The sequence below is a fragment of the Neolamprologus multifasciatus genome, chromosome 8, assembly GCF_963576455.1.
Source record: "Neolamprologus multifasciatus chromosome 8, fNeoMul1.2, whole genome shotgun sequence".
In the NCBI taxonomy this organism is placed as follows: domain Eukaryota; kingdom Metazoa; phylum Chordata; class Actinopteri; order Cichliformes; family Cichlidae; genus Neolamprologus; species Neolamprologus multifasciatus.
This window is the reverse complement of record NC_140446.1, coordinates 12240295-12376959: the sequence shown is the minus strand read 5'-3', so window position 1 is coordinate 12376959 and position 136665 is coordinate 12240295. Positions and strand designations below refer to the sequence as shown.

Sequence of the window (136665 nt, the reverse complement as noted above, 5' to 3'; positions counted from 1 at the left end):
TAGTGAGGGCCTTTGCAGGTTTTATGCAAACAAATGATAGATTTAACAAACAGCCAATTAAAGTCTAAAACGATCCAAATCACTTTCAAGTGTAACCAACTGTTTCAAGGAGGGAATCGGAGTAAAGGTGGGCCGGTGTTAAACGCTTTGTAAATGAGGTTAAATATTCGTCTCATTTAATTACAACTTAACTATTTAATGCCTGATATAGTGTATTTATAACTTAATAATAACCCTTCGCTACGTATGGAGCCGCAAGTTCAGATGTAACGCGTGCTGGAGGTGAATGATATCAATTCGTCACTGTAGGCACCTTAAGAGGCGGGTCAATTGAGTGAAGTGACAGATCATACAGCCAGTGCCGTGCCTCTTAGAGTGAGCTCATACATAAAGATTGACATGTGCTTTATCAAACCAGAAATCGGATCTTGTCTTTACAGCCAATATTGAAGTTGCTAGGGAGGGCACATTAGTGTAGGTAAGCTTTAATGAGACTCCATTGGATTGTAATCAGCGTCATGTCGGATTCATGTAAACTACAACATTGTAACAAAATGGCGACTGTTTAGGTGACATCAGTAATGCTGGCAACGCTGTCATTTATCTGCTCAACTCGGCGGAGCGCAAACTCTTCGGTGTGTTAACGTAGTTTTTTTTGTCTTACCGCCGCTTTCTTCCGTCGTCAAACGGCTCGGTGGCGACTGCGGACGTGCCCCGAAGCGCCTGTCAGCAGCTGTCAGGAAGTGAGCATTGATTATTACGTGTGTCATTAAAGCTCGCGCTGATCAGTTTCGTCGCCACGGACGTGGAGCTGTCAAAAAAAGTCTCGTGCGGACAACTAACGGTTAAACTTTTACGTATGATTTCCTCTTTTTGACTGTAATATGTGTGTTTTTAGCCAGTTTGTGTGTGATATTTACGTGCAGCAGAAATAAATGTTAACTCCTAAGGTTGCCTCTGTTTTTTTCCAAATGCGAAAGGGACTCTGAAACCGAAAATGTGTTTCTTTCGAGGTGACTGTGTACACTTTCCCAGAAGTCGGTAGAAGTTTCTAGCTGCCTGTCATAGTGTGAAAACTCACTACTTTTAGAAGAAGGGAAAAAAGAGTCTCTTTTGAAATGGACATCTGGTTTGGTGTGTGGATTATAGTGTCAGACTATGGATTAAGTCACTCTGATTTCTTTAGCAGCCATGACAGCGCCTGCATCTGTTTTTATCCATCTGTTTCTCATGTTTTAGCACATCTTAAAAAGTCCTGCATTCCTCTGGCTTAGCTTTCATACCCGATGTGCCATCAGATAGTTTACAGAATGTGAATAAGGAGAAATAAAAGGTGATCTGACAATTTGTTGTTTTTTCTTTTTTCTGTTTTTCTTTTAGATTTAATCTGGAATTTTAATAAACTCAGCTCCTGTTCAGCTGGTGTCTACCATTGTGGAATTTACTAGTGCCAACTTTTGTTGAAGTTCAATGTGAGATACCCGGGATTGAGAAGAAATAGTGAGCGGATGCTGTTGTGGAACATAACTTCTTGATCTTACTAAGGATGTGGATGTACCCAGTTTTCAGCAGCAGAAAGGGGGAATCTTTATGGATCTCATTTTTGTGAGGCTAATTGTTCAACCATGGTAAAACTTGCAAACCCTCTTTACACGGAGTGGATTCTTGAAGCAATACAGAAAATCAAAAGGCAAAAGCAGAGGCCCTCAGAGGAGAGAATTTGCCATGCGGTGGCAACGTCACATGGACTGGACAAGAAGACCGTCCTTGAGCAGTTGGAATTAAGTGTTCACGATGGCTCTATCCTCAAGGTTACAAATAAAGGAAGCGCCTCCTACAAGGATCCAGGACATCCCGGAAGAGTTGGATCAATCTTGCCTGCAAATGCACCTGTGCCATCAAAGGAATCTATATGGAATTCGAGCGATCTGCGCCATATTGATTGGAATAAAATGCTTAGGAGGGCCATCGAAGGCCTGGATGATACCCATGGCTCCTCGCTAAAGAACATCGAGAGGTATCTGAGGAACCAGGATGACCTCTCAGACATTGTTGATAACCCCGCTTTCCGGCAGAGGTTGCGGCTGGCTGCTAAGCGAGCAGTTAACAATGGCAGGTTGTCAAAAAATGGTCCGAGGTATAAGCTCAGCCATGGAAGCGTAGAGGGAAGGAGCTCCAGGTGTCCAAGTGCTTCCACCTTGGTCCTGTCATCTGTGACACTCCTCCCCCACGAGCGAGACCAGGTACACACACCTCGGCCTCTGCATTGTTACTCCTTCTTGATCGTACTTCAGTCATGTTGATTCATGTGTCATTTTGAGCTTTTCTTTGCCTAATGCTGCTGTTAACCCAAAAGGAGACATTCCTAAAAGTAGAAACATATTCCTGCTGTTGTTGATGTCTTATTGTTTTTGATCTTCTTGTCAAGCTCTGACATGTGCCACAGCTTTTTTTTGGTTCTTCAGCAGTGGCATTTATTTGAAACCTTCAGCAGTTGGGAAGGTTGAAAGTTCAGGCCACCACTTAAGAGTAGGACTTTTATGATTGTGGTCTTAATCTTTGGGACTTAAAGCTGGGCAGGTCTGAAACAACGCCATCTAGAGTGTGTCCTTTTGGGATTGTGTTGCTGTTGGTCTCCATAATAAGAGAGCTTGGATAATCAGAAAGTCATGCTGACTGTGTGGTAGGCAGTCTGCTGTAGGCTTCCCACAGGTTATGTAACTCTAGCCTAATGACCTTAAAGGATGTGGCTGGCGTTCTTGTGAGTTGGTGAACAAAATTATGATAGATTATTGGTAATTTGCACGTGAATGAGCATGTGTTGAGAAAGTAAGACTGAATATTCTCCCGACTGCATGCAGCTGTTATGAACTTGGTGCAAACTGAGATGCCCCAGAGAGGAAATAACACCATATAAACAAACTTTCGACATCCACAGGGTGGTTTATAGTTTGCAGAGATTGTGTCTTTGTTACTGGTGTTTAACAATAACACATGCTGCTGACAAATGTCTGCAAGATGACAGCACTTTTGTTCTTGCTTTGCAATTTTAAGACACTGTCAAAGAGTGGGAAGAGTGCTTGATGGAAAATGGTTTTCACTGCGTGACCTAAAGTGCAGTGTGTAGTCATCTAGTTAGTGTGTTGTCAAGGCTTTTTGCATATCATGTGTTGAGGCTTATCAAGATGAAATGCGGTCTAGTCTATGCACAAGTTATGCAGCTGAAGTAGCAAGCAGCATCAGGCTATAGAGATGTCACCCTGCTCTTCACCAGTTTCACAGTGAATAATCAGGAAGCGACACCTTGATACTGCAGCCACAACTGTGACTGTGTCTGTGGTGAGGCCAAAAGTGAAACTGAGAAGTGTTTAGAGACACAGTGTCCTGCAGTGGTTCTCATAGCTGAGGAAGGCCTGCTGTTTTCCATTTGGAACATTTCAACCTATTGCTCGCGGCCTGATGACATCACCTCGCCGGGTCCAGGTTTGCTGTTCACTTCAAAGGATGAGACAGCTCTGCCTGCTCAGTAGTTGAGTGTGTGTGCTGAGAATAAGAGATACTTTGAGGTAAAAAAGAGCAGTCTTGGTTTAGAGTTTATTAGATTCTGAAGAGACTCTGGCAGGAACAAAGGCAAGGAATGAGAGTTTTTTTCCTGCTGTGTTATGCAACCACTTGAGCTCTCTCTCTCTCTCTACCAGCACTGTTCTAATAGGACCCCACCCCCTCACTCAGGACAGCCTGCTCTTTTGAAGCAGCATAATTTCCTGTAATGTACTTAATTTAGAATCCCCAAGTAAATCATCAGCATCTCTTCAGCTGCGTTTCTTTCTTTCTTTCTTTATTTTGCATTTTTCTCTTGTACAGATTGCAAATTGCTATTGGTTTTTAATCACCAGACACAAGAATATTCCTAATGGAAATTAATCCAGCTTCTGGATCAGCCTTCATAGCTGAGTCAGTGGAGACTGTGTTATGGAGCCTTATTAAGACTTATTATTTTAAACAACTTCACATCACTGTGCTTGGAGCATTTCATCAGCGGCGTACACAGGTTGCACATTAGCACTGTCATTATCAGTCTTTATCACTTTAGCGGAAATCATATTTATAGTTGTCTGTTAACCTATAATGAAAGTGTCACACAGTGCACTTCATGTACCTAAGCAACAAGGCATAAGCCAAAGTATTCCTAACACCAAGGCTCTGTTCTCAAATCCTGTTGTCTGCATCTGTTAGCAGTGATAATACAGACTTCGTTGTGATCAAGGACGACTGCTAATGGTTTTCCCCTTTTGTCTGCTTGAAGCAAGTCTCAATTCAACTTTGATGAAGCCTTAGCTGGCAGATTTTGCACAGTCGAGTTAACAAAACACAGAGCTTTAAAGGCAACAACATTTTGGAAATGACAGAAAATTAAGCAAAACGTCCACAACAAGTTCAGCTTTTGCCTTTACACTGCTTTTTTTTTTGACTGATCAGAAATCTCACATCCAGAGATATTCATTATAACATTTTGTTATTATAGGTGACCTGTAATGGTAATTTCAGCTCTATATTTTAATTCTTGGACTGTAGTACAGTAGCTTTGCGTTGTTTATGCGTTGATAATAATCTTTATTTATATTATATCGACTGTAATAAGCCATTTTCTATCTATCTATCTATCTTTCGCCCCCTTCACACCAGCTTTTTTCTGATTGGTTGCCCGTCAGAAGCGGAAGGTTTGAACAGCATATAAGGTTATCCACCCTCCTGATTGTTTGTTGATCTTATTGTTATTTTGTCCCTTTTGCATACAAAAATCATTGAGATCATTATGTGCATTTGGACTGTGAAGGCAATGTTGTTTGCCCTTCTTGAACTTGCTGCCTTTTGTCTGGGTGAGATGTGTTTTATTATGAGTTATCATCACATATATCAGAAATCACCAGTTACCTCTGAGCCACAGTGTTAAATCATACAGGTGTAGCCTCATCACAAAGCTCATCACATAGATTTTTTTGTGATTTTATGTCCATAATCACAGCTGTGTGAGCAGCAGTCTGCTTCTAATGCCAGCCCGCTTTCAAATATTGACCTGGCAGGTTGGAAAATAGAGTAATCATTGATGTGGCAGTAAACTGCTTCCCCTCGCCGTAGCAAGTAATTGATACAGCCAGGAACAATGACCAGATTGCCATTGCATCCTTGCTTCACTTTCCCTCTGGGGTTCATTTGGAGTGGAGTGACGGATTGAAGGGATGCTGCTGTTTTTGTGTTTTGTTGACGAATGGAAAAGGAAAAACAACACCTCCCCCGATTCAAATGAGGGTCAGAGGGAGGTCAGTGCCAGCAGAAATTTGAAAGATGCAAATTGGGTTATGGTCAGGATGATGATCTGCGTCATAGAAACCAGGAACTAATTATGGCCATCCCTAGAGGGCCCTCCAAGACTCCAGTCAATTGGTGAGGCCTTAGTGTGTAAACTGATGATGAGGTGGGTTATTTACGGTCACACCCTGCGAGTGTTATTTTCCGTTAAGAACTTCCTCTCGAGCTGAGAAGGAAACCGCAGTTTGTTGCTTCTGTAAGAGGCTTTTTTGTATGATCTCACATTTAAAGGGAGACTTGTGAAAGCCACACTGCAGCCATCTCAGTTAAGTCTGGTCTTGATTTCAGCCTAAGATTCATTAGACTTTGACTGGCTTTGTATGAAGTAATGACACAAAGTCTTCCCAGCTCTCGCGCTCTCTCTGAAGTCGGCCTCTCTTCATTCTGAGTGATCAATGGGGAAATCCTCTTAAACCTTGAGCTCATATTTTACTTCTTCTGAACTTAACTGTAAGCCCTTAAATGAGCGTTTGTTCTGAGACTTGCAACATTTACTGTGGATCATGGCAGTAACAATGAGAGCATGTTTTATTATTGAGGTAATTTGATTACATGCTGGTTAATCCTTTCAGACTGGAGTGCAAGCTTTAAGAATTGGATTAAGCCCTTAAACTATGATTACTAAGATCACTTACCCATTCAGATGTAATGGATAAAGGAGGTGGATCTCAGATGCAGCATATCTCTGAGGATAAGATTCATTTATTATTCATTTCTAGTCTGTGAGAACTCCACTCTTTTATTTTTTTCCCCATTCTGTGAGCTGCTTCTTCCCGCTGATATTTTCATGGGAGTTTCATTGAATCCGCACTTGTCATGTTAACCAGCAATACATGAATAGTGATCTCAAAATCTGGATCAAAGATTTCAGCGCTGCACACACAGTCTGTCAGTCTGTCCCTTAAACAGTTTGTCTTTGCTTGTGTTCCCACACCAGCTCCGGGTCGACCCCATCCCAATATGCAGTTTCTGTCTCGGAACGAAAGAGTCAAATCGGGACAAGCGGCCAGAAGAGCTGCTGTCCTGTGCAGACTGTGGGAGCAGTGGTAAGTCACCTTGTGTAACGCTTCACTTTACTGCATGTTCCCACGAGCCATAACATACTGTAAACAAGACTAAACTGCTGGTATGTTAGCTCAGAAGCAACAGTGTCAGCGTATATGTGGACATAGGTCAGAAATGTGGTTAAAATCACTGCACTGGCGTATAACATCATGTCATATTTATGCTATATGTAGGAAATGTTGTGTTTGAAATGTTGTGCAAACTAAGCTAGATTTCTATCATCAGTCAAACGTTTTGCACATTTAATGGTGTTAAAATTCACAGTTTACTATGTGCCTGTGTTTTCGTGTCACGACTCAGTAGTGCTCGATGTTTTCAAAAACATGTTCTTGCATTATTTTGGCATATTATCAGTATCCCAACAAAAACTTAAACATCTTCTTTTCAGTAATGCTCCTTTGTGATACATTAACTTGTTTATTTCTCAAGTATAATAAATCCTACTTGACCTAAATTTACCATTTAAAGGCAGCGGTGTCACTTTTGGCTGCAGAATAGTGCAGAATTAACACTGTCTGTCTGTGTGTGTGAGTGACTCTCTTTCTCTTTCTTTCTTGTCAACATTGAATACACAGCCAATCCTATTTGAATAAACTTTATTACCTGGGTGTTTGCGCTCACAGTGAGCTTTTACATTGTGGCAGGTTGATTGACCCATAGCGTGCGAGCAGGTTCTGGCCGTGGAGGAAGGCCAATTAAAATGTGTAAAGCAAGTTAACACATTGTACAAGATCAATAAAAAAAAGACACACACACACTGTGTACTCAGCTTTAAAGGGCTAACCCTCCTACCATGTTGTACCTGATACACAGAACAACTGTTGAGCAGTCTAAACCTAATGGGTAGAAGTCACGCTCCAAGAGTGTGAATATATAGACATAAATAGATTATTCAGGGGTGGGGGGGGGGGGGGCATTAAGCAGACACATTGCCTGATATAAACTAATTACATCAGCAGTATTAAAGAAATGTCAACAAATTTCTGTCATCTCAGTGTTCAGTATATATTCAAGTCATCCAACTTTGGCGGTAGCAGTTTTCTGCATCAGTTAGGCAGATTTCATATTCTTTCACCATATTTTTCTCTTCCCTTTAAGGGATTTATTGGAAGAACAATCTGCAAATTGAGTGGCTGGAGGGATCCAAATTACTTGCAAGCCTCAGAAGGGCAGATGCTCCAAGTGACCATTAGAATCTGAAATCACCCAAGTCATTTTCGCTCACTTCAAATTATTTTATAGAGCCACTCCAGTTATAGCAGATCAAAGATCAACCTTTCCCCGCTGCAGATTGTTGGCATTTCCTTTAGTGTTCTTTTGTTCCAGACAAAACTGCTAACCCCCCATAAAATTACCTCTGCCTAGGAGTCATTTATGTTTGAACAATTATTTTAAATGCCGTAAGGAATTGTTCTCCTGGTGACATTTTTATAGCTCAAATTTGACTAAGTAGCGTCGAGGTGGTTTTCATTAACCACTCGTAGTGTACACAAATTGTGCTCTCACTGTAAAACAGCTGTTTTACAACCATGAGAGGGAGCCGGGTGAGAGAAGAGGCAAGCTTTTACATGACTTTCATGGATCAGCTTCCATTAGAATGAGTGCTGCTACTGTTTCTGCCTCATTAAGATCAAATTATCTGTAATTAGTGGCTCAGATGTTTGATCATACTGTTTTTAGACACAACTTGTGCCAGGAGGAAAAGTGTTGTGGACATACAGGCACAGGCCCAGCATTGTTTTTTAGTGATGTAATATGTTAATGTTTAACCTGACTGTGTTGACAAATGAAAAACCTTGTCTCTGGCTCGGTGACAGCGCCAGCGGTGGTAAAATGTCCTGTGCTAATATGCATTTTTTATTGCTCCTAAAGGACATCCATCATGTCTGAAGTTTTCCCCTGAATTAACCTCAAATGTGAAGAGATTACGGTGGCAGTGTATTGAATGCAAAACCTGCAGCTCCTGTCGAATACAGGGGAAAAACGCTGTGAGTATTACACATGCATCTTAACACACACCATTTTCAGTGTTGTTGGCTTGAAGGTAGATCCCATTTTGTGCATCCCTGAGGATTTGTTGAGATTTGTAAAGCCTCTCTTGTGCACAATTGGGCTTATTTTTCAAAAAAAGAAAGACTTTAAATGACGGGGGTGTTACATGTATGCAACTGGGACATCCTTTACACATGCCTGCTGTTCCCTTTCAGGATGAGATGCTGTTCTGCGATTCATGTGATCGGGGCTTTCACATGGAATGCTGCGATCCGCCGCTTTCAAGAATGCCAAAAGGTGAGGTGTTTATACTGTCTGGCTTCTCTGTTTTCCCCCCTCTGCTGTCAATTCAAAGCCTTTTCTTCACAGAGGGCCGTTTGGGGCTGTCACTCAGCACACAGAGAAGCAGCGGTGGCTTATTAGGAGCTTTGCATGCATATCAAATTATTCCAGCTTCCCTGGGGAGATTTGCTATCTCTGGATTACAGTACTGACCCTACATTGAGGCTTGTAATGATGGTGCACGTACTGTAGTAGGATATTTGGCAGGCAATTCATACGAGTCACATAGCTGAGCTCAACAAGCTGACACAAAGTCTATTTTTCCAAACGGAGAACTGACCCAATGTTTTTCTTATGGATTTTCGCTTTGTGCTGAGTAATTGATTGTCATTGTGAGCTGGTGGGAATCTCGCCAGCTCTTCCTATTAAAGGAAATGTTTCAAATGAATGTACTGTATGTCCTCTGAATTGATGAACCCACCCAAACGGTACTCTCTCTGTTTGGACACCCTCCAGGAACCTGGATCTGCCAAGTCTGCAGGCCGAAGGAGAACGGGAAGAAACTGCTGCACAAGAAAGCCGATCAGATCAAACGTCGATATGCAAAGCCAATCGGAAGGCCCAGAAATAAGCTCAAACAAAGAATGTAAGTGTGCTGTAATCTAACTAACAGCAGTTACGTTATACTCAAGGTTAATTGTTTGGTCTAATAACAGTGCATCTGCTGGTAAGATCTCAATACATGGGAACATTTCTGTAGAGAAGTCATATTTCCATTTTTATAGTAAACAATCCATGGTCCATTGCAAACATGCAAGCTATAAACTGCATTACAGTTTATAGCTTGACTCTGGTTTAAGTTCCTGACCTGATTAACTATAAATTTAAACATAAGCTATAATACATTTAGCCTCCACAGAGAATAAGAACACCCAAAAATGCAAAACAAATACAGGTCACTTCTATGCATTACATAGAATTAATATTGGTAAATTCACGTGTAAACAGCACTTAAGTGTTGTTATTGGATAAAGGAGATCCGTAGACTTTATATATAGCTTTTATAAAAGATGGTCGTTGCTACCAAGTCTTCTTTTTCTAATAGGCAGCGGAAGGAGACTCGTCTACTCAAAAATGACCTTTCTGCACCCTTGTTCTGTGACCTCTGGAACCACTTTCCTAATGAATTTGTGGTTTCTGTCATACTAAGTACAACATAGTTGAAGTTATTTTTGTAAATAATGCTCCTGATTAGTGTCAAAAAGGAGAACAAACCTGGGTATGCTTTAAGGTAGGGCTACCTTAGAACTGATGGCTCACTTCCCCTATGAGCGTCTGCTCACAGTGATGGCTGACATGTGTTTGGCTACTTCCATCTTTTTAAACAGTCTATAGCTGGACGGTTTGTTCGCTCTGGGCTGTAGCAAGCCCCTTAAAACTACAGAAGGTTTAGTATTAAAATGTGTAAAATCACATTTTCACTCTCTTGTGTATTCAGGCAAGATGTGCAGCTGTATTTTATATCTTGATTTGAAAATATATCTTGATATAAAAATGTTTAAAAAAGTGAATGTAAGATGATTTGTGCAGCCCCTCTATCATTACAATATTTATATTTAAATGCTATTTTCAGTCAGTAGCAGTGCTAATAATAGTTTGAATGCCCTTTATTGATGCCACGTGGGGGCATTTCTGCTGTATGTTACAGCAACAACAGTAAAAGTTAAATTATATAGATGGTTATACAGGTTATAATTATATAGACAGACATTTTTATGTGTGAAAATGAATCGATGTCCACAACTTACATCATGCTGCGAGCATTTTATTCATCCTGTGCCTGGGAATATGAGCTCCTGGTGTCAAGGTAGAGAAAACAAACATTATTGTGTCTAACTAAGAATCTCACAGATAACTCTGAACAGGAAATATGAAGCAAGACTTTAGGCTTTGTATAAATATTACTGTTAATGACATTACATTTCTGAAAATGATTTGTGCCTCAAAACTTTAATGACATAATTACACGTCTGAGTTGATGTTTTTGGTTACATTCATGTGTCAGCAGTGAGATCTACATTTACTTTGCTGTTCTTGTCCCGGCAGGTCTGTAAGCAGTGGTGACGGCTCCATGGTAGCACTGGGAGGAAGGGGGTCACCTGGTAGGGGTCAAAAGATTACCGTCTGTTCCACACCTTCATCTGGTCATGCTGCATCTGTGAAGGACGCCCGAGACAGATTTGCTGTTGCAGACCCTTGTTGTGCGGTCGACGCCACCCAATTCACCACTTCCACTCCCTCCACCACTCCCCTCCTCACGCCCACCTCCACCCCAGCTACACTCACTGTTAACAAGAAAATTAAAGGGCTTATCGATGGGCTTTCCAAATTCTTTACTCCTTCCCCCGTGGGCCGTCACACGCGAGCTGTAGCCATAGAGTCGCCCGCCAAACAGTTAAGCTCTAGAGAAAAGGGTCCGCCCAAACTGTCCAAGCCACCAGAGCCGTTTGCCTTTGCTGCTGATGCCTCTCAAAAGATAACCCCCTCATCCTGTGCACTTCCTCCTGCTTCCACATTGCCCGGACTTAGCCCCCCCTCGCAGGTGTCCAGCAGTTCCACTTCTGCTAACTCTCCCCAGAGCTCTTCCAGCCAGTCTAGTGTTCCTTCCCTGAGTAGTCTCTGCAATAGCAGCCAACTTAAGGGACTTTTTGACGGACTCTCTCACATTTTTACTACTCAGGGACAGTCACGGAAAAAGCGACTACCTTCCTATGCGCCACCTAAGCCCCTGCCCCATAAGCAGTACTCCCCCCATACGTCCAAAACAGGGCCCCAGCGCCTTGGAAAGAGCGAGTTTAATAAAAATAGGTTAGACTCCACAACTGCTGGGCCAGGCCGACCCAGAGGACACCCGTTTAAGATGGTCAGTCATTTCAAACGTAACCCTTTCTTTAAAAAGCGCAGGACACTAGGCAGGCTGAGGTATAAAGGGAGCCCTCAGAAGGGAGCCCTCTCACCAGGAAAGGGAGACTTGACTGACGGAAGAATTAAGCCTGAGAATAATCATGGTAAGCAAGGCTCGAAATTCCAACCAAGACCTGCGTCTCCACACCTCTAAGCTTCTTCTTTATTTTTTACTTTCATTTTTTAAAAGCTTGACACTCGCAGTTATTTTTTTCCAGACTAGAGCTTATCTTTTCTTTGAGAAGGCACCCTCAGCACTCTAACAGACTACTAATCTTCCTTAAATTCTTTTAGTTTATTAACACAATTTCGTTGCGTTTTGACTTGACTGCGGAGTATACGTGGCTTCCATCCTCTCGCCCGTTGGCTTTTGTCATAGTGCATGGCCCACTAACTCCCTCATGTTGCTCCTTGCTCTGTCTTCGACCGTCTGCAGTAGTGCGCCCATTGTGATCACTACCTAGTAGAGACTGTAGTCCCATCGCCCTCTTCCTCATCCCACCCTCACTCTTGAAATCACTGTCTCCTCTCAACCTCACTTCCAGCGGTCATTACGAACCAGTGATTCACCCACCCAAGCTGACTCAGAGCTGACACGATGATTATGGCCTAAGTGCAGTAACCCTTACATTTCACTGTCTTCAGGAGTGAAGTCACAGCTTAAAAAAAAAAGAAAGACATGTAGGGGAAAAAAACCAAACGGATGTATGTTTCAAGAAGTTCTAAACAATATCCCGCACAAACACTCGTTACTCCTCCAGCACATTTCCATAAATATGTTAATGATGCATCACTTCCACTTGTAATGGGTTTTTGTTTTGGTGGTTAAGTCATGGTGTTGATGTCTTTCATAAAATTACTGCCTGCTTTCCAGCATCAGTTGCTTTTCATGTCGACACTCGCTCCCTTCACTGCATCTGCTTCTTAATTCATGGGAAACTGTCTTGGTGGATGACTAAGCACATGAAAGCGGTTACGCAATTAGAGTGATTTAGTTTCACTTCATTACATTAGGGATTTTCATATAAACATGCAAAGATGATACATTATGAAATTCCTCTGAGACACAGCCTCAAACAGGCTCAGCAGCAGTGCTCACAGTATAAGCACATTTGCATAGAATGCATTTATGAGATTATTCCACGGCTGCTTCAAACGGGGCGCTGTTGATGTGCCGCCTGATGTGTTGATGTCGTGCCATTGTTCCTCTAACAGGCCACAACGGGGAGCTGCACGTGAAGCAGGAGACCCAGGCAGACTTTGCGGCCATGTCCAGAGACCACGTCACAGAGGAGGACATCGAGACCTTCACACGAATCCAGGAACTCGCTGCTCAGGTAGGAAAACGCTATAAAAGGTCAGAATTTTTTGCTCATTTTACGTGCTTGCAAGAAAACTGAAAGGAGAACCAAAGTGGGATTATATACACAAAGAAGGTCTTTCAGTGATAATATGTCATGTCAGTTTTATTCATCTCTCTTGAGTATATTGTAATATAAAAGGAGCCAACTTCTAATCCAATTGTGTTCATTGCCTAATTAGTAAACTCTTGCCAATAAAAAAGCTGAATACAAGCCAAGAATACACGAAACAATAACCCATGTAAAAGAAAGTCTTCTTTTTGACTTTTTTGTGTAATTTTGCACTTCTTGGAGGTGAATATTTGTCAGCATTTTTAGACTAACACTTCAGACATACAAGCCTAGAGACCCCCCGGAAAAGTGTATTTCCCGACTGGTTTGGGAGTTATTAATTAAGGTTGCTGGCAGTGTCCATATGAAATCGGTTGCAAAGAGGGTGCTGCACCAAAGGCTCCTTGCATGTTTTGGTTGCTAGCAGGTTGCCCATAGTTTGCATGGAAGAAAGGGACTTGTCTACCCTTCACTTTCCGAGCTGTAAGGAAACTTACTCACCCTAAAAACTGCACCTTTTGAAATGTGTTGGCTGTAACAGTAAAACACCACTGTCCGGTCTGTAGGCCCGTGCAGCAGGGCATAACTGAGCAGGCTAACAAAACATTCGTATAGGTTAAATTCTCCGCCTTCTTCAGACTGTTTATCTTTGACTGAGGGTACAATTTGGCCTCAGTCAAACTGTTTGTCTTTCCACAGAACATTTTGTTTTTCTAAGACCCTGAAGCATGACTCTGCAGTTTCACTCTTAATTTAAACAGATAGATATACTATACGTCTGGAATGCATGGGTCTTAATAAGCAAAAAAGCTTATTTCACTAATACTTACGAATTTAAAAGGTCCTAACTTTGGTTAAAAAGATCAAGGGCTCAAATATAACTTAGTTTGTTTATAGACTCAGAAAACCATATAGACATCAGAGAATATGCAGAAATGCTGAGTAAAAATAGTCAAAAAAAAAAAAAGAAACGGAAACCACTGGCTCAGTCGGTAACTGGGGTGTCAGCATGGTAAAGATTATCTTATTTGTGCAACTGATTTTGGGCAGATGTATCTTTCATTTCTCACGAGAACCATGAGCCACAATCTCGTCTCGACAGAGTTCTTGACAAGAGGAACTGTAATGCTGAATTATCTGGGTCACTATATTTATCAGTGTGTTTTTGTTAAATCTTTTTACAGAGAACCGGATCTCGTTCATCACTGACGAACACAGACTCCGTTCGATGCCCCGCTGTCATTGAATTTGGGAAGTATGAGATCCAGACCTGGTACTCATCACCTTACCCACCTGAATATTCAAGGTAAGTAGTATTTTTTTGCACCAGATAATGCCAATTTCTTTTGTTGCTGGTGCCGAGTTTATTTCAGTTTCCTGTTATAAAGCCTCCCATGCTGAAGTACAAACCTCATCTCTCGTTTTTGTCTTCACCAGATTACAAAAGCTTTATATATGCGAGTTCTGTCTGAAGTACATGAGAAGCAAAAACATCCTCCAGAGACACACAAAGAAGTGTGGCTGGTTCCACCCGCCAGCCAATGAAATCTACAGAAAGGACAACCTCTCCGTATTTGAGGTCAGCTTCCCTTTACAGCAATAAAGCAATAACTGTATGCTGCATGAGATCCCACTGAATGGGCTCTGGGAGGGTGGGGGAATGGGAACTGTTTGAACAGTGTCCTCTTGCTCTTTTTATTCCGTGTTTAGGTTGATGGAAATGTCAGCAAACTATTCTGCCAAAACCTCTGCCTGTTAGCCAAGCTTTTCCTGGATCACAAGACCTTGTATTATGATGTGGAGCCTTTCCTCTTCTACATACTTACAAAGAATGATGAGAAAGGCTGTCATCTTGTGGGCTATTTCTCCAAGGTAAGAATTACAGAGTGATTTTATGGGAAATGAAGGAATACCGCACATCATTTGTGAATGCTGATACTGAGACCTCACGGTAGTTTGTCTATTTAGTGATGTGGATTTAACTTCCTCACAGTGGTTCAAATGTGGGGAGATTTTCTGCTTTCTCAGTTTTAGATGACCGTAAATTGATCATCTTGGAATATCTAATGTTATAAAAAATCAAATGTCAGTTGCAGCCGTAATTCTCACACGGCGATACTTTTTAGTGAAACATCTCGGTTTGTGTATTTGATGTGCATGTGCATGTGCACAGCTTTAGACAAGGACAATGGCAGGTGCAGTAAATTGCCAGCTTCAGCAGAGCTCTGACATACTTGATCTGTTTCTCCTTCCCCCAGGAAAAGCTTTGCCAGCAGAAGTACAATGTCTCCTGCATAATGATCATGCCTCAGTACCAAAGGCAAGGATTTGGAAGGTTCCTTATTGATTTCAGTAAGTTCCTTAATGCCTTTTTAGACCACCACTCTTGGTTTTTATTATTGGTCTTTACAAACAGTTTCAGATTAAAGGCAGAGTTTTGTAGCTTATGGCAAGGTGCTGTTATTTTGTTAAGGCTTTTCAAGGGGGTCTAATCAAGAGCATTCATGTACAGTGCTTAGGCAATCACAGAAGATTAGGAGTGGGAAACATAACATTCTGGCTGCAGTATTAATTTGATGGCCAGTAGTTTTCACCTAAGCATTGCCTGAAGAGCCCCCCCCACACACACACACACACAGACACACACACACACCAAATTCTCTCTCCTTGACTTCTGATGAGCCGTGGATGCTGTTTTTTTGTTTTAAGTCTAGTAAATGCAACACATACAATATTTAAAGCCCACAGTCCGCTTATGAAAACAGTTGCTGCCTTGAGTGGATTTTTGTGTTTAGGCAGGCATTTTTTTGTCATTATAGGCATTTTATTATTTTTCAAGGGTTGTCTCCGTGCCGACCGTGGAAGACAAGGAAAAAAAGGAGTGAGTGCAGGGGTGGGCAGGCGGTAATGGAGCATTTGATTTCCTGTTCACTTTGGGAACCATTGAGACAGAGATGCGAGAGGATCTGTGATATTGAGAGTGTGCTGATAACAAAGACAGGGATTAAGGGAGATTGAACACAGCTGAGTTCTGAGCTCTTTGAAGGCTTTATTGGAAAATGTAGCTTTGGAGCTGGAAGTTGTTTAGATTAAGATTTTCTGTTATATTGGATTGTATTAGAGGAACACTTTGTCTCAGGTAGCTCTCACAGCAGAGCATTAGTGTGTGTAAAGCGTTCTCTTTCAAATCATAATTCACAGGTCTCAGAGTAGCGCTTTTGTTTTGCTTTATTAATGATAATATACTTGTGAAATGACACAAAATGAAAAACGACTTTTTCAATTAACTTATTGGAATATTCATCTCTAAGTGTATTTATCACAAGCTGCTGTTCTTAGCTTTAGTAATGAATATTGTCATGATTACTGGAATATTATGTGTTCCCTGTTTTGTGATTAGATTAGCTTGTTTGGTTCTCAGTAGTGGGTGCACATTAAAAGGCATTAATTAATTTCATGCCGCTCATAATGGATGACCCTTGACAGGGCTGCTATAAAACTAATTACACACAGATCCATATTAGTATTTTTTTTCCTTGTGCGTTATCTCTCCTAAGTGCAGTCTCCTGTGAGCAATGACATCCAGCTGCTTCTCTGTTTCGCTCTGTCGCTTTGTTTCCTCTTTCAACCTCCTTTGTTGCCCTTGCTGGCATGTGTCATACCTTCTGACGGAGGTTGAAGGAGTGGAAAGCTTCTCTCCCTTTTACACTATTTGATGGTGAATCCCAACTAGGGTTTGGCGTCACATCTTTACATGAATACAGAGGGAAGGGGGGAGGCGCAGGGATTGGATTACAATCCGAAATAACCCAGCCGCTGCCTGCAGCTCGACTAAAGCATTTTGTTTTTGTTTGAATCGTGTCTTTTTAGGTTACCTTCTCACCAGGCAAGAAGGACAAGCTGGATCCCCAGAGAAGCCGCTGTCAGATCTGGGTCGCTTATCCTACCTGGCATATTGGAAAAGTGTCATACTGGAGCACCTTTATAAGCACCCAGATAAACACATCAGTGTTAAAGGAATAAGCAGGGCCACTGGGATGTGTCCACATGACATCGCCGCTACTCTCCAGCAGCTTGGCATGATTGACAGACAGGATGGCAGGTCAGTTTCAGAGCCACAGTCTCCTTCAACTTGCGCTGCCGCTGCTGCTTCTGCTGTCTGACTTATCCAGGCCAGCGGGTATTTTTAACAGCATATCCATTAATGCCGCCGAATATTGACAGAAGTAAGTCAGGTTAAGCACCCCCAAGGACACGAAGCACCTGCTGCCCCAATGAGCGCTACTTTAACGCTCGTATTTAACCACACTTCACCCTCTGTTACCTTTTGTTATGGATGTAGAGTAATGTGCTTTCCTCTTTGCGAAAAAGGATCGTGCTGATCAGAAGGGAACGACTGATTCAGCGACACATGGAGAAGCTCAGGGCGAACCCACGTCAGATCGAGGTGGATCCAGACGCCCTGCGTTGGACGCCTTCCACCACTCTGAACGCTGTCCTGTCTGAGGAGGAGAGGGAAGCAGAGATGGATGTAGGTTCCTTTGTTCAAGAAACACTAGTTATTTGTTTCTGCTTGCCTGCAATGCTGTTAGTAAATGTTTGTTTGATTAGCTTGGGAGTTCAAATAGAGGCCATTAATGGGAAAGGCATTCTCACTGTCAGCAGGCATCTAATGTTGTGCAAAATTGCTCTAAATCAGTTCACTGCATAATTGATAGTACTGAATATTCCATGAAATGCAATCTTTCCACGGTCGCTTAACAGGAACGTTTCCTTCATGACGGGCAGACATCCAATCATGACGCTGCTCTTATTATCAGGAGAAACCTGCAGTGATTCATTTGTCATGATGTTAATTCCAATCTCTTGCTTTCCCATTAGCGTCGTTGCTCAGATGTTGGATCCGTGCGTGCGCCTTTCCCAGAGATAATGCATCTTGTCTGTTTAATTACCAGGCTGAGCGGCTGAAGGAGCAGGCCAGTTGCTGGGAGAAGGAGGAGAGAGAGGGCTACATGATGACTCACAGTAGTAGGCAACCTCTCACGAAGGTCCACTGTAAGGTTCCCTACAGGACCTACGAACGAAGGCCCGCACCGCCCTGGACCAGGCGCATCCAGCTGACTGAGGAAGTGAGCGATGAGGAAGCTGACGACGATGACGACGACTCAGATGGCTCACCACCCATCTTGACAAAAGCCCATGCAATGCTTGCAGCCAAGAGAAAGGTGACTGTCAGTGTTTGTGTGTGCCACTGTGGAGTTTGCTTCTAGGACAAAGTGGGATTGAGTGTATGTCTAGATGTTTTCCTTCATTAAAGAGCATGTTGTGGTTGAGATGGAAAGGTTTGATAAATATTCATGAATTCGGTGTAGGGTTCAGTGGCTTCCTCCTGTCATCTCGAGCCTCCCTGTGTGCCTGCAGCTGTGTAGATAATAGATTGTGTTTTCACTGCTGGTGTCGAGACTGTGCAGGCTAAACCTTGTACTATTGTCAGTGGTCATGGTTAATTTACTGCCCTCCTCTGTGCTCCTCACATCTGTTCCGTCTATATGGCACTGCCCCCTTGTGCTGGAGATAATATTACAACTGGCTGCATGATGTCAGGGGAGACCTTTTCAACTAAAACAGTATGGAAACCAGAAAAGAATGACAGTGGTTGATCGGGTTTATTTGGTGCATTAGTTACTGTATTCATTTCGCATTTTTCTTATGAACGATTTCGGGGGGAAGAGCGGTTACAGTCTGAGGCAGTCAGTGGGAAACAACTGGAGAATGTAAAATATAGACTGTGGTTTCTGCTTACTCTGCCTTTCTCATTTGTGGGTTTCCACACCAGCCTGCATTGCTCAAACATTTAGTCTTGCGCTGTGGTTTTAACATTTTGCATTTAGCACAGAATCCTGTATGGGTTTAAAAGCTGTACCATCATGGAGGTCATCCACATACTGCCCCACTTTCCAGCATTAACAAAAACCAATCTGCTTTGATTGAGGTTTGTTTTCATTGGTTCTTCTCATGTTTGTATTTCAGAGAACCCTGGTTCTGAAGAAGAGAGGGCGTAAAAGAAAGCGGATAAACAGCAGCGTAACGACAGAAACCATCTCAGAGACGACAGAGGTGCTGAACGAGCCATTCGACAACTCTGAGGATGAGCGTCCCATGCCCCTTCTGGAGCGCACTTTTAGAGTTGGTGAGATGGATGAAGAAGATGAGGAGGAGGCACACAAGGACAAGACACCAGCTGCACCGATAAAACGACGAAGAGGTCGCCCAAGGCTGGAGAAAAATGTGCAAAAAAACAATCTCGAACACTGGAATGAAGGTACTTGAGCTGTGATTGCTGTTTACAAAAAAACAAAAAGCAGCTAAACTTTATATTTCTTATGTTATTTCTCTACACTTCTATGCCTATGTCATGGCAAACCAGTAAAGTGTTGCATTGTTTTGATCTGTAGGAGCTGATCTTCTCTCTAAGAGACCCAGCAAACCCCGTCCAGTGAAACGGAAGAAAGGCTGGCCCAAAGGAGTGAAACGTGGACCTCCTAAATGGAAGCTAAAGAACGAAAGAAAGATGGGCTTTAAGCTGAACCTCTACACACCCCCTGAAACTCCAATGGAGGCAGAGCAGCACCACATTCATACTGAGGAAGCAAAGGATGGGCCGCACCAGGATGGCATTCATGTCGATGAGGGCAGCAAGGCAGGCAGAGGCTCGGCAAGTCCCAATATAATGCTGGACAGGTTCCCTTCTGAACCCCCAAGTCCTGCTGACCATGGCTCCCACAAGTCGAGCTCTCCAGAAGCATCACCGGTAGCTTCTCTGGTGTGCTCCCCAGCTGCCTCTCCTGGCGCAGTGTGCCCAAGGCAAGTTGATGCAGCTGATTCACCAGAACCACCTGAAGATGACCAGCAGGAGGTCCAACATGAGCAGAAATCCCCAGCCAAAGATGTAGTGCACAGCACAGAGGGTGCTGTATCGCTAGAGAATGAGAATGAGGAAGATGAGGAGGAGGGCGAGCAAAGAGCCCAAATAGAGGATCAGGATGCAGACAATGAAGATGACCGCGACAACAAGACAGCAGGGCCAGAGAATAATGCAGAAGACCTGGAAGAGAGTTCGAAAGACTTACCCAAATGCACGCCAACTTTTTTAGATGCAAAAGAAGACAATGACTCTGAGTTGAGTCAGCAGGTTTCTACAGTACTCTGTAGTGAAGCGGAACCAGCTACTGCTACAGAAAGCATCCAGGATAGTGCGCCGGCAGAACCATCAGAAGCAACACCGGCACCTGAAGCAGCAGCAGTCACTTCAAAAGCAGCTGTAGACTCTGATAATCCTGCAGACTCTGAGTCAGAGGAAGAGAGTTTGCATAGTCCTTGTCCAGAACACCACCTGCCTCTTCCGCCTGCAGAGAGGCCAATACTCAATCCCATGCTGAGGGAGGATCCCCCAGTCTGCACAGAGATTGACTCAGAGACAGCCCAAGCTGTTCAGTCCCTGACGCAGGAGACCGAGCGGGAGAATGTTTTCCAGGACTGCGTGGAGAGCCAGGAGCCCTGCAGGAACCTGCAAACGTATGCCCATGTGAGCCAGAGCCCCCAGATCACCTCGCTGGACGACTGTCCTCAGTCAGATCACAGCAGCCCCCTTTCCTCTGCGCACTCCCATCCCAGCCAATCAGTACGCTCAGTTAACAGCCCAGCTGTCTCCATCCTGGACAGTGGCTACACGCAGATCAGCCCTGACCACAGTGCCATCTCAGTGCCGTCGCTCCATAATATGGAGACAAGTCCCATGATGGATGTACCGTCGGTGTCTGATCACTCGCAGCAGGTGGTGGACAGTGGCTTCAGCGATCTGGGCAGCATTGAGAGTACGACAGAGAACTACGAGAACCCCAGCAGCTACGACTCCACCATGGGCCAGAACAGCTGCTCATACGGCAGCATCCCCCCTAGCGGCCTGCCCCAGAGCAGCTGCGCCGTGAGCCAACAAATGGCTGCCGTTAACCCCGGCAGCTGCGGGATGATCCAGCAGAACAGCCTGAGCTCACCACCGCACTGCAACGTCAAGTCACCGCAGGGCTGCGTCGTGGTTGAGAGGCCTCCGAGCAACAGCCAGCACAACCAGCATAGTCAACACAGCCAGCGCAGCCAACACAATCAACACACCTCCCACAGCAGGCACGGCCCACACAATCAGCACACCCAACACAATCAGCACGGTCCACACAATCAGCTTACCCAGCACACTCAACACAATCCCCACAACCAGCATAGCCACCATCACAATCATCACCTGCAGCACAATCAGCTCAGCCAGCACAATCCGCATGCTCAGCATAGCCTTCACAATCAGCACGGTCAGCACAGCCAGCAGCAGTCTATGACTCAGTGCGCCATACCCACCAATTTCGCCACCACCATGCAGCTGGCAGACATCCCTGAATCTGGCAACCCAAACTTTGCCCTCTATGAGAGGATCAACCACCAGGGGGAGTATGGCAGCGGGCACTATTCTCAGTCCTCTGGCCTTAGTCTCGCCAAATTGCAACAATTTACCAACACATTCATAGAGCACCCTCACTCGCTGCCTTTCAACCACTCGGCCTCACACCCCATCACATCATACGCCAACACCCCCTCATTATCATCGCAGCACTCTAGCCTGGTATCCTTGTCCCAGACGCCACATCGAGTCCCCAACCCACAGGTGCAGGCCACCGTGACCCCGTCCCCGAATCTCAGCTCACCGCCACCCATGATGCTACAGCGCAACATGGGCATCCCGCACTCGCAGCGGATCCAGCCTCAGATGGCCTCCAAAAATCACATCTCTGCACGCTCCAAGTCGGCCTCGCTGTCGCACCACCAGCAGCAGATGTACCCCCGGCCGCCACAGGCTGTCGCCATGCAGGCGCCATCCAGGACGCTGGCCGCCATGCCACGCATGAACATGAGCATGAACATCATGCCGGCACCAGCCTACAACGTCAACTCCATGAACATGCCCTCCCTCAACGCCATGAACGGCTACAGCATGAGCCAGCCCATGATGAACAGTGGCTACCATGGCAACCATGCCTATATGAACCAGTCACCCCAGTACTCTATGCAGATGGGCATGATGGGAACACAGCCATACCCCCAGCAGCCCATGCAGGCTCCACCACATGGCAACATGGTGTACACTCCAGCTGGGCACCATGGCTACATGGACACAGGCATATCCAAGCAGTCCCTGAAAGGGCCTTTCATCAGGCGGTAACTGTCCGCAGGACTGAGCTGCTTCTCCTCGTGTGCATTTTGCTGTTAAAAGATGCACTGATTTGGCCTTTTCCCTTTTTTCTTTATTTCTTTTTGTGTGTGTGTGTGTGTATGTCTTCATTTTTCCTTTTTTTTTTTTTTTTTTCTTGTTGTTGTTATTGTTAATGACTTATTAAAAAAACCAGCAGAAGCAGCAGCACTTGGAAAGAATGCAAAAAATTTCATCAGTGAGTAAACTTTGAAGTTAATGTTTGAAAAGTATTTTTTGTTCCTCCAGATGGGAAGCCTTACATCATTATGATGAAAATCTATTTAATTAGTGTTAGTGTCTCTGATGTGTCTTTAGACCAGGCGGGTTCAGAGCTCACAGGTAGAGATTTCATCAGTGGTCTTGTGTAGCAGCCTCAAATGAAGCCATTTAACGTGCCTGCTACAGGTGGAGATAGTGGCTGTTTGAACCTGTTCAGTGTACCTGTCTAACAGTGCTGACAGTTAGTTTGTACTATACTCATGCCTTTGTATATTTAAATTATTGTACTTATTTTGTAAAGTGACAACTAGCATGCTTCAGTCTCTGTTAGTGACAGTGCATTGAGTAGTACTGTACAAGTGTTGTGCTTAATAGCAAGCCATTTTAAAAATATCTGGCCTTTACTAGGTTTCCCTCTACGGGGAGAAAGATGAAAAACTATATTTTGTTAATTCTAATAATGTAAAAAAAAAAATATGTAAACTTAGTCTTGTTTTCTGTTTGGTTTGAGAGGTTTTATTGCTATGTATGTATAATTCTGAAGTCTTTTGTAACAGATCTCCTTGAGGCAGCTTTCTGTTTAATAAAGCAGACTGATTTCTGTCAAAGTAACAAAGCATATCTCAGTGTTTTTACCCTGAAAAATTCTAAAACATTTCGAAATGTCCAGAAGTGTGGCAGAATTTAAAAAAAAAAAAGAACTAAATGATTATAATGATGAATAACAATAAAGAAAATATAAATTTAGTCCAAAGTCGATATTTTACATAATGCCTTTAAAGCTACGTTTTCATTCCATCTGTAGATTTGTTTTCTATCTTTATAAAATGTTGGATTTATATTTTACCGAAGTGTAGAAGAATAGATCCTGTGAATAGACCAAACTAAGCTAATGGATTGCATGTAAAACGCAACTTGTACTTGTGTTTTTGTTTATATTGCTCTTTTGTAATCTTTCTACCTGTACAGAGTTGCTGGTAAGAACGGGGGGAAATACCTGGCTATGTGCACACAAATCGGACAGAATGACATTCTTGTATTTATGACTTTTCTCCTTTTTGTCAGTCACTTAAAATGCTGTACATTTTAGCATAAGAATAAATTATGATTGACCATGTACATCACTGTTCCGCTTTTAATTTCAAAACATGCGTGTCGCAGAACCCAGCGGTAGATTTTGAAGGGTTGTGGTAATCCAGGCAGGTGTTTTTTCCTGGAGATTTGCTAGGACGGGGCTGAGGCTTAACTTGATTTGCACTCAAAATACTTATGAGTCGGGCTTTAATAGACCTGATCCTCGAGTAGGACATTTATTCAGTGATCTGAGAGCCAACTTGGATTTCTCACTATGATTTGCAGTTTGGTTTGAGACTGTCCCTGATATATAGTCATGTGAAAAACTCAAGTACACCCAGTGATTCATTTGCTTGTACAGCCACCTTCAGCAACATTAACGTGAAGTAATCATTCTCTGTTTGACTTTATCAGTCGCTCACATCTTTGTGAGGGACTTTTGGCCCACTGTTCTTTAGTTCACTGAGGTTTGCAGCTGTCTTAAACTCCCGTCACAGCATTTCAATCAGGTTGAGGTCTGGACTTTGACTTGACCATTGCAACACCTTAATTATTTTCCTTCTTAGTCATTCTTTTGGAGACTTGCTGCTGTGTCCTGGATCATTGTCCTATTGCATGATACATATTGGGCCAAGCTTTAGCGGCTGAACTGATGGCCTCATATTTGACTTGAGAACATTTTGATATACACAGTTCATACATAGTTGAATCAATGGTTGCAAGGTGTCCCGGTCCTGTGGCTCCAGAAACAGCCCAAATCATGACCTCTCCACCGCCGTGCTTCACATTTAGCATGAGGTGTTTGTGCTGATATGCTGTTTCTGTGCATTATGACCAAACATCCCCACTTTGCTCTCGTCTGTTCCAGAAGTGTTTTTTTTTTTAGAAAGTTTTAGTCTTTTTCTAACTAAACTGTCAAGACCTTTGACATTTAACATGCTAATGGATTCCTGCAGAGTCTGAGATGTAGCTCTTGGAGGGTTTTGTTTGCAATTTCTCTGACTTCTCTGTGAATTTACCAGGACATCAGCTCCCAGGAAGATGTTGTGAATAATACTTCTTACTGTAGAATGATCGACTCTTAAGTTACATGTAAAAAGGCCTCATAACCGTTCTGAGATTGATGGGCAGCAACAGTTGCTGATGTCGTTCCTCCTTGGCATTGTGTTAACGCACAGCTGAATTCTCCAGACCAACAAACTGCCAAAACTTCTGTTTTTATAGAGGTGCTCAAATTGCTGATGATTAGCAGCACCTGGTTGCTACTTACCCCTGACTTTACTTTTATTCCTATGGAAGCAGTAAAGCTGTACTTAGTTTTAATAGGACTTTATTTTTTCCACATGGCTGTAACTCGTAGCGTGACTTGGACAAGTCTTAATGGCTGGGATTTGACTTAGTCTCCACTGACATTAGTCTCAGACTGATCAGCCACACAATCAGCTTTCCCCTGCAGATTCCCCCCTTTTCTCCAAGAGGTGCTGATCCAGCTCTCGCAGCTGCTTCAAAAAGCCCCAGTTAGGGATGATACGCCTGCGATTTTTTACGTGCTCTATGGCGTCGACCACCGTCATGTTCTCACAGATCATGAGAAAGGCGAGGAAAAGTGTGGCGGACCGACTCCTTCCCATCACGCAGTGCACCAGCAGTTTATCTGCAGATGAATCAGAGAACAGATTCACGGCATGTTTTAGGCAATTTTCAGCCAAAATATTAGTTTTTTCCTGTGCAGCTGTCTTACTCTGAGGATTGCTCAGTGTCTTCTCAATAAACTGGGCAGCGGAGAAAAAATACTGGCTGAGGTCAAAGGTTGCGACGTCTTCTGCTACTACACCATAGTATACAATGTCCATGTCACTGTAGTAGCCAGCTCCAGTGTCCACATTGTTCCACGTCCCCTCTGCTGCATTCAGGATGTGCGTAATTCCCAGCTTCTTCAGTGTGTACTTGTCCTTTGCAGTGTCCCTACAAGAAGCCAGTGTCAGTATCATTTTAATCCTGTTATTTTTATTCAGTTTAGACATTTTATGCTTTTAGAAAAACTTTTTCTTACTTACTCATCCCCAATAAAGACATTAGGCCAAACCTCGTTGACATGAGTGTAAGCCACACTCCCTCGGTTGAGGATTTTCTCCAACTCATAGCCCCCAGGTGTGTAATAATCATCCACTGGACTGGATTCCTCAGCTGCCCGAGTAACATTTATCTTTGTGCCAGTCTTCGACTCGCGAGAAGCCATTTTCTCACCGTGGCTTCCTCTCACACATGATTTATTTGCTTAAGGAGAAAAAGAAATGCCACACTTGCTTTTTTATTTTTTCTTATATTCCTCCATCCCTCAAACTACTGTCATAAAAAAGCACCGTTTTTGCTTTTTTTGTTTTTCACATGCATCTTCAGCAGCACTCACCCGGAGATTGAAGTCCTTCGTTTTTCTTCCCGGGAATTCGGTTTTCATCATTCTGGCAGCTGGTTGTGAAGCAGCCCTTGAAGGCAGAACATGGTAAGGTTTTAGTTCTGGCAGGCTCAAGTCAGGGCACAGATTGTATAACTGCTCTGTGACGGGCATCAAATGCAGAGGATATTTTTAGGGCTGTGATGTGGCGGGCCCCTGACCTTAGCTGCCACGTTCTCTGCCTGTGGGGAAAACTTCCACCCAGCCAGTCCCTGCCATCCACTTCTGAACACACAACTTTAATCTCTGCTGCTGGCAGGAAGCTGTGCTTATCCAAACTTTGCACTTGCCAAAGGATACCCATATTCACTGGAGTAAACAGGGCACTCTGAGCTTTTGCTCAACCGTACGAGCGAGTCCTTGAAATTGTGTCAGTCTCTCTTAGCCTTTCTGCATATCTTCAGACGCTGGGAGAAGCTGTGTAAGCACAGCCTCACAACACCCGTTAAGGATGTTCAGCATCTTCTGGAGCCTCTCGGGGGCCAAAAGAGAACTGAAATGTGTCAAGACTGTTAGACAGATGAGGTTTTTCGCAAGATGGCACACGTCTTTGATTCCCCATTATATGATATGCACAGTCCATTCAGTGATCTAAATGCAAGCCCCCAAAGTGAGAGTGTGATGATGGCTGTATTGCAGGATGGCTAGATGAAGCTGCTAACATGTCAGACAGAGTTTTCACACCATCAAACTCCTTTATTGTTCCCTCATATCTTCATACTCTGCCATCATTCATTCTGACAGTGAAATCATTAAACCTGTGATATCCAATTCCTTTTATTTTGACAGCATCTCTCTCCCAGCGAGCTCTGGAGAGCATCTCTTATTAAGATGGCTTCAGTGTTTCATCTCTTTTCAAAGTCTGACCTGAATCTGTATACATGCTCAGAAAGCACGCTGGCATATTTTTGTCATCTTGTATCAAGACTCTTTAGACACATCACAGTTTTAACTGTACGTCACTGGATTGTAGCAGTTAGGACGCAGTATTTTGAGAAATGTGAATAAGTAAGTGGAGCATTGTTTATTTATAAGCATGCACTGTCTGTGTGTTGTTCCAGTACAGCAGGGGTCTTGATCTTGATTGTGCTGTGCTTAAGACGTGAGCCTAAAGGCCCATGCCGCTGTTTTTTGCACATTTAGCTCCTTGCGTGCTTTGCGTTACTGGTCAAGTATGAAGAAGTGGAGAGGAAGATGTTCAGATTTAAAATCTGAATATAATACAGATTAATATAACACAAATATTTGCTTTTTTTGTCATTTACCCTAGTCTGTTGAGATCTAAAGTCTGTAGCACTTTGTGCCAGTGATCAGGAGCAGAGATAAGAGGTGGCCAAGGGTGGCCCTGGCCCCCACAGAGATTGCAGGTCACAGAAAAGTCTGGCTACCCCAAACACAACACACACTTTTTGCAAAATGATTTCTCTTCAGTTGTCATTCCTACAATAAACAACAGCTTTTTTTTGTTTTTAATTAATCAAGGGTTATCGAAATATAAAGGAATGTTATATAGTAGTGTGCAAAAGTCTTGAGCCATGCCTTCCTTTTTTAACTTGAAAATGGAAAATGGGAACTGCGTGCAGTGAAACATTTGCACACTGAAACGTGCAAACATACATGGAAATATAGTATTTTAGGCAAAAACGGAATTCTAATGAGCTTCAAAGTCAAAGTATTTGGTATTTAGTCTTTGACACAGTCCGAACAATCTAAGAAAGTCCTCTTGTCAAATCGTCTCCAGGCCTCTTGAAGGACATTCAAAGCTCTTCTTTGGATTCTGGCTGCTATTTAGTCTGTTCACTGTCAAGATGATCCCACACTGCTTCAATAATGTTGAGGTCTGGGGAGGACCGATGTCATGACTGTATTTTTCTCTACGGATATGCTTTTGCTACATTTTACTACTTTTCCCTCATCCTGACTGGTCACAGCAGATGGCTGCTCTCCACAAACTGGTTTTGTCCATGATTTCCTCTTAAAAAGGAGGGTTTTTTTCTGTGGCTCATCGGGTTAATGTGTGTCATTTTGAAGGGTGTTTATCTTGCAATATAAAACACCTTAAGTCAGCTATTGTTAATAAATAAAGAGCAGTTTATTATTAATAACAATAATAGTGAAGAACCATCACTTTTTGTGACACGTATGGCACTGTTTGAGCTGTGTAGTCTGCCATAGTGAGCAGTAATTGTGCATTCATTTTTATTAAAATTATATAATAAGCTATTTTTTAAAATTTAGTCTAATCATAAACAGCATTATATTACAATATGAGCTTTTGAAGCAATCAATTACACAGCTCATGGATAAGTGGGCTGATTGACTTTCATACTTTTCAATTATGGAAAACTGAGAAAAAAAGAAATCACCCAGAAATCTGCAGTGATGAATTCTGGTTTGTAAAATGGAGAATTGTAGTGTGAAAAACACAAAGAGATTAAAAAATAAGGCTTGAAATAGTCTTGTCTCAAATACAATGAGGTTCCGTTTGTGTCAAAAATGAACTGAACATGACAGGATTGAAGTCTTTTTAACTTTCAGCGAACTTTATTTTAGTGTTGACAAACCCTTTCTGACAGGCAGACTCTCTGTGCTGATCGCTCACCTGACAAAACATTTGTCTGTCAGTTCTACTTTGTGCTCTGCATGTTGTGCGTTTAAGTGTGCTATTATGAACGCTGATGTATCGCTTGACTAAGCTAAGCAAAATCCCATCAAGCCAAGTTGGATTACATGGCGCTTTAATTCACTTAAGATGCGAGTGCCCAAAGCCACCCAAATGGAGCCACCAGGACGATTTCATCTGCACAGATAATGTCAACTATGAAACTGTCCCCTTTTTGGCATTATGTGCTCTACTACGTGAATAGGGATAAGTCCAGCTCACGGAGCTGATTCAGAAATCCAACATTTGGGAGGATGTTTCTGTGCCGGCACACAACCTCCACAGCCTCCACCAGTGTGAGCCTTTCTTTGATCATGAGGAAGGCCAGCGTAAGAGCTGCCGAGCGGCTGATTCCCCGAGCACAGTGGACGAGCACCTTCCCTGCACGGACAAAAGGCAGACTCTAAAATAAGCTGCGAATTCTGCGGGTCGTTGGGTTAAACACAAACAACAAAGGGATTAATTACAACTGTGGGCTCAGCTCACAGTGTAACAGTCACAAAAGGTTTTTTTCACAGCAGAAATGATGACATATGATGACACAAACACAGGTGCTGTCATAGCATTAATAGTGTTTACGTGTCCCTGTAGTAATTGCTCACAACTTTAACTCTCGCTACCATTTTAAATTGATTTTATTTCAAATTATTGTTCTTCTAAATGTTTGTGCAATGGGGAAAAATAGAAGCGTTACATTTTTAAAATAAAAGTTAAAAATAATAAAACATTGTGAAATTATTTTAGATTATAGAGAGCAGCTGGAGTCTCCGCACACGACCCGGAAGCAAAGGCAATTATTTATGTTTTCATGCATTTAAATATGTGCAACAAAACATAAAATATCATTATTACACATCATTTTTCAGCTTGATGATGCATCATTTTTCTATATTAGGATGTGTTGGACTGTAACATATTATTAAAGCTCAATCCTTATGTGTTTATTTTGTCATGTGTTGCTAAAATAGACTGGTACCTTTTTGGCTCAGAGCACCATGAATAAAATCAGCCGTCTCACTGAAGAAAGGGCTCAAGTCAAAATCTTTACAGTCTGGTGCTTCTACTCCGTGATACAGTATGCTGGCGTCTGCGTAGAAACCTGGCCCGGTGTCAATGTGCTGGGGGCCATCTGCAGCATTCACCACGTGTGTTATTTCCAGTTTCGCTAACAGGGTTTTATCCCGAGCTGCAGCCCTGTAAATGACACGAGAGAGGCTATGAGAAATGTAATTTTTAGCGATTTTTCTCGCCTGTGTGCAGCTCCGGAAGCATATGTGTGCAAATGCATCACCGGTGACTCAAATGTACAGATTTTATATTTGTCCCATCAGTTGGCCAAATACACTTGTTTGCAGCGACAGTTTCACAATCAGATCACCATATTGCAGTTAGGGGCCCCCAATGTGAGAATGTCACTTACGCATCTCCGATGTAGAGGTTGGGCCAAACCTCGTTGACAGCTCCAGTGGGGCGTCTGTTCTTCAACAGAAGGCTGAGCAGATCGCAGGTGGGTGGTGTCTGATACTTTGGCTCCTCCTTTGAGGTCATATCTGTATCTCTCTCACCTCAGTGTTTTTATATAATTATCACTTTCACTCAACTCAGTACATAGATAAATAACTTTGCAAGATACTTTATGTTCCAGGATGCAAATGTTGATTATTTATTACTGCTGTCCTGCTGGTGTTTCTTGCTGCAGGCTTTTGAGACAAACCAACAGCGAATACTAACCTTACTGGTGCGGCTCGCGCTGTTTTACATCTGAGCTGGATATCAGTGTTGTTTCGAGGCTGAGCCCCACTGGAACAAGACAGCTGAACATACCAGAGACTGGGCACAAGCAGTGTGGACTATTTATTCCTCAGATGACTGTGACAGAAGCCAGGCTGCTTGTGCTGTGATAAATTCGACTACTGAGCCGTTGCAGTTTTAATGGTTGTAATAGTGCAAGTGATCCAAAACATGGTGGGGAATTAATGTCAGGTTGCCACGCTGAACGAGCTCAAACCACAGTTTGAGCTCAAACCACAGTTTGAGCTATTGCAGATGGCGTTGCTGTGTCTCTTTATTTTAAATCATCTGACGAGAATAAATGAATGACTTCCTATTTTGCCTGATGTTGTCGTCAACAAACTATTAAAGTCCTGTCTTTGATTGCATAGGTTGCTCCTGTCATTATGAAGAACACAAAGATTATATAAGCTATACTGAGAGTTGAATTTCTGGAGTGAAGGTCTGAGTCAGTGTGTTAAAGATAATTTAAACTGCTGAGAGAAGCGAACCACACTGTGCTGTTGACAAGACGATCTTTAGGAAAGCGTACATTTAGTAGCTGCTTTTAAACTCTCCATCATATTTCATGAACTTCATTAGAAAACTGAGTTTTCTGATGGTAAAGTCTGACTTTAAAAAAGTTTTAAAGAAAGTTCATGAAAATACAAAATAAATTCCTCACATTTCTGTGTGTGCATTCCATATTATATAGACTAAACAAAATAACAGATGTTTTACAGGTGCAGTAGTAAATATTGGACGGGCAGAAAAAGAAGAAGAAAAAAGCAACTTTTTACAAAACTCTGTACACACTGACTGTTTTTATAGGAATTAAGAGGTTAGGGCAGCAGCCAGGTGCTGCTAATCAAATGGATTTGATTAACTGATCATCAGCAGTGCAAGCACCTCTGTAAAAGCAGGGCTTTGGCAGGCTTGTGTTAACACAATGCCACAGTCTTCTCAGCAAATTCGGTACAATGCTCGGGGAAACCTCAGGAAACTCAAGATTTACATCTCAGGGCTCAGTTAGGAAAGTACATGTTAAACTTCATGAAGGCAAATTTTGAAGAAAGGCTGAACAAAAGTGTTTAGAAAGGTTGTCAGCAGAAAACCTCTTTTCTGTCTGGAAACCTCTGGAACAATATCTGGTGATGTTTGTCCATAATCCACTGCAGCAGAAAACTGAACACAGCATATCAGCACAAAACTTCATATCTATTGTGAAGCACAGTGCTTGTCTTGCACCCTTGAGACATGTACACCTTTCAGTCATTAAGCTGACCTTGAACTCCACCACCAAATTATTCTAAAGTCAAATATGAGACCATCTGTCTGATGGCTAAAGGTTGGCTGAAACCGGACAATGATCCCAAGCACAAGAGCAAATCTACATTCAAACGGCTGAAAAAGAAAAGAATGAAAGTGCTGCGATGGCCCAGTCAAAGGGCTGTATTTGACTGTATTCGTTAAAGGGCAAGAACTGTAGCTTTTGTATGACTACACTATTACACTCACTCACTGTCAAGTAAAAATTGTAGTGTAATCTGTGACTGTATAACTCACTGAGTGCAGTAACTTTTCTGTAGCTTCTCAAACACAAATGTAACTTAACTGTTCTAATACATAAATGTTTGAAGCTCTATAAAGGCATACATTTTTGACTGCAGACTGGAGACACAGGCACAGATGGGGAAGAATTTCAACAGTTAAACACAAATGTAATCTTCTTTGTGTTTTGTGTTAATTCTGATTTTGTAACCTTAAAACCTCACAGTCGTCCTTTTGTGTCATACTTTTGGGTATTTTGAGCTAATAATTTAAGCACGTTTTGTTCATATAACTTAATTGTTAATGTTTAAAAATCACTCTTCATCAGGTTATTAAATTTTCTTACCTTGAAGCCCTTTAAATACAGCTGAAGTGTCTGTTCATTACAAAAACATTATCACTGTAATAGCTTTTTAACACTCAGACATGGACAGGGGTCAAAAATATTATCCAAATTTATGGACTGAAGGATTTTATTTTTACGTCCGCCCGTTGAAGCTCCTGGATAATCCCTGGCAGTGGAGCTTTGTGTCCAGTGCTCGGAGCTGCTCCAAGAACCCGTTATTGGGAGAAATGTTCCTGTTGACACCCACAGCTTTGATGGCGTCCACCAGAGTCATGTTCTCGTGGATCATCAGGTAAGCCAGAACCAAGGTGGATGAGCGGCTGAGGCCCATTGCACAGTGGACGAAGACTTTACCTGCCAGTCAGAAGGCAGAAAATCAGACTTCCTGTGGATCATTTCAGAACGCAGCCAGCCTACCAGCCTACACGCAATCAGTGGATTATTGTTGTAAAGTTTGTTTTAAATATCTAATTTGTAACTCCTCTGTGGATTAAAAACCGTGCACATCACAGGGAGGAGTACTTCTTACTCCCGACTAAAAGTTTTCAACAATGTTGCAACAAATGTTTCTACACACGGTAATCCCTGGTTCCTTATCAGGCCTGAGGATTAGGGCGCAGAGGAGCGCGTAATTGAACTGTCTTGGCTTCTGTGTATTTCTGCCGGGGATTACTGTAGGCCCCGCCACACACTGGAGCCCCCGATCAGCCAGCATGTGAAGAAGGAGGCCTCATCTTATTACTGTCATGTCAGATACTGACTTCACTTTGCATAACAGGCCAGGCAAGCACAGGCCACAAACATAATTGTGTAATTTCCATGTCCAATAAAAGTGTTGCTTACAAATTGCCAGGGCAATCCATTTAAAACCAATTTTCCTGGCCGAGGTCTGAGCTTATGAGAAGATTACCATGGGGGAAAGATATTAGCTTGATATTATGTTTAGTGTTTGATTTGCATTTTAATGACTGATACAACTGGGGTCTGCTGTAAATGGGAATTGACTGACAAATGTTTCTCTGCCTTGGCTCGTCTTCCCCGAGTTAATGTGTGAAAACGATGAAGGATACCTTGAGCGCTGTGAGAGCGCCTCACCTGTGGGAGAGCTCAAAGCGCTCTTGATGAAATTGGCCGCTGGGTAAAAGAAGGGACTCAAGTCAAAGGATGGCATGTCAAAAGCTTCGACTCCATGATAAGTGATTGCGGTGTCTCGGTAGAAGCTGGGCCCTGTGTTCACATTGAACTTCCCATCAGCTGCATTAAGCACGTGGGTGATGCGATGAGCCTGGAGAGTCCTTTTGTCTTTGGCTGCGTACCTAAAGGGAAAAATTAGAATTATCTCTGCAATCAAACTAAACAAATGATGAGGATAAAGCGAAGAAAGCTAACTCGAGGAGAAGAAGGAAGATGGCAGGCAGTGGGGGAAAATGTAGATCATTAGGTTAATTAACTGAATTGTTATAATATTACATTTTATTATGAATGATACAGAGAGACTGCACAGTGCACAAGACGCAGTCCCTGTTTTTTGCCCTTTAAGGGGGTATTTTTTCCTCTGTGGTTACACATATAGTAATGCATATAATATATCTGTCAAATGCCCTACCTTATCCTTCTTAGTTTAATCAAGATCCCTTCATGCATGATATGAAAAGTAAATATTATGTTGTGATGTGAATCTTATGTTTCACTATATCCCAAAGGTGCTCTATTGGATCGAGATCTGGTGACTGTGGAGGTCATCCGAGTACAGGAAACTGCTGGAAGCAGCCATCAGAACATGGGTACACTGTGGTCATAAAGGGGTGGACACGGTCAACAACAATACTCAGGTAGCCTGTGGTGTTTAAATAATGCTCATTTGGTATTTAAGGAGACATAACATTACACTTGCACCAACAACCTGAACGTTTGATGCGAGGCAGGATGGATCTATGCTTCTAATGATTTTTATGTCCAATTCTGACCCCACCAGCCAAATGTTGCAGCAGAAATTGAGGCTCATCACACCAGGCAACATTGGTGAGTCTGTGTGAAGGGTTGCTTTCCTGTTTATAGCAGACATGAGTGTCACCCAGTGTGGTCTTCTGCTGCTGTGGTCCTTCAGGGTTCAGAGATGCTCTTCTGCATACCTTAGTTGTAATGAGCTACTGTTACCTTGTTATCAGCTCAAAGCGCTCTTGCCATTATATTCTATATTCTAACTCTTTGGATCAACAAGACGTTTTCTCCCTACGAACTGCCGCTCACAGGATATTTTCTCTTTTTTTGGATCATTATCTGTCAAAACTAGAGACGGTACTGTAATCACAAGACCAGCCCATCTGGCATGTCCTATGCTATGTTCAAAGTCACTTAAATCACTTTTCATCACCATTATCATGGTCAGCTTGAACTTTAGCAGGTCTTGTTGACTATGTCTGTATGCCTAAATGCACTAAGTTGCTATCACTTGATTGGCTGATTAGATAATTGCTAACAATTAGCAGGTGTACCTAAATATTCTATGATGAAGGCAGAAAACTGTCCATGTATCTAAAAATAAAAATAGACAGTATGCTACAAAACAGTATTCATAAAACAGCTACTTTCATTATTGTAAAGTTGGATGTTAGCATGTTAGCATAAGGCTACTACACACTATTCACATGGGCATTAGCACTTGGATGACTATATACAGTTGTGATGAAAGCTTGTTAATGTTTTGCACATTAGTGTGATAACCAGGTGCTTTTAAAAAAAGGATACATTTCAATAATGTAAAAATCATAATGGTGAATTTAATTACACATGCACTCACAATCTGAGCCCAATTAAGAGAATACTTAATTACTTTATTACAAAATTATAAAATTTTATTTAAACACATTAGCCATAGTGAAATATTTCAGTAACATGTCAGTCTCACATGTCTCCGATGTAGATCCCGGGATGAACCTCATCCAGATGGTTACTGGTCCCTTTTTTTGTCCACATCAGTCTCTGAAGCTCTGAAGCTGGGGGGGTTTCATACCGGCCTTCTGCCCCCTCAGGGCTCGCCAGGCAGCTGCGGCCTCTGGGCATGTCTGAATTCTCCACTTCTGCTTTTACAACCTTTCATTAAGAAAAGAAGTGGTCGTTGCCCTGAAATTTGAACCGCGATAAAAACTGAGAACTCAATAAAAGCGTATGTTTTACTGCACTTTGCCCTTTACTACACTTCAAACTTTAAGAAAGATGCTCAAAGAGTTTCAGGGTTCATCTGCATTGCCCATGAATACCAACGAACTCCACTGAAATGCCTAATTGAAATGTACTCATCATCTTAGGAAACACCGAGAAACGACTGCTAAGTGCAGCGTGGGATTATAGCGAGGATCGTTAATTAGCAGGTTTCATATGCAGGTCTGTAGCCTTTAAATACAGACCGCAATTATGACAATTAACGCATTCCACAGTAGCAAAGGATCATATGATTGTAAGCTGACCTTATGATGCTCTCATTATTGTATCTATATAGCAGCGCTGGATAGATTTATTTATTTCCAGAGATGCAGAAAATTGGCATTCAATGTCTATAAACCACTTTTCATTTGCTGCTGGCAAGTCTAACCTGTGCATTTACAATTTACACACTGAGCTCTAGAGAGACTCGTACTATGCAAACTGTATGCATTAGCATCCATTTAGGCAGGTGTGTGACTGTGCTTGAGGCTGTGGACGTACAAGCGATGTGTAGGCATTGTTATTGAAAAGAAACTAACAGCAGCCGAGCTTCTTATTTGCATTCTTGCTGCGTGTGGAGACATAATGTTGCTCTCAGGGTTTTGAGACTTTTTGTCGTGTCCACAGGGATGAGTCATTGAGACCAAATCTGTTTTAGTGACCTTTTGTTTCGCTGCTGTGACATATGGAGGTTTACTCAAACATCATGTTGCCTCTATCCATCCCTGCATGTGCATTCTTGTGTGTCACACAGAACACGTGTGCATGAAGGAAATGCTGCATCTAACGCAATGTAAGCTTCATGCATACGATTGTGTGAGCTAAATGGTGTCTTTGCACAGGTACAACATGCGCCTCGCGTACCTGGAGGCTCTTCTTTCTCCTCATTGATCTATAAGCACAACCCTTTCCTGCCTCCCACACTCAGGGGCAGAGAACTGATTTCCCTGGTGCACATGTTGAGCTGCAGCACTGCTTTCATACCCTCTCCCCTTAGGCTAACCTGTCCTTCCTGCTCCACTTCTGTGTAATTAAAGATGCTATGTATGGGAAAGTGCCCGCGGTTAACATGGAGGGCAAATAAAAATGGCTTTTTACCTCCTCTGGGCCTCTTCTTGGTGGTTTTATGAATTACACTTCCCTCTTTAGCCTTTCAGATGTGGTTCATCTGGATTTGTGGGCCAATTAATGAAAGAAGAAAGTATCATAATCCGTCAGGCAATGCAGTATCACAGTGAATACTACTTCACAAGTACTCTGTCAACATGTTTATCTTGCAAATAAAGCTATACAGTGCAATAAATCCACACACTTATGAATATACATCGCCTACATTTATCTGTAATCAATTTGTAAGCACACATTGTTGGTTGACACTTGCCTTGGTTGGAAACGTTGCTTTTCATGGCCTCTCTGTACAACAGCTACATGTAGGTCGACAGCACAACTGCCTGTGTTCTCCTTGGTAATCTACCCTGCAACCTTTTTTGCTATTTTAACATCTGAATCTCAGCCCAAAATAATTCTGGCACCATATTCTGCATTCCTTAAAGGTTACCCGAGCTGCCAGCACAGGAGGGAGGATAGGACACGGCTTTTTCAATAGCAAGAAAATTAGATCAGAGCTGCTTGTAGCTGAGTTTAAACCTGACTTCCCTGAGCTTTTTTTCCACTTTGAACTGTGTTTGAATCAACACTCGGTCATTCAATGTAAAAAAAGAAGTATAGATTATGTTTTTTTCTTGGTGCAATTAAATGATAGCAGAGATTTTTTCTTAATTATATCAGCAAAAATGGGAACTTGCAATAAACCCACAATATTGACACTGATGAAGTTTTAAAAAGCTAAAAAAAAAACATATTTATATTGCAGAAAAATGACACAAATATAGATGGATGAGCAAATACAAACATTTCTTTGTAAAAATGTCTACATTTATTGTATGTTTTTGTAAGCACTGACAAAGTCTATATCTAGAAATTGAACGTATGACTTATAATTCTGTGTATAATACTGTACATTCTTGCTTACTGTGAATGTTTGATTCAGAGAAACATAATAATTCAAAACAGGTCAAAATCATTGGTGTCAAGCTAGATGAATGTGTGTGTACCTTTGCCTCTACAGTTGATTTCATGGGCAATCAAAAGACCTGAAACCTTTTCATGCACAGCAGTGATCAACTGCACTGCCTTGACAAATACACCAAATGAATTTCACACGCTGTGAACAGCGATGTGTTGAACAGATGCTGTTGATTGATTCCCTCTTTTCTGAGTTACCTAGAGACTCTACTAAAATGTTATGCTTTGCAAAACATGTTCCATTAGACATTTGGTCTACTCTGTTGTTGTAGAAGAAAAAACTTCTTACAAGAATGAGAAGTAAAGACTTGTCTTAGTGTTGTAAACATGCCCTGTTGTCATTTTACTTGACATTAAATTTATTTCTGCAACCAGACTCTCTTTTTGTTAAGACATAAAAAAAACCCAACAACCTCGCTGCATTAAAAATCCCAGTTAGCAGGCTAATGAGGAGATGATGCAGCTTAGTCTATTATAAATGAAGATCACTGGATTTGGAGAAAGATAATTAAGCTATTTTCGTGCCAGCATCTGCTTTCGTTGGGCTCAAATGTCCATGAACAATACTGTGCGAAACCCTTGAGCCACCTCTCATTTTGTATATTTCGATAGGAAAAACAAAATTGGTAAATTTATTGATACATGTATAAACATACATAGAGAGTTTGTACAATTCTAACGAGAAATGTATTTGCTATCACCATCATTTTTTTCTTTAACACAACCTAAGTCAGGTTTAATAATTTCTTTAAGTAGTCTTCAGGAATAGTTCTCCAGCTGCTTCAAGGACATTTGAAGCTCTTCTTTGGATGTTGGCTGCCCTTTATTCTGTTCTCTGTCAAGATGATCCCACTCTGCTTGAGGTCCAGGCTCTGAGGAGGCAGATCCGTGACTTATATTGTGTCTTTTTTCTATCCAGCTATGCTTTTACATCGGAGGTAGTGTTTTTAGGATCAGTGAATTGCTGATGGTAATATTGATAATATTGACTGAAATGCAGACACTCACTGTTGTTGTTCTCTCCTGACCTCCTCTATAAATACTGATGATTAAATAATAATCACTCCATTAGACCTATTGCAGCTCATTGTCAGTCCAGTTCTTGTGTAATTTGGCATAACCAAGTCTTTTGTGCTTGTTTTCATCTCTTAAGAACAGTTTCTTGACAGCCACCCTTCAACTAAGACCTGAGACATGGCTTTCAGATACTGTTCATCTCATGTAGATACGTGCCTGCCACTTTTTTCACCTCACTTCATCACATTTTTAAGCACACACTGCACACAGTGCTCAGATTTGTCAAGTTTTTGGCTAACAGTCCACTGGGAGACACCTTGTTGGTGCAAAAAATTTATGTCTGTCAAAATGTGTTATCTATGGTAATTTTTCCAGAATCAACTAATGAAATGGGAACTGGCTGTTTAGTTTCGCAACAGGCTGCTAGTAACACAGTGCCTAAACCCCCCAAAGAACTTTCTTCTGAAAATGGTCAAGTTCAGTGACTGAAAATGAATGAAAAAGCAGCCAATGCCCTCTCTCTTCAGAAAGCCTGGAGAATAATTGTTTGTTCCAGTCCCTTAAAAAACACTACAAGAAAGTTTCCTCCACGGATTCAAAATATAAAAAAATGTGAGGTAGTTCAACGCTAACATTCTGTAGTATTCAAGTATTATCATAGCATGTTTATTTGCTACTCCTTAGCTTGTGATCATGTAGCATGTAATCTTTATGAGCCTGTATAGGCCTATGTTAACATTTGAAAATCTCCTTTAATATGAACTTGGCTATCTATCTATCTATCTATCTATCTATCTATCTATCTATCTATTAGGGGTGCAACGATACACAAAATTCACGGTTCGGTTCGGTTCGATACTTTGGTGTCACGGTTCGATATTTTTTCGATACAAAAAAAATGTTCATGCCTTTTTATTAATTTGTCATTTATTAAATTTTCACGGCACATTCTGCACCACATCTCTGTGCGTTCATCATTTGTTTGAAGCCAGCTCACCTCCTGCAACCACTTTTCAGAGAATACGCGCTTCTTTTGTGGTTCGGACTCCTTCTGACATTTCTTTGGAGGTGGAGGAACATCACAGTAACTGCTTAAAGGAGCTTCTTCGACATCTTTAAGAGTTCTAAACAAATGTCTGTCCTCCTGAAAATCTTATGTACGCAAACACGCGTTGCAACTTCTTATCTTGTGCGGGTTTTTATTTTGACAGCGAATGCGCACCTGCGGACCACTTATGTGCAGCCCTGGTTATTTAGCTCGTCATATTGCAGCCACAGAAATTCTTTTGTCCATGAAACCATAAAGCTGCACTTTCTTTTTTCCTTATAGTCTGATTTGTCATAACCTTTCCGTTTTGTGGTAAGCTTTTCTTTGGCTGTCACTTCTTCACGCTGACCTGTCTTATTTGGCTCAGCAGAACTAAAATATATATCCTGCTGCTTTTACACACGCACTAACATAACGCTCAGCGATTCTCTGCGCGATCAACCTCTCACATGTTTAAGCTGCGGGAGATTTCACTTGTCATGTTTGCATAGTAAGCTAACGATTGATAAGACGATGTCAGAGGAATTGGTGCGCAAATTATCATCACTCACCAATCAGTACTGTCGCTCTCTATACACAGTTCACGCGATTGCAAAGTGAAAGCAAAAAACAAGCGCAAATTCAAACGCGATTTCAGTATGTCACATATTGACAGTGGCCGATGCCAATGACATAATTACCCAGCTACATTTCCAAAAGAATGCAAAAGCATTGACATATATTTTTCCTTCCTAGGATAGGCCGACGGGCAGGGCAGAGATAGATTTTGGTAGCCCGACTGGAAAAAAGCCCCGTCGGGCTAGCGATTTTGCGAGCCCTGTATCTGATTGAGGAATCACTCATCTTTGGAAAAGAGAGTTTATTATGGAGAAATGTCTCTTTCCAAAATAAAAGCTATACTATACGCTTCTTCTGGGCTATATTCTCAGCAGCATATTAAACATATCAGGTCCCCATAAGGAGAATCGTGTGCTAACGGCTGTCTAAATGACTCGGGTAAAGTTTGTAGCATGCTGCTTGTTGTTTTTCTCTGCTTCCACTTGTCTTTGCACTAGGATGATGTCGGAGTAAATGTGCAGTCATATTGGTTGTGTTCCCACTAGTGCTGTCAGCGTAAATCTGAAATGACATTAACGTCACAACACGGCAAATCTCCGTTAACGAGCTACCGCGGATCACCTCATGAGTGGGGCTGGAAGACGTCAACACATTAACGAGCTAACTGCGCTAACACACTAGTTCCCACCAATTGAGCATTGCTGGCACATCCAACATACTGTTTTACTTTTGTCCATGACAGGCTTACCTTCAGGGTCATACATCACATGAAAACCAAAATAGTTCCAAACGCCAGATCTGAATGAGGGTGGGGGAGGTTCAATTTGCCATGTTGCAACTAGCCTAGCTTCTGTCTCGCTAGCTTGCCCTGCGCTCAGTGAATCTGTGTTCGACTACTCCGCCTAGGCTGCACTGTCGAGCGCAGATCCACTGAGCGCTCAACACAGACAGCATCATCAGAAGGAAAGTTGATAAAATAAATTAAAAATGTTGTATCGTTCGATACATATGCGTACCGAACCGAAAGCACTGTATCGAACGGTTCGATATCGATACGAGTATCGTTGCACCCCTACTATCTATCTATCTATCTATCTATCTATCTATCTATCTATCTATCTATCTATCTATGTGAGCTTGTTTAGAATGGTGAACCTCATCATAATAAAAGTAAAGACTAATGAGTGTACCGAGTTTGTCTCCTGCCATTAACGTTTGGCATTTCAGTAACATATAAATATAAAAACAAGCACTGATAGTTTATTCTGTGTGATTTGTGCAACTTTGATCTCTGTTAGTGATGTGGACAGCTGAGTCGACAGAAATTCACTCAGTCGAACCAAATTTCACGATGATGTGTCTGAACGTTTCAGTCTGGACTGTTGCACCGACAGACTGGCTGGCATCGTTATTCCCAGAAACCACCGCGTGGCTTTGTGGCTGAAGATGTAAATGCCTCTTTTCACTACAGGATCCGACATGTTTTCTTTTTCTTTGTCAGTTGAAGATCCAGATCCAACAGCAAAGCCAGGAAATTTCTGTTGGGGTAGATGGCTCTTTTCTGGATCAGCTTCTGCAAAGCCTGTTTGAGTGGGAGATGATGGTAGATCATGAGGTATGCCAAAACCAAGGTCGATGACCGGCTCATTCCCATGATGCAGTGCACCAGAACTTTCCCTGAAGAACAGGCAAGATGAAGGGAGGGATGTGAAGAAAGGATTAGCGAGAAGCCTCAGACTTATTAATATCATACATGACTGCCCGTCTCACGCTGTGGTCTTTCTTTTTCCCTGCTGCGAGCTAAAAATAGTGCCTACAATTCACTCTTTGTTCATTTAAGGTCCCTTTGCAGACTGGGCCCAACTGTCTCCTTAATCCCAACCCGTCCGCTGCTTGATAGCTTCTTTGAAAAGAGCCATGGTCACATTATATACCTAAATTCTGCAAGGTAAGACTCTTATTATTACAGCTGGCTGAAAATACACTTAAAGCTGTCTTACATTGTGCTGACAGGTGACATTGAAAGGACAGCGCGGTGGGAGAATTTGAGTGGAATGAGTGGGTTTATTGTAATAAGGATTTGCAGAGTTAAATAAAAGATGTGATATACAGGGATTTGAGAAAGGAAAACTGTAGCACTTGTAATACTATATTAAAAGCCTCAAGGAGTCTTACCATCAGGTGACTTCAGAGCTTTGTGAATGAAATCGGCTGCAGGCTGAAAGTAAACATCCAGATCAAAGTGTGTTGAGTCATCTGCTGGAATGCCACAATACACAAAGTCGTTGCCATAAAAGCTTTGGTTCCCTATGCTGCCTCGCTTGGAGTGAGCAGCGTTTAATACATGAGTTATACCTAATTTCAGCAAGGCAGCCTTGTTTTGGGCTACTGCCCTAGCAAGACAAAGAGACAGAAAGAGGTTCAAGACTTATGGGAACTCTACGCATCACAGCACAATGATTTTTATGCCAGAGTGAAACAATACGTGGAAGCAGTTATGTCAAAGAAAACAGCCTTTGCAAGGCAACCGAATCATCTGAAATAAAAGTACATACTTACACATTTCCTATGTATATGTTCGGCCACACTTCGTCAATTTGATTGAGGTGCAGCTTGCAAGAGTCCAAAAGCTTCTGCAAATCCTTCACACTTAGATATTCTTTTCTCTTGCTTCTCAGCGCTGACATTTTAAAATCCAAATCCCTTGTCTTGGATCGATCACTGGTCCAAATGTTTGTTGTTTTAAAGCGGTTCCCCGTCTTTCTCCGGCTCAAGATGATGTGCACGAGCAGGTGTTTATCTGCTATCACTGGACAGTTACCCAATTTAGTACATAACCTAGCGTGTAGTCTTACTCGTGCAGAGGGCAGAACAACAAACACTGCAGCCGGGGCTTGTGCTTTTCACACCACGGCGGGACTGAGATTTAATAAGCCTCAAACAGATGAATCATGACATAAACGAGCGATAACTAAATGTAATTATGGGCAAAATGTTTAAGTGAAGTGATTATGCTGTGTGATAGAAAGTCCAGTGTAATTCAGCGGTTATAGAAGAGAAAGAGGGTAACAGCTTCATGCAGCTAGTTTACGCTCTGACACAAATATCATGTGAAAGCAAAGTGGAAATTGAAAAAAAAAGAGAGAGAAAAGAGCTTTGCTGTGGGCTGTTCATGACATTAAACAGCCTCTCATGCTGTGCAAATGTCTATTTTAACTCCTCTATTATGTTGCAGGTCAATTTCACCCATTTTAGCTTTAAAAAACTAATTAACTTCCCCCTCGCACCATGAAATGTAATGACTTTTCTTCATTCGGAGTCATGAATGTGTATGTAAAATGTGGGTGCAGTGGCGTGTTGTTGAATACCAGTACCAATGTTGGATGCAGAATCAGTCAATAAATGTCTCCGGGTCACTTTTAACCTGGAGACGGTTATTGATTGATAATTCAAAGTGCTGCTTCTCCTTGTTGAAGACTCTAGAGTGGTGTGAAAATGTGTGTGTGTGTGGGGGGGGAATGCAGCTGAATATATATGTGAAACCTTAAGAATGTGATCCATAAATGCTAGAGAAAGAGTAGTTTGACAAGCATGGTGCGATTGTGCGTTTGTTCCCTTTTGAGCTTTCTGGTTGAGAAGCTCTTTTACAACCATTTTAAGAATAGTTATTCTCTACAAGAGACACTTAAGAATGAGCTCCAGACAATTCACCAGACACTAAAAATTAGCTTTTGTTCTCGAGAACAGCGGTAATGTAGAGGGAGATGTTTCTGAGCCGTTGGTGATTCAGGATATCTGTGAAGAGGATTCTTCTTGCTAAGAGACCATTGAAATCAAAAGACTGTCAGGCTGTATAGTCACTTTCGTTGGAGGAAACCCAAAGCACATTGTCACATTCCAAAGACCTGTGTTATCTGAAAAAGATCCCCAGCCTGCTAGGTTTTGATGCACACAGCCATCACCAGCGGGGATGGAGGGAGCCCATTATACCTGAGACTCGGAGGCAAGGTTGAATCTTTATTTATTTTTTTTCTCTCTTCTAATGTGCAAAAAAGTTAGGTGTGCAAAATTCTGAACAGATTTCCCCATTATTAGCTGCAAGGAATGTGATACATGCTGAAGAGACACGTGAAGGCTGCTGTGCTTTGTCTCGTTAATAAGATAATGAAGCCGCCACCACTTGCTGGAAATGCCAGAAAATAAAACCTTGATCCTGCTAACACTTGGTTTTAAGATGTGTGTGTTTTTTTTAATGTGATAACAATGGAAATTCAACTGCTAAAGTCTCTTGTGAGGTTTTCCAGGATGCATTTATCCAGGGTCCTTTCATCATGTGTCCACATATGCCCTTGACAGGGATGCCATGTAGGAAAATGTGCCATTAGCAAAGGATTTAGTGTTCCTTTCGTGTCTTGCCCTGTGACATTTTGCATCACTTTGACCTGCTAATCTTAACAGTGTTTTTATTTATTTATTATTGCTTAGCTAGCTTAGCAAGTCAGGAGTGTGGCAACAGACCGACATAATGTCTGTGCAGTGGTTAGCTGAATCCTCATGTTGGTGTTGTTTCTACATTATCATAACAGTGTTGGTTAAGGATCAACATTGTCTGCACATTCAGTTAGCATAAGCCAAGAAGTTGCTAATGCTGTTAAAAACTGTCACTAGCAAACCAACATGAGTAACCGAAAGCAAAGTTACCCTCATTAGCTGAAAGGTTTCACTTTCTAAAATAAAACCTTTTGTTGTTTCTATAGATGATTGTCAGGTCTAGATAGGTCTTGTATCGCCCAGACTGAGCATTCAGTTAGCATTTTAACATCATTAGCGAAGAAGTTAGCTAATGCTGTTAAAAAATGTTGCTAGCAAACCAACATGAGTAACCTAAATTTGGCGGGAAATATATATACCTATACATATATTATATAAATTAAACACTTAGATGGTTTACCATTTGATTCAGGAGTGACTTTTATATAATTTAAAAAAATCACCATTACCATCTTATATAATGTTTTACTTTTATAGTATTCCATTTCTGCCAACAAATAATGATTATGATTTATTTTATTAGTATTATTATTAGTGGAACTGATTAAAACAATCAGCTGGAGATTTGAAGACAAAAGCAACAACAAGAACTGTGGATTTGACCTGACGATGACATTAGTTCATGACAGTCAACAATAAAAAGTTCCTGAGGGGATCACAGTGTCTGGACAAATTTCGGTTCAATCCATCCAATAATTTTTGGGGACATTTTACCCCAAATCACAATTGCGGTAACAAAAGAAAATTTAGGACAGCTGCAAGAGAACTGCTAATATACTGATAAAAAAAAAAAAGGCTTCCATGGTGTACTTCAGGGTTTCAAAATAAAAGTTTTATGTAAGTTTTTGTACTTACCAAGAACCCCCCCCCCCCCCCCCAAATTGAATAGGTTTAAAATGAAAACACACTGCAGATGAATTTCACCTGCAGCGCATTGGATAAAAGCTTCTTCAACACAACACTAAGGTTAAATAAAAACAATATCTCATATTCAGTCCCTTAAATTGATTCTGCCCAGAGGAGAGTTCATTACATTGATCTCCTATTAAGACGCGGGTCGATATTATATAGAGATGCCGCATAATTCACATCAAACACAGCGCCAGAGTTGTGGGGGAAATACATTTGATTAGATTCCATTTCTGAAACAAACTGATTAAAGTCAAAGCACAGCATTTCCTTCAACTGACACAGTCATCAAGTGTCTCATTTGTCTGGAGAAAAAGCTGTTTTGAGGTTATGTGCATCAGAAGATCTTTATTTTTTGAAGCGGTCATGAAGTCTTTTGCAGTTTCATATCCAAAGCACAAAGCTGTTTAAGGAATCCTCTGTTTGGGAAGATCCACCTGCGCTCTTTGACCTTATTGATTGCATCTAGTAGCGTGTAATTGTGGTGGATCATTAGGTAGGCCAGGACAATGGAGGCAGACCTGCTCACGCCAACAGCACAGTGGACGAGAACTCGAGCTGGAGAGGAAGGAGAAGAAAAATATCACGGTGAGCATAAAGCATGTGGTCGATAAGGGATTTTATTCTGGATGAGACGAGTGAGAGGTCGGCGGAGGCTGACATTAAACATGATGGGTATTTACCACTTGTCGTGTCAAGTGCGTTATGAATATACTCAGCAGAGGGAAAGAAATATTGGGAGAGGTCAAAAGACGGTGAGTCATCTGCAGGCACTCCATAGTAATCCACGGTGGATCCATAGAAGTAGTGACTCCCCTGACAGTGCGTCTTCCCATGAGCTGCATTCACAACATGGGTGATTCCCAGCTTCCACAGACTGTAGCGATCATTAGCTACTGACCTACAAAGAAAAAAGCAATCAGTCTTTCTAACTGGTAATTGATCTAGGCTGATTATGTTGTATAAGCCATCAAGAGCAATTTTAAAGACTTACATATCTCCAATGAACAGGTTAGGCCAAACTTCATCAACATGATTACCAAACCTTTTACCTCCATACAAAATCTTCTCAAGGTCTTTCGCAGAAGGAGAGGCAGGAGAAGCTGCACTATTTTCCTGCAGGTTGTTCATTGTTGACCACACGCATATCCCTATGTATGATTTATTCTCTCAACATTTATTTTCAAACTATTAAACCTTCACTGAGACCATGCTGGGAGCCACAGACAAGGACAGGTGTTGCTGTTCTAAAATTAAAACAGTGACCTACCTTACTCTGAATGTAGGCCAGCTTTACATCTCTAAATGTTTTTTTTAAAGTACATTTTATGTCAACACATAATTTCTAATTTTATCATTTTCAGTTGCAAAAATACATATAGTTGTGGTCAGAAGTTTACACACACTCATCATGCTCATTATTGTCATTGTCCTTTGGGGTTTTGAATGATTTCTTTAAAGTGTTCTTTTTTCACGGTGGAATGATTGTACAGCATGCATTTTAATTTATTAAAAAAACGAGAATTGAGGACACATGTTTGAATCTATTTTGGATATTATCTAATCCATAGAGGGCCACATGTATAGAAACTGGCTCAAATATATAAATACACCCCAACTAATTTTGGTTTAATGTCTCTTAGCAAATAACCACAACTCTATTTAATGTTTTTTGGTCATACCATTTCACGCGTAAGAACGGTGTAGTACCACCTGTTCACCATAGAGTGTCACTGTTTCACTGTTGTTCCGCGTTTTCTTTTAGCGTGCGCCGCTATTCTGGACATTACCGCCTTGTGTTGTCAACAGGACTCCTAGCTAGCGCAAAGCCTGGGCGTAATGATGTCCAGCAAACTCGTGTCACTAAAGCAAATGCTAATAAGATTTCTTCTGATTCTTGTGAGATGTCACTTCGTTAGTTAGCCGGAGAGATATATTCTGTGTCATCTTCTGTTACATCTCAGAGCTGGTGAGTGACCGCAAAGCACACGCATTGATTGAGCTAGCATCAGTGAGCTAGCAGTCTTTAGTATTAAGCTCAGTTAGCCCCGTGGGCAGGGTTGCATGTGGATGCTTTCACGTTTATCTCTGGCGTATTTGTCTTTACATACTCATAGGACAGATAGTTGCCTGACAAAATACTGAGATAAGTTAACTTGGGAGTATACGAAGAGCTTCTAAGCCCGATTTAAATGCTAGCCAGTGATATATTTAAATGGGTTAAATATATGGGTTATTGCAGGTCGAATGTAGTTGCTGGACTGTTTATTTTTTTTATTTTATCAAAAAACACAGAAATGTGTTGCTTTCTTGTCAGTCCAAGGAGCAGACTGTTGAGGCAGTGTTTATTTCGGTTAATAATGAAGTTAGAAATAGTCATAATGTCTTTTAATGTGAATAGGACAATAATACCCCACAAATCGTTATCTATTAACTAGCACCTTAGGATTTAATTGACTGTTTGGCCTGGGATAACATGTAGCTGCTCCTTCACTTACATTTTAGGGTGTGGTTTCCATTGTGCCTTAGGAAATCCTTGCCAGTACTTGCGTCATATAACTGCATAAGTTGTGATTACCCAGATTTCCTGTGTAACTCAGGATTTGTCTTAAATTTGTTTATCACCTATAATTTTGTCACAAAATGAATGACTTTTCTGTCTGCGCAGCAGTCTTGCATAGTGTCTTTAAAGTTACTACTGCTGATTCAGAGCAAATAAACTGTGCCTTAAACTAATCCTGAATATTATTTTGCTTGGTGTTTTGGAAGCCAATAAGGAACTGATACTGCTGAACTTAAATGTGGCTGTTCTTCTTTCTAGCCTTTGGTGTCAGGAGGAAATGACCCAGCTGAGTGTCCGTCGTTGGACGCCTAAGCACGTTGCCAAGTGGTTGAAGGAAGAGGGCTTCTGTGACTATGTGGACCTGCTGTGTAACAAGCACCGGCTGGATGGCACCAGTCTGCTCGCCCTCAGTGAGTACGACCTCCGCTCGCCGCCTCTGGAGCTCAAGGTGCTGGGGGACATCAAGCGGCTAATGGTCTCCATTCGGAAACTTCAGAAACAGAACATTGATTTATTGGAGGAGCTGGGTCTTCCCTTTGATGGCCACTCTCCCACCGGTTCTGGAGGCAGTTTGGACTGGTTGTGTAACGGAGACCCGGGGAGAGACTGCGACAGCACTGACACAGCACCAGTGGGAGAGGAGTATCACCAGTACACTAATGGAAAGTACAAGCAGCAGATGCGGCGCCTCGATCCCGAGTACTGGAAAACGGTGCTTAGCTCTGTCTATGTGGTGTTCGTGTTTGGGTTTACATCCTTCGTCATGGTCATCGTGCACGAGAGGGTCCCTGACATGCGCACATACCCTCCGCTCCCAGATATTTTTCTAGACAGGTGGGTGTGATCGCTCACAAGAGCTTTCTTAAATTTTCTTACAACAAAAACGTTAATCACTTCTGAAATTCCACAAACGATGATGTTTGAGTATCACACCAAATCGCTGACATTATAACTGCCCTAAATCCTTGTAGCGTGTTTCTATTATTGTCCTCATATACTCCTGATGTGCTCGCTGAGGTTCAAAAAGACCTTTGAGAATTGTTTACAAGGTGACCTACTTTTGTTTATGACCAGCTTTGGGCTTTTCATGAAATGAAAACTTACCAGGAGAGATTATTTCAAGGAATTTCCAGTGTGTGTTTGGCAAGACACTGAGGCAAATTATTCAGGTTAGTTAATTATCTCCAAAAGAGATATCTTGGGAGATAACATCTATATGCATTGAAATGATTAATTAAAACTAATATACCAAAACACCAAACAAATTTTTCTGTCATGTTTGTTGTAAGATGTTAAGCAACATCAGCTATAAATGCTCACTTTCAATCTGTTATTTGAGCACTGATGTTGTCCTTTTCCGCAGTGTGCCTAGAATACCCTGGGCATTCGCCATGGCCGAGGCATGTGGAGTGATCCTCTGTAACATCTGGATGCTGGTTCTGCTGCTCCATAAACACAGGTCAGTAGCTGCTCTGAAAGATCCCAGGAGCCTGTCAGTAGCACAGGAAACTCACATTTCACTACTTCTAGGTCCATTCTCTTGCGGCGGATGTGCAGCCTCATGGGGACGGTGTTCATGCTGCGCTGTATCACCATGTTTGTCACTTCCCTGTCTGTTCCAGGACAGCACCTGCAGTGTTCAGGAAAGGTAACGCATCTTTTTTTTCTCATGTATCAGATCTCTTTGCAAGATTAGAGTATTACCTGTTTCCTTCTAGATGTACGGCGACATGTGGGCCAAACTACAGCGAGCTGTGGCCATCTGGAGCGGTTTTGGGATGACACTGACAGGGGTTCACACATGTGGCGACTACATGTTCAGTGGCCACACTGTGGTCCTTACCATGCTCAACTTCTTTGTCACAGAATGTGAGTAGCTTCTGTTTCTGTTTTCTGTGAGGAGGAAAACACATTTGTGCTAAGATGAGTTGAAAAGGCCTTGGAATAACTTGGAATTATAATTGGAAAATGATCAATGATTTCAAAACTAATCCCTAAAACCCCTCATTTTGTAAGTAAATAAACATTTTAGACATTACCTAACACAGTGGTTCCCAAACTTTTTTTGCAGGGCCCCTCTTGTTTTACAATAAAAATGTTTGCGCCCCCCGTTGCCCGCGAGCACGCATGAACACATCCTCCAACCACACACACCCATATTTTGCTTCATTGCAGTTTATTTCACACCTCAAACATTTAGTAAACAATTAAGCAAATACAAGTAATCTGCAATAAATTACAGGTAGTAAGAAAATAGACTACTAACTCTTTTACGCTATGTCCACACCTACACGGGTATTTTTGAAAACGCAGCTGTTTTGTCCACGTAAACGGCGTTTCGAATCACCGAGAACGGAGATTTTTTTAAAACTCATTTTTTGCGTTTGTGTGGACAAGGAATACGGAGTTCGTCATGCAACTTCAAAGGTTTTTTCACGTCACGCTGTGTGCACGTTATTGTTTACATGAGATGAATTGCAGAATGGCAGATAGAGACAAAATACTGTTAATCTGACTATCTGCAGGTTTTACACGCGTACATACACATGCAGTTACTGTCCCTCCATTTAGAAAGGCAGAGGTATCACAGTGTAATTATTTTACATGTAGTTGTTTTTTTTTCCTGTGTAATAATGTTCAACATTACTGTCAATACATTTTTCAAAAAATCCCTCTGCAAAATGGGTTCAAAAACATAAACAACTGTTGGATACTGTTTGTCCGTGATTTGAACCGGGGAAACAAATCGTGGCAGGATCAGCCTGATATTATTTGTATCCCACTGTAACTTTACTGTATAAAGAGCTAACATCTCCAAAATGTCAGGAGTAGTTAGTCATTACAACAAGTGTTTGTGAACTACAAATCAAGAATGTGGGATACTGTTTGTCCGTGATTTAAACAGCCCAGTGCTGTTCCCGACGAAGGGAAAACCAATTCTGCAGGGGAGACCTACCTCGGCACTTGTGCAAGTGAAACCAAAGGGAAGATATGCTTCACCATATTTTCTAGTCTTTGGCTTAGAATGAAGTTGGTTTGGAAACATATTCAGCTATGCTTCATCTCCTGCTTAGCGTTTCTGTGGGCGCCCCGTGCTAGCAGTGTCCAAGCGTTGTTTTTTTTTTTTTTTTTTTTTTTTTTTTCCCTTTTCATGCCGCGCCCCCCCTGCAATGGCTCTGCGCCCCCCCTAGGGGGCGAGCCCCACACTTTGGGAAGGTCTGACCTAACACATGTGAGAGAATTTGTATGTTTCCAGGTTAATGGATTCCAAACCATATTAGTCCATTAGCCAACAGCTAACTGATCTAATTTATTTGAAAAGTTTCAGTCAGGTGTCATCACAGTACACAATAAGGCATAAATGAAGGTCACAAACGATCTTCTTATGGCCTCTGACAGTGAACTTATTTCTGTGCTTGTCCTGCTAGACGTCAGTGCAGTTTTTGATACTACTGACAGCAATATTTTATTACAGCGATTACACCATGCTAGAGGAATTAAAAATGCTGCATTGCAGTGGTTGGACTCATATCTATCTAATAGATGCCAATTTGTTCATGTAAAATGGGGAATCTTCTTCACACAATAAGGTAAATTATGAAGTTCCACAGGGTTTTGTGCTGGGGCCAATTCTATTTACATTATACATGCTTCCCTTAGGCAGTATCATTCGAAGCATAACATAGATTTTTGTTGCTGTGCAGTTGATGCCCAGCTTTATTTATCCACAAAGCCAGATATGACACACCACTTAGTTAAACTTAAGGAATGTCTTACAGACATAAAGACCTGGGTGACCTCAAATTTCTTGCTTCTAAATTCAGATAAAACTGAGGTTATTGAACTTGGCCCTTACCTTCTATAAATCCTGTTAAACATGCTGTCATATTAGATGCTTGCTCTGGATGGCAGCACCTTGGCCAACAGTAACACTGTGTGGAAACTTGGGAGTCAGGTTTGCCATGATATGACCTTAAATGTGCATATAGGACGGGTGAATTGGTCCTATATAATTAAAACTTGATTTAAAAAAAATATTGTTGCTTTATTAATTTCAATCCAAGTCTAAAGAGCACTATTATTATGTACACAGTACAATAAACCCCATAGTGGTAGTAAATCATAAAGCAGACATAGATTGACCATATTTGGAGAAGGTGTCCCTATGTTGCCATCCAGTGTCTGCTACTGGTACTACAAGTATTTCTTGAAAATTAATAATAAACCTATTATAGTTGTTTCCATTGAAATATTTTTAGTCTTTGATTCTGCTAGAGAAACTTTGTATGACTCATCCTCAGTTCCAGTGTCTATAGCAAGCCATTTCAGCTCCTCCTCCTGTAGAGCCACCCGTCTTTCTTTCTGATTTAAACAAAAAGCTTGAACAGCAGGTAGGAGTGGCTGAGAGCTTTGTGCCTGAGATGAGACACAAGCAGAAAAAATATTTTTACATTAAATATGTGAATGAAAATAACTTTAACAGACTTAACAATGTGCCACATTTTAGAATGGAATCACATGAAGTGCTCAGTAACGCTCTTCCGTCTTTGATTTACACAGACACTCCAAGAAGTTGGAATTTTATCCACACTTTGTCCTGGGTGCTCAACCTCTTCGGGATCTTCTTCATCCTGGCTGCACATGAACACTACTCCATTGACGTGTTCATAGCCTTCTACATCACTACCAGACTCTTCCTGTACTACCACACCCTAGCTAACACTCGGGCCTACCAGCAGAGCCGGAGAGCTCGCATCTGGTTCCCCATGTTCTCCTTCTTTGAGTGCAATGTCAACGGGCCGGTCCCCAACGAGTATTGCTGGCCTTTTTCTAGACCTGCTGTGCTAAAGAGGCTGATCGGATAATAAGCCGCCTGCAGCAGTACTGTTAGACACAGACAGTGTTCTTTCGTCTGCTTTGTCAAGTTGCCAACCGAGGCAGTGTGCGAAAAAGACACCTAACATGAGCCGCACAAAGGCCTGATGGAATACACAGAGCCATATCCTTTTAAATTTTAAGATTTAGCTCCTAACCTGCTTTTATTGTCTTTTTTTAAACAAAAAAACCTGCAGAGTTTCTAAAAGGCCCCATCCCAGTTTGATTTTACAATACAATGACATCTGTTACAGACTGTTTGGATAGCAAGCAAATTATGAAATAAATTCTCATTTAAAAATGCATCTAAACCTTTACAGGAAACTGTGCAATTAAGATATCTGGATCTGGATTCTTGAGTTTTTCCTCATATCCCACATTTGAGTTCTAAAAAACGATGTATGTATGTATCTGTATGGACCAATGTTGAAGCAATATGTATAGATTCATATTATGTTATATAGAAAAGCATAATTTGTCATCATGTTAAACATTTTGTTCAATCTTCTGCATTCCTTTATAACACGCTGACATTTTGACAGCATTACTAAAGACTGAAACAGAAGTTCATGGCTCCTTTTCAGATAAATGACATACACCGAATCTTGTGTCTTTACTCATGACATTGCCTGCTATTTCCTAGAAAATATGCATTTAAGGAAATGACATTATCAGCCAAAAAAGTTAGAATAAAGTTTTATCCAGCTGTCTTAAACATAGTTCCATTTGCCAATTACCTGGAGTGTTACTGTGATACATTTCTCTGTGAAGAATTATTCCAAACTGTTCATGTTTACTGTTGAATATATGTATAGGTTTTTTAAGAAGTCCACATTCAGTGTAAACTACTAGACTTAGACCAAGTGCAACAACCTTTTCTTGATATTAATTCTTTGATGTTAATATGTAGTAAACAGATGCTGAAATTTGTATTTGTTTAGATTAATTTATTCCATTTTATAAATGTCAATAGGTATTTTTATATTCTGTGTACAAGGTTGCAGCAATGTGCACATAGAGAATTATGTTTACAGTCGCTTCAAACTCTGTATTTGTTGGAAACGTGTTATTTAATTTACATATTCCAGCTTGTCCTGTACATTTCATTGAGAGAATCGTAAAAGATCATCGTCATTGCAGCATGTTAGAAACATGATTCTGAGTGGAGTTAATAGTCTTAACACATCCCTTCACTGAAGAAGTAGGATGTGTTTATGTGCTACTGTAGAGCCATTAAACTTCTTGTCCCAACAGTCATTTCCATCAATAAAGAGCTGAAACAGGACTGTTTCCTTTCCTTTTTTATTTATCTATTTATTTTGCCCCACTTGCTGTACGACCACCTGGGGAATGCGCTGTGATGCCAGAGCTTAAGAGCAGTCATTTGGAAAATTGTCAGGCTGAGTTAAATGTGTATTTTATTGTTACAGGCCACTGCTTTAGGTATTAAAGAGCGACTTGTGTTGACATGGTGGCAACCTGAAGTATACTGCGCCCACAGACAGGAATCTAGCCTAACACAATTTTCCTCTAATTTCCTACACCAAGCTTGATTGGCAGGGTGCCCTTACTCCAGGGCAACTTGGGTTCAACATAGTTTTCAGTACAGTCATGTTACAGTCAACATTTTAATTTGTAAAGATAAAACTCAGTGGCCCGTGAGCCACCACGGGCTCCAAATGACAAAGTGGCAAATTACAAAAAACATTCAAGAAACTCAAAGAAGGGCCCAGACCCGCAAAAAACAAAGCATATGCTGAGCGCTTACTGAACAGGGATAAAACCAAATAACCCCCTTTAAACCCCAACAGCCTTCAGATGGTATTTATTCACTCGCCCTGGAATGATTAATACTGTGTCACGAATATAACAAGACCCACAATGCTGATAAAAACATGCTCCTAAAGTCTGTAATAAGTAGTAACAAAAGTCCTTGAATATGGTCCCACACGCAGTCTTTTTCTTAATGTGTCCTAGTCCATTAGAGTTATAACCACAGCAGCTGAAATGTCCAATTAAATATCAGGTTAAAAGTCCAACAAAAAGAAGCGAGAAACCATATCTTTATGTGTCTGTGGAAGTCAATGGGAAAGATACTGGGCTATCCACAGAGCTGCTTTGAGCCTCATCACTTGCTTCAGAGGCCTCAGCAGTCTCTACCTGTTCATCCAGCTCACCATCACCACATAGTCCACTGCAAGGACCTCAAGTGGTGCTATAATATTGCTGAATGTCACTAGGTATTGGATACCTTTAACCAGTGTGCACCGCTTGCACTGCCGAGCCAGTTCTTACTGTCTTTACTCCTTGTGGGCCAATAGTAGCTCCCCCTCAACAGTCTGAGAGGTGCTCTTTGCACTGAAATGCCCCCTATGTTCATGTTGGCTCTTGCATATCTTATGTTGGAAGGGTTCTAGGACAATGAGCTGCTGAATCTCTTTCCCATCATGGAGTCTTTGTGTGTATACCACACGCTGATAAAGCCTAAGGTGATCAAATAGCTGGTAAAGTCGCCTTTTGTCAAGTGCTGATATGTGAAGTTCAGCACATGGAAAAAATGTCCTCATCTGTGTCCTCCCCTTATAGGTTCTTCCTGGTAAGGAATCTTGGAGCCATCCCCATTAGTGTTGTCCTGTCCGGCTTTGCAACACGCTTCAAAGTTATACTGGCAAAGCTGTACTACCAATCGCTGCTCACCAGTCCCCAGGTTAGCATAATGGGTTGTACAAGGGAGTGTGGTCTTTTGCTGCTGTGGCCCATCTGCTTCAAGCCTCAGTACCCGTGGGCTTGGAGATGCTCTTCTTCGTTCTTGGGTTGTAACAAGTGGTTATTTGAGTCACTTCGGGAAGCTTAAATCGGTATGGCCTTTCTCCTGCACTCTGTCATCAACAAAGCATTTTCACCCAGAGAACTGTCAGTCACTGGATAGCTTCTCTTTTTCCGATCAGTCTCTTTAAACTGTATATGGTTATGTGGGAAAATCCCAGTAGACTTTCTTAGGAATTTCTGAATACTCTGTTTGCTTGCAATTAATGTGCGAATTATTTAAGTACAAATTTTTTTCTTTTTCTTAAATTACTGCCACTGTAGTTTTCGCAGTAGCATAAATAGCAGACTCGGTGAGAGGTTTGTAACCCTTAAACAGTATGGAGAAATCTGGCGCTCTCAACAAAATAATTTTGTGTAAGTTACAATGATTAAATTTCAATGTTCTCTGTATGTTCGTAGTGTAAGGTACATTATTATGTTCGCATCTTTCTCTTTCTATACTTATGCTGCTAGCATCTATGTGCTAATTTTAGCTCAGACACGTGTTTCTCAAGCTAGCATGAAAAAAAAGACGAATGTTTAACGTTCGCAGGTGTTTGCACGCTTTGCAAGCGAGTCGAGGTTTGTGATGAGATGACATTGCGCAGCACTTAGATACAAGTTTATTTAAATACTTTATATTCATTAATGACTTGATGTATAACTCTGGAGCACTTATTTTCGGATTCTGACTTTATTTGCACTCCTTTGGTGCTTGAAGTCACAGACTGTGCCATGTTGTGACACAACAAAAGGACTATATATTTTTATTTTGTAGCTTTCACTGCGTTCAAACGATGTCCAATAAATGTTCAGAAGTTCCTCAGAACTACCCTACGTCTCCTGATGAAGAAAATAAGCGACTGCCCCGTTAAAGACTCTTCTGTCATGCTAGGGCCTGCTACAAGATTGTCTTAACGAGCAGGTAAAGAAGTGTACCTAATAAAGTGATCCACGAGTGTATCCTGTCATCAAAGGCTTTTCCTCCTGATTATGTAAAACCTGTGAATAATACGTTAGATTTGGTGAGCGGCACCAATGTAGCACTATAGCTGTACAGCTCTGTATACATAAGCATGTAACTTTCAGTAGTATATAGGTTGCCATAGTGATTTAGAGGTCTTCCACTTGCCTGGAAGACCTCTCGCATTATTAACGTGAAAGTCGCTTTTTCAAAATTCAGTTTCCTGTTGTAAAATATAATTTATGTATAAATTAATATCCATATGTTTTAAACAATTACTACACGATTCCTATTTCAGTCGGGCACAAAACGCACAGCTATATTTTCGGGTCCTGCTGAGCCGAGGTCAGCAGGTTGTTTGCTGCGGTGTCTCCTCCATATCGTCCTACACCGGCTGTACTCGCTCATTCCGCAGCTTTTCTTATCTGTCAAGTTAGTGGGTATATAATAAAGAGAAGAAACTCTCGGTAAGTAATAGGCTGAGTATTTACACACGTTATCCGTGTTTTATTTGTTGTAGTGCAGGAGGTACCGCTGTCAGACATTCTATTTGCTAGCTAGAAAACGCCCCCTACCCATAGACTGTATGTAATTTTATGCCCTTACTACACTCTTGTGATCACGCAGAGTGCTGTGTTGGCAAGTATTTGCATGGAAAATAAATGTATATTCAACTAACACTCTTTAATTTTGATAACGTCTTCAAAGTAAAGCTCAGTTCACTTATTGAATCCATGACCTAGATGCTCACTTAGTTTTTTCCATACTATTTAAACCTCTTTTGTATGCAATCTGTTATAGCATTTTGCCTTCTTAACCAATAACCTCCATGCTCTGATTACTTAAAAACGTCGGTCTAACCTTGAGAATAAGGTGACAGACACCTGAACTCGTGTCTTTATATACAGCTAGTGACAGCAGTTAAACAAATAAATATTAAAATAAAATCTTGGAATTACAAATACTTGACAGAAACATTAATTGTAGTCAAGGTTATAAAATGTTTATCCTGTTTTAATAGCTGGGATTTTATTACTTCTCTCTTAGTTATTTTTGGTTGCTTAATGCATTCACTGTATAATGTTTCACCATCATTGAGTTTAAAGCAATTGACAGTAGAACAAGAATTTAAAAATATTTCCAGTTGTAAAATTTGTAACTTTCCTCTCCATTTGACAGCCACAGCTATCACACTTTACAGACGCACATTTTGCCCATGCCTATACATATGCTTGGTTTTAATTCTTTTATTCCTTTATTAACTTTTAAAAACAAGCTGCTTTTTATACTCCTGTGTCACCATTTACATTCACTTTTCTCTTGTGTATATAGGCAGAATGGCAGTCCCACCAGCATATGCAGACCTGGGCAAATCAGCAAAGGACATCTTCAATAAGGGATATGGTAACTGGAAGAAAGATAAAAGGCACCTTTATAAGTGTGTATTTGCTGACCTGAAGAGGTCAGGTCTGCGGCTGGAAATGCCTTTTCCAAGCACAGGAAGTAGCATCTCACTGTCATTGTCTTTGCAGGCTTTGGGCTCGTCAAGCTTGATGTGAAGACTAAGTCTTCAAGTGGAGTGGTGAGTTTAACTGTAAATATAACATCCAATGTTGAAATGTAGCTAATGTATACTAATATTGTTATTAGATATGAAATGTCAACACATAGGTCAGAGGGTAAAGGGCCTGCAGATCCTAAATGGCAAACAAACATTACTGTCATTTTATCAAATATGTGATTCCATGTTAGTGCTGAGCAGCATGACCAAACATTTGTATCAAGGCACTTTTTTTTTTCTTGCATACTCTTGCAGGCAGTGGCTCATTCTTCTGCCTGGGGAGTACGAGATTTTAATATCCTCATAAAAATAGATAAATCATAAATACAATAAATGCTCCATTGTTCTGCTAACAAGAGGGAAATGCAGTAAACTGTAATGCCAATTTGTGTTGCCATATAAAGTCAGCATCTGGCTTGTTTGTGTTGATGTTTCCACAGCAAAGCCATAAAATGTAGCTTTGAACTCCGTTTGGAGTTAGTCTTAACAAGTTTGGTGGTAAAATAATTCTGTCTCCATGTAAAAACACCTGTTAACGTGTTTTCTTTGCCTTGCCCGGTTTCCTGGTGCTGTGTGGTCCTAACAGTTTGTGTTTCTGAGTATATTGTTTAGTGATGGAACTTTGTAAAGTAGTGTTACAAATTGTAGATGTTTCATAGGAAGTTATGTCTTGTGTTGTTTGTCCTTTAAAAGTAAGTTAGTTGTGAGTTTATTTTTGAGATTTTTTTTTTTTTTTGGTTTCATATGGTTATATAACCAGTGTTGGTCAAGTTACTTGAAAAAAGTAATCAGTAACTAATTACTGATTACTTCCCCCAAAAAGTAATCCCGTTACTTTACTGATTACTTATTTTCAAAAGTAATTAATTATTTAGTTACTTAGTTATTTTTTAAAAACACGATTTACAACCTGAATAGGTGATAAAGCGATAGATCTTTCAGCCTAATTCTACTTTTTCTGCATAATCCATCATAAAAAATTTAATCAAATGGAAAAGTCCCTTTTTAAAACTTGTTTTATTAGTTTTAATCTTTTAACTTCATGCATCAAGCAAAAAATTAATTATATGCAACATTCTCTGACTGGAAGAAATTCGTTTAACATTTAAACCTATTTTCTGCACATTCCAGCACATAAAATAAAATATTTTCTTTGTGTTTACGGTCAGTAAAAGAATTCGCAAGTTTCTCTGTGAATTTTGCCATTACGTGATAGCGCACTTGGTGCTTGCTTGGAAGTTTAGGGGTTTTTTTCGCTGTAAAAAGAAGGTTTTTTTCCCCCACGCACAATGGACGCTAATGTTTTTGTCACTTTTTATGGAATCAAACTCAAAGTAAGGTTAGTACTTCCACGCTTTAAACACTGCACACTAATACACTCTCCCGCACTCGATATATTATCCTTTGTTGATCTGCACACATCTGTTGTCACGAATGTCGCACTCGCTTACGTCACTGTCATGAGACATTCTCGCAAAAAAATCACGGTTTTACTCGTTACTTGAAAAAAGTAATCGGATTACAGTAACACGTTACAGTCTAACCATTTAAAGACATTAAAAAAAGAGGTTGATTTTGTTGCACCTTTGAAAACGTCACATCAGGCATGACCTCACGACATCTGGTATGCTCCCCAGCGCCTCATTATGGATAAAATTGCAAGAAAACTTGTGGCCATCGGTTTATTTGTTTTCTTTGGCTAATCCAAGAATAGGAAAAAAGCTTGTTAATCCACGATTATCGCAATTTCTACAGTAATATAAATAAAACATAAATTGATCCAAGTCAAACTTAACGATAAATTCAATCTAACTGAACTAGGCACACAAATATGTATTTAGTGAACACACCTAAGCATGCAGTGCAGGTTTGAAAAAGTATGTAAAGCTTTGTATTAGTGACTTCTCTAAAACCTTCTTGGAGTCAGGTGTCAGGTGGAGTCAGGAGGATGACAAAATGGTCAAAGGAGCTTGCAAAGAAAAGCGTCTGGACTTCTTTAAGTTACTTGAAGACGTTTCACCTCTGAGAGCTCCTTTGACTACGATGACCTGGATGACTGAGAACCTTCACAGACATATTGCCGAGGATGACAAAAGGAAATCTGCTCTTCTCTGGAAGAATTAGTTGCTGCAAAACACACCAGCTTTCGCAGGACCTTTAGAGGGATTGTTATAGAAGTGTAACTGGAAAACGATGCACAACTGCCCCCCCCCCAAAAAAAATAATAAAAAAAAATCGATGGGATAAGGCACTGCGAACTTAAACGCAACAAGATTGTAACTCCAAACACACAATTTAAAGAAAACAAAAGCTGTGTTGTGCGTTAATACTCCAGTGTTTTCAGGAGAATCATGAAGTACAACTGTTTTGTGAGTTATTGCTTTAATCAGATTGTGCTTGTTTGTAATTGTGAAATGAAGATAAGACCACAGTTAATTATAAATTGTTATTTATTGTCACAGTGAAAGAAAAAATCAGTTAACTTTGTTTTAACTGTTTATTTAAATTCTGAGATATAAATTAAACGGATAATTGTTTTGACTCCTGTTATTATGTTTGGTGTAAAATCTAGAAAATATATAAAGACAGTCTGAAATAGATAGAAGTGAACTTCTGACAGCAGCACAAGGGTCAGAAAAAGTGAACTGGTTTATATTTAGAAAACAGTAAAAATAGAAAAATAAGAAAACGAAGGTACATTAAAAAAAAGGTTGAAGTACTATACAAGAGTAATTTGTACAATGCACAAGTGGTACCATACACTAAAATACACATCAGACTTATTAACATTTGTATGTATGACAGATAACAGACTTTTCTAACCAGTATCGTTTTCCCTAATTTATTTGTTTCAGGAATTTAAAACATCAGGCTCATCCAATGTTGATACCAGCAAGGTCACTGGAACCCTTGAAACCAAGTACAAATGGGCTGAATATGGGCTGACGTTCACGGAGAAGTGGACCACGGAAAACACTCTCGGGACAGAAATTTGTGTTGAAGATCAGGTAATTTATATCTTGGCTATAGTGTTGATCATTCCAAATATGAAATTGGAAAGTAAATTAATTTTTGTTTTTTAGATCACCAAAGGCCTGAAACTTACATTTGAGACAACGTTTTCACCTAATACTGGGTAGGTTATTTACTGATTGGAAATTCATGATTGGCAGCCTGTTACTAACTCAGTAATCTTATGTAAAATGTTCATTTTAATTTCACAGCAAGAAGAGTGGCAAGGTTAAAACGGCTTATAAAAGGGAGTACCTTAATGCCGGTGTTGACGTAGATTTAGACTTTGCTGGTCCTACTATTCATGGAGCAGCAGTGGCCGGATATGAGGGATGGTTGGCAGGTTACCAGATGACCTTTGACACGGCTAAATCCAAAATGACCAAGAGCAACTTTGCTGTTGGTTACAAAACTGGGGACTTCCAGCTCCACACCAATGTGTATGTTTTTTAAAGACAATATTTTAATGATTTCTAATATAATTTATTGATCCGTGAGTCAAGGTGTAATGTGTATTTGTTTCCCCCCCATTTCCCTCAGAAATGATGGTTCAGAGTTTGGTGGCTCTATTTATCAGAAGGTCAATGATGACCTGGAGACCGCTGTGAATCTGGCCTGGACAGCGGGCAACAACAGCACTTCCTTTGGAATCGCTGCTAAATACCAGTTAGACTCCAGTGCCTCCATATCAGTAAGATATTCTCACATTTTCTTACATTTTAAAGATATTATAAAGTCTAGTTTGTAGTCCAGAATAAAAGACTAACAGTAACTTTCAGTGCTTAAATGATTTCATGTGGGGTTTTTTCCCCTGCAGGCTAAGGTGAATAATGCCAGCTTGGTAGGAGTTGGGTACACCCAGACTCTCCGGCCCGGTAAGAACAACCTCATTAATAATGTCCAATAAAAACACTTCTATATCTTAAGGACCTCGTTTCATTAAGTTCACTTAATATTTCAGGCATGAAACTCACCCTCTCTGCACTTGTTGATGGGAAGAATATCAATGCTGGTGGCCACAAACTAGGTCTAGGCCTGGAATTGGAGGCATAAGGATAATGTCTGCTACTTCATAAGAAGAGGAAGGATTATCGGCAGAACCTGGCCTTCTGCCTTCCTGTGTGGTCAGCAACGTATATTCTAACGACTAAGCCAAAACAAAGTAGAACCCCCAGGACACAAGCACTGATGAGATGGAAACCTTTCCACCTACTTCCTTTGATTGTGGTTACAATAAGTAGTCAGTCACATGTATTTATTAATCAGCTATTACTACTTTCAATTTACCATAATGATAATTATAGAAAAACCTTCCACTTGCTGTTGAACATGAGCTTTTTTTTGAGTTTGACAAAGACAAAGAGTGGTTTTCAAAACAAAAACTTGTTCCTTTGCTAAAGTGTGATCACAACCTGAGGTGTTATTTTGCACAGTAGGATTTTTCCCTTAATTAAGCTCTTCCTCCTTTGTTTTATTTGCACATTTTATTTATATTTTGGTAGTACTATGCTGCCTGTGGAAGGGTTACTCCAACAAATTATGCTATGAAGACTGAAGCCAGCCTCCTGGCTGTGCTTTAGTTGTTTTCTTAGAGAAAGAACTTTAGTTGTTTTCTTAGAGAAAACAACTAAAGAGCAGTTTGACTGATGTTTAAATGTTCTGACTGAAGAGTTTAGGACCTCTGCTAGCTGCTTCTAAGTTGCAAGGCTATGCTAAATACATTTTTATTTCCCTCACTGTGGCTTGAGTGACTGAGTGAATTATCCACTTTACTTCCCCTTTGAGGACTGTGACACTAATCAGGGAGCTGTTTGTGTGTTGGTGTGTGTCTACCTTTACAATAAAGTCCTGAAATCAACCTTTCTTCTCACCTCTAATTTGATGCCAATTCAAGGATATTATACAAAGTCAGTTTATTTAAATTATGCAATAACAAAACACGTGCAATTTACTTTAATCAAATACTCGCACAGAAGGAAGGTTAGGGTAGATTGCAGTCGACTGGGTTGTTTTCTTACGCCTCTCAGTTGAGTGCATAATCCTAGCTACAGTCGCTCCTATAGGACAAACATGTTTGAGCCAATCGAGAGAAATCAAAAACAAAATTTTAGTTAAGTTTAGACTGTACCCCATAACTTCCACAGTCGGCTTGCTGACGTGTTTCTACTACTGTTTGCATAAAAACATTTTGTAATATCACTTAGCAAAAAACAGGGAATAATCTGTTTTTATCCCAGAGTTACCTCAAAAACTGGCAACCTTTGATCTGTAGTGAATGCATTCATATTCTGGACTGGATTAACCACAAAGATTTTTCCTATTGTGTAAGCGGTCAGTTCAATGTTTACCTCAGCTGTCAGTGCCGTGTGAGAGTCATCCACCTTTATTTACTCTAGAAGAGGCTTTAAAACTTTGTCAAAGGACATTTTGAATCTGTGAAGCTCACTTCTTACCAATGACAGCAATTTTGAGGTGAGTTGTTAAGTAAAAGCTGTTGTTTTTGGTGCTGTTAGCCAGGAAACTGTCTTTCTAGATATTTCTAGACAATAAAGGATTTTATTTATTGGAAATTATTATTCTTATACTCTTAGTATGCTCATAACCCTCTTATTATTGTAAAATTTTGCCAAATGTTTGTATTTTTTCACAGTAAACCCCCCCCCCCCCCCCCCCCCTTATTTAAACCCTTTCTACTTTCGTGTATTATTAGTACTGTGATACCCGTGCAAGGGTCACTCTAACAAACTATGTTCTGAAGACTGAACCCAGCCTCTTGGTTTGGACTTGTTTCCTAGAGAGGCTTGATTGTGCTCAGTTAAGAGTTCAGGACCTCTGCTACCTTCAATAGCTTCTAAGTTGCAAGTCAATGCTAAATGCATTCTCATTTTCCTCACTGTGACTTGAGTCACAGACTGAGTGAATTAAACACCTTCCCATTTTTGGACTGCGACACTAATCGGAGCTGTTTGTGTGTCCTTGACAATAAAGCACTGAAATCAACATTATTCTCACGTCTAACTTGATGCCAATTAGAGGATATTATATGAAGTCAGTTTAGTGAAATAATGCATAAACAAAACACATGGAGTTTTTTTTTTATTTTTTTTATCAAATTCTGTTGTACAACTTAAGTACTGTGCACTAGCGGCAACCCAGGGTTTTCCTATAAAGTGTATAAATTGTTGCACTTCTCAGATGTACACTATAATTTGATGGCCAGGGTGACTCCATCTCCTACTGTCAGCATGCTCAGATTAATTCGGGCATCTCTGTACAGCTTCCTGTTCAGCTTGTCAATGGCCACAGTGTCTGCGTCATCTGGGGATGGATTCAGCACCTTCCCACCCCACAGCACCTGCAGCATCAGACACATTTTTATAGAGGTTTTGCCGCTTGAACTTGGCAAGGTGCAAGAATTTGTGTGTTTTGTGCTTATTTTGGTTGTAGCGCTTACATTGTCGATAGCAATGACGCCTCCTTTTCTCAACAGCTGCAGAGACTTCTCGTAGTAGTTGTCATAGTTAACTTTGTCAGCATCGATGAAGATGAAGTCAAATGTTTCTGCTTGGCCAGAAGACAGGAGATCATCTGAAAGAGACAATGAAACAGAGGGGAAAAGAAAGTAACATGTCCATCTCAGAGTATTGTAGCTGTCACACAGCTGGTGTACTACAAAGCAACTTTGACAAAGCTTGGCTTAATTTGCATCAACTGCAAACCCTCGGCAGAGATAGTGGCTAACACAGTGGTGATTATCGTCTCTCTTTGTTAACCCAGGCTTTCTGCTTCAGGCTCTGTGCACGCTCACATAAAAGGATGGATGGATCAACCAAGTGCCATTTACTTCAGTCAGATACCTTATCAGAAGAATGTGTGATAGAAATCTATAAAGAAAGGGCTATGAAACAATATACATAATACCAAGAGCCAACATTGGTGCTGCTCATCATTAATGGTGAATTCATATGCAAGTTTATTTTTTTTCCACTCTGTGTGCTTTCAGTGCTGGATTTTATTTCAAATTTGACAGCTGCACACGAGCTTTGAAGGCTTTATTACTTCATCATAATTTTAAAAAAGTATATATTTTTAAAATTTATTTAACTTATAGCGTGTGCGTTATTTAACTTATAACTGTAAAAAGCTCAAATTTGGCAATTTTCTATTAAGAAGCACATTTAGAGAAATTGCAGGTCATCAGCCTGGAAATGATTGTTCAGTGGGTGTGGAATGACCCTTACATGACTTATTTCTAAGTAGGCACACCGGATCTACCACCTCCCAAATCCCACTTTAACATCTGAATGTAAGACTATAAAGTACTACTTTACTTGCAATGTTACTTTAGTAGTTATTTAGTATTTATTAAATCATACATGGTGAAAGATTCCAGAAAGTTATTTTAACGATCCATGCTACCCTGGTACCAAACTCTCTGACTCAAACCTCCAGTAAACTGTATCTGCAACAGGTATTATCTTTTTCAACAAGTTGAACCTTTACGTGCCTTGAGGCGACATTTGTTGTGATTTGGCGCTATATAAATAAAATTGAATTGAATTGAATTTACCCCAGTTGAAGTACTCGCAGAGCAACACCCCCAGAGTAATTAAATCAGTTGTTAGACGCAGACTACCACAAACTGCTCTGTCCTACTAAAGGAAATTGAATGCATCCTCAGACCTTTGGGAAAGACATTTTTGAACATTTTTATCAGTAAAATGCAAATCTCCAGTTAAATATATGAGAGTAAATAAAGAGAAACATTACTGTACCTAAAGTTTTCAGTGCTGGCTGAATGCGCAGATCAATTTTTTTCTCGACTCCAGCCTGTTAATGGAAAGAAACAATGTTTTAACAGTAGGCTTCTCTTTTACTCAACTATTTGCAAACATGTCAGACAGAGCTATATACTTCCCCTGTGATAACTGATCATGCTCTGCACTATTCGGCACTTTGTTATAAGCATTATTACATCTAATAAAACAATAAAACACAGATTTGAAGCATACCTCTTTCCAGAAGGGTTTACCAATGTTGGTGTACTCTTCACTGATATCGCATGCTATCACAACTCCATCTTCAGGCAAGGCCAGTGCCATGTTCAGTGTGTTGTAACCTGTATAAACCCCTATAGATGCAAGAAGAAATTATCATTGTGCATGACAACAGAAAGGGGGTGGGATATACTGCATGCTTTAATACAGTTTTCTCTCTTTTTACTCTCTCTTTTTACATGTGTGGATATGCAGGACGAGAGCACCTCACTGATGAAATGAAATGAAAGAATTTTAAGAGCAAGGATGTGTCTTTGTCTTTAAAATAATTTAAAGTAAAATATTTTTTTTATTTTAAGGAGCAACAAATACAGTCAAACTCGTGCTTTCTCGTCCTTTAAATTATTAAACGGATAAGTCAATAGCCTATTAAGCCACAAACATCCCTAAAAAAAGACATCTATATAATACTGATCCATAATATACAGTGGGGCAAAAAAGTATTTAGTCAGCCACCGATTGTGCAAGTTCCCCCACTTAAAATGATGACAGAGGTCAGTAATTTGCACCAGAGGTACACTTCAACTGTGAGAGACGGAATGTGAAAAAAAAAATCCATGAATTCACATGGTAGGATTTGTAAAGAATTTATTCGTAAATCAGGGTGGAAAATAAGTATTTGGTCAATAACAAAAATACAACTCAATACTTTGTAACATAACCTTTGTTGGCAATAACAGAGGTCAAACGTTTACTATAGGTCTTTACCAGGTTTGCACACACAGTAGCTGGTATTTTGGCCCATTCCTCCATGCAGATCTACTCAAGAGCAGTGATGTTTTGGGGCTGTCGCCGAGCAACATGGACTTTCAACTCCCGCCACAGATTTTCTATGGGGTTGAGGTCTGGAGACTGGCTAGGCCACTCCAGGACTTTCAAATGCTTCTTACGGAGCCACTCCTTTGTTGCCCGGGCGGTGTGTTTTGGATCATTGTCATGTTGGAAGACCCAGCCTCGTTTCATCTTCAAAGGAGGTTGGATGGAAGGAGGTTTTGGCTCAAAATCTCACGATACTTGGCCCCATTCATTCTGTCCTTAACACGGATCAGTCGTCCTGTCCCCTTGGCAGAAAAACAGCCCCATAGCATGATGTTTCCACCCCCATGCTTCACAGTAGGTATGGTGTTCTTGGGATGCAACTCAGTATTCTTCTTCCTCCAAACACGACGAGTTGAGTTTATACCAAAAAGTTCTACTTTGGTTTCATCTGACCACATGACATTCTCCCAATCCTCTGCTGTATCATCCATGTGCTCTCTGGCAAACTTCAGACAGGTCTGGACATGCACTGGCTTCAGCAGCGGAACACGTCTGGCACTGCGGGATTTGATTCCCTGCCGTTGTAGTGTGTTACTGATGGTGACCTTTGTTACTTTGGTCCCAGCTCTCTGCAGGTCATTCACCAGGTCCCCCCGTGTGGTTCTGGGATCTTTGCTCACCGTTCTCATGATCATTTTGACCCCACGGGATGAGATCTTGCGTGGAGCCCCAGATCGAGGGAGATTATCAGTGGTCTTGTATGTCTTCCATTTTCTGATGATTGCTCCCACAGTTGATTTTTTCACACCAAGCTGCTTGCCTATTGTAGATTCACTCTTCCCAGTCTGGTGCAGGTCTACAATTCTTTTCCTGGTGTCCTTCAAAAGCTCTTTGGTCTTGGCCATGGCGGAGTTTGGAGTCTGACTGGTTGAGGCTGTGGACAGGTGTCTTTTATACAGATGATGAGGTCAAACAGGTGCCATTCATACAGGTAACGAGTGGGGGACAGAAAAGCTTCTTACAGAAGACGTTACAGGTCTGTGAGAGCCAGGGATTTTCCTTGTTTGAGGTGACCAAATACTTATTTTCCACCCTGATTTACGAATAAATTCTTTACAAATCCTACCATGTGAATTCATGGATTTTTTTTTCACATTCTGTCTCTCACAGTTGAAGTGTACCTCTGGTGCAAATTACTGACCTCTGTCACCATTTTAAGTGGGGGAACTTGCACAATCGGTGGCTGACTAAATACTTTTTTGCCCCACTGTATATTAGTAGTACAAACACAAATTAAGTATGCAAACAAAGCAGTAGCAAAAATTAAAAAGAAGAACAGGTAGTGATCCATTTAAATCTCGCTGTAACTTGAAAACATCTCAAACTGCGTGTCACATTGCTACTGAAGTTTGCATGCGTTTGATGGTGATGGAGAAAGTAAATAAATATTTTTATCCTTGATTCTAATCTGCTGCCAACTGCAACTACTAAAGCACATATTAGAAAACTGATTCAATCATTAAAATCGAGTTTACTTTGGTCTGGCAATGAACTAAATCAGCACCCACGGCTCCTTGATTAGGATTGATTGCTAAACATGCCAAAAAAAAGGTTTAGTCCACTTTGAAGACTTGCCTGCTCTATGTCCTGCTCTCTATGCAATTTCCTGTGCACTCCAAGTAGCCAGTGTTTTGTGTTCATACTGTGCAATGTTACCGTGTTTGAACAGGTGAAAAAAAGGGAAAGGTTAGTCATAAAAGCTGCGAATGTTTTTATCAGTTGGATGTTCGTGTGATGTTAAATTCGTCACCCTTACCAATCTCTATCGCTTTCTTGGCTTTTATTAGTTTGGCCAAATTGGCCAACAACTGTGACTCTTCAGAGGCAACCATCATCACGTTCCAGGAGTCTTCCATTGTTCTCTGAAGGCAAGCGGAGCGGAAGCCGGTTACATAAAATTTCATAATGCCATATGAAACCTGATTAGATTTATTACAATAGATTTGCCAGAGCACAAGCAGCAAGACCTCCTTACCAGTTTGAGTTTTTTCAGCACCGGATGCTCCCTCACGGAGTGATTGACAACATACTGTAACAGTGGATTGTCTTTCCCCCCACAGTGACTTTTGGAGATGCTCATTCTGGAAGATTTCTTTCTTCCTGAGGGCACAAACAAACCATAAAAAAGACATAAGGATCTTAAGAGCACAATGATGTCAGAGGACTCCTAGCCAGCTTAAACATCTTTCAGGAAACCTAAGATCTAGTTAATAAGTAGAAGTTATTTGATTAAGTTCAAACCCAAACGATTTCAACAGGGAAATTAAATTATTGCAGCAGCAGCAGAGACAAAAAATTAATATTGAATACTGTCAGATAAGTTAACCTGACATCTTTTGTTAAATATAATTTGGTAGACATAGAACATATCCATGTGGCATTTGTAAATTTGTATAAATATGGGGCCTAATTTACTGTAAAATGGCATTTAATCAGCTGTAAAAATATGACTTAAGCAGAAAAAAATAACACTATCTTTGAGGGAGTTTTTCTAACATTTTTACACTCTACACACTATAATTTAAACTGAGCAAACTGTATGGGATGATTCTAAGACTGAAGTCGAGAATAAATCATTTATTACAAACAATTATTATTTGCACGTGAACCATGCAATTTGTATTGTAAATGTCACTTCAGAAGCTGTTGGGTTTTTTTTGTAAGTCTAGCAAGTTAAACAGTAGATAGAAAGTGAAGCAAATATGATTAGAAGAGGACTTTGTACTGCAAAGCCTTACACTAGGTGTTCACTCAGGCTTATACAAACTTTATGCATTACAAAACATAATCTGAATCTAAAAATAAGATTGATGTGATCATGGAGGCTGTGTTTTTTTTTTCAGATTCAGCTTCTCATAAGTTCATTAGTGCACCAACATATTCTTCATTTTGTGTTGTACCAAGGTAATTCACACAATTTACAACTTCCAGATCACTGGAAACCGCATATTTATTTCAATAGACCCCAAATCAGCGTCGAAGCTCTGACCTCTTAGATAAACGGCATAAACACAAACTCGAAGTGTTTACAGCGACAAAACATGAAGTGGAATATTTTTTTGGTTTAATTGTCTGTATTAACAGGAAGGAAAAAATACGATAAACAGATCCTGAGATCTGATTAATGAAAATTTCCCGTTCAAAACAACGCAACAAATACGGGCTAAGCGTAAACATAACTTCCAATAATAAAACCACTATAACCCTGAAGCTTTTAACTTGCGGTAATGAATAAGTACAGTTTTAAAAAATACAATAGAAATCTGAGTCACACACAATTCTCCTGTATTCCACTCATTAATAATAAACATAAAAAACAAACACCATATCTATGGTTCGGCTTTAAGTCACCTTGCGCACACCTTGTTACAGACAGGCTTTCTTGCTTTAGCGACGACGTCACGTCATAAGGATTACTTTTTGTAGCATTGTCCGCCTTTGAACTTACCGATAAAATAGCCGGCAACAAAAACAACACCAAGCGTGATGGAGCCCACCAGCACTTCTTTAGAAACGATACGAAATGACATTTCTTTCACAAATTCAGCGCTGTTTGAGCTCTTCCGGGTTTCCTCGCCACTGTACCGTAATACTACGCGTAAAGGCGCCGCTCCGGGGTGGGTGAAAGGCGATTACAATTCTACAAGTCTAGACTTGTAGAATTGTAATCGCAGCTGCGTCTCCTACTGTTTTGTGTTCTGCTTGGCACAAAACACCACGAGTAAAATGTAAAATCAAAGCAAACAAGAGAGGCAATTCAGAAAGAAAGGGTGACAAGAAGGGAATGTGTGTTTGATAAACATAATTACAGGGGCGGAGTCATTTTAACTAAAGGGAAAAACATGTTGCATACCCACTCAGGGTTTTAAATAAATCGTATACTGTAGCTGCAATCGACTACACGAAAACGAGAACTCACCGCAAAGTAGAGACGGGTCTGGTGTGGTTGGTCTGGAGGTGCGACAGAAACGCGAATAACTCAATTCCTGCTTGACCAACCTTAAAAATATGGCACATTCATGTATTCGTAGTGACGATCATGTGACCTGCTTCAGCTCTCCTGATAGGACTGTAAAACAGAAACCTAACGGCAGAAAGAAAATGGGTCACTATGATTTAAAGATGCCAGGAGACAAATATCAGAAAGTGTAACTGTAGTCCTAATAAAACACGCACATTCGCACATTAAATAAATTTGAAACAGATTAATGTGTATTTCTAATGATCAGCAAGTACCTGAACTAGAAGTACGTTTCATGCAGAAAGTTAAGTTTTCATTTCTATAGTTCTGCACTATAAAACGTCATTGTAAGGATACTTTTTGTTACTTTTGGTGCTAATTTTATGATGTTATATATTTCATGTTTCTTCGTGTGGAGCATTGATGGCGTTAATGTTGCATGCCATTGCATAATCCCCGCTTGCACTGGTTATTGTTCTAGTGGTGCAGCAACTGACTCACTGTGACTCATCATTTATTTGGTTAATTTATTTATGAGAAACATGGTTTACTGTAAAATCTACTCAGGTTTTATATGCAGTCTAAATCTGCAAAGTAAAAACAGCTGTTAGTGTAGTAAAGTTAAAATTTAAAAATTGCAATATGGAAGTATAAAGTTTTATACAAATAAAAATCATGAAATGCAGTGTCAAAAGCACGTATTTTTACGTCTGAAACCATAGACTGAAAACTGTAAAGTAGGCTGTAGAATCAGTGAGCGTTTCACTCAGATTAAAGAAACAAATGTAACAAATAATCAAATACAATTTAGTTAAATTCAGTGACATTAAATTTACAGTGTACTTTGAAATTCTGTGGGAAATAGCAATATAACAACACTTGATATTACATCAGCCAAGTGTAGGTCAGGACTTTGATTTATTTACTGATAAAGAATTAGTAGGAAAATCTAAAACTGAAGAAAACTGAATAGTTTGTTTAAGAATTTAATTAATCTCTGCTGATTTATTTATTTTTTTAGGCTGTAGTTTTTATTTTCCATACAGGTCACAGACTTAAGTATGATTCAGTTGGTTCAGGGTATTTTAGGTAGGGCTTAAGATGGTTTTTCTAGTGATTTTATAGGATATAAGGAAAATAATATATGTAAATAATTTTTCCCAGCCCTATTAGTGATAGCATAAACTCTAAACTTTAGTGCCACTCAGGAATGAACTTTTCTTTGGCACAGTGGCACGTTGTCCCATAATCAATATTTTTATTTCTATGGAACTTTATACACTTTAATAAAGCCAAAGTTTCCATTTTATTAAAGTGCGGCGGCAAATACTATATTTATGATAGTTTACTGCAGTAATAATGCAGTAGTACTTTGCAGATTCCCTTTATCCACATCCTTTATCCTCCAATCTCAAGTCCTCTACCAGAGGCCTGGGAGCTTTAGGGGCCGATACAGTATCTTTGTTGTCCCTAGCTGTGTGCTATTCTGGACAGAGATATCGCATGTTGTTTCTGGGATCTGTTTAAAATTACTTGCCCAGATTGGGGGTCACTGACCCGAGTACTGTGATTACCACAGGGACCACTGTTGCCTTCACCCTCCACCTTGGGCTTTTTTTTTGTTTGTGTTTGTGTCACTTCTTCCTGATGTTGCTATCATTTGGTATAGTTACATCTCACATTATGGGCTTCTTCCTCTGCTTGTCCACCACTACTATGTCCAGTTGGTTAGCCAGTTTGACCATCAATTTCTGGAAGTCCCACAGGATTTTAGCTCGGTCATTCTCAACATTTTGACCATTTTGACCATGGGACTTTAAGGCCATACTTGGCCTAGATGCTCCTGTGTACTATGCTAGCCACTTGGTTATGACATTGTTGGCCATGTATGCTTTGTCTGCTAGTATCTTGCACCCTGCTGTTATGTGCTGGATCGTCTCAGGGGCATCTTTGCACAGCCTGCACATGGGGTCTTGTCTGGTGTGGCAGACCCCAGCCTCCTGTGCTGCTATGTCCAGCCATTGGTCAGCTTTCCCATTATCAACTACTTTTTCTGTCTGTTGGATTTTATTGTATTGTATTGGAGAAAGGTCTGTAAGGTTGTTGGACTCTGATGGTGCTCTGTAGCCTCTGATTCTCCAAAATAAGATAAATGTTGTACTATCCAACACACACAGGTCTGAGACTTTGAAATTCATTTATATTTATTTGTATTTTTCATTTTCTTATTGAAAATCCACTTTAAATATATTCCTGGTTACACTGTTACGCTGTAAATACCTTTCTTGTTTTTCTATATATTGCTCTCAGTGTGTGTTATTCTTTTGGGCCTTTGCCGTGACATGAATTTCACCTCATGTAAATTCATGTGCTGGAATGACCCAGTAAAAACCCATGAATCTTTGAAAACCAATTCAATTGAAATGCATTTCGATTAGTTAGTTGTTACCAGCCTTCATTGCTTTGGTTATAGCGTAAAGACAACAACAACCATGTTCTTATGAAGCTTATCAGTGTATTCTTGCTCTAAGGAATGAGTTATTCCATGTGGGAAAATTACCAAATAATTCGTTAAAGTTTCACAAATTAGCGTGTACTTGTCCCCTTAGCAGAACAGTGTACACTACCCAACTGTCTCACTTTCTGGTTCCAAATTTGACCCCAAATTCCCAGTTGTCTTTTACATGTTCTAATGTTTGTTAACTCCATGTGAGCACTGAGACAATATGTTTTTGTCTTTTGCAATCAATTTTCAACATCTCTGTCCTAATATTACTCCTCCTTATATAACTCCTTTTATTCCTTGAGTATCCGTCAGTCTTCACATTGTTAATATTTAAGTTTAGTACTCATTTGAACTTTATTCACATATTATAAATAAAATCATCCATGACATAAATTATTAGCTAATCATAAGTAATACTGTATATAATGTGATCAAGATTAGATTATTTTGTTTTTTTCTTACATTGTATTTGCTAAACAGAAAGTTAAATGAGAAGACATGTAATACAAGTGTTCTTACACAAGGGGGCAGCATCCTCATAGTAATGAAATCCAGCTATTTCAATGTGAGGTTTTGCTTTACCGCCCACTAAACAAGAACAGTGGCCTGTAGTTTTATCTGACATAGTTTGTAGGTTTGATAGACACATTTTTGTTGTTGTTTTAAGCAGTTGTTTTATTCACATGTGGATTATTAGTGTTGACCTTTATGCCATTTAAATCGCACTGGTTTGACCCCTGTGTTGATGTGGAACAAGAAGCATGACATAATGCAAACTTTTAAACGGCTTCCTTTGTGTATCTGCAGCATGTGCCATCATGATGACTGCTGTTCGGTCAGGGAGTCACAAAGAGATGAGATTATCCTACAGTGTATAGATACAGTAAGTGTTGCACACACACTTCAGGGAAAGTATCAGCTAATAAACCAAGCAGAGCACAGACGGCCTTTATTTATTGTGGCGTACTGGAACATTTTTATTCTGTCACACTGGGCCATTTTGATTAAAAGCAGGGTAAGCGTTAAGATTATTACAGTTGCGCTTTTGTTCAACAAACTGCCGTCGAGAGCCATTTAAAAGCCACAGCTTTGATTAACACCTCATTCTAATAACTTCTATGACTCATATGCCACTCAGGATAACAGGGGAGAAAAGCTGCTGTAAGTGTAGACTCGAAGCTTTTAAACAGCTATTATTAATCTTTATCTCGTTTCAAAAAAACAAAAAAATTGGTTTGAGCTTTAAATCTTGTCACGCAAAGTAAAAGAAGAAATTGATTAATAAAAGAGCGGAATAGAGATTTTAGAGGAGCATTTGTGGGGATGTGTGTTAGTGATGAGAAATACATTTTCAGTTGTTTACAGAAACCTCAAATTAGAAGAAAAATTGTTCTTGATCATCTAAAAATGAGACTAAGTAACAATAATTGAAAATGCTGTTAAATACATAACTCAAATATACAGTAACATGGTGAGCAAATACTGACAGGTCAGAACAACAGCATCCTTCATATTGTATGGTACGAACCCTCCAACAATTAACAACTAATTTAGCTGAAAATTAGCAATTAAAACCCAGAATTGTTACCATGAAAGCCGACTAATGAGTATTACAACAACAATTAGATGTGTTTTTGTTTTATATCTGCCCTGTATACATATTTCCTGTGTATATAAAAGTTAAGATTCTTTTAAGGTTAATTATTTGTGTCTTTAAAAAAAATCTTTTATGTCTATAATTTTTTGGGAATGGAGATTATATACAGAACGCAGTGTTTCAAAACACTCATATTACACTGAATGAGGAGCTTTGTAAGTCCTGTGCATTTGGAGGCCAGTAATACAACACTGTCTGTCTGAGTCAGCCACACTGGGCTGGATTCATTCTCAGAGTGCAAATAGATCAATTGCTGCTTCTAAATGAAACTTTCCCGCACCGGTTGTACCTGACAGATAACTTGCTATCTCTGCACTTTCTGATCTGCTGTACCAAGGCAGAACTCGATGCTGACCGGCCGCTGCTGGACACTGACGGAGCCCGAACAGCTGGAGAGCATCGTGTATTTCTGCAGAAGGTTGGGACACTTGCAGCTGGGCGGCCGAGGCGTGGAGCTTGCCTCGGGGTAAGCCTCTTGTGTGAGTAAACACCATAACAATCAGGCAGAGTTGCATGCTTCCTGGGTCGGGGAATTTTCTGGTAGGCCAGAACAATGTCTGACACTGTTGTGATGATTGAATTTTATAGGCTGGCCTGACTCAAGTGTGCTGAAAAGAAGTGTTTTTATGGTGTCTCATGCCACAATGAATAATGTTCTGCGAAGTGTGTAGGCTTTCTCTGTAAGTTTGATGAGGCAATATTCTGTTTTTATCACTGATTACCGGGAACGTTTGAGTCAATTATCTGTCTGCGCACAGCATTTCAGAGAAGTGTCATGCCATATCAGCCGTCCACCTTGTCACTCCTTTACTTAGCAAATGTGCCCCACAAATTTTAAACCAGAGCTGAACTCGGTGCCTCAGATTTCTCTGCCTTCCAGACAATGAAATGCCACGTAAGTCCGCTCGTCTCAACTCTTGAATTTGACTTTGGCAGCAGTCTTTCTTTTTGACTGACAGATGAGCGAGTGATACAACTCCATCAAAAAGTGCAGCCTGACAGTCTGATTTGACAGCCATCTTCAGACCAAATATACTCCTTGTTCCTGGCACTACATCAACTTGACAGGAAGAAAAGTGGTTTAAAGAAATAAGAAAAGAAAAAGATTTGGCTCTCTACTCGGCTATCCATTTCACTGTAAAAGGACAGAAAAAAGGTTCCCTTTGTGCTTCTAGCCTTTATAGACTGTTACACAATACTTATGCTTGTCAGACCGCTGATTATGAGACTGTAAAATGTCAAAAACAGATAAGAAATCACCTGACAGTCAGACTGATTTGCCATTTTAGTTTCACGTCATTCATGCAGCCTGACATCGTGTCCATTTTGAGTGGGACAGGAGGGCGTTTTGTTACATTTTTGACGAGTCTTGAGCCCATCCTACCAAAATCATTCCAATGAGTGACTAACTTAATGTTTTTAATGCAGAAATGTGTCCATCAGGTGTTATTTCTGTAAGTCAGTCTAGCACAAGCCTTTCTCGTGCTAGTCACCAGTGTTGTGGACATTTTTATGTTACTATATTTCTAGCTTTGCCTGGGGAAGATGATGTCCTTATTTTTAATTACAGCAAAATTCTCCAAACAGGAAATACAGCAAGCAGTGACCTGCAGTTCAGAATGATTTAAATTGCCGACCAAGTTAGCGATGTGGGCAACTGTGGCTGTGAAGCCATTAGCTGATTAATCCAACTGCTTGACTTACACGTCACAATTTAAACCTTACAAAAGAAATGGAACCAATAATAAATTTGTGATTTGTGAACAACAAGTCTTAAAGAAACCACAAAAACAAAAAAACTACAAACAAAAAGAAAATGTTAATAATGAAACAGTATTACATAGTTATACATTATTCGCTTGATGTTCCACTCACTGGATGCTTTTTTAGGTATACCTAGTACTGGTTTGGACTCCCCTTTGCCTTCAAAATTGCCTTATTTTTCATAGCATTGATTCAATAAGGTGCCTGAAACATTCTTCAGTTTTGGTTTGGTGGATAGCGACATGATATCACATTGATTTCACAGTGCTTGTGTAGCCCTGTGTACTGTAGCCTCAGTTTCCTGCTCTTGGCTGAGTGTCACCCTGTGTGGCCTTCTGCTGCTATAGTCCATCTACTTCAAGGTCTTGTACATCTAAGATGCTCTTCCTCATACCTTGATTATTTAAAGTCACTTAAATAACCTTTTTTCTCCATTCTGATGCTTCGATTGAACTTGTCTTGGCCGTGTTTGCATGGCTAAATGCTGTTTGTTGCTGCCATGTGATTGGCTGATTACATATTTGTGTAAAGCAGCAGTTGATCCGATGTACCTAATGAAGTGGACAGTGACTGCATAGCATACCGGACCCTAGGTAAAACAAATACAAACTGAGTGTTTAAAGCAGTATGAAGTCAAAGCGTTTGGCTTACAGGGATTACTTTAAACAAACAGCGACCTACTTCATTATGGTTAATATGGATATCCTGCACAAATTAAGAAAAGCATCATATTAGGCTAATTTTAATATACACGCTAACAAACGTCCCTTAATAGCCATTAAAGTTGTATCGCTTTTCAATAATTCAGGAATCTGACTTGTTTCCTGCCATTAACTGGGGGGCGGGGCTACATGGAATCGTTATCTAGTCACAATAATCCTTCCTGTACTTGTGCTGTCATCACTGGAGTGTGTAAATCCTCATCACTGTGATCATGTGATACACCTAAATTCTGCTCTCCCATTTAGCCAATAAAATTCACAGGCTTAAATCATTCATGGCAACCATTTACATAATTTATAATTAAATCACAACCTGATGGCATGGAATTTATTAATAGTGAAAGTGGATGTGCCACGATGGTGATATACTAATTAATATCTTTAGTTATCAGTGGCACGTTGCTCACTGGGCCGGGGTTGGTTATGGGACAGGAATAATGCATCGCAACAACAAATTATCTGTGCATTTAAGTGGGAATGTCCCGGAGTGATGGCCACAATATGCATTTGCCTGAAGAACTTAATGGGAGACTCTTCCTTATCAGAGTTGTCACATGTTGTGGCTAATCATTTTAAACACGTCAAGCGCAGGGCTAATGCATTTTCATCCTCCAGCTCCAAAGTAGGGCTGCAGGGCGTCTTTATTTGCACTGTTTCCACTGTCCATTATAAGTAACTGTATGCCACGCATGCTCTCGGTAACACACCCATACTGAGAGCCGCATTGTTAGCACGGATTTAAAATAGATTTCTTGACCTATTGCTAAATTGATTGCAGCATGAAAATATTTAGTCAGAATTATTGGCTTGGTTTCTGGGATCTGCAATGTAAGACTTCTGTTTTTTATATTCACTGACTTTTTCTTTCTTTTTTTAAATACACAGTTGTTTAAAAAGTCAGCTTGAGGTTAAGTCGGATCAACAGTATTGCCACTGTATGAAAAATCTAAAAAAGGTTTAAATCTACCTTAATGTGCCAAAGGATTATAGTAAAAAGGTAAAACAAATTATACATAAACACATAAAATGCTAGAAAAGAGAAAATGCCCATGTGCTTTAAAGTGTCAGCCTCTGAGGAGGTACATGGGATTTTTTTTATAGTGAGGAAAAATAAAAACTGCATTTCTTATGAGAGTTACTGTCCTAATAAAGCTCGATAATCCATAGATTGAATAATAACATAATGGTCCCTGTAAATGAAATCACAGCGTGTTTATGGGGACTGCTGAGAGTGACTGGGAAATTGTTACTAGACGCAGTTGCTGCTGTTGACTTTGCAAGAAGAGGTTGATGTGACCTGATAAAGACATCCTATTATTTGCAAAAACACACGTGTCAGGCTTGTGTCGCCAAGCACCTTTCCCTCCTCTCTGGTGAACTTGGCGTATTCTTGGCTTCGACACTTAATTCAGGCCCAAACATCCACAGAATCTCCCCACCAGCGGACAAACAAAGGAGCCCTCTTCACTAATGGTCCCTGAGGCTTCACCACTATCTATTGATCTGCTGTCACCCAATTTCTCCATGACTTATGCCCTGCTTAATTCCCATTACTGTGCACACTGGAGCCTTATCAGGGAGAACAATAGGCCCGTTGTCACTGAGAGCAAAAATATGAGCAGGCCTGTGACAGTGTGAGCACAAACTCATGACTTCAGCTCACTCAGCCCTCTCGGTGACCTCTACGCCCATGCGGGCCAGGTTGAAGCCTGGCGTCAGAATACTAAACTCAACCCGAACCGTTTGCAGATGAATCAGAAAATTGGATCTTGCTCGTTACGAGCCCCCTCCCTCCTCCAAAAACAAAGAGGGCCGCTCCTTTGCCATAAAGCTGTCGCTGTGATATGTCTCTAGCAGTGATGATTCTCAGTTCCCGCCTGCCCCCTCTCCAGCTCCTCTACTCACTAGCTGCTATCTCTTCCTTTCAATTATATGTTTCTCTGCTCTTTTAGACAAAGAGTAATAAAGCTATAAATCGTCTATGCGGCAGAAGGTATGGACATTCTGTCTCTGAACTGCTGTTGAAACTGCCATAAACCACCCACAAAGTCAAAGATAAGGATTTACAGTTATTTAACATCATCCGTGTCCCTTAAATCACACTGATAAGAGAATTAAGTGATAGCTATAGGTTCTTTGTCCTCTAGCTATTGATTTCTTTAGCCAAGAGGGCCAGTACAGTGTTTTTATTGAGCATCCTATTTGCTTTGAGCTTAAGAGTAGAAATGGAGCTATTTGGTTTGTTTTATTGAGCTACAGAATCTGCGCTGAATTAATTTATCTAATGGCTAAGCCCTCTTGCTTGTTTAATTTTATCTGTATTGGAAATGTTTTCATACGTTGAGTCACGAAAAATAACTACGACGTTTCCATGCAGGGGTAAATGACCTCCTGCAGAGGCCAGTGCCACATTTGTTTTGTGTTGCTGTGTATTGATCAGTTTTTCTGCCATTATTTCTCTGTGGTATACTACGATGACTATTTCTGCATTATTTTTGTGAGTGGAGATGATGGGAGGGGTTTTTTCGCCTTTCCAGACAAAACACGTGAACTGAATCACAGGATGACATCCCTCTGTAACAATAATCGGTATTAATATCTAATGCAGCAAATAATCTGCTTGTTAAAGCAGCCATTGTTGGACCAATCCTGAAGTATATGTCCCTCTTGGCGCATAATGTCCCAGTTTGAACAAAGACACGTTTAGCTTAGCGGAAGTTAGTCACATTTCAGCATGAAAACACTTATGTCAGTGCCTCAGAGATGGCAAAGCTGCAGCCGTTCACATCTAATGATTCAGCTGCTGTTTGGCTTCAAGTTCACGACCCTGGAGCTATGATAAATGTCAAGCGCGACATTGTACCGCTAACTAGACCTGCCACTGCCAACCAATCATCTTGTTATTGACTGGGAAAGCTGTAATGTGACTCTAAATGCTACATTGCAGTGTATTTATCTGTGTAACCATGTGGTTCAGTTATTCAGAGGGATTCAAAGTGCTTGCTCATAGGGGGTCATATGATTGTTGGGTTTTTCTCTGTATCTCTGTATCTATGAAGCGCCTTGAGGCGACTTTTGTTGTGATTTGACGCTATATAAATAAAATTGAATTGAATTGAATTGAATTCAGTTTCTTTTCTTTTTTCCATTTTGCTCAGAGCATTTCTAGACCGGATCACACAACAGGCGTCTGGGCAGTTCTCGGACTGTGTCAATGGTTTTATTAGTCATGGAAATAACAGGGCTTAGAAATGGTTTTTACTTTTTTGGAATTAGCTTAAGGTCAGTGGGTTCTCAAACAGACCTGCCGAACGAGCTTAACACAGTCCCAAATCTGTTTCCCCTTATTTTAAACTGGAGCTTATTCGACACTGTGAATAATTATTACATAAATGTTAACATAGTTTTTCTAAACTAGCGTGGCTCTAAAAAAGAAGTTGTGGTATGAAGAACAGATTATAAAGGAAAATTTGATACTGTAAAATCCCCCTAAACTGATTTTTTGTTTGTTTATGCTTAGTGAGCTTTCCACAGAAGCTTTGCATAAGTTGGTATTTGGGCAGATTACCTTTCAATATCTATCTGACTTCCTGGTAGCACTTCATATTAATGTCACACTATTAAGGTAATGCTTAATTCATCATTTATATAGAATTACTCCTCTTTAGTATGTCAGTTATAAATATAGATATATGATTATGATCATTATGATCAGTGTTATAGTAGCAGTGATAGATGCACATAGTTACACCATGTACAGCAGTGATGGCTGTACCTGGTGTAAAAGTAAAAGATGGATAAACATGTCTGTATTTATAACTGACATAATAAGTAGGAGCAGTGACATATAAATGGTGAATTAAACACTTACTATTACCTTAATATTATAAAGTGCTACTGACTTCCCTGCTTGATTGCTTTACTATGTCTTGCAAAAATCCCAGCAGCAGTTTTTGGGTTGATCAGACTGGTCAGGGTGTGTTTTCTGATTTAGGCTGATCATATTTAGTAATCTACTGCTTATTATATGAGTATTATAGATTTAACCTCCCACAAAACTGCTGTCCTGTTTGCATTTTTACAGTCACACTATGGAGAACGGTGATTTCTTCTTGTTGCCTTTGAAATGGATGCTTTCAAGACATTGACCAGGTCTGTGACCCTCTGCAAAGTGACTGATGCGTCAAAATGGCGATAAGATGATGATAAGACGGCATCCGTCTCCTATGAGAGGTCAAACTGGCAATTAACTGATTATTGCCGTTTACATACACAGATATTCACATTAAAAGGAAAGTCACATTAACTTATTACATTCAGAGTCCAGCCAGAATCTCATAGATTTAAAACTGAAATTCAGAAATTCTGCAAAATCACAAATTTTATATAGTAAAATGAACAGAATACAACTAGCTGGCAAACAGCTGAGTGGAGTTCCCTATTGAGGGGTCCTCAGAGAAATGCATCATAGATTAGTTGCTCTAATTGGTGCAAATGGTCTCAGATTGTTGGCATTTTGTCTGCATTTATAAATTAGACAACAATCATTTGCAATCCTTTGCCAATCTGTCTGAGAGCGATTGCAGTCTCTCTGAGTGGGTTTGCGATCGTTTGAAAACAGGCTGGACAGGTCACTGCACCAGTTGCCTGGTGAGAAGCGACCTATGTAGTGACCTTGTGATTGCAAGAACTAATTGCAAGTGTTTGCCGAATCCAGAAAAAATTGTTTGCAACCATTTCTTCCCCCCTTTTTTGTTTTGTTTAAATTGTCTCCTGTCCCATTTTCTGCTCGGAGTCTTAAGATGGTTACACTTGGGGTCCACGCAGGCATCACTGGCGGGGATCTTTTTTTTCTTAGCTCAGTGGATCTGAAAACATGAAAAACTAATAACACTGTGATTTTTTTTTAATATATTGTTCAAACATCAGCTAAAAGAAAATAATGAGTGTTGGGTGAGTTTATCCTAATTCTACTTTGCATTCCCAAGACCTATTTTTCCTGATTTGTTGGCATGTGAAAGTTGATACCTCAGCCCTAACCTTCTGAGCATCAAACACACTAAGGGGACTGTTAATCATCATTTTTCCTTTCTCTAATAAACTCAGTCAGGATTTGGATTTAGGATTTGGTTACACTTTATAATGCAGCCCACGCCTAATTATAGGGCAATTAAACCCCTAGGCTAACACCCAGAAAGTTTGTTATTTGTTTCTGAGACGTGGAAACATCAGCATCTAAAAAAAAGAATAACTTTCTTTCAGCCAGTGACACTTTTGTTTGTTGTTTTTATTCTGGCATTAGATTTCAGTATATTAATTTCCAACAACTCGTCATCCGGCAACTGTTAGAACATATTATTTATCCTTTATTTGAGCATGTATCACAAATACAGTTGGGAAAAGTAAGCAGATAACACATATAGCTGCTTTTTTACAGTGTATAATGTCACGATGCTTGTATAAAACTTTATCAACCAAAGCCAACACTCACTCAGTGATTATTTATGACAGTTTAGAGCTGCTGGGTGTAGTAGCTTCTCTCTATCATACTCTGACATATCATCTGCAGGAAAAAGCTAAAGCATCACTTCCCTATGTGTAGTTTCATGTACTTTAATTTTGTACAAAGCCCTTCCAGTTTGTCAGGACGAGATGGTTGAGGCACACTGTGTTATCAAAATACGCCTGCATTAAACAGCTGTCACTCTGAGGAAAGAATATATGACAAAAACTCGATATTAGTGTTTCAATCAGGAGAATTACACTTTGTATTAGTTATAGCTGTTCTCTGTCTGCTTTTTGACCAGCAGCGGCACTATAGAGCACTGATTGGGCGTCGACGCAGGTGTAGAATATGACGATAAGACTGTCCTGATGATAATGTGACATAGCAGTGTTGTTCCAGAGACTGTGCAAAAGTAAACATGCATCAATTAAAAATATTCACAAAAACAGCATCTGGAAGCTTTCAGCTGATACGAGGACACAAACACTGGATGATTTTTATAAAAGCTAGTTTAGTGACTTCATATGATTTAAATGCATCAAATAATTCCTGGTTAACTTTTCAAACACAAAAGCTTTCCCTCTTTTTGACATTTCTTATCATACGAGTCATGTTACTAAATAGATTTTTGACAATATTCACCCGAAATACGATACGAAGGAATGGAAGTCATTAAAAAATCTGAGTAAAGACCAGCGGCTCTGAATAGACCACAAGCTATTTTTATCTATTAGGGGTCGGCCAGGCATATAAATGGGTTTCTGGAGATTAGTGTTCTGTTTAGGGGTGACCAAGTCTCCATGTGCCCCCACAAAGTGCCCCAGAATGAGATGACTTTGGCCACTAGTGTTTCTGCCCCTCATTAATGAACTGTGGAAACAAAAGGCTGAAAGCAGAGGCCTCAGAACCACATAAATACAGCCAAGCGGGACTTATGTTCAAAATGTAAAACTCCCAAACAAATGAGATTGGAAAACTCTCCGGAGCGTCCTCTAAACTTTGCTGCTGTCATCAATCAAGAATATTACCACGCGGGTCCATACAGGACTTGGACAAAGTGCTTCTTTAAGCATTTCTCCGGGAGGCACAAAACTGTATTTATGGTCACCACGGGCAGGTATAAAGGGAGATTGGCAAACATGAAAATCAAGCTCTCTCCTGGGTGCCATCTAGTCAGGCTCAGCTGTGCTAAATCATAGATAGAAAGAACAACAGTCTGGTGCCACAACAGTCCAGTCTGACAAAGCACCGCCTTGGGCCTGCATTTTACATTCTCTTCAAAGCCCGTTATTGCAGTCAGTGTTTTTCCTTCATACCTGTTTTTAGCTCTGTAATAAACTTCATCTGTCTTATTGTGCACATCAATGACACGCTCCAGTTTAAACTCAGTTTATTGCATATTACAAAATGCTAAGATTTAAGGCTGCAGAAGATTTCTGTTTCTGCGTTTAGCTGATGTAGGATTGATTTCGTTTATGAATATATGAATCACCGGGGTCATAACTGCTCTGGACTCTTTCATTAAATTGAACAATGCCTCCTGCTTAAACACAAGGGTTTCAAAGAGCCCTCCGCCAAGAGAATAAACTGTGTCTCTATGTGCTTTGAAAACAGCAACATGTAAAATATAGCTTCATTTATCCCTCGAATGCAGGACATTGATCCTCTGCGGGGAGAGTGGGTGACAACGTATTCTTGGAGCCTTTTAATAATTCAGACGTATGTGGAGGCATAGTAAATATAGCTATAATTGGAGAAGCAAAGTCTTAGAGCGGTAGAAAATTATAAATGTAATGACGCACCTGTGTATTCATATAAATGCCAGCGTACCTTAATGCTTCCCGAAACCCTTCTAATTGGGAGGCTTAGACAGATCACTGCAAGTCGCCCTCGCTTAATAATATTCCTCACACACGCGGGCAGTATTGACTTTTCAAATAAAAAGACATTAATGTAGATAACAGCCATTTTGAATCCTCATTAGTCACCGGTAATCTAGAAACATGGGCGATGTATTAAGAGTGGTGTTCGCAGCTAGTCATTAAAGGAGAAATAAAAGACAAAATAAATCCAATCTTGGAACGCCTGCGATTAATCACATTGGCCACTGCTGGCTGGCTGCTTAACAGTTTTATTGAGTCATTTATGCTGGTTTCCCTGATAATCCATTTATTCTGAATAATGCCTGTCTTCATGCTCAAAGTGCTGCGGTCAGGTGATACCGCTATAAACTGTTTCTAAGTCCCTTCCCCCCCTCAGACGAACACATATTGAACTAAATCGTGTTGTAAGCGACAGAAGAAAAGCAACAATCACACAATATTCAGGGAAGCTTATAATGAAAGCATTAATTAAGTATATTTTCAATTATTCCTCAAGGGGATCACAGACTGAGATTTATCATGAATAATTTGCTGCAGAGCGTCTAATTAAAACATTTTAGTGTCATTTTCACAGCAGAGGGTAGAGTGTTACTGAAACATAGGAACAACGTATATAAAAAAATAGAAAAGAAAAGGGGAAAAAAAGGTGCTCTGGCGTCCCTGAAATAGCTTAAAGGGATATGAATGACATCATGTGATGTGGGACAATGGAGCGGTCAGCAATGATTAAGAAGTTCCAGTGAATAACACAGAGAGACGATTGCTGTGGAACGTAATCTCTCTCTCCAAGCTCGTGCACCGTCAATCCACCAGCTGCACTTCTGGGAGTTGATAAGATTTCTAAGATTTAAACAGGAAGACAAGACCCAGAGTCACCCTGGCCTCACTTGACCCCATAGTATGCATTAGCTTTTGAGCATTTTTACTTAATGTTAGTAGGAAGAGTTAGGGTACTTTGCTTTCCATAGCAGACAGACATTTCGTGTCGTACACAATGACAGTGATGGTTGCAAGTTAGGCTGCTGGCTCATAGTTAGGGCTGTATTAGGTGAACCTGAACCCTCCGTTTGCTATGCAGCTATAGGCTGCTGGAGGTATTCCCATGATGTAATATTTCTCCACTTCCCTCTTTTCATTTCCTGCTTCCTCTTCTCTTTCTTCATATTTCCCAACCAGCCACAGCAGGCGGCAGTTTCTCCCAGAGCCTGGATGTCTTTTCCTGTTAATAGGGAGTTCTTCCTTCCCACTGTCGCCAAATAATTGCTCATACATGTTTGTCTGATTGTCAGGGTTTTCCTCTATAATATTCCTTACAATATAAAGCACCTTGGGGTGACTGTTGTAAATTTAATTGATCGGGGTCCAGATTATGGATGCGTACTGTAATCGGAATTTGACCTGCTCTGTTTTTGCTTTATATACTGTATTTCCATGTTTATGTTTTAGTAAATAACTGCAGCATTTTCCCTCTTTCCTAGCAAAGTATACAGAAATGAGAGGGTGGCTGTAGACTCTTGCACAGCAGTAATGGAGATATTAAGTGTTGTAATATACAGTAGTATCATTTCTCGGTCTGTGACTTTTCCACATTTTACTGAGATTGTTTTCCTGAAAACACTGCAGCTGTTTCTTTGCAGGCCAAACGTGAGCGTCTGTTTCCGTTCACCATTAGTGGATATGCGCTTGTATATTTAGAAACGAAGATTTTGTGTGTTCTCAGCAGCGTCTCTGGAGACTTTCTCACAAGGTCTTTACTGAAAGCCCGAAGCCTATCAAGTATCTGACACAGCACCAGTCGTAGCACCTGACGACATGGTTCTGCAGGGAGTTACTGCTGTCACAATAAATCAGCAACAGACAGGATACAGTATAATCATGCCAGTGTCCCGTTTCACTCAACCTCTGTTGAACACTTTAGCAAACTCTATGGTGCATGCTGCACCCCGCATAGGCTGCCATACCCACAATGCTTGATGGTTGACTTGAGAGGAATAATCCATGGGAGATAACACACAAAGGGCTGCTGATGGTTTACGTTGCAAGTCTTTTATTGTACACAATGATGTACTGTGTTGCCAGTAGCTCCCTTAATTCTCAAACCTTCCGTGCTTTGACAGTAGATGGAATAAATGGGATCCCTTTGAGGGAAAATAAGCCTTGAAGGTCTGTTTTATATCTTAACATGTAGCTCATACCTCACGACCAAGGCGTGAGATGTGTGGCAATGTTTGAAAACAAACTGCTCCAGTCTGTAACCGTAAGAAGCCTATACTTCAAAACCAAAGTAAATTGAGATGCCTGAACTATCAGAGCGCGGAGCTGCGCTGAGCTTATATCTGAGCTTAGTTTCCTTCATAAAGATGAATCATAGCGTCTAATTCTCACAAATTACCCAAACATTATGTAGTTCTCTCATTTCTCCCACTGTTTAATCTGTGTCTGGAGTATTCGCTGTCACTTCATGTTGCAAACACTCCTTTCACTCTGGCAGTTCATTGTCTTTTGATGGGCCATAAAAGGCTTGGTTTGATGGATGGTAACTCGGGGCGTCTCTCTTTGTTGTGGGATGTGACGACTGAGTGCATGCGAGATGTGAGGAGAAGATGCGGTGTGAATGGGAGATGTCATTGATGTCTCGCGCTGACACCGAGGCCCTAAGCACGGCCTTTGATCTCCGTGGATGATTGCAAAGCAAACACAAATAAAAGATTCGGGCGTGTTACGGTTTCCAGTAAGAAAGTTTGACTGTTTTACGAATATTTTCCAAAAGGCGTTCTCTGTGATTGGCAGCACGCATTTAAAAGTAGAAAGACCCAATCGGGCCTCTCTAAGAAGTCTGACAAATTGGAAAAGGTGTTTCTAGGAAGGAAACAGGCTCTGGCTTCAACCTGTATGCAAAATGTGATTTGTCAAGAGGGAAGACGGCCCATGTCATTGCCTTCTGATCCAGTCCAATAAATATTGCGTGCTCTATAGGCCCCGGGCTCCCTGCTGACCTCACAACATCTGCTCAGGCACTTACTACTTAATATATTAGCTGTGAGAACAGGGCAGGTGTTTTCAGCCAGAGAACATGAAAACCAGATTGTGCCTCTGGTTCATGCAGTTGAATTAAAATGAGTCACAAGCAGCTTTTCTCATGAAGTAAAAAACACAAATAATGTTCTAACGTGAAGGGCAGGGGGGAGTATTTCATAGCTTTGCTTCAGGGTGGCAAGAAAACAACAATAAAGAAACTACAACTGATTGTAAAGTTAAGATTCCCGGATTAAATGTATAGGAATTTGTCTTAGCATCCATCCGTTTCTCTACTTCAGCTTTCTGCCTTTGTAGTGTTTCTTTGATGTTTACTTAACCATCTGAGCTTGTGCATCATGGCCTTTACATTAGAGATCAACAAATGGAACGCTTTAGAGGTCTAATGATGCTGGTACTTAAGCACATAAGCAAACATTTAACACCAAATATTTAGAGCTGCGAGAGCTACCTCTCATAAATTAAGTATTTATTGGAAGAATTTCCAGAGTGCCGAGTTCGACCCAACAAAACACATCATAAATAAATGCGGTTATGTGAAAGATGTTGGTTGCATTCTTGGTAATGAATTAAAGGGTGAAGCTTTGACCACTGTGGTAAAAATATCATCATTATATAGACATTTCAGTGTTTTATTATCGAGTAAGAATGATGTGTAATACTGGTTTGTTTGACTTATTAGCTCTGGATAGCTCTGGACCTACAAAAAGCCTTCCTCAGAGATGGCGTGAGAAGCTCGGAATAAGGCTGTTTCCCCTCCGCATTGAAAGGAAGCAGTTGAGGTTTCTTTGAGGCTTCTGACAGGCTCTTCTAGGTTAGGTGCTCCAGACATGTTCTAGCAGGAGGAGACCTGGAGGTGGAGCAGGACTCACTGGAGACAGCATCTTGTTGTCCTCCTGGAAGAGCTGAAAGAAGGAGATTGTTGGGGGGAAAGGTGTGGGTGCGTCTGCTTCGACTGCTGTCCCCTCTTGGTGCCGAAGATGGATGGATGGATGGGTTAATGGATTGTCAGGCCTGTAATACAAAATTAAAGGTTCTGATGATGACACATCAAACACTCTTGGGGGTTAAGACTCTTAAGACTGTCTACAAAACTATGAGATCCTTGTCTTTTTAAACCGATATAGAATGAGAGATGTTTCATGCTTGAATGTCTGTGGTTTCAATTTGTGGTCTGAATGATATTTTCCAGTCATGCTTGACCAAGCTTAGGTTCCATTTAAATTGCAGTCATTGGCAAAATGCAACCTCAAAACCACCAGCTATCCACTGATGACGACTGAGGTTTTTATGCTTTTAAAATGTATCTCTACATTCATAAACATAGACAAAAAAAGAAAGTCTTGACCCAGAAGACTTCCCAGATTAAAGGTAACCTAAACAACCTAGCCTCGCTAATATCTTAGAACGCTATGAAGCAAGTGGGCGTATGTAGTGAGATAGTTTTGGTTCCATATGTATCAGATTACCAAAATCAATTTACTATTTAGCTCAAATGAGCTGAATCCTAACATTGGCACTGATCAAGTGAATAAGTGGAAGCTTTTATCTGCTGGTGATTTTTGAATACACGCTTTGGTTTCATAACCATCAATTTTTATTCATTTATTTTTAATTTATTAAATGATCTATTGCATTTTGGTAGCACTTTATTATACGGTCCCTGTATTTTAGCTGAAATTGTGATCTAATTATATTTACCTACAAATCGTTACTGGTGGATTCAGCTTTTTACAGGAAAGAACGAAATAATAATTAAAAAGAAATTATTATACTTTGAATAACTTTAGATAGTATGTAGCTTCACAACACAACACAATTTGCCCATCTAACACTATTAAATAGGAAAACACTGTATCTTCTTTATCATAAAGAGGCACACTACATAAAATTACTTACAGTATAATTATTTCTTGATTCTGTGAAAACTTGAATTACCCTTTTATTCTAGTGTATCCACTGATAAGCAATTGCAAGTAAATATTCAAAAAAATCAACTCTTAGTTGTGGATCATCCCCACATACCTGATTCCACTGTCAAAATACTAAAATACTGAAGTGAACAAACTGAAAACTTTGACTAAAAATGAAATCCAGTAATGCTCTATGCACTCATCTTTGAATAAAATTTGCTACAAACCACACCGACCTGCTGTTTTACGAAATAATTTAGCCTTTTTAAAAATAAAAGTATGTTTTCCTGTCCTGTTGTTAAATATTTACATCTTCAGTGGGAACCTTTCTCCTCGGTGGTGAGTGTCTGAGAATGAGACCGAGCGAGTCATTGTTAGTGTTGGTCTTTTCTTTGGGATTTGTAGACAATAACAAAAATATAGAATTTCGCCGGCTTTATCCTTTAATTTCTCTTGATGAAAGACTTTAAGTCAGTACTTCAACCCATCAAACCTGCTAAGAAAACAAAACTGATTTCAATAAAATTGTCAAGTTTGCGGTTACACTACTGCTGCATATCCACGGATTTAAAAAAAAAGAAAGACAACGTTTTTATAGCATCGCAAAAATAATCTTCCTTTTAATGCTCGCACCTATTCATCTACTTCATCCTGATTTCTCCTCTCACATGTGCCAGATATTTTTCTTTTATTTAAATATCTCATTATTGTCTTTTTACTGCTATTATGCCCAAACAGATTGCGGTCCTGGCGCAATAAAAAACATTTTTTTCTTGTGAGGATAACTTTTTGAATCTTTGAGCAAACCTAAGACAGGGATTTATAATTCAAATCACTCAGCCTGACTGTGGAGTCTGCACTTGTGTTCACCTGTGTGGGTGTAACACAGACTGAAACCACATTTCAATTCTCCTGTCAGCTGAAAATGAGTAATGTGATGCAGATCACAGCCTCAGGGTAAAGCCATATCTAAAGCTGTACTTGAAGGATATCAAAAACCCAGGATACCTCAAATTGACCCCTGTCATTTCCTTCAACAATGTATACACTTTTTTTTTCTTCTTTAGACTCTTGTGTCTTTTTCTCTCATACAGGCTCAGCTTTATGTTATACACAGCAATCCTTACCCATCTGGTTTTCATTTCCTGCGAGGTTCAAGATGGTAGGAGATTTTAAAAAAGGAGCCTCGTTTGAACCGGCGGCTAATGTAGTCAGGATGGAATCTGTCACTCAGTCTATTGCATGTTGATGACTAAGGGCAGTTTCAGCTGTAAGCAGTCCATGATTTATGGACACCAAGTGAACTCTTGTAAGCAAAAGCCAGCTCCGAGTTCACAGCAGCAACTGGGCCCTTTTTTGGCTGTGGCTCGCCTGCATTTTCTTTCCATTCATGCCAAAGTATTTCGCACGGCAATTAGCTCTGTCCTCATTTGGGTCTGCAGTCCCACAGGGTTAGCAGAGCCATTTATCATCCTCGGGGCTTGGAGCTGTGCAGCTCCGTCTCAGGTAGTTTTTGTAAACAGCCACTGGCCCGGTTCTTTCCATTTCGCCAAATGAAAAGGAGATACAGTAGTTTTGAGGTGCTGCCATCAATTCCTCTGTCAGACGCTTTGCTTTAACTCTACAGGTGTGAAGGCAAAAGGGAAATGTCATGTCGCATGGCTCATTTGTCATATGGCAACTGCAGAGTTAGAGTGAATGGAGTGATGACAACATGGCCCCCTCGCTATTTTCAAAGGGTCAACTGCTTTGGATTCAGAGCAAAGACTGGAGTCTTAACACTGAGCTCTGTTGTAAAAAATGGGCTGAACCTCATCTTTTTTCAGAGAACATTAATGATATTAAGTCTTTTAGGGAGCAAAATTTATGGAGCTTCTTAAAAGCAGGCTTGACATTTAGCACATGTTTACACTAATGCAGATGTAGGATATGTAACCTCGTTAGGCACGCATTAAAGAACTGCTCGTGTTAGTGATCTTATGGCTCGAGTTATATTGAAATATAAGTGTTGGCTCCCCTGCAACTATTTATATAGCTTCCAAATGCCTGCGGGGTGTCATTAAAACACATATTTGCGCAGGCAGGGCCGTAAACATGTGCTGGATACATTTCTGTGGTCTTAGCCGAAACATTTTCAGAGGCAGCCAGCAGAAGTAATTGAACTACAGTATGTGCATTTTTCTATTTTCACATCCATCTTTGGAGAATCGTTACTTTGCAAAGAGCCTGCCAAACGATTCCGAATCCATCATGTGCTGAACCGATATATTGCGGTCTCTGTCGCTGCTACGTCTTTATCAATCAGAATTAAGAAATTAGATTAAGCCCTTTGGTTTTCTCTTCTTTAAGTGGAGTCACACTGCAGTGCGGGGCCCAGGGGTTACGGGAGGTATCAGAGGGGACTAATTGTCAAGGTTATGACTCAGTGAATGATTGATGTGGGGCCAGGCTGTTTTTGTCAGCCTGTCAGGTGGCTGGAATGTTTAATGTTCTCATTATTGGTTGCTCTGTTGTGTATATTTCTCTGTCAGCGCCGCTGAGCCATCTGAACTGCCAGAGCACTTCAAAGGCCTGCAGGTCATTCGTCTTCTTCCTGACGTCCTGAATGTTCAGCCTCAGCTGAGTGCTGGTGATTTGTTATGACCCGAGAGCCAGCTGACAGACAGGTCTCCTATAAAAAAAAAACAACATTCACCCATTTCCCTTTTGTCGTGCAGGGAAAGCATCGCTGCTCCTGTAATGGGGGAGACGACTGCCACGGGAGGCTGGCACCTGACAGTTGTGTCATCTCACTAATTTGCAGACAGGGTGACACGAAGTATTCTTTCTTACCTCAGTGTGGATTTTAGTTCTGGTGTCACAGACTCTTACAGGTCACCATCTGTTGTGGAACGCCACAGGGAAAGCGGCTGAGGAGAGATCACTATATTAAGGCACAATTTCATATTCATCGTTAGCCCGGGTCCCCATTATATGCCATGTGACGGCACTGAACAGAGAGCATCATGGGAGGGATGCTGATGGCTGCAAAGTCAGTCATGCAGGGAAAGTGAGAATTGAGATGCTAAAGACAGGAGGAGGGAAAACAGTATCCAAAATCACAATTCTTTTCCCAGGCCCTTTACAAGATTGATTGTTTTCTGCTGATCTAATTTTGGATCATACGAAAACAACCGATTTGTCTTAAAGAAAAATGATGTGCCACATGGTGCAGATGGAAATTTTGTTGAAAGCCGAAAAAAGATTAAAGAGAAACTCTGCTCCTCAGCCCTAATTACGAGCTGTAGATTACTCTGTCGATTTAACCAGATGGCAGACTCGATTCTGCAGGCCTGCCTGTATATTAATGAACAGCAGTCTGTTATATTTGACTTAGGTAAGTGAAATGTCCATCACCTGTAATGGTCTGCCAGCTGGCATTATGCATTTTGCACCACTTTGGGTCCACGCGGCATTTTTCATTTGCGGCGTTATCGAGCAAACATTTTTGCTCCCTACTTTCTATCATTGTCACTGTTCTTGTAAATATATAGGATAGATTTATTTTTTTCCACCAGGAAGAAAAGTCTCCGTGTTGTGTCCGCTGCTAATTTCCTCTCATAGGTCACGGCAATAATTCTGGCACTAAAACTGTCATGCTGGGCAAGGCGCACAAGTTCAATAGTAACTTGATTAAGTTAGCCTGTCGACATGACTGCAAACAGTGCAATACAGTATGTTAACAAACCTAATAATGTGGAAGGGGGGAGATGGAGTGGAAGGCATGGCTGCACAATTTTTGGCCGGCCACGTGTCTGATACGAGCTGCTGACCTTAAGGAACAGCTTCAGTTTATTGCTAATGCAAAACTTAATGCTTTCTTTGTTGTCTTCCTCTGTTTGCTCGCCAAATAAGTTAAAAAATAAATAAAAATTAATGGCAGATCTTCCCGATTAATGTGTTTAGGAAAGAAAAAGAAGAAGAAACTGATTGTTTTTGTCTCAGAACGTCACTTTGAAGAGAAGGCCGAAAACCAAAAGAGACAACGAACACATGTTTGCCAGGCCGAGCACCCAGAAACTCCCTCCGTGAATACGCCGAGCCTAATTTTAAACCAACAGCAGGGGAACTTTGGCTGCGTTTCCCAACCAAAGAGCACGAACAGCGAGGAAGCACAATGCCAGTGTGTCATACATTTAAACATGGTTAAATTAAAGGCTGTTTACTGTGCGCAGAGGCCATTCATCTTACTCAATGTTAGTCTGGTTCTTGCAAATTTGTCAGTAAGAGCTTCCACATGCCAAGACGAAAGAGGAGGGGAAAAGTTGGGGTTATCAGAGGCGGGTTTTTATAGCGTGTCTCTTCAGTCAGCCTGCAGTTAATTAGCCACCTCCACACAATAAGGCCATAAGTGATTAATCACCCGGACCCCGGCAGAAGTCGACTCGCTGTGAGCAAGACGTTTGGAGACAAAAAGTTTGCCGTCTATGACAGACTTCAAAATGGCCCCTGTCAGTGGTGTGTAAATTATAGAGCATGTTGAGTGCTGAAAGACAAGAGCCCACTGTTTAACTCACTGTTGCTCTTTCCTTTGCTTTGTGTGTTGACAGACTCTTCAAGGGAAAATTCCCCTTTTCTCCCTTTCCCATTGGCTGGCTTCTAGCTCAAAAAGGCACGCATTTTTTTTTTTTTTTTTTTTGTGTGTGTGTGTGAGTGAGTATAGAACACACACATGCCAAGCCTTCCACATTAAGATAATCTCAGCGTACCAACTCATTTCCTTTATTTTGTGATGTTGCTCGAGGGTTAATAATAGAAGACAAGCTCCAAAGGTCAAAGGCTCACAAAGACTCAGCTTTAACTTTGTGCTTCTACCGTTTACTTTGCTTGTCAAAGGCAGGAAATGATGGAGTGATGATAAATATGGGGCTTGTTTGGAGAGGCAAAAGCCTTTCTCCTGCAAAAATAAACCACCGTGTTTCTCTGAAAGATGGAAGACACACTTCTCAGCTGGGTGAACACGCAAAAGGTCATTGGTTTTTCCTTTCGTGCCTGTAAACGGAGTCCTGCTTGCTTTTCCAGAGCACCGAGGAAGGTTTATTCAAAGCAGTAAATGTTTATGTAGCGATGGGGAAATCCCTTGATTGGATCATTAATATTGCTGACGAAAGGGTGTTAAATTCATTATGTGACGGCAACACGTGTTTGAGGGCTGGTTGATTTATGTATCTGCGTGAGCTGATTTGGAAAAAAAGACATTTTCATACATGACTGTGGGCGTTTTGTGAGGGAACGTCAGCTCGGCGTAGCAGCGATGGCGTCCACTGCCTTCAACGAGAACTTGCCACGGAAAGTGCAACACATGGCGCGCAGCTGTGCTGAGGTGACCATTTTTTCAATGTTGGCATGCGTGTCTCCCAGGGTGTACTGCGCCGGCCTGTTCCTCCTTAGGTGATAGGCTGTGGCTCTTGATTTTGGTGTGGTTCAAAGCAGAACAGGTGGGCCCTTCCCCGTGATTCAGCACGGAGTCACTAAGCCAGAGTCTCCTGGCTGCATTTTTCTTTCAGACGTGTGGAAAAGACATCATCTGTCACATGGAAACAGATGGGTAGACTTCATCATGGTGAGATAGAAAGTTATGTGAAAAGAAATAAGTACATCCAATGGAAATTTTCAGCACAACCACAAAATTAGCCGATTCCATCACTGAGTTTATATAATAGCCGGACTGGTACTTATAGTGATTTTCAAACCGTATTCACACAAATACTCACAGTTCAGTGGGTGCATCAGGCACATCTTAGGGTTCGCTGTCTTGCCTGAGGATACTTAAAAATACAGACTGATGGAGCCAGGGATTGAAACAACAACATGCCAACTGGTTGATGACCCACAGCCTGCTCATTTTGCAACTAGGAATTTTTTAAATTTTGGACAGAAGATATCTAAATAGAGATAATGTTAAAAAAAGCAGCTACATCTTGGCATCAGAAGTAATCATTTTGCCATTTACCAGAAATAACTACTTGTATAAATTTTGCATACTTGTCTTCCAGTCTTTGGCATCTGTCGGGTAAATCTTTTGCTCACTCTTCCTTGCAAAATGGCAAGATTCCTAGTTGCAATTTTTTTTTCTTGCATGTCGTTCCTCATGTTCTTTGGGGATTTGTTAAGAATCATTACCCTGCTGAACAGTCAGTTTTCAGTTCAGCTTCAGGACTGATTGGCCCCACGTGATCTTAAACACTTGTTTTAGTTGAATCGGTGACTGCAAGCCGCCTGCACCTCAAGGCAGTGAAACAACCCTGAATCATAACATGCTTTGCAGGTGGTATTAGGTTCTTCTCCTGAGAGGCTGTCTTCGATCTGTGCCAAATGTCTTTGCTGTTACTGCAGCCACAGAATTCCATCTTTAATGCATTTGTCTGGAGCACACTCCTCCAAAAAGCCTGATCTTTGCTTAATTGTTCGCTGTCAAATTGTAGTCTTGCTCTAACGTTCCTTGTTCTCCTGGTGCGCCTTCCATGCAGGTCAGATTTGTGCTTTCTGTTTCTGATCGCAGACACCAACAGCTGTGAGAGATACCTGCAAACTCAGCAGATTAGGAAGTTCTTGGAGACTTTTTGTGTTTTGTTTTTTTTTGTTTTTTTGCAAAGAGTCTGTTTTTGGGATGAATTTGTCTTTGGCAATTCAGTGATTTATTGCAAATAATTTGAAGATCCTTTTAAATCCTTTCCCAGACTCAGACTTCTGAAGCAACCTCTTTAGACTTTGGCATGATGACACCACACACTTCAATAGCAAGAACACCACATGTCTGAGGTTTAAATAAGGCAGGTTCTGCCTGTCACTCCCAAAAGACGTTATTACCATTGGCACAGACCTGGAACCCCTGATTCTAATTTTATGGATTTTGAAGGTTTGTTGAATGCAGGAGTGTACTTCTCCATGTGACTGACATGCTTTTAAAAAAAATGTTTTTAAATATGGAAGATTAGCTATTTGTTTCGTACCTTTTATTAATAAGCACTCTTTCAAATAGGATCAAATGTTTGCTTCTTCATTTCTGCTGAAAAAGGAAAATATCAGTTTTGATCGGGCTTACTTAATTTGCAACTGTTATGTGAAGCCCACTAACACGGTTAATGTAATAAACACTAATATAGCCTATCAATAATCTGTGTCCAGAGAAAATACAGGATAAGGGATTCAAAACGCTGACAGAAACACTGATGCTGAATGAGACCACAAAGGCTGGAGATCGTGCTACAACACTCATAATGCAGATAGCTTAAAAGGAATCGCTACTTTAGATATTAGCTTGTTTCTTCCTCTTAAAACAGAAAGAAAATCTACAGTATTGTTAGTGAGTTAGCACTGCGGACCATTCACACACCTCCAGGGTTTTGCTGTTTGGGTTGACGACATATTAATGTAAGTTTTTTCTTTCTTTTTTGTCCTTTAATTTGAATTCAAAACTAAAGACGGGAAATTAGAATATCATTTCTGATAGCAACAAAATGCTGTTCACTTCATTGGTTCAGGATTATTTGAAAGTCCATCCATTTGTACAGTTCAGGGTGGCGGGTCAAGGGCTGGATCCTGTTCCAGCTATCACTGGATGAAAGGTGTGGTGCACCCTTGACAGGTTGCAAGCATAGAGACAACCATTCACACCTACAGCCGATTTAGAATCATCAGTTAAACTGAGAAACATGTCTGTGGGAGGAAGCACGAATATCAGGAGGGACAACAACAGGCACACTTCCCAGCTGGCCAGTGGATTCAAACCTAGGGCCTTCATACTGTGAGGGGAGAGGGCTAACCACTACACCACTAAGCCACCTATTTTTTTTTTTAGTTAGGAAAAACAACTTAACAACGCAAAGCAAATAAGCACGTCTACATTTAATCTAGTCACACGCACAGGCTTTTAGGCCCATCCTTAAATTTAAACCAGCTCATTAACCACTGCTAATAAAATTGAACTGAAACTGAATCATTTATTAGCGGGTTTATCTGCTTGTGAAGATGTGTGAATTTCTTCAGCAGAGTCAAACATCAATCAGCCTTCGAGCAATAAGTTCAGAGATCGTGACCCAATTTGTTCACATCATATTAATGTGCTGTTTGTAAATGAAAAAAGATGCATCACATATGATCTACGCCGACTCCGTGGCTGACTGGTCGCGGTGCTGAAATATAGGTTAGCAGCTTTATTACCATCTATCACTGAGCTATGTTTAGGCCTCATCTACATGAAGGATTGCTGGATTTGATGAATATGACATCTGACCATTAATGATGGTGATTTTATTGCTGGAGAACAGCCTGATTTACTGAGGATGGATAATGACACTGCTGGCTTGATTTAGTTGATTTGTTTTAAGGGGGCTGATTAAATAGTTAGGCCTCACTTTATTTCATGCTCTCTGCTTCATGGCTTCATTACAGCAATCACAAAAGCTGTGGAAACGTCCCACATCTGGTGTCATCGTAAATCTTTGTTTAGCGAGCGCCTCGCTGGTATCAGGAGCTCATTTATCTTCGTTAATGAAACAATAATCCATGACCGCATGATTGAGAAGATTCAGCATGTTTTGATGAGCCCAAAAGATTTTGTATCTGAGCACACGTTTGCGCGCGCGCGCACACACACACACGTACTGTAGCTGCAGCACCAAGTGGTGTTTTTTTCTTGTTCTTTTTTTTTCTTGCTTCTTGTTACTAAAACTTAATAAAATAAAAACAGCAGATGCTCACAGAAGCCTCTGTAACTTCAAAGGTTTTGCAGCTATTGCTTCTCTATCCTTGGGCCCTTTTAAAAACCCCATTATGAGCCTCATGGTGAGACCAGAAGCAAAAACACAGTTGTGAATAAAAGGGAGTATATTCAAAATTCTGCCATAAATGTCAGTCGGATATTATACATCTTCCCCAACTTTAGGAATAAAATAAAGTTGGGGAAGTTAAATAATTAATTATATATATAGTCAAACTAACACAGCAAAAACAAACAAGATGTTACCGGAGGGAAAAAAAATCCTCTTATTGTAAATTAAAACTGTTGACCTGATTTAACCCTGTCCTATACTTAAAAATAAAAAGGGAGCCTTAAAATAAAATAAATAAATGTAAAAAAAAAACAACCCACTAAACAGCTGTCTTATACTCTTCAGGTAAATCAAACGCCCTCATGAAACATTTATCTCCCACCAAAAAATAAATAAATAAAATAAATCGATGCCAGTTCTGTAAGAAACTGCTCTGATTGATTTTCCACGTCCATCACTCCGTCACGCACTCAGCTCTGGCAGCCCCCTAATCCCTCTGAGTAAGGCACATTTTAAAATAACTTTTTGCTTTACAAAAGCCCACCAGTCCACAATAAATCAAATAAACAATAAACTCCACATTACTCTAAAGAAAGAAAGAAAAAGGTTCCTAACTGTATTTAACTTGCAAAGACGCTTTTCTCCTGTGTAAAAATAATGCACATTGAGGCTTTTGAAATTTTATATTATAATTATTTTTTATTTTAGTCACGCTTGAAGCTATCGCAAATAAATACACTGATCCCCACCTGGATCCAATCCCTGCATTAAGTACAATATAAAACTCATTGGGCCTAAATCTCCTTTATAAATGTGTAATTCTCTGTCACTACTGATATCCTAAGGCCGATGCTGTCGTCAGTCTTTGTCCATACAAGGCGTACGGGGAGTAATATGGTCCGGTAGCCGCGGGCACGGGCACCGGGGCCCCGGGAGTGGGCAGGGGGCTCTTTGAATACGGGTGGTAGCGACTGCTGAGTCCGAGGGGGTGGTGAGGGCCCCTGAGGGCCAGCGCGCTCGGGCTGCTCGGGCTTCCGTTTGGAGGCATGTGCATGTGACAAGCCATAGCAGCAGCAGCAGCAGCGTTAGCAAGAGAAGACGACCCCGGGTACCCAGATATCAACTTCTCCGTGCCGGCAAACGCCGTGTGAGTCCGCAAGTGGCTGAGGAGCTCCTCGGAGGATGAAAAGCGTTTATCGCAAGGTCCGTTCGCCGACACCCAGTTGCACACGTGGGGCAGGGGGTCGTTGGGCAGCATAAACCCGTAAGGATATAAGGGATGTCCGCTGAAAGAAGGGGTCGTGGAATGCACGCCGTGTAACGGGTGCGTCGGGTACATGAGCGGGTATCCAGACTTGAGCGCCGAGGCAGCTGCCGCAGCTGCCGCAGAGTCATGTGCGCAGTTAGCGCTGGATGCGCCGGACAAATGGCTCGTGCAGTGGTAACTCAGGCAGTAGGGGTCTCGACACAGACTAGCAGACATTAGAGACGGTGGGGATGCTCCAGCCAAGGGGCTCGTTCCCGCTTTGCTGCATCCCAGCGAGCTGGCAGCAGCAAACTGTGCGCTTAAAAGCTGGCTGCTGGATTTGGTGGGGTCAAGGGTCATTCCAGGAGGGAGAAACGGCTGCGGATAACCCGCATATGCACCGGCTAAACTTCCAGGATAGGAAATACCAGCAGGCGGTAAAGGAAAAACTGTATGACCGGGTTTATAGGGGGAGACAGGGGCCACCAGCCCGGAGCCGAGGACGGATGATGATGACGAAGTTACAGATATGGAGTCTGATGTAACAGCCTTGGATCCAGATGTGTTTTCTTGTTGCTGGTTGCCGTCAGAGGTAATCCCACTTATCCCGTGGCTGCCGTTGCTCTCCGTCGTAGTGCTTTTATTGCTATCAGACTCCTTCTTTTCCTCCTTGTCCCCCGCTTTGCCTTCAGATGGCAGAGGAGAAACGGAGGTGCAGGAGCCGGGGCTGCCTGTCCTGGGGGTGAACGGCTGGCAGGTGGCGCTAGGCACTCGGAAACTGGTTTTATCTCCACTGAGGCTGCTGCTCGAGTCCTTCTTCTCTGATGATTTTGAGTAAGGTTTGAAGCTCGATTTGTCGTCGGCTCCGATGTCGCTCATCTTCAGCGGGCCGGATTTGGCCTCCTTGTCGCTAGATCCATTGGAGGTTACAGAGGACAGCTTGGAGGAGGACGGCGGATCCGGTTTGCCGATCTGAGAGCACGTTTGGGCCAGGAGGGCCAGCGGACTCTTCTTGGCATCCAGCTGAGAATTCGAAACAAACACAACGTTAAAAAATTCACGAAAACACTCACACGTACATGTAATATTTTGCAATAAATAGTAACATATGACCGTTTCGCGCATTTTACGCACTGCGCATAAAGTTATCTCGGGATGAAACTCAAAACAACTCAGCATAATAGGTATGTAAAGGAGGAAGGCGCACACACGTAGCTGATCTACATTAGGTGGAAGATAAGATTGTACAACACGACGGAATGACGTTTAAAATATTGGCATCAGTTTGCATAAAAAGGTCGTTAAAGTCTGAAGTGAGTAGAACATCGAGAGTACGGTTTATTCTACTGTATTTCAACACATAGCCTAAATAAAAATCTTGACCACAGTTTGTCCACTCGTGTCGGGGTGGGAGCTCTGGTGTCCTGCAATTTCGGAGTGAACACGCAGTAGTTTGAGAATAAGCGAATAAAAATAACGTGTTTTATTTTAACCGCTGTAGCGCTTACCTCGATGGGACTGATAGGAGTGGACGGTAACGGCTGTAGGTACTCCGGGTGTAAAATGTGTCCTGCCCGTGCCGTAAGCATTTTCAAAACCTTTATGGGAAGACGACTGGCTTGTCGAGTAGGGTCTGCGGGAGAGACGGAGTTGTAGACGGATAGTTGGCTTATCTTCACTGCTCCCTTCTCCCCCGAGGAGCCGCTCTCCCACGCTAGATTTGTGCTATTTCTCAGGACAGAGACCGTGGGCGATGTGATCATGACCCAATTCTCCTATAAATGGTTGAAAAATGCCATGGGTAGGGTTAAGAAAGCCAGCACTCAAAACGTCTGACGGTTGGAGCCGCTGCCAGAAATAAAAGAAAATCACTGTTAAATCCTCGGAAGAGACGCGGAGTTTGTGAGCAGAATCCGTGCGCTTCTCAGCCTCGTTGCTTCATCTCCGGCGTCGCTCTAACACTGTGGCTGTGGGTCCGAGAGCAGGCACGGTTTACGTGGGTTGCGGGCAGGAGGGATCACTCCGCCTCCTCACTAGCAGCATCTGAATCAGTCCGCGGATTGCTGCCCCCCAATCAAAAAGAGATGCCGATGTGATCAGAGGGTCGAGGTAATGTGACGTTTCCTGCTCACACGGGTGTCTGTTTCATATTTCCCCCACTCCGAGCGCTTTTAATTTCCAGACTTTACACGCGCCTTTTGCGTAATTGGCACTTTGACGCATGCGCTGCACCTGCATCCTGTGTGGGTTTTTTATTTATTTATTATTATTTTTTTTGGGGGGGGGGGGCAGGGAATAAAGATGACAAAGATTATGAAACGATTTGTTTTGAAACGTTTGTACAGCCGACATTTATTTCCCCTAAAGAGAAGAGTAGGAGTGGACAAACTATCACCTGCGGCTAAAATCTGCTTTAAAATCTGCATCTTCTTTGCATAACTAGACTGCAGTTAATAGAGGAGACGGTCTTTGGACCCAGTTACTCAAAACAATAAAAAGTAATAAAGCGAGGGACTTGTAAGGTCACATCCCCTGCCTACAGTGTGCGACATCTATCGCCATGTTCGGCAACTTTCTCCCTCAATCACAGCCTGTCATCTGTCAGTTCCCTGTCCTGCCAGTCAACTGTCTGCAGATTTATTTTATTTATTTATTTATTTTTTGCCTCTTCTCAGCCATGCTCAGGTCAAAAGCTGTAAAGTGAATCCACGAGAAGGGCAGATAATACGTGTTGTATTATCTCCCCTAACCGCTCCATCACCGCACAGGGCCGCTTTACACCGCCTGGTCTGGTCAAACTAAAAACAGCAATTTGTTTAATTGGAGATAAGCTCCAAGGTATTTTTATATGGCGCTGTAATTCTGCTACAGACGCTGATTTAATAGCATGTAATTTTTCCAAGTGATTATCATTATTATATATTTTTTTTCTGGGTGTAGGAAATTAAAAAATACACCTCCACATTTCTTCCGCACTCATGCCAAAAATCCTTCTTTTTGTTCCAAGAGCGCTTAAAAAACTCTCTTGTGGCTGCCATTAATCATTAAAGAGTCCACATTTCTTCCCATCGAAATAGACCCACTTATCTTATTACTCAATAGCCTATAAATGTCTTGCTGATCAGGCGAAAGTTAAACATATGCAAGTGTTTTTTGATTGATAAAAGGGGTGCTGTTTTCGGCAACGGCTGTCAGGCTCTGACACAGCGCTTTGAGTTATTAGGGCAGAGAAGGGCGACCATAAATTTCGACCGTCAGGCAAAAGCTCCTTTATTGTGGACGTGATGGATGGCTCGCAGCGGCAGACACCAAATTCTCGGCTTTATCCTTAAATGGCTTCGCATTTTTTTTCCGTCGCCGCAATTCATTACTTTGAAACAGAAAGCTTGAAATCTCCCGCTAGTATTTCACACAAGGACACATTTATGAATCACCCGGAATCCATGCAAATACAAACGTTTACAAGCAGGGCTGGGTACCTCTAGTTGGTGATTACACCGTAAGAAAGCATATCTCTGGGCTTTACCATTAAATGTTAAGGGTTTGTTTATTTTTTAAAGGACTAAGTCACGTTTTCTTCTACAAAAGTTCCCCCCAGCTCACATTTAATAACGAATTCAGCAAAAATGTCTGAACTTTAAGTTCTGCAAATAAAAAAAAAAAGAAATCTGGTTTAATTCACCCCGTTCTTTTTGCATCCATTTCTTCATTAAAGCATCTTCTCTGGCCTTTATTAAAAATATCCAAAAACATAGCCCTAATTTATCATCTGAAATTAGATATTTAATCCATGTGTTTTAGAAACACACATTTAGTAATGATCCTTAGAAACAGCTTTTCTATTTTTCCGAGTTCTATTCTGTTAACCATTAGGACCACGCTTATCTTTTGCCTTAATGGGCAAAGAAAATACAAAGAAATGCATCTTTCACATCGCTTTGACAATTTTTATTCGCTTCTACATTTTGCCCATCAAAATATTTTTTATTGAGGATTCATGTGGAAGTAAAATAAGCGAGATCAGAGGTGAAGACTTTCTTCTGTCCTCTTTGTGGCACTTTTTGTGTTTTTAGTTTAGCTTTTAGTCCTCGTTTTATTCTCAGATAGTGGTTTTTCTGTGCTGAAGCACTGGAGACGACTTGACAATTTATATCTGGGGATTATTAAAAATGGAAAACAATGGCAATTAGGGTCACCCTGTCAGGAGCTTCTATCATGACTGTATTGTATAATGTATAATTATATAATGGGTATTGCATAATTCAGTTTTGCAGGCTGATGGATGGTCTGCACAACAGGGTTGATTAGACAAAAGCATGCTTATAATATATTTCAGATGGTTTTATATAATTTTTTGTCTTTTTATTAAAAAAAAAATGGAATGACAACCAACATCGTGAGTAAGTGTAAAAAGTGGTGTTTTTTTAAAGCAGCTTTCCTTCCACCCTTTCAGACACTTCAGAGGTCACAAGCGAAAGAATCGCCCGAAAAGTGCGAAGGTAAGTGCGTGCTCCACTTTTGATATTATGCTCCCTTTATGCTTGCACGTGTACGTTGAGCTAATCACAAGAGACAAGTAACTGAATCTGTTGGAAAAAATGACAAAAACTCAGGTGCCCTGACATATAGCTTTCAAAAAGAGGATATGGTCGATAAATGCGGCATTATAATGTCGAGCAAATGGAATAAGAAATTCCCTCGACATGACATGAAAATTCACCTTGTGGCAGGCGGCGCAGGGCACGCCGCGTCAGCAGCCAGACAGGCCGACTGGATCTGACAGGTAAAAAGGGGAGATGATGGTTAGAAGGTGCTATTGTTTCATGCCGCTTTCTTGACCTGTCAGGTCTTGGCGCAGAGGCCTGGATCGAGGACCTCCTTGTCACATGAAAACAGCCTTAAAAGGGCCGTTATCCAGACTATGGTGATTGCTCCTGTTTAATTGATTTGCTTTGCAGTGAGGCCTGTCACATTAATAATGGTTAAGTACAGCCCCAGTGTGTCACCCAGAGTGGTGCGTCTATCGGGAAATTAACAGCCTTAACTAACTGCTGTCTGTGAAGCAAGCGCTGTAAGATCATACGAGACGGAGCAGTTTTATACTCGGGGTGAAGCTATGGTACTTGGTACATAAGTGCTCTCTGTTGATATGCAGCAGCTCTACATTTTCCTTCTTTGTCTTTGGTCTTCTTATACATTTTTAAACCTGCCATAGTGACTTCTTCATTTAAGTAGCTCTCTCCCACTTTCTATACATATATATTTCTATACATATGGGCATATTATATCCCCATCTCCTTATGAGCTACCATCTAGAGTGAAACAGAGAGCCACACTGACAAGTAAATGGTACTGAGTGAATAAAACTCAGATTATGCTCTCCACCTCTTCACAGGAGTCTTTGACAGGTTGCACTAGACATTAAGTCTCTCTGATATTTCCATGACTGACTGACAGTTTGAAATTGCTCCCATCACCTTGATAGCATGGTAATGCACCTTGCATGTGGACTGTCTTTAAAGTGCAGGAAATTAGACTCCAAGTTGAGAGTCCCCTTTCAAGCAAATATGACAAGAAAATAGACTGCTTTTCTTCTACGCCCAGAGAGAGAAAAAAGGGACCCACAGAAGCTGGCACAGAATAAGAGGTTATAGGCGAATGTGTCAGGAAGTATTACGGATATTATGTGTTTAAGACAGGACATTTCAGATACTTAGAAGTCATACCCATTCCCCTTGACTACACCCAAGATATTTTCCTCGCCCCCACCCACCCACACACACGCCCCAATCTGAGTGTCAAATACTGCAGCGCTGACTTCATTTGCAAGCTCTCAACTCGGAGCTGACACGAAGAACTTATGCCGTTTCGCCGGAAGTCAGACGACAGGAGCGCAGCATGACTGAGAGAGTTAGAAAAGTTGAGGTGCAGCCAAGATCGTGGCAGTGAAGGGTCTTTTTCACTTTGTCTTCTCAATTAGTTAAAGCTGGTCAGGAGTAGAAAGTAAAGCCCGTGGAGATTATATGCTGTCGTCCACTTGCCATCGGGAAGGTGAGGATCCTGGCAGCTTGTAGTCATGCTGTAAAGAAGAGTTAACTTCACCTAACCTTCATGTTAGCGTCGGGAACCAGTCGCTCAATTCAATCTGACAGCTGCCATATTATTGGTACAGAACTTTGTGGAAACTTCAAGAAGCGCCTGTGAGATCCACTGTACTGTACTTTATTAGCGTTAAGAAAACAAGGAAAGCACTCATGAGATTATGGCACGCAACTTGGTCGGGCTTATTTATTTTGCCGAATTTCTTGTTTGTCGGAAAACCATTTCCAAAAATCAAGATATTAATGCATTTGCAAGGATATAAAACAAACAAACAAACCAAGAAAAGAGCTTAATGAATTGTTTATCGTAACTTAAGAATTCCTGTTGTGTTTTGACGCAATTAATCGATCATTTGCAGTAATACTTCTGGACACTGTTCATAATGTTTGCAGTGCAATCAATGGAAAATTTCCACATGGACATACACCGACGTGTAGATTTAATTTATGGCGCCTAAGTCATGGTGAAAACATACAGGTAGCGTGTTATGATGCTGGAGGCACTGTGCAGGTTGGGATGAATGTCTGTGATGGGCAGATTATTCAGACTAAAGTAGGCCTTAAGAATGATCTTGTCACATTTCACAGGCAGGATTAGGGCTGCACAGGAGGAGCGCTTCAGTCGGGAATTAGCGTCATGTGGTCGGCTGGAGACAAGCATGCAAGGTATTCGCCGAGACAGGCTTGGACACTTACTGCTCCATTTGTCTACTTAGCGATCAAATACCAAGGTTGATGGTTATTTCCTTGTCATTTATGGTTTATGTGATATGTGTTCATTTATATGTATTTTCATTTTTATTTATTTCTTTTGCAAAACCTTGTCACTTCTAGAGATCACGACACCTTTGTAAGCACCGAAACCTGGTTCAGTATCCTCGCTGATACCTATATTACACGCATTTAAACATATGAATTTACAGAATCTCGGATACAACAAATGCCATCTTGATGTGCAACCCATAGCGGCACCTACTATATTTATGTCTTTGCATTTTAAATGGAAGTGAGAGTGAGTGTCTTCAGGCGATCAGAATGAGCTATTACCACGATGATTGAAAAGTGAGGGAGCAAGCAAGCCTGACAAATGAAATCAAACTTCATAAGACCTGCCAGTTGTGTCAGTTGTTATCCATATCTCAAGCGCACTATGGTACTGCAACGCAGCGCACTGCCTTCTCATCTGTCGGCTCAAATTCATCACATTCTCGACTGTTTCTTTTAAGTCACAAGTGTCAGTGTGAAGAGGAGTCTTAATTGACAACTGAGTGGCACAGACGCGGACCGCAGCCTTTATTTTGGTGCCAAGAAGGGTTGTGTTGTTTTGATGAGCTATTATTGGCAGAAGCCAGTAGCAGATAGCAGTCGGCCTGGAAATGGGAAGTGACATCAGACAGAGAGGAGCTTGTCATTGTCTTCAGGCAAGTTCAATCTTGCTGGAAGTTGGGAACAGCCTGTTGAAATGTCACTCAGAACACTTTCTTATCTTTTGAGAGGGGAAATTTGGGTTGATCTGGAGAAATTATTTAGACATCTGGCATCGGGTTTTGGAATAGCTAAATAAGGTTGGCGTGGTTTCAAAAAGATGCTTTCTGGTAAATTAGATTTGTTATGTTGAACATCGAAAGCTATCATGAGCCACCAGCCTTCATTTGAAGCTTATTTAAAATCATCAGTCTAAAATTTTGGCATTTTGTTTCTCCACATTGTATTTATTCTTGAAATTTTTCTGGAAGGCGACTATTCAGAGCCGTTTTTACCAGTTATGTACAACATTACACTTTCTCAAATGCAACATAAACTGGAAAAGGTTGCATCGAGAGTTCGAGTCTAGTTTGAGCATACTGGATTCACAGACAAATATCTGCTCTATTTCTATATGAACTCAGTTGAACTACACTGACTTTGTACAGTTGTGGTTAGAGGTTTACATCCATCCATCATGGGCATGTCAAGCTAGATTTTGGGTTTGAACAATTTCTTTGAACTGCTCTTTTTTCAGGTGGAATCATTGTACAGCACATATCTACAGTGGCTTTTATCTTGACAAGGCTGAGGCCTATTAACTTCTCATTAGTTAACTTGATTGACTACAGCTTTGCTGGGTAAAAAAAGATTTGTTTGACAGAAGTCATTGGATTGACCAATACTGAGTCCAAGGAACTCAGTAAAGATCTAAGAAGGAGACTTGTAGATTTACACGAGTCGGGAAGGTCTCTTGGAGTCACTTCTAAACAACTGCAGATTCAAAGATCATTTCAAACAACTGTTAATCATCATAAGTCCAAGTTATGCAGATATGTTGCCACTTTTTCAGTGTCTGAAAGAAGACCCAGATTGTCACCCTCAGATGACAGAAGGATGTTCAGGAACAACCCATGAACCACCAAGACTCTAGCCTGCCATTAACTGTCCATGAGAAAGACGTCCCTTCTCCAAAAACTACACCTTCAAACTTTAGTGACACTAACAGCTGCCCACAGGAACAAACCAAAGACCTTCTGGAGAAACCTTTTATGGTCAGATAAGACATAAACTGAGCTATTTGGCCTCAAGGACATAAGATATGTTTAAAGGAGTAAAAGCGAGACTTCCAAACCTAAGAACAGTGTAACAACTGTCAAAACCTGAAATTTGGACACAATTATTTGTTCCAGCATGACATTAACACCCAGTACACATCAAAACTGGTATTTTGGTAATGGATAAAACAGTCTAACTTTAAACTTCTGGAATAGCCTTCCCAAAAATAGGGAAAACAGATATAGTTAAAGTAAATGTAAAACAAAACACAAACCTTAAGTCTTACACAACCATCCCCAAAGTTTAGATTACTTCTGCCGAGGTTTTGGAGTTACAGTCTGTGACGTCCTGTAGAAATGCGTTAGTCATAGTTTAAACAGTGGAAAAGTTAAATGGGACGTTTTATCAGTAGAAAACAGTTTCAAAGAATTCTTTTCATGGCGATATCTCTGTCTGACACCGAATAACAAAAGCAAGCTTTAGAAAGATGAAGACTGAAGATCACTAGAACGAGATGTTGCTGTTATATAGTCCTATGTCATTTTTAGTCATGGCTGTATGGGGATGATAATGCCAGTTTGTTTGTGGTCTGTAGATCTAGTCCCAGACTGAAATATTTCAACATTATTGGATAGATTACCATGAATCTGGTAAAGCTGTTCATATTTCCTAGAGGAGTACTACTACTGCTGCTATTAACAGTAGACACGAAGTTCCACTCCCACCCATCATACAAGACTAAAGGAGAGCACTAAAGGTAAGCATGTTGTTGTTTACAATTTGAGTATGACATCGTGCTCATTAAAAAAACTAATGTAAACTGTTGTTCTTGGTTCCATAACCAGCACTCTGAGCACATATGGCATTTATAATCAACTCACAGTAAATCAATGAGGCATCTGTAGCATAGAGGCTCAATAGAAGCACTTCATAATCACAATGTCCTCCTCTAACATTCACTCAGCTGGAGTACAGTGTAAATAAATAGCTCTCAGCGCAGTGCATCTTGCTGTACATTGATCATGAGCACGAGACCCCAGGCAACAATGCACAAAAGAAAAATGGCTTCCTTATTTTCACTCATCCGAGGCTCTGTGCAGCCCTTAATAGACAGAATCAGAATGTCTGCTGTGGTGTTGCAGGCTTTATGAGACCATTACCGCTTTTTATTGTGTATCCCAGGACTAATGGCTTTCTATAGTTCCTCTGATTTACGGCCTGTCAGCTTTGTGGCTGTCCATTAGAATGAGAGGTTGACATCAAGCCAGTGGTTGAAGTGCCCAGTGTTAAAAATAAGGAAGTCGCGTCACATTGACGCCAGGCTCCTAAAACCTCCATTCCAAAACACATTCATGGCTGCTTGTTTCCCTGCCTGTTCTGGGCCTTTCATATGCTTCCCTTCTGCTTTATAGATGCTTTTATTAAGCTATTACATAGCATGAATGACACATGTTGTTAGTAGGTAGGAAAATAACATTATGTCAAATCTGTTAAAATGCATTAATATTTAATGAGTGAAGTCAGCTGTGTTAAACTGAGTTTTTATGAATGCTCTATCATAATGCATAAACTTCCCTAGCACTTAAACACATCATTAAATGTTAGCTTGCCATTAGGATTTTATGTTCAGCTTTGGTTTTGTAATGTGTTTAGGTATCCTTTTAGTAAAGTACTGCACAACTCGCTCGCAGTTTCATTGATTGCTGGTGCTGAGGTAAGCGTTATCTGTGACAATGCTAGAACTTAAACTTCTGTGAGTGTTTGGGTTTATTTCAAACTGTGTTCTTGTAGTTTTCTCTAAAATATCAACCAGCAATAATAACAAAGCTTTACTACCTTACTGCTTCGAAGTTTAGGATAATTTCTACATGACTTACGAAATTGGACTTGTTTGTTAAAATGATCAGAAATGATGAATTAAGTTTATATATAACAGTAAATATTTTTAGTGGAATCTATGTAGGTGTACAGGTATTAATTTTTACATTTCACATCGTGCCACCTATTGCAAATTTAGCATGTTAAAATGCTACAAGGTTATTACAAAAGAACAAAACAAGAACTTTTTTCAACTGGCTGGGCAGGGATAGCTCAGTAGGTAGAATGATGGCCCCATGATCGGAAGGTCGGGGGTTTGACTCCACTGAACAGCTACCCTGAGGTACCCCTGAGCAAGGTACCGTCCCTACACACTGCTCCCCGGGCGCTGCATTGGTGGCTGCCCACTGCTTCACTGGGTGAATGGGTTAAATGCAGAGGAGCAATTTCCCTATGGGGACTAACACATACACATTACATTACATTATAAAAACATGAAAACAATTTCATGCAAAGGCGTGTACTACTCCCTTCATGAAACAACTCAAAGTGGCTCTGATTAGAATATAAAGACAAGAGGAAGACCCCGGTGGATAACTAACAAGCGCTTAAGAAAGGGATCCTCACTGATCCTCAGCTGGCAGGTTCATTAAAAAGTAGGCACGAAACACGAGCTAACAGCAACAGTGAAGAGGTGACACCTGCGTGCGGGTCTTCTTGATGGAAGTTCAACAATTTCAACTGTAGAGAGAGAAAGATAAGAAAAAACTAGTACAGGTTAGGGATGCCACTGTGCCAGAAATTTAGAAACAAGTATCCGTACCAGTAGAATCACACGATTTTAAATATCCAGTTTTACACCACAACAAAGGAACCCAAAGAGATTCTCCTATGTCCTTAAATATCAACATTGTATTTTGTTGAAAGACACAAACAGAAATGTTAGCATGGTTCACGAGTAGCCTGCTAATGAGGTGCAGGCATTACATTAGCACATGCATTTTATACCGTAAACCACTGAAACAGTTTAGCTTATGGTAAGTTGATTTCAGATCTAGGAATGAAGAACATTATCAAATAATTGAAGTCAATTTCCTCCTGCAGCAGAACAATGACCCAAAGCGCAGCCAGACGAGAAATATTTAGAGAAGAAGCTGTTAGCTGTAATTCTGTCTGTGATGGAGTGGCGATAGTAGCCGCTGGAGCTCAGTGCCTTCAATGACATGTCTGTTATCCAACTTGTGAGAGGAAGTTCACGAGACATGGAGTGAACATTTATCAGATAATGTCAACAAACAGTCAACTGGAATTCATGGCTGCCATTGATGGACAAAACTATCATTTTGAGTAAAAACTGTGTATTTACTACATTTTTATTTACTTTCAACTCATTTATTGAATCGCTCAGTAAACAAAAGCAATCTGAGCAATCAGCTCAACACAACATTTTTTGGTATTGGTGGAAGCTAACTTGTCACAGTAGGAAGAAAGCAGGTGCAAGCCATTACATTAATGATAGCTGCATTGTATTTAGCTGTTCCGGTCCTGTTATTAAACACACTTGCTGGCTTGGCTTACTGGAACGCACAACAAACCGAGCCATTAGTAATGTTATTAAATACACAATGGCATTGGCTACAGCTGTGCTACACCTGCTCTGACAAGTCAAAATGTCTTCCATAGGAAAAAAAAATAGCTTACTTAAACTGGATTAGCCTTTTGAATTCTCCTTAAACAACTTTGAGAGAAGATTTAGATGTTGAGATGATGGATCACAACAAATTTAGGAACTCAAAACACAAAACAAATCAGAAACTGACCCGCTCCATGTTGCCAGTGCCTTCCAGGATGAGCACATGCAGACAACCAGGAAGGAATGTTTAATTTAAAGGGGATCGTGAATGGATCACCCTACATGAAAAGCCATCTCAGACTTTTATCTCTGTTGGCTCTTGACTGACCTTTCATGCTGCATTTTTTTTTATTTACAGCTAGATTAGCTTTATAGCCTTCTGAGTCGAAGGACGATGCTCTTATCTCACATAATCTGTTGTGAATCTAACATAAACCTCACTTTATTAGCTCATACACAAGGATCATCCATGTGGAATTAGAGTAGAAAGAAATTAAATGTAACAATTTAACGTCCGTCAGATGTTCTGACAGGAAATCACTTTGTACAAAACGCGCTCTGCAATTCTTCTACACTATGTGATGCATGATTAGCAAAATATACTCTGATAACCACAGATATCTTGTCAGTATTTTTAATGTTTTCCCCTGATTGTTAGTGCTGTGTGAGAGACACAGTCAGGGAGTAAGGCAGGTGATCCCTGATGGGGGTGGAGCTGGTCTTGCTTCACACAAAATCAATTCTGGCCTTTGGTGTTGGCAAGCCGGCAGGGTAGGGGTGCAAGGAGGGGGAACACATGTCTGACACCTTCTGACTTTTTCATGAGGAACTGTTTGAAGTTTTAAACCCCCACAGAGGATTCTCGGGGCGATGAATATAGAGAGGGGTGCGGCTTAAAGCTCAGACATATTATCATCAATGAAGTCCGTTACGCAGTTTGATGAGGGAAGTCAAATAATTTCAGTTTAAAGGCCGGGAAAATTCTACAAAATATTAAATTCTTCACAGTTGATTTGTTTGCGCATCGCTTTGGAGCTTCTTCCGGAGCACTACTGGTTTTCCCTTATATGATGGATTTTATTCATTATTAGTGCCACTTAAGTCGTCCTTGTCTCGAGTGGTTCTGTTCTCACGCTGTGGTGGGCACAAAGAAGAGGAGCATGACCTCAAAGTATCTTTTGTTGCAGATGCAGTGGAGGGTGGTGACTGGGATTCATGTGATGGGGTGAGGAGGTGTGTTAGGCACTGAGGAGGGTGGGCTGACAATGACAAGCTCGAGTTCTGCAGTCCCGGTGGTCCTGTTTTTCAGCTGGCTACAATTCTCCACCAATTATATGATAGTACCATGTTAATCTCAGATTATGTTGTTTTTTTCTTTTGATTTATATTTTGATGATTGAAATTTGGAAGATGCCTAGTTTATTATTCCAAGCTAATGGTGCGGCTGAACATCAGTCCAACTGGTTGCGTCTCTTGTCCGTTGCACCCAGTTCGCTTGGCTGACCACTGCTTTTAAAAGTCACCCATCCCTGTATTTATTATATATCATCAAATCATAACACAGCGGTTCAACAATCGGATGAACCCCTATGAACAAGCACTTGGTGACAGTGGGGAGGAAAAACTTAATTTTAACAGGAAAAATACTGAGTTGAGTTGTCATTTACAGATCTTTAGATAATAAGCATTCCAAGGATAATCATCCTTTTTTGAAAGGTCGGGTCATCTACCAGTCTGAATGTTGGTCGATCCTTTAGGATGCCTGGGATTCTTTAGGATCCCAGGCATCCTAAAGAATTCTTGTGCAAGCTACTGAAGTCCCAGTTTCCCCTGATGCATCCATCAGTGTGAGTGTGTGCGTGAAGACAGTAGAAAAGTGCTATATAAGAGCCAGTGCATTTGCCAACAATGGACTGACACTTTACCGACAATTGGACAGCACATTTTGAAAACACTTGTATGCTGCAGAATTTCAGAAGTGAACTAGCTAAGCGAGGAAGCGAGCCAGCTCTTTAGGTTGAGCTGTCACTTCTTTAGCAACCTTTAGCAGTCTACTTTGTTTTACTTCACCAGCACATTATGTCATGGTTTCAGATTTTTTTTTCCTATTTATTCTACAGAGAAGTCCTTCCCTGTTGTAGTTTGGTTATTTCTTGACACTTCCTGTCTTTGTTAGTTTTTTCTTTAAAATTGATTATTCTGCTCTTGTACTTTTTGTAGTCAAGCTTGTAGGATTTCTAGTAGTTTTTAAATTTATTTTTTTATATAGTTCCATGTGCCTTTTGCGTCCCTCCTGCTTTCATCATTTGCCTTGAGTGACCGCCTTTACGTCTGTGACCATCGCTTGTTTTTGGATTAAAAGATTTTGGCTTTATAATCCGCTTCCTTGTGTTCTGTTTTTGGGTCGACCTCCTGTGGAATCATCACGCAGTCTGTTTTCATTATCGATTGTGCGTTGTTGTTTGTGTCTGTTTGGTATGATGATTCCTATTGGTACAAAAATGCAGATTTGCTGCTATGGTCAGCAAATCCTGTTGGTAAATGTCTGTGTTTAGAACCTGACATAGTGCTCAGTTATTAAACACCAGATATCCTCAGTTTGATCCAGTGTGGAAAGCTACAATTTATAGTTTCCCTGGAATTCATAGACTGTAATGTACGTTATGTTACAGGACAATTGTGTGAAGAGCATTGTTTTTCATTTTTTGTTCAATAATATCTTCCTTACACCAAAATGTTAGCCTGTCCTAATGGATTATGGTCCATAAAGTAAATGTAAGAATCTTTTCTTAGACTCCATTCAGTTGATTTGTTGTTGGTTTCTGTTATTTGTGTCCACTTGAAAATATTGTGAGTTATTGTGATGCATTAATTCTAAAAATGTGTCACCTTTCATTTTTGTGCAAATGAATAATAAAGGATCATGGCAGTCATCAGCTAAAAAACGATATATTTTGATTCAATTTCATATCCAGATACATCTTTTTCTAAATATTTGATTCTACGAAAACCATTATAAACTCTCAGAGTGCTTTGTTTGATGAAGAAAAGAACATTTTTCCATCATTGCTGGCTCTCCTGTTTTGTTTTGTTTTCGTTTTTATTGCTTAATCTGACAGTAACAAGCACACATTACACTGACCAGTGCTCCAAAACCAAAGAAAGTGTCATTTGCTGACTTCCTCTAACAGATGCTGTTGCTCATCTTAGGCAAGTGCAATGTCCTGGATCTGGTGGCACTGCTATATAACTGCTGTATAAATAGATTCCTATGACAGAGCCATTCATCTCCAGCCATGAACACATCAACATTAAAAGACAGCTCACCAAGACCTCTGCGCTTGTTAGGGCAAGATCAGCAGTCCAGATGCCCAAGATGTAAACTCGTGAAGGGAAGATTAATTTATCTGTCATCCCTGCCTTTGACAGTAGTTATAAATCTGATTTAGCTGTTGAGCGGGGGCCATGAAGAAGGGCAGTTGGACATTAAGATTTCAAAGGAGTGATATCAAGAGAACTAACTCGTGACTCACAGCCTGCCACAAACAGGTCAAAAGTTCTCGTGGGGTGAACTGTGCATGTGAAGCGATGTTTTGGAAGTGAAAGAAAGGAAGACTTCTGCTCATCTTTTCTTTGTGTTATTTTCAAAATGGTGGCTATCATGTGAGGCGAGACGCAGGCACGGGGTGTCAAAGGAGCTATTTAGCGGTAGATGGATGGGAACAGGCGATACGAGGTGGTCACATCCTGTGACCATCTGCACGGAAGTCATGCTAGTTATTCAGAACACGCAGATGCACGGGCATAACATGACACTCTATGCAGATATTTGGACGCGTGACAAAATCTTCCGCTGCAGTTCGTGGAACTGGATTCTCCCGTGCCAGCATTTTCTTCAGGTTCATTGTGGGTTGCTTTTTGGACACAAAGTTCAAGTTTCCTTTTTCTTTTCATGAAATTACCTTTATCCTCTTCTGAGTTTCTCTTTTTAAGCCATTTACAGCTATAGTTATGGCAGTGTCAACGTTTTCCTTTGATAGGGACATTAACTTCCCTTTTTTTCCCCAACTAAACCTATCAGTGGGTTAAAGAAACTCAGGCATTCGCCGATACTGAAGTGACTCCATGCATAACCCACTGCTTTAAGACAGTTAAGGTGGGGATAAAATGTCATACCACATTAAACAGCCCAATGACCTGATCACAGAGATGCGTAGGTGTATTGTGAGTGGGAGGGGCGAGGCACGATGATGAATCTCTCTCTTTGAAGCCCTTTTCTCTTCAGTGTGTGTGCTGCTTTCACTCAGATGAAACCACAGCCTTTGTATAGCAAACAACATGGTTTGGTGATGACAACAAAGAGGCAGCAGACTTTTTAAGGGAGCCTGTTTTCATTGTACATATGGATGTCAGTGGAAAAGAAACTGAACACACTCAGAATCCCATGTATTTACTAAGCTGTGTAATCTAGTGGTAAGAACTGTATACTGGGGTTTTTCCATGTGTTACTGCTTTACTAATGCACTTTATTTCACAAAGACCATCGTACTTTATCATGCTTTCAACAGTGGTTAACAGCATGTAAATGAATTCATGCTTGGTCATACTTGTAATTAATTTTATGCTACTTTATTTTTAAACTCTTTCATTTCAGACATATATTTTCTACTGTTTGCTCAACTTAATTTCAAATATATTCAAAGACAACAATTAATACATCAGTCATTCAAAGATTTGAAATAACACATCCATTCAAATAACACATGATGTATTAGAAAGTCAAAAATATAATATAACATATATAAATATAGCATAGTTATACACATATACCATGTATAACTATGTATTTAAGTATTTAAAATCCAATCCATGTACAACACTGCTACATATATATTGGTGTTTTTCTATAATACTTTTTCCCTGTTACCTAAAACAAGAGATAACATAATGTTTCTTGAACAGTGGCTACAATTACAATCCCAAATAGAAATTATACGATAACGTTTAGTGAACTTGGTAGAATGGGCTAATAAAGTCAGCAGACTGACACAGCTAAAGTGAAATTAGCTAGTGCTGAGCACCATAAGCACAGACAAAGCATAGCTGACCTCATTACTTGTAAATGAAGCATTTCTGTCTTTAAACGGAAGACTGCATTGTTTCTTCTCAAACGCTCAACTGTCTGGATTTGAGGAACGCTGTAAATGCAGGGCATTTGAATTTTTACATTGCAATTCTGCTTCTCTGATCGCTTAACAAGCTACCGGCCTGCTAACTCATTTTTCATCCTCGGCTCTAGTAACGTTCTGTTAATAGAGTACATTTGAGTGGTCTCCTCTCCCCTGTAAATGCCCATACATTGCAGATCAAAGTAAGCCATAGCATACTGCTGATTTAAATGTACCTAATTACATTAATGATGGCATCAATTACTCCACTGGTGCGGTTTGGCTGCTTTGGTACATTTTCCCAGAGCTGTGGCATGGAGGACAGTGGGAATTTTGATATGTCGTAGTGTGCAAGGCCAGAAGTAGGATTAATGGCCGTCTGCCTGCATCCAAGGTCCTTCAGCAGTAATTGCAAGCAGAATCTGACTCTATGATCTCAGCAGCGGTATGCAACATGCCAAAACAGCCTGCCTTTGACAGATTGCCTTCCTGCAGTAATAACTTAAGCACGTTCGTTCTCTCAAATTAGGCATTGCATGCCTCCCACACCACAAAATAGGAGCAATGACTTCTTTCCACCTCCTTTGAATGTATGTCTTATACTTGCCTGCCTTGACAGATGTGAGTTAAATACGATTTAATTCACAAAGTAAGCTTTTGCCTGCCCCGTCTCTTCACCTGTAGCTGTCAAGTGTTGAGAAATAAAATGTTTTGAATAGAAGATTTAATATTAATCTTTTTTAGCGCTGCAGTGTGGAGCAGATGAAATGCTTTTTGAGAATCGCACTACAAAGGTCTTCAAGGTGTTTCACTGCCGCTGCATTAGCCTCCAGGACTGTGCGGGAATGAATCCCACTGTGGTTCTCGCTCTCATTCTCTCAGTTGATAGTTTGTGTCCAGCCTCGGGACAGAGGGACTCCTATGTACTGCTCTGTGGTGGGTTGTGTTCTCTGGAGCAGTTAAAAGCCTGGCAGCTCCACCCCATGACTGTCCAAACACAGTCAACTCTAGGCATCCACATCAAACAGAGCTCTCTGCGAAGCCTATTGGAAAGTTAACCATGGGGTGCTGAGCTTATTTATTTATTTTCCACATATAAAAATGTGTCTGGCTTCAGATTCTTTTTATTTTTTTTGGAAGCAAAATTCACTCATTAGTGTTTGTAATTGACGGGACAAAGCCGTATTTCAAGAGCGGTTTTGACACTACACCCGGTTCTACTCAGCTCGGCTGGATCGAGTCAAAAGCAAGATTCAGAGCAAGTAACAAGAAAAGACAAGTTAATGAAAGATTCTTTCAGTCTGCTCCTCAGCAGTGCTCGCAACGGACATGTTGGAGTGAAATGAACTTTCCCTGCAATGCGTGCTTTAGAGCATTCGCACTGCAATCGCTAATTCATCCGGCCTTGAGATCCTTTGACACTGACGTTCAAGCTTAGACGCTACGTGAAAATGTAAATAAACTTTAGAGGAGCTCTGGGTCAGTGTGGGACTAAATTTATAGTTTTGGCATTTACTCTGTAGTCATCATTCATCCCCCTGTCAGGAGCAGAGGCCTTGATCAGCAGAGCCTCCGTTGGCCCTCAGATGACCTGCAGCCTATCTGGCCAGCTGTGGTTCAGATGCCTCAGTCTCAGATATTCGCCTTGCTGTAATAACTGAGGCCGTTAACCCCTTCTGTACTCTTTTTGTTTCTTATTTCAGTTCTAAATGCAAATGCTTTTGAGGTCTGGATATTTGGAATAAACTCTAAAGGTTATCACTTAGGCTTTTTCTCATATATATACTACAATGATAGATGTTCACGTTCAATTTTAACAGAAAAAGTTCAAACCTATCCAAACCTTTGTTTAAAGGGTCCCCCTTCTTAAATCATCATGTGCTGATCCCCAAGATACATTTCTTTGGAAAGATGTAGTGAGTTTGACTAACCACACCCAGGCTGGATTATTGCCAGACATGCTGAATTAAATAAATTCACTTAAACAGAAACTGTCTGACAAAAGGAAACAAAGTAACACATCATCCAAACCCATTTCTAAGGCTTCAGGACTCCAGTGAACCACCGTGAGAGATTTTATCTACAAATAGATAAATCTTGGAGCAGCGGTGAACCTTCCCAGGAGAGGCCAGCCTACCAAAATGACTCCAACAGTGCTTTGAAGACTCATCCAGGATGTCACAAAAGAACCCAGAACAACATCCAAAGGACTGCAGGCCTCACTTGCCTCAGTTAAGGTCAGTGTTCATGACTCAACAAAGAAAAGGAGACATGGGATTCCAAGATGCAAACCACTGGTGACCAAAAAGACAACAAAAACTCATCTCACATTTGCCAAAAACACTTTTATGATCCCCCAAAACATTTGGGAAAATATTCTGTTGACAGATGAGACAAAAGTTTAAGTTTTTGTAAGGTTTGAGTGCCGTCATAAAAAGAACATCGTACCAACAGTCAAGCATTGTGGTGGTAGTTTGGCGAACTGAGGCTGCTTTACAACCTTTTTCTTTTAAAAAATCGAGTCATTTAAAAACAGCTTTTTGTGTTTACTCTGGTTATCTAATATTACAAATTGTGAAAAATGTGACAATCTGAAACATGTAAGTGTGATAAATGTGAAAAATATTTTTTCACAGCACTGTATATTTTCACTATATGCAGGTGAGCACAGAAGCCCCACCCACCTGCTATTGATTTTGTTTGAAAGGGATAGCCAATCAGAAGAAAGTTGACTTTAAAGTAAAGAGGAATTTCAGACAGTGAATGTAAATGAACGGTGAATTATACAAACTTACTGTAGTCTAATAATATATGAAGAAATATGATTATAATAAGTCATACTTGTTGCCCTAAATAATCCTAAATTTTCAAAAATGATGTACCACAGTTTAAAACCTTGGCACTGAAAACCAAGTCTGTGTGCGGGGTTTGCTACCAGCGCTGTTGACAAATGACAAAGTGTCTTTTTTTTAAGTCATTCCAACCTTTTAAAAGGGAGGCAAGGAGTCCTCTTGGTAGCCTAGCTTAATGGATTTGGCGGCTGCTCTAAACTCTACACAGTATGTGCACTATGTAACAAAATGTACAACCCTGTAAAAGCCAAATCAAAGTCTAATAATGAGAAGGTGGCCTTCAAAGCAAAGTGCCAATTATTTTAAATTGCTCCATTAAAGGAAGCAATCACAACTGCCATGTTAGCATTGGGACGTAACTGCTCTCGTCTGGTGGTTTGAGATCGTGTGGGTGTAACTGCCATGCAATAAACACATGCAGTTTTTCATAACCTCATGAAACAAATGATTTTGTTTGCTGACTGCCTGCCATAACACATAACTGACTGACAACAGGAAAGCTCTGCATTTTTTCACTTCAGCCGAGAGAACAAAGCTTCTTACTGTTTTTCCTCCTTTTAACAGGTGAGCGCTCCAGCTATTAATTTGTGTAGGGCCACCTACTTTAATTGGTCTTAATCTGGAGTGAGCAGCTTTGATCTCTCTGACAGTTTGACTGCATTAGCACGAGTGTGGAGGCTAATCCTTTGCGTAGCTTGTTCTTTTGGCGCAGCCAGAGGCCTGTCCAACGATAATATGTCAGCTGAGGGATAAGCCCTCATCAAACAACCAGGTCTAAGCTTCTGGAAAATGGGGGTTGAAGGGCCACCGTCATGCTGTGCTTCCAACAAAGATAGAGATGTAAACCAACTGGGGCTTGCAGTTTTTGTCTTTTTTACATTTGTTGTCCTTTAGGCAAACTTGTTTTTGTGCAGTATCATATGTCCTGTGACCACACACTTCTTGTTTCTTGATGAATGCTTTTTCGTAGTGTTCTCACTTCAAGCAGCACCTGGTGGTTGTATGCTGTCTTTGTTTTCCCCACTGATCATACACACAGCGCATGCATGACGCACATGTGCAAACAGCAGCTTTGTCGGTGTTGTCTTATTAGGAAGTAACAAGCATATAAAGTGTTTGTCTTGAACTCGAGCTGAACTCTGATGAATTATGATAACCATCTCACAGTCAACAATATGTGTTCTCAGGAAAGGAATAAAGAGACAGTGTTTGAAATGAAGAAAACAGCAGCACTTGTGCTTAGCCAGTGATTATATCACACATCATGTTGATTTACTTATCACGACTGGCACATCTTTACTTCAGTGGATCTTTTGTTTTTGTGATGGAGGAATTTTAACTGAACTTTCTTTTTGTGTTTGCACGAAAAACACTAAATATATCACTTAAAATGTCTTCAAAGAGGACAGTTAGAAAGCTCACAGAGGATGAGTATGATCACATCCTTTCTTCACAAAGCAGAATAAATGCGGTTTGGGCCTTAAGTTAAATTCAAGACAGATTTTTTCACCTCATTCATAATGTGTTATACTTTCATAAGAGTTTAATGTGTGAACATAGGTATCCTCAGAGCTAGCTAGCCAGTTACCCGTGAATCGCACACACCATTGCTTTTATTATTTTTACTCATCTTTAAGCTAGGATTTCTGTCAGGCCTAAAATGACTCCCCATTGAGAGCAATCATCAGGGAATGTTTTCTAATAAGATTTTTTTCTGACATAAGCTACAACCATTAACGCCCCAGTTGCACAGGCCTAGAGACAGGTCAGTAACCCTCCAGCAACAAAAAGTCAGTAGGAAAAAATGCATAATACAAGACTAGTTGAGAGAGGTCCCAGGCAGTTGCTGTGAAATTTGACCGCTAAAACTCAGAGACAGATAGACCCTGCCAGTGACCAACAGTGATCAACCAGAAGTCACTGGGAAACATGTATTCTCAGGCCAGTTTGAAAGTGGTTTCAGGAGGTTGCTGGCTTTTGGTAGGTGAAATTGCACAGAAAGAGCTATATGGTGCTGCACTGAAGACCTCTTGGGATTTTTTTTCTTGCTAGAAGATTGCTGCAGTCTCCGATAGTTTGCGTAGCAGACATGGACTTGTCTCCAAACACTTGCTTACTACCCACCAAGTGGTAGCAAAACTGCAAAGACTGTGGAGTGAACTGTAAACAGAGAACTGTTTCCTTAAAAGTAAAATTTGCACCTTTTGAACAATGCAGGAATAAGTCACAACTTTTTCTGGATCTGGTTGCACCTTTTCAATTTTTCACCACCGCTCACTGAGCAGTTGGCATGTGTTTCCAGATAAGTTTTCCACAAGCAGCTACAGCATTATGCTAGCAACCAAAGCAATCAAAGAGGTTTTCTTGGTGCAGCATTGTCTTTGTGACCAATTTTCCATGGTAACTGTCAGTAATTATTCTTTAACTAGCTGGGGAATATACATTTTTACCTAGTAACCTGTGGTTGCCAAGGTTAGTATCCTTGTGTGATTGTTCCTTCAAGCCATGTTATTTTTAGCACAGTTAGCTCGTTGACGTTAGCGCCGTGCAGTTCCACGCACGGGGTGATCCGTGCTAACTTGCTAACGGAGATTTGCCGCGTTAATGCGGTTATGGCGTTAACGTCATTTTAACGAGATTAACGCCGACAGCACTAGTTATTTTTCTTTATAATATACATAGACAATAATTACTCAATTGTTTGTCTGCTAATTTCCTTCTACTGGCATCTAGTTACATTGCTTCAGTTGTACCTATTCCTCCTAAATAGATCATTCACAAAAAATTGTTTGTAATTTTTGTTTTTTAAAAAAATGCTCTGTATTGATTGATGATATGTGACAATTTAGAACATTTTATGGGTGTTTAGTAGATGCTGACCCACTAATTGTTAAAAACAGCTTCTACACATCTGATTCCCTACAAGTGTATAAATGTTTGAACTGGAGTATTTTATTCACAACCGAATATATTAGTCCTACAATTTCTTTGATTTTGCACTTTTAATGCTTTGAGTATGTTTTACAGATCTTCTCAGCTCTTAACACACTGGAGGCCATCAGTAAGTAGTCATCTGGTTTCAATTGAATTTGTGGCTGTTTGTCCAACCCATCATCCATCAGAAAATTGTAAAAATATTTTGCACACCAGGGACACTACTGGAAGGTGACTTGCCATTCATAGACACAAGGTAAAGATTAATCAAGTGTTATGTGTTCTATTGCCAGCTGGCAGCACCAGCCTCTAAACCTTTGAGTGAGTAAGTCCACAGAGAAGCCCGTGGCACAGCTGAGTTTGTCTTGTAAAAGTGCAGCTGTCCAAGACATGACAGCTACAGCATTAGCAGGGCCATTAAGAGGTGTAGAACATTTCCAGGGAAACCATTTGAAAAATGACAACCTCCGGCACGGCTGAGATATTAATTATACGTAGCACCCATGGAAAATAGGAGAGAACAGTTGGTGAGACAAAAGATGCCTTGTTTTCTCCCAAGATGCCTTGTTTGTGCATTTAATAAGCAATAAAGACCAAAAGGAAAGAGCTAAATTCTAACTATTGCCAGTAGCAAGCAATTTTGAAACACAGAAGACTGGATTAATGACTAATTACCTATCAGCTTGTTTTCTAAAATTAAACAAGAATTGAGTGTGAAGGACAGAAATTATTCCTGAGGGGAATAGTTTAAAGGCAACATTCTCTTGAACAAATTGCCCTCAGGAAAAGAAAGAGGAGCCCGATGCTGTTCGAGTGCAAGAATTTAAATTCACTGTAATGTTTGAATGTCCTAGAGTAGAGAGCTTTCAGAAATAATTAGAAGAAAGATATGCAAGAAAATATAAATGTGCTGTAATTTGTACAATGAAATTGGGATATTTTTAGCTGTTATTTCACTCTTTCCTATGGAGACTTAAAGTTATCTGTGTTTAGCACTGACAACACCTTAAGGAGTTGGCCTAAATTAGTCAATTTTGCTTTAAAAATGCTAAAACTGTAGCATTACCTGACAAGCCCAAGTCTTGTGTTGTGAAAATAGCCAAAATGCCAAATGTAAGACCAAAAAACAGTTGTTAGTGAAACAATAGCTAAATATATGGATATCTATGTTTGATTGCATATACATTTACATATAGATTATAGAAAATTCCAGGACGTTTTGTAAAAGTTGGAAAAACTTGATATTTTTAGTGGTTCAGTCTGAAAAGTGTTCATTTAGTTAAGAAATTGAGGTATTTTTTCATACGTTTTCCACAAATGCAAAAATCCCTGCTATGTTCATTTATTTCCAGACCTGTGACGCTTGTTCCCTTGCTCACGTATAAAACACACACATGTATGTTAACTCTTCTTTTTATGTTCATAATATATCACTTTATATAGTATAGTGGCAAAAACGCCTGTTCGTAAACAACAAACAAATGAATAATAAATGCACATATTTATTGTTATTCTGCTTTGCAAGCTGTATATTCATTTTTGAAGACATGATCAGTTACAGGCACTATTAGGACCACTGTTTGATGAACACTTATACACAGATATGCATGAAAACACATTTCAATGACCTCAGAGTACTGTCAACAACATTACGTGTGCGTGTCTATGTTACGTGTATGTATCATAATGTCGCTGTTCATTTTGTAATCAGCTGCTACGCATAAAATATATAATTTTTGAAAGAATTTGAGTTGTAAAAATATTTCCCAAAAGCTCTGTATGATGATCCTGTTACGCTAGGCAGTTTACATAGTACATTTTGTCCAATTTGATTAGCGGATGTAGGAGAAGTTAGGGAACAGTAGTGTATACATATACTATGATCATTATGCTGAGATTATTGGTGGTGGAAGTTGTAGTAGTAGCAGCAGTAGTATTAATGCAGTTTTGTAGAAGACGCGTATTTGGCTAAAGTTATAACTAATTGCAGCTCCTTTATATACTGCTGGTTAGCTTAATTAATCTGCTTATTACATGACTTGAATTATCTTAGCACTGCAATAACCATTTGTTGAAACTCCAGTATTTACACTGAAATGCATTGAATTAAAGTAAAAGCATAAATGTCTTTGTTTCATACCACTACGTTAGGCTCCAGTACAGGTAGGAAGTGGTTTTGTCAGTTTGTTGCGTACTAAAGGAGGCGAAGTGGAGGTCAAGAGTTAGCGGAACTTGTTTTCTGCGGGGATGGTTTTCTCATCACCGAAAAAGAGATTAAACTATTAAAATATGGAATATTTTTATCCCTTTATGTGAAAGCAGTTTCATAATGGCTAAATCTGTCTGTAGTATTAATTGGGGATTAATTTGCCATGTTTTCAGTAAGTCAGAGGTATTAACTAGGATCCAACAAGGTGCCTCCTAATTAAAACCACAAGTCCCACAGTGTGTTATAATTCCCATAAGAATGCAGTTCATTAAATGGCCATAACTAAACCCTTAGTAGAGTTTATTACAGTGATGGTGCTGAGCGTGGTCAGAGTAGTTTAAACTCTAAATCTATTCCATATATAGGAGCTATTTCCTGTCCTGTCCTCAAGGGAATGAAGGGAACTATGATGGCCACATAATATCTATTCGCAGAGCCTCATAAATAAAGAGCTGCCCCTGAGTGCAAACTATGTTTATTATAGCTGCCTGAACTTCTGTGCCAGCCCTTGGAGTTACTTATGCAGATAAATGCAGCACCATTCATCATCACTTCTATTCATAAATAGCCAATAACTCATCTCTCTCCATATGGAAGATTAGACCTTGGAAATCCGACTTAAGCACAGGAAGTATTCAGTTCATGAAAAACATGAGTGATCACACACGCGGCCACCTCCCCTTTACTCATTGTATCTTATTCTACATGTCATTTCCCTGCTTAGCTATCATCTACGATGCCCATAAAGACTCGCGCTGGAACCTTCTCGGTGGTATGCTGACTGGGAGTAGATGAGGTGTTTTCTTTTTTTCTTGCTGTAGTGTGCCGGTTTGCAGAGAAGAGGCCACAGAGGTGCATAGACTGATGAGAAGGGATGATATATGTAGCGCCGGTGTCCCAGCTCTCCTCTGGCCCATTGTCATTAATCACGGCCATTAGCCACCCCCTCCGCCGCTGCTAGCGTTGTCTTCACCCAGCCATCACAGCCTCCCTTTTGTCTCATATCCATAAAGGGAAAGGCCGTATACTTTCACCTCACCTCCCACTGCAGAGATCCAGCGTTTCTAAAAAGGGTGCTAGCATGTGTTCTGGGGAATTAAAAGTTATAATTTATCTCATTATGGCGCGGTAGACGTTTTGTTACTCTGCAGCAGAGGTGCTTAAATCTGATGTGTAACATTCTCCAGATTTCTTTTTTCCACTCTGATCCCCACTACGGCGTGATTTACCGTTTTATCTAAGAAATAAGTAGAACTGTTTTAATCTTAGCGCTCACATTATCATCCTGTTGTCTCGTCGAGCTAATCAGCAGTCAGAGTCGCTCTCATCTCCCCAGCGCAGTCTTCACATCGTTAAGTCTCTCCCCCCCCCCCCCCCCCCCCCCCCTCCATGTCATCAAACCCAAGAGGTCTGATATGATAATATGTGTGAACTGAAATGTGAAAGCAATTCATATCACTTTCCAAGGGCTTTGAATGTTTGATTTGCATAACTAGGGAAAATGATATTAGATGGGCATATTGATTTAATTTCATCCTAGAGCACTGTTAATTATGGTATCATAAAAGTGTCATCTCTTTATTATCAGGTTCACAATGGGGGTTGATGGCTGGTGTTGGCAAAGTGCTCTCATTGCTACAGGAAGGCTATCATCATATTGTTTAGCGTAGTTTTATATTATCAGGATGGGTCACGATTATCCCTCGATCAAACGTCTTTGACTTTAAAGGATTAGCTGTATGTGTTCGTACTTTGTTCTTTGATATTGCACCAATGCAGCGCGCTCTTCTCAGTGATCAGCTCCGAATGCTTTACGTGTGCTTCGCTTTGCATGGCCTCCAACCCTCCCCCTTTCAGCAGTATTACATGTTAAACATCGCATGGCCAGAAAACGAAGCTTGGTCTTGCTTTCAAGTCGATGAGTAACATGTGTCTTACATACGTCGCTGTGTGCATTTTCATATCATAAAGACTCCAACCTGCATGAGATTATGAGATAGCTTCCCCCATACTGTGAGGCATGCGCATCCTGTATTACCAGCAATAGTTTGGAGAGGATGTGGAGCAAATATCCCCTTCTCTTTGCTTCCAGCTGAATTCAGATCTTTACAAATGGATTCTCTGAGTGCAATTTATCTAAATGAACAGTGATCATTATTCTGGATCTACCTCATCCTTAATGCTAGAGCACTATTGAACAGATATCTCTTTAAACACAGCAAATAGGTGGTCTGGGCTGAAGGAAGGCTGAGTACATTCATTACTTCTCTTTCCTCTTTTTTCCATTCAGTAACACAAAGCAGTGCATAATGTGCAATCTGATAAGTGTTCTCTTGCGCACGGCAGGTCTGGGACCCCCTCCCTGAGTGTCCTATACATCACTGGGCGGCTCAGCTGTGGTTTGCGAGGGGAGAACTCTGGGATTGGTGTGGCTGAAGTTGATGAATAGGCCTGCAAGGGTGAGAAACTCCAGGGCCAAGCTGTAGGTCCATCCCCATGGCATGTGATGCTGATTGGCTTTGTCCTGTGCGGCCGCTCTGGAGAAGCGGACATTAAGATTAAGTGATGCTGTCGTGTCGGGGAGCAGTGCACTGCATCATCCTGGGGAAGAGACAGCTGCGGTGGTTAATCCTTCATCACCAGGGGAGCGCTGCCAGAGCAGAGATATACAGCCAAAGATAACCCTCCATAACTTCTGCTAAAGATCAGAAACTTTGAGTTCGCATCCATCTGTCCTCAATCCTCACTTAAAAATGAGAAATGAGCAGAGGCAGTGCTGCAGACAGTGGAAAACAAATGGAGCAAATGACATCAAGATGAGGTGAATGTTTTAGTGAGAGGTAATCTCTCTTTAACTAACAGCGAGTAAAAACCAGTCATTGTGCAGCGCATACTGCAGCTTCTGTTGGTGGAGGGAGAAGAAACAAGGGCAAACAAACAGAAACCCATTTACACAGCTTCTGCAATCGCTCTCGTGTCAGTGCCTAGCGGACAGAAGTGTACTTTATCACACATTCTGGGTTGTGGGAATTCCCAGCAGAATGAAAATATAGTTTAAACAGACAAAAAGGCCACTCAGAGCAGAGCTTAAGTGTTCAGTATTTGCGTGTCTGCGTGTGGTGTCAGCATATTTTAGATTGCTGGGTTTGCGTGTTTGTTGTTGGTTTGATGTAGCTGTCATGACGTGATGGATGAGCATCATCATGTAAAGAGTAAAAGGAGACGTCTGAGCTCCAAGAAAAGCCGAAATGTTATATTGCTCAGGATGGCCTGAAAAGACATTAGAGCGTGAATCAGTCTTTCTCCATCCACTTCACCCTCTGCACTGCCCAAAGCCAGCTTGCTTGAACCCTCCCATTTTCATACCCACTTTTCTGAATATGGTAATTTCCTCTAGAAAGCCTCTGAGATCCTGTGGGATGATATATTTGGTATGGCGGCGGCATACCTGCAGAGAGCACTTGTGACAGTGACATATTAGTTACAGTATCTCTTGGAATCAGATAACTTCAAATTTGCCACCTTGTTAAGTTTTGATTTATGTGATACCATTTCACTAAAGTAATTGGCCTGGCCTGTTGTAGAAAATAATCAGCCTCTCCACAGAACAAATGCTGGGCCATGCTAATGAGGCAGCCCGTGTGCTGAACTGATGCTGCCGACTGACAGTTATTAATGATTGTTATGATATACAGACGAGTTGAGATTGGACTGAGTTGGGCGAAAAAAATTTGACATTTAAAAAGAAATACAGCATGTTGGAAAGTACTAATGAAGTAATATACTGCTAGGAAAACAATCGTGTGTTGTCAAGGCAATGTGTAATTACCCAGCAGCCACCCTGGATGGCTGTTTGGCAGACAGGCTGAGGAGAGAGCTCAACAACCTGGCCGGTAATGGATAGAGCTCTGCTGGCAAGGGGCTAAAATGCACTAGGCAGTGACAGAGGTGTACAGATTGATGAATTAATTGGGTCTTTCTTGGGACATAAGGGGAACTGCTGCGGCATATGCTCGGCTTGTTACTTTGGAAAGTCTACTGACCCTGAAAGTGAAACCATCCCACGCAGGGAGTTGTGGCTCTTTTTATTGCTCGTTTTCCTGAGAGGGTCAGATTGCACGCACTGAAGTGCAGTCAACTGCAATTTGTTACCTTTTCTTAATAATATATTGTAAGTAGTTCTGCTGAGTAAAGTTAGACAGCAATTTAGCATCATCATCATAGATGTCGACTGTAAATTTATATTGTAATTCATAATCTCATGGTGTTGTCATTCTGCAGTCTTCAGGTTTCTACAGTGAGGTTATAATTAAATCTTACAGAATAAGCTAGCACCCTTAACACATATGAGTTTTACTGTCCCTGATATATTTTCAGGTTGAGATTATTAGCTAAAATTGGCATATACCCTCACTTTGGAAAGTTTTCATTCTAGTTTTTGAATCTTGGGTCTCTGTGACCTCGCAAAACACTTTTTTTTTGGCTATAACTAAGGAATACATGAGCAAATTGTGATAATGAAAATAAATAGATGACATTTCCTATTTAAAAGTCAAAGTTCAACTTCAGTGTGACATCAGAATGTTTAGCAAAAACAATTTTCTGGCCATTATTAATTACATAACTACATAACTCAGCAGGAGCCGAGGAGTAGGAGTCTGCTCTTCTCCCTCCTGAAGACAGCTGCAGTGTTCTGAGCCCAGTTTTGTTTTTTTCTTTTTAATTGATCCACTGTCCTCACTTCCTGTCCCTGGATGACAGATGGACATAGGACCTCCTCTTCTTTTGGTAACAGAAGCTCATTGGTTTAGCTGATTTTGAGCTTCAGGTGACTGTTGTTGTTCTATGAAAATACAATAACAAATAGACTATACCTTTATCTTTATACAGCTATGATGTAAACAGCATCTTAACCAGCTGGCAGAGGTTCATAGCTGCATGATGGTAAATATTAATGGTAGTTGTATATTCAATGCTTAGACCGCATGATGGAATTGGATATAGTAAGATTACGATGCCCCCTGTTAGACCGCATCCTTGCACTTTAATTATATCAATTGATAACGTAGCCCTAAAAACCTGAAACATTTAGTCCACCAATTTTCTAGAGGATTAGAAGAAGGCTGGCTAACTTCATCTACATATCCTGCTTCCTACCTCTTAAATCTGCTGTTTTGCTGTTTTTCTATGTTTAATATTGCAGGATAAACTGGTTCACACTGAAATGTGTAAACTTGCAACTTCATGTAGTCAAATAAATAATTAAAAGAATCGCAGCTGACATTTTTTTTCAATTCACGCCTCGTAGTCAAAGAAAAGTAATCATCTTGGCTGGATGCAAAGCAAAGACGGGAATGATGGATAAAAGAGTCCCGTAAATGACCTCAGCATTCATCTGACTGGTCAAACTCTATTGTCCACCTGCAGCTACTTGCAGAGGTCTGCACATAGTTGCCATTTAATCACAGCTCTGCAACACCCCTCTGTCAAACCTCTGAAACGCTTTTACTTAGCGCCGACTCCTGTTGAGCGAGAATGAAAGTTCTCACAGCTGCTTACTGTCACTGTGGTCTTACTTCAGCAAGTGCCCATTGGCTGCGACCGCTCCCCCCTCCCCGCTCATCTCCCATCAAGCCGGTGCATTAGGGCCGACTGCCGACCGCATCAGTGGGCCTCCTCGGCCCGCGGAGAGTCCCAGGCCCATCACCACGAATTAAACCGGAGGCCCTGGTAGTGGCGCTGCTTTTGGTGCCACTGAGCATTACACTGACACAAATGTTGAGGATCTTTGTCAGCTATTATTTCAATACATGACTGTGTGGTGCCTCGTCCATCCCAGCTCGCGTATCCTCCTCCTTCTTGGAGCAATTCTCCTTTGAAGTAAGGGAATAATCTCTTGTATATTGTCAGTTAATTAACCCCATCTTTTCATACGCGTTTTAATGAATGTGTTAATGCGTGTTGTCTCTGGCTACATGTCCACCAACGCCGTAGGCCTGTTAATGTGCGATAACAGACAGCAGATGACTTTTCAGATTTTATGATGATTTGAAGGAAAGAAGACATTTTGACAGTTTAATTTTAATGTACTGTGCAAAACATGTGTCAACACATGGCACACAATTTAGCAAAGGACCAATTTTAAATTGTATCGTCATATCTTTAGCCACTCTATGTTTCCTTAGTTGAAATTGCAAAACATGCCAAAGAGGACAGAGTTTGACAGATATTTTTTTATACTAATTTTTGCATCAGCAAGGTAATTTGCAAGGAGCTCCCTGAGATCAGGAGAGGTATAACATTGATTGTCTTCAGTCATTTGTAAATCATGGTGGAGGCTCTGCCATTGTTTGGACTGCAGTGTTGGAGATCTTGTTCAGATTGATGAAATTATGAACACAGACATGTCCAGTCAGATTTGGGTCCACTGTATTTGGGTCCATCGTATTTGGGCAACAGCTTAATTCATCAGCATAACAATGATCCCAAACACACACATAATTTTGCCTTATATGATGTATTTAAATGTGTGTTTGCTAAAGTTTAAAAAAAAATTCATCCATCCACCCATCTTCGACTTTTCCGGGGCAAGTGACATGAGGTTGAAATATTATGTTGACATACAAGGTGAAATATCAGAACATAGACTAGGAACATTGTTTGACTTTACTAAAAAATTACAATATAATAATATGTTTTTAATATTCAAATTTTGCTTTAACTTACCCCATGTTTAGTTGTTTATAAATCTTTTTTGAATTTTTACCTAAACCACTCACTGGATCTTCCCAACTTTGGGGTAGATTTCATTGAAATCTGTTAAGGTTTTGAAATATTAATCTAACTAGCAAACAGTCTCACAAAAGAAGACAGCACCTCTCTTTTATCAAAATAGCACTTCTGATCCTTCTGGTTTCATCTTTTCTCCCGTCGTTTAATATTGCAGGCTGTTTGTGTTTTCTAGTTGACTTTCTTCACTTGAGTTGTTAATCAAGTGTCTGACATATCTTCAGATGTAGCCCTGCTGTTTTGGGGAAGCCTGAGAAGCGATACATCCAAACACATTTCACGTCAGACTCATCTCTGCCTCCGATTCCTGCTTCTCTTCTCTCCCACTGCCCTCACCGTCTCCCTCTCACCTCCCACTGCTCCATCCTCACACTTATCAGAAGAGACAGGTGAGTTAGTGCGCACTCAACTTCAAACCGGCGTAATTGTTTTTCATACGGAATGAGAGCTGCTGACTAGACGTGGATTGTAGAGGAACAACAGGGCTGATTAGCGAGGGTTAGATTTGCTTGCTGGACCATTTTGACACCTGTCTCCCTGCTTTCCCTGGAAGCTGGACCTGATCCCTCTACACTGTCAGTCACACTGGTGGGCAGAAAGAGAGGGGAGTAAGTAAGATAATGGACTGAATAAGAGTGGGAGACTTTAACTCTCTCAGTCAGGACCGTTATCACAGCTCGCTTTGAAAGTCTCCATGATGGAGCTATTATACTGTACTCGTGTTATCTACAGCTCATATTCTGGAGACAATAAAGCTAAGGAGCAATTAAGTCCATTGACTTTTCTATTCCATTAATGCGATCATTGATGTAATGCTATTTTTAGAGCGATTGTAGAGTTTCAATGAGGTATAAAGTTTGTTACATTAATGCGCTCTCGCCATACATCACAAGCTATTAGCTGTGTTTCAGCAACATTAATATAAAGCTTATTTCAGAGTGCCTTCAATAGCTTTGTGCCCTTATGCTCTGGAAAACTAATGTATGATATTCAAAATATGCATCCCATCTGGCTGCATCTTGTTTACAGAACACAGTGGCAGCTTGGGGTTATTAATCATGTTTGTCTTAATTACCCCGTATAGCAGCTCCTGCATTTGACCTTTTTTCTGGATCCTTTCAAACCATTAATCATGCAAAGATCAACGCCAGCCAAATAAGAGTAGATTGCGTTGCATTGCCTCAGCTTCTTATGGAAGCACATGATCTACTTGGAAAGAAACTTGTGTATAATTATCTGCCGCTATGAACTATCAGAATTAAGTTGCGCTAAAGATACTAGCGCTAGGGAAAGTTTTAAAGCAGAACACTGCTCAATACAACCGAATAAGGCTTCCTGTTTTATAGTATATAAATTAGACACAAGTGTCTTAGTACTCCTTTGCTTTTTAAAGTGTCTTGGTTTTCGTGAATTGATGATTGTTGACATTTTTGAAGACAAATACTTCTTTCTCCAAGTATTGTTCCTGGTACCTTGCCATATGGCCTGGAGCAGAGTCGCTCCTAATGTTAATCTGACAGGTAAATGAACGTTTGTGTGTGTGGTCTATCTGTTGACGAGGGACAGTTTAGTCCTGTGGGCTTCAATGTCCTTGCCAGAAAGTCAATACAATTTACTGAGAAGTCTAAAAGCAGACATCTTTACAGACAATTTTTATTCATCACCACCAGCCTGTAGAATGAGATATAGCCATCTTTGAAAAGATCAGAGCAACCAGTGAGGTATACTGAGGAGATTTATGTAAGAAATAGACATCAGGAGGTTTATCAAGTAATGTATTTGAATTAATTGGGGAAAAATACAGACCTCTGATAACCTGGAAAGGTGATCTACTCATGTGTTAACAATGTGTTGTCAGTTGTGTTTCAGTGAAATTTGTGTCATTTATCTGTGAGGTCAACCAACCAAGCAGTGTCTTAAATTTGCATCTATGGATAAGAACTCCCTTTTCCACTCCTCCGCACCTCTAGTCAGTTAAACAGATGAACTATTGCAGGACAAAGATTAAACAGTAACTGGGGGTGCCACAGCACTATGTGAATAGGGCCTGACAGACATTTTATCAGTAAACCAATTAACATGATTTATGGTCAGGGGTAACCATGAGACTTACCCATAAATACAAAGGGCTGGCTGAGCAGCTTCTTCTGAAGCGAGATCTTATCAGATTTCTCTCGATTACGCTGTGCTGGCATAGAGTCAGCATGCATTCGTAAATGCAGCTACTGTGCATGGAGGGCCTCCCTCTTTCGAGCAGGTCAGGAGTTCAAAGCCTGGCCTGAAGAGTTGAAGAGAGGGTTGTGAACTCCTGACCCCCTTAATGTAACAGGGTGAGCAGCTCTTATCAGGATTGTCCCACCCAAGAGCTTTCTGCTCTGTCCATCCCATGCCATGGAAAGTCTCTGAAATCCTCATATCGCTATCATGTTTTTCCAGTCAGAGGATTTAGGAATTTATAATCCAGTAAGATTTTAATAATGTGGCCAATTTAATGATAACCGTATACTGAGATACGTGTCAAGCGCACGTAACGTGTGGTCTGCTGGTCCAAATATTCACTCGCTTGCTGTGTGGAATTTGGTTCTTTCCTGAGAGTTCAGGTACAACGTTTGCTTGGAAAAGATTGATGGTTTCCCAAAAACACGTTAATTGGGCTTTGTGTTTTTCTGGGCACTGTACTGTTTTAACTCACACGCTAAGAGGTTGTCAGGCCCTCAGCATTTGCTCGACTGCGATCGTGGTTCATTTTGACACGAAACTAAACCTGGCAGGCGGATTATGTCACCAGATATGCTTAGATTTGGATTCAGACCAGTCAAAGCAAGAAAAGAAAACAAGGTAAACACAGATTTCCCGTCTGCTGTTTTGCCCGACCACAAATCCAGACCTAGAAGTTTATTTACTAAAGTAAGCTATTCGATTGAAAGCTTTACTTTCTTTCTTTTTTAACTTGTGGGCTAAATTGGAAGATTATTGTGATATTGAAATATAAATATGAAATTATATTCTATTAGTTTTTGATCGCTCAAAATAAGCGTCACACTTGCAGAAGCCGGTGTACCCGCCGAAACGCTGTGCATTTATTGAGACTTTCAACCCCAGGCAGGCTAATTATGGATCTTTGGATCCACATTATGTCAGCAGCTGTTCTCCACCGTGAACTATGTTAAAAACAAACACCGCTCACACCTCACAGATGACAGCTTACAGTCCTGCGTAAAGATGAAAGTCACTTCGTACAGCCCCGATTTGCAGACGCTGTGCACAGAGGTTCAGGAGCAGAAGTCCCATTGTAAACATACCACGGCAGACCCGACGATGTTTCCATGAACATGCTTTTCAGGGTCTCTTTATTGGCCACTTTTTACACACGGTTGCTGTACGCATACAGCCGGTGTTAAAGCTCACAGCCCGACACACACCAACACAATAGCATAGATGGCACAGACGTTAAGGCGGCGAGGCGTGATTGCGGGTGCCGCTCAGGTGCTGCAGACCACGCCCCGCCACACACATTAACCAGGTAAAATACATATTTAGGCAGAATTTTGCAAATATCTATTTTTCATTTTTCAGCAGCATAGTGCTTTTTTTCCAGTTATTTTTTTAAAAGTCAGGTCAAGGCTCCAAAAGCCCAAAGGCAATATAAGGGTGGCAGCTCACAACAGTTTTTCTTTGCTACATGGATCATTTTAGTTCAGCTGGGTGTCTTTCCTTTTGTTATATTTCTTTAAGAGTTCAAAATGTGTTAATTACATAAATAAAATGTAATTTTCTCTGTAGCACTTCATGGATTTAAGCAACACACCTTAGTTGTTCACACAAAGCATAAAGGTAAAAAAAACAATATATACAGTGTTATCTTCATTTTAGATGTCAAAAAGTATTTGTGGCTCCCAGTGTTTTCTTTTGCGTGGAAATCGCGTCCAAATGGCTCTTTGGGTGCTAAAGGTTGCTGACCCCTGCCCTATACACATATAGCTGAGGAGTGTAAGAGAAGTTACTATTTATTTATTTGCAATGCTGCGTCGTGCTACATGGTGGCAATACTGATGTGTTGGTCTCTTAATTGCATTGGTCCCTATCATTGGACGTATTCTCGGAAAATTTTACACACCCCAGCTCACCAGAAGCTCACCA

At 40.7% G+C, this 136665-nt stretch overlaps 10 protein-coding genes and 2 long non-coding RNA genes across 15 annotated transcripts; 4 read left to right on the top strand and 8 right to left on the bottom strand.

Annotated features, from left to right (window-relative positions):
* The first annotated feature begins 1625 nt into the window (after positions 1-1625).
* kat6b (K(lysine) acetyltransferase 6B) lies at positions 1626-23721 on the top strand. The gene is made up of 16 exons (XM_085169802.1): positions 1626-2243; positions 6308-6416; positions 8308-8423; positions 8643-8724; positions 9226-9355; positions 10816-11777; positions 12889-13010; positions 14270-14391; positions 14523-14664; positions 14796-14957; positions 15344-15437; positions 16956-17187; positions 17457-17616; positions 18041-18310; positions 19116-19407; positions 19541-23721. The coding sequence occupies exons 1-16, from the start codon at positions 1626-1628 to the stop codon at positions 22351-22353; spliced, it is 6426 nt and encodes a 2141-aa protein (XP_085025928.1). The 3' UTR covers positions 22354-23721.
* A 1268-nt stretch (positions 23722-24989) lies between these two features.
* dusp29 (dual specificity phosphatase 29) lies at positions 24990-26236 on the bottom strand. The gene is made up of 4 exons (XM_085169812.1): positions 26087-26236; positions 25734-25953; positions 25418-25641; positions 24990-25330 (listed from the first exon to the last, which is right to left on the bottom strand). Exons 2-4 carry the CDS (start codon positions 25913-25915, stop codon positions 25116-25118), a joined length of 621 nt encoding a protein of 206 aa, XP_085025938.1. The 5' UTR covers positions 25916-25953; positions 26087-26236; the 3' UTR covers positions 24990-25115.
* A 185-nt stretch (positions 26237-26421) lies between these two features.
* LOC146512608 (dual specificity phosphatase 29-like) lies at positions 26422-32305 on the bottom strand. Its single transcript, XM_085169815.1, has 3 exons — positions 30214-32305; positions 29770-29987; positions 26422-29174 (listed from the first exon to the last, which is right to left on the bottom strand). Exons 1-3 carry the CDS (start codon positions 30339-30341, stop codon positions 28987-28989), a joined length of 534 nt encoding a protein of 177 aa, XP_085025941.1. The 5' UTR covers positions 30342-32305; the 3' UTR covers positions 26422-28986.
* Positions 32306-32569: 264 nt separating this feature from the next.
* On the bottom strand, positions 32570-37174 carry LOC146512607 (dual specificity protein phosphatase 13B-like). Its single transcript, XM_085169813.1, has 5 exons — positions 37046-37174; positions 36763-36832; positions 35369-35553; positions 33556-33776; positions 32570-32814 (listed from the first exon to the last, which is right to left on the bottom strand). Exons 3-5 carry the CDS (start codon positions 35521-35523, stop codon positions 32594-32596), a joined length of 597 nt encoding a protein of 198 aa, XP_085025939.1. The 5' UTR covers positions 35524-35553; positions 36763-36832; positions 37046-37174; the 3' UTR covers positions 32570-32593.
* A 2374-nt stretch (positions 37175-39548) lies between these two features.
* LOC146512606 (dual specificity protein phosphatase 13A-like) lies at positions 39549-43297 on the bottom strand. Its single transcript, XM_085169814.1, has 3 exons — positions 42932-43297; positions 42548-42765; positions 39549-42049 (listed from the first exon to the last, which is right to left on the bottom strand). Exons 1-3 carry the CDS (start codon positions 43057-43059, stop codon positions 41838-41840), a joined length of 558 nt encoding a protein of 185 aa, XP_085025940.1. The 5' UTR covers positions 43060-43297; the 3' UTR covers positions 39549-41837.
* Positions 43298-45397: 2100 nt separating this feature from the next.
* On the bottom strand, positions 45398-46993 carry LOC146512605 (dual specificity protein phosphatase 13A-like). Its single transcript, XM_085169816.1, has 3 exons — positions 46827-46993; positions 46516-46733; positions 45398-46390 (listed from the first exon to the last, which is right to left on the bottom strand). Exons 1-3 carry the CDS (start codon positions 46961-46963, stop codon positions 46197-46199), a joined length of 549 nt encoding a protein of 182 aa, XP_085025942.1. The 5' UTR covers positions 46964-46993; the 3' UTR covers positions 45398-46196.
* Positions 46994-47606: 613 nt separating this feature from the next.
* On the top strand, positions 47607-54555 carry samd8b (sterile alpha motif domain containing 8b). The gene is made up of 6 exons (XM_085169804.1): positions 47607-47801; positions 48654-49229; positions 49759-49854; positions 49926-50043; positions 50114-50264; positions 52956-54555. The coding sequence occupies exons 2-6, from the start codon at positions 48673-48675 to the stop codon at positions 53258-53260; spliced, it is 1227 nt and encodes a 408-aa protein (XP_085025930.1). The 5' UTR covers positions 47607-47801; positions 48654-48672; the 3' UTR covers positions 53261-54555.
* A 1475-nt stretch (positions 54556-56030) lies between these two features.
* LOC146512603 (non-selective voltage-gated ion channel VDAC2-like) lies at positions 56031-63473 on the top strand. Of its 2 annotated transcripts, none has more exons than XM_085169811.1 (9): positions 56031-56128; positions 58375-58446; positions 58575-58624; positions 61459-61611; positions 61687-61739; positions 61828-62055; positions 62156-62306; positions 62433-62490; positions 62577-63473. In XM_085169811.1, exons 2-9 carry the CDS (start codon positions 58380-58382, stop codon positions 62666-62668), a joined length of 852 nt encoding a protein of 283 aa, XP_085025937.1. In that variant the 5' UTR covers positions 56031-56128; positions 58375-58379; the 3' UTR covers positions 62669-63473. The 2 variants fall into 2 exon arrangements, with proteins under 2 accessions (XP_085025937.1, XP_085025936.1); XM_085169810.1 differs by lacking the exon at positions 56031-56128 and adding an exon at positions 57355-57509.
* An 820-nt stretch (positions 63474-64293) lies between these two features.
* On the bottom strand, positions 64294-71536 carry LOC146512601 (catechol O-methyltransferase domain-containing protein 1-like). Of its 2 annotated transcripts, none has more exons than XM_085169800.1 (7): positions 71411-71536; positions 69467-69591; positions 69248-69353; positions 66628-66746; positions 66391-66445; positions 65070-65203; positions 64294-64970 (listed from the first exon to the last, which is right to left on the bottom strand). In XM_085169800.1, the coding sequence occupies exons 2-7, from the start codon at positions 69569-69571 to the stop codon at positions 64818-64820; spliced, it is 672 nt and encodes a 223-aa protein (XP_085025926.1). In that variant the 5' UTR covers positions 69572-69591; positions 71411-71536; the 3' UTR covers positions 64294-64817. The 2 variants fall into 2 exon arrangements, with proteins under 2 accessions (XP_085025926.1, XP_085025927.1); XM_085169801.1 differs by lacking the exon at positions 71411-71536 and adding an exon at positions 70940-71089.
* Positions 65737-66384, bottom strand: LOC146512602 (uncharacterized). The gene is made up of 2 exons (XR_014875654.1): positions 66186-66384; positions 65737-66122 (listed from the first exon to the last, which is right to left on the bottom strand). It is a non-coding gene; the product is annotated as an uncharacterized LOC146512602 (long non-coding RNA).
* Positions 71537-72214: 678 nt separating the features above from the next.
* Positions 72215-136297, top strand: LOC146512599 (uncharacterized). Of its 2 annotated transcripts, XR_014875653.1 has the most exons (3): positions 72234-74841; positions 75953-76094; positions 104952-136297. It is a non-coding gene; the product is annotated as an uncharacterized LOC146512599 (long non-coding RNA). The 2 variants fall into 2 exon arrangements; XR_014875652.1 differs by lacking the exon at positions 104952-136297 and having other exon boundaries at positions 72215-74841; positions 75953-79085.
* Positions 99932-102686, bottom strand: LOC146512600 (zinc finger protein 503-like). Its single transcript, XM_085170771.1, has 2 exons — positions 102007-102686; positions 99932-101521 (listed from the first exon to the last, which is right to left on the bottom strand). Exons 1-2 carry the CDS (start codon positions 102259-102261, stop codon positions 100082-100084), a joined length of 1695 nt encoding a protein of 564 aa, XP_085026897.1. The 5' UTR covers positions 102262-102686; the 3' UTR covers positions 99932-100081.
* Positions 136298-136665: the final 368 nt, after the last annotated feature.

Coding starts and splice junctions, on each gene's coding strand:
- kat6b (XM_085169802.1), top strand. CDS start 1,626: ATGGTAAAACTTGCAAACCCTCTTTACACGGAGTGGATTCTTGAAGCA. Junction 8,725..9,225: donor GCTTTCAAGAATGCCAAAAG/GTGAGGTGTTTA, acceptor GACACCCTCCAG/GAACCTGGATCTGCCAAGTC. Junction 11,778..12,888: donor TAAGCCTGAGAATAATCATG/GTAAGCAAGGCT, acceptor TTCCTCTAACAG/GCCACAACGGGGAGCTGCAC.
- dusp29 (XM_085169812.1), bottom strand. CDS start 25,915: ATGGCTTCTCGCGAGTCGAAGACTGGCACAAAGATAAATGTTACTCGG. Junction 25,642..25,733: donor AATGTCTTTATTGGGGATGA/GTAAGTAAGAAA, acceptor GGCTTCTTGTAG/GGACACTGCAAAGGACAAGT. Junction 25,331..25,417: donor GACACTGAGCAATCCTCAGA/GTAAGACAGCTG, acceptor ATTCATCTGCAG/ATAAACTGCTGGTGCACTGC.
- LOC146512608 (XM_085169815.1), bottom strand. CDS start 30,341: ATGACCTCAAAGGAGGAGCCAAAGTATCAGACACCACCCACCTGCGAT. Junction 29,988..30,213: donor AACCTCTACATCGGAGATGC/GTAAGTGACATT, acceptor TGTCATTTACAG/GGCTGCAGCTCGGGATAAAA. Junction 29,175..29,769: donor TGGTGCTCTGAGCCAAAAAG/GTACCAGTCTAT, acceptor TTGTCCGTGCAG/GGAAGGTGCTCGTCCACTGT.
- LOC146512607 (XM_085169813.1), bottom strand. CDS start 35,523: ATGCCCAGAGGCCGCAGCTGCCTGGCGAGCCCTGAGGGGGCAGAAGGC. Junction 33,777..35,368: donor GGGATCTACATCGGAGACAT/GTGAGACTGACA, acceptor TTTTCCCTTTAG/GTACGCAGCCAAAGACAAAA. Junction 32,815..33,555: donor CGCTTTGAGCTCTCCCACAG/GTGAGGCGCTCT, acceptor TCTGACTGGCAG/GTAAAGTCTTCGTCCACTGT.
- LOC146512606 (XM_085169814.1), bottom strand. CDS start 43,059: ATGTCAGCGCTGAGAAGCAAGAGAAAAGAATATCTAAGTGTGAAGGAT. Junction 42,766..42,931: donor AACATATACATAGGAAATGT/GTAAGTATGTAC, acceptor TTGTCTTGCTAG/GGCAGTAGCCCAAAACAAGG. Junction 42,050..42,547: donor AGCTCTGAAGTCACCTGATG/GTAAGACTCCTT, acceptor CCTGTTCTTCAG/GGAAAGTTCTGGTGCACTGC.
- LOC146512605 (XM_085169816.1), bottom strand. CDS start 46,963: ATGAACAACCTGCAGGAAAATAGTGCAGCTTCTCCTGCCTCTCCTTCT. Junction 46,734..46,826: donor AACCTGTTCATTGGAGATAT/GTAAGTCTTTAA, acceptor TTTTCTTTGTAG/GTCAGTAGCTAATGATCGCT. Junction 46,391..46,515: donor CGCACTTGACACGACAAGTG/GTAAATACCCAT, acceptor CTTCCTCTCCAG/CTCGAGTTCTCGTCCACTGT.
- samd8b (XM_085169804.1), top strand. CDS start 48,673: ATGACCCAGCTGAGTGTCCGTCGTTGGACGCCTAAGCACGTTGCCAAG. Junction 49,230..49,758: donor CCAGATATTTTTCTAGACAG/GTGGGTGTGATC, acceptor CCTTTTCCGCAG/TGTGCCTAGAATACCCTGGG. Junction 50,044..50,113: donor ACCTGCAGTGTTCAGGAAAG/GTAACGCATCTT, acceptor GTTTCCTTCTAG/ATGTACGGCGACATGTGGGC.
- LOC146512603 (XM_085169811.1), top strand. CDS start 58,380: ATGGCAGTCCCACCAGCATATGCAGACCTGGGCAAATCAGCAAAGGAC. Junction 58,625..61,458: donor CTAAGTCTTCAAGTGGAGTG/GTGAGTTTAACT, acceptor TATTTGTTTCAG/GAATTTAAAACATCAGGCTC. Junction 61,612..61,686: donor AAATTTGTGTTGAAGATCAG/GTAATTTATATC, acceptor TTTGTTTTTTAG/ATCACCAAAGGCCTGAAACT.
- LOC146512601 (XM_085169801.1), bottom strand. CDS start 71,021: ATGTCATTTCGTATCGTTTCTAAAGAAGTGCTGGTGGGCTCCATCACG. Junction 66,747..69,247: donor CAAGAAAGCGATAGAGATTG/GTAAGGGTGACG, acceptor TTGCATCTATAG/GGGTTTATACAGGTTACAAC. Junction 64,971..65,069: donor GCGTCATTGCTATCGACAAT/GTAAGCGCTACA, acceptor CTGATGCTGCAG/GTGCTGTGGGGTGGGAAGGT.
- LOC146512600 (XM_085170771.1), bottom strand. CDS start 102,261: ATGATCACATCGCCCACGGTCTCTGTCCTGAGAAATAGCACAAATCTA. Junction 101,522..102,006: donor CTCCTATCAGTCCCATCGAG/GTAAGCGCTACA, acceptor TCGAATTCTCAG/CTGGATGCCAAGAAGAGTCC.